This window comes from Hemitrygon akajei, chromosome 11, assembly GCF_048418815.1.
Source record: "Hemitrygon akajei chromosome 11, sHemAka1.3, whole genome shotgun sequence".
Lineage (NCBI taxonomy): Eukaryota > Metazoa > Chordata > Chondrichthyes > Myliobatiformes > Dasyatidae > Hemitrygon > Hemitrygon akajei.
In genome coordinates this window covers 83,991,458-84,118,230 of record NC_133134.1, presented here as the reverse complement: position 1 = coordinate 84,118,230, position 126,773 = coordinate 83,991,458, and the positions used below count along the sequence as shown (strand labels likewise).

At 49.1% G+C, this 126,773-nt stretch overlaps 2 protein-coding genes across 3 annotated transcripts; both read left to right on the top strand.

Annotated features, from left to right (window-relative positions):
- The first annotated feature begins 16,427 nt into the window (after window positions 1-16,427).
- On the top strand, window positions 16,428-38,695 carry pygo2 (pygopus homolog 2 (Drosophila)). 2 transcript variants are annotated; one of them, XM_073061263.1, is made up of 3 exons: window positions 16,428-16,629; window positions 28,609-28,673; window positions 30,992-38,695. In XM_073061263.1, exons 1-3 carry the CDS (start codon window positions 16,575-16,577, stop codon window positions 32,099-32,101), a joined length of 1,230 nt encoding a protein of 409 aa, XP_072917364.1. In that variant the 5' UTR covers window positions 16,428-16,574; the 3' UTR covers window positions 32,102-38,695. The 2 variants fall into 2 exon arrangements, with proteins under 2 accessions (XP_072917364.1, XP_072917363.1); XM_073061262.1 differs by lacking the exons at window positions 16,428-16,629; window positions 28,609-28,673 and adding an exon at window positions 29,067-29,559.
- A 9,337-nt stretch (window positions 38,696-48,032) lies between these two features.
- LOC140735783 (uncharacterized) lies at window positions 48,033-91,844 on the top strand. Its single transcript, XM_073061260.1, has 12 exons — window positions 48,033-48,103; window positions 48,761-48,838; window positions 57,794-57,871; window positions 59,076-59,139; window positions 60,467-60,570; window positions 61,843-62,038; window positions 63,591-63,806; window positions 66,239-66,262; window positions 69,565-69,665; window positions 70,913-71,020; window positions 80,560-81,983; window positions 90,368-91,844. The coding sequence occupies exons 2-12, from the start codon at window positions 48,779-48,781 to the stop codon at window positions 90,516-90,518; spliced, it is 2,526 nt and encodes an 841-aa protein (XP_072917361.1). The 5' UTR covers window positions 48,033-48,103; window positions 48,761-48,778; the 3' UTR covers window positions 90,519-91,844.
- The last annotated feature ends 34,929 nt before the right edge of the window (window positions 91,845-126,773 follow it).

The following is a 126,773-nucleotide window of genomic DNA, read 5'->3' as shown; positions in this document are numbered from 1 at the left end:
TTGTTAAACCAGTGATTAGGGTTGTGCCGGTCGGTTCAGGAACCGAATGGTTGAAAGGAAGTAACTGTTCCTAAACCTGGTGGTGTGGGACTTCAGACTTCTGCACCTCCTGCCCGATGGGAGTTTCCTTCTAGAGCCAGCATCTCCTGTAGATACTTCTGATGGGATCAATACTACCAATGGTGGTGAAAACAACATTTAACACACTGGCCTTCAGTCAGTGGTTGGGAGTGATAGTGCAGTTGAATAAGCCATTGGTAAGGCTGCACTTGGGGTACTGTGTACAATTTTGGTCACCCTGTTGCAGGAAAGACATAGTTAAACTGGAAAGAGTGCAGAAAAGAACTACAAAGATGTCAGGACTAGAGGGCCTGAGTTATAGGGAGAGTTAGCCAGTTGAGGTCTTTATTCATTGGAACACAGCAGAATGATGGGTGATCTTATTGAAGTGTTTAAGATTATGAGCGGTAGACATAAGATGGATGGTAACAGTCTTTTTCCCAGGGTAGGGGAATCCAAAGCAAAGAGCATAGGTTTAGTGTGAGAGGAGAAAGATTTAAAAGGGACCTTGAGGTTAGTAGGTGGTGAGTATATGGAGCAAGCTGCCAGTGGAAGTGATTGAGGCAGGTACAATTGTATATTTTATAAAGCACTTGGATAGGTACATGGAGGGGCAGGGCTTGGAGGGATATGGGCCAAACCCAGGAATTTGTTACCATTTTAGTGGGGACACTAGTTGGGGCAAAGGGGAGACAAAAGTGCTAAAAGTTGTGAGTGTGTCATGGTACTTGAGGAGGGTTTACAACTCCACAGACCAGGGTTCTGTGTGTCTGGAGCTTGCTCATTCTTTCTGCAACCACAAGGGCTTCTTCCCACATCAGAATCTGGAGGGAGGGGTGGGGGGAATAAATTGGGGATTGATGGTGGTTGATGGTCAGTGCATACTTGATGGGCCTGTTTCCTGACTGGAAATATCAGTAACTTTGCTTTGATAATGGAGGAAGAGAAAAGGATACCAAGGAAGCTAACATTCAAGTTCAGGATCAATTGTCATTGAGCCATACACATGTATACGGTTAAGCGAAGCAGCATTCCTCCAGGGCCATGATGGAAAAGACAGTACATACTGTCACACACAGCGCATGTAGTTACGATAGTGCATCAAATGTTGTCCTTGGAGGCACATGATTAAAATAGCCTGAAGTTAGCATGGAGAAAATTAAGGGAATTCTTAAGGGAAATTTTTGTCTGACAGATCTGTTGAAATTCTTTGAAGAAATAATAAGCAGGATAGACAAAGGAGAATTGGTGGATGTTGTGTACCTGAATTTTCAGAGGGTATTTGACAAGGTTCCACACATGAGGCTGCGTATTACAGAAAAGATACTACCATGGATAGAGATTTGGCTGATTGGCAGAAGGCAAAGAGTGGGAATGAAGCAAGTCTTTTCTAGTTGGCTACTGGTGAGTAGTGGGATTCTACAGAGGTCTGTGTTGGGATCACTTTTTTACATTATATGTCAATGATTTGGATGATGGAATTGATGCCTTTGTGGCCAAGTTTCTGGACATCACAACGATAGTTGGAGGAGCAGGTACTTTTGAGGAAGGCAGAAGGACTTATATTAAGAGAATGGGCAGATGGAATACAGTGTAGCGAAGTGTATGATCATGCACTTTGGTAGAAGAAATAAAAGCACAGACTATTTTGTAAATGGAGAGGTGCAAAAGAATTCCTCGTGCAGGATTCCCTAAAGATTAACCTTTAGGTTGAGTCAGTGGTGAGGAAAGCAAATGCAATGTTGGCATTTATTTTGAGAAGACTAGAACATAGAAGCAAGGGTGTAATGCTGAGGCTTTATAAGGCACTGTGAAGCCTCACTTGGAGTATTGTGAGCAGTTTTGGGTCCCTGATCTAAGAAAGAATGTGTTAATGTTGGAGAGGGTTCAAAGGAGATTCAAAGATTGAAAGGCTTATCGTATGAGGAGTGTTTGATGGCTCTGGGCCTATGCTCACTGGAATTCAGAAGAATGAGGGGGGATCTCATTGGAACCTATCGAATATTGAAAAGTCTCTGTAGAGTGGATGTGGTGAGGATTAGTTTCCTATAGTGGGCGAGCCTATGACCAGAAGATGCAGCCTCAGAGTAGAGGGATGTCCATTTAGAATGGAGACAAGGAATTCCTTTAGCCAGAGAGTGGCGAATCTGTGGAACTTGTCACAGGCAGCTGTGGATGATGTTCATTGGGTATACTTTAAGGCAGAGGTTGATAGATTGTTTATTAGTCAGGACATGAAGGGATGTGGGGAGAAGGTAGGAGATTGGGAATGAGAAGGAAATGGATCAGCCAGGATGAATTAGTGGGGCAGGCTCAATGGACCAATTGGCCTAATTCTGCTCCGAGTTATGGTCCTGGAACCACATTTCTGCGAGAACAGGAATGCAGCAGTCCCTCATTCTGTGCTGGGTTAGCCGCAGATGAAGGCAATGCAGGGAGCGATCGCTGGAGAGCAGTGCCAGCACCCAACCCAGCAAGGATTCCAGGATGCCCGCCTTTGCTTTGTTCTCTCCCATGCCACCTCTGGCGTCAGAATCACTCACAAATTAACACAAATAAGCAAAACATAGTGTCAAATCACCAGCACCAGATGCATTCCAACCTGTGCAGAGGTCAGAACACTTCAGAGCCCTCTGATACTGACAAGATCAGAGATGAGTAAATTACATGGCGACTAATTAAACACGTGCCTAGACTCTGCAGTGAAGGGCGAGAAATTTGTTGGTTTGTTCAGATTCAGATTTATTTATCCATTGAAAGGTACAGTAAGATGTGTTTGTGTTAACGACCAACACTCCCAAGAATATGCTGAGGGCAGCCTGCAAGTGTTACTGCGTATTCTGCTGGCAACATAATGTGTCTACCATGCTCAGAAGAACAACACCAAATATGCCAAGTGACAGCAAAACACGTCCCATTCCTCCCTCCCACGCACGTACACTGTCCTCTGACCCAGTACAGGTCATTTGCGGCCTCCAGCAGGCTTGTGGATTTTGGATATTATTTCTGGCTCTTTGGGTGTTCTGACACAGGACATTTTGTTGTTGGTCTGGTCTGCACAGCAGGAGATCATGAAGTAGGTTGGAGACAGTTCCTTATGGACTTCATGCACCAGATCCTTTTGGGACTTCCAGCAGGCTACAATGACACGAAAGTTATAGAAGACTACATCATAGAAACAAGTCCTTAGCCCGTCTATTCTATGCCAAGCCATTATTCTGCCTAGTCCTATTGACCTGCACTCAGACCATAGCCCTTCATATCCACTATTGCACTGGCAGCTCGTTCCACACACTCACCACCCACTGAGTGAAGTTCCTCCTCAAGTTTCCTTTAGATATTTCACCCTTTACCTATGACCTCCAGTTGTCTCGTCTAACCTTACCTAAGACCTCTAGGGAAAAGCCTGCTTGCATTTACCCTATCTATATTATTCATAATTATGTATACCTCTATCAAATCTCCCCTCAGTCTTCTACAATCTAGGAAACAAAATCCTAACCTATTAAAGCCCTTTCCTTTAACTCAAGTCCCTGCAATATCCTTGTAAATTTTCTCTGCACTCTTTCAATCTTTCCTGTAGGTAGGTGACCAGAACTGCACACAATACTCCAAATTAGTCCTCACCAATGTCTTATACAATTTCAACATAACATCCCATCTCCTGTATTCAATTCATTGGTTTATAAAGGCCAGAAGTTTTCTTTACAACCCTATCTACCTGTGACACCACTTTCAAGGAATCATGGATCTGTATTTCCAGATCCCTCTGTTCTACAGTACTCAGTGTCCTACCACTCACCGTGTAAGACCTACCCTGGATGATCCTCCCAAAGTGCAACACCTCATACTTGTTTGCATTAAATTCCATCTGCCATATTTCCAGCTGGTCTAGATCCCACTGCAAGCTTTGGTAGTCTTCCTCGCTATCATGCACACCCCCCCCCCCCCCCCGCCCCCCCAGTCTTGGTGTCATCGGCTAATTTGCTGATCCAATTTATCACATTATCAGTCAGATCTTTGATTTTAGATGACAAACAACAATGGACCCAGCACTGATCTCTGTGGTGCACCACTAGTCACGGGCTTCCAGTCAGAGAGGCAACTCTCAGGCCTTATCGCAGAGTCAATGTCTAACCCAATTTACTATTTCACTGTCAAAGCCAAGTGACTGAACCTTCTTGACCAACCTTCCATGTGGGACATTGTCAAAGTTCGTACTGAAGTCCACGTAGACAACATCCACTTACATTGCCTTCATCAACTTTCCTGGTAACTTACTCAAAAAATTCTATAGATTGGTTAGACACGAATTATCAAGCAAAGAGCCATGTTGACTATCCCAAATCAGTCCCTGTCTATCCAAATACATATATATATCTGATCCCTTAGAATAACTTCCAATAACTTTGCCATTGCAGGTGTTAGGCATTGGCTTATAATTTCCTGGCCTATTCTTAGAGCTTTTCTTAAACAATAACAACATTAGCTATTCTCCAATCCTCCAGCACCTCACCTGTGGCTAAGGATGTTTTAAATATCTCGGCTAGGGTCCCTGCAATGTCTGCACTAGCCTCCCATAGGCCCCTGGGGATTTATCCACCCTAATTTGCTCCAAGACAGCGAACACCTCCTCTGTAATCTGTATAGTGTCCATGAACTCGCTGCTGCTTTGTATCACATCCATAGACTCCGAGTCCATCTCCTGAGTAAATACAGTTGCAAAAGATCCATTTAAGATTTCCCTCAAATATATCTGTAGAAGCCCTTAGGATTTCTTATACTCCCATTTTGTTTCTAACTGCCTGTATCTGCTATGCACCTCCTATTTCTTAACCAGGATCTCAATATCTCTTGAAAACCAAAGTTCCCTAAATCTTTGATCCTTGTCTTTTATTCTGTCAGGAGCACATAAACTCTTATGTTCGTGAAATTTCACTTTTGAAGACCTCCCACTTACCAAGTACACCTTTGCCAGAAAATAATGTTTCCCAATCCACACTTATCAAATCCTTTCTGATACCATCAAAATTGGCCGTTCCCCATTTTAGAATCTCAAGCCAAGGACCAGCCCTATCCTTTTCCATAATTACCTTGAAACTAGTGACATTATGATCACTAGATGCAAAGTGTTCCCCTACACAAACTCTCTGTCACCTGCCCTATCACATAAGAGATCTAGTATTTCAGAGCGGCTGGAGAAGATTCTCAAGAGGAAAGGTGAGCAGCCAGTGGTCATGGTGAACGTTAGCAGCCATGTTGTAGATAGAAAAGGGGGAAGAGATCCTGCGCAATGAGTATAGGGAGTTAGGGAAGAGAGTTGAAGAACAAGATCTCCAAGGCAGTATTTCTGGATTACTCAGTGGCCCATGCTAGTCAGGAATGGGATGATAGTACAGATGAACGAGTGTCTGAGGAACTGGTGCAGGGGGCAGGGTTTCAGGTTTCTAGAACATTGGGATCTCTTCTGGGGAAGATAAGACCTGTACAAAAAGGATGGGTTACACCTGAACCCAAGGGGAGGCAATATTAGAGCTGTTGGGGAGTGTTTATAGTAATTTTGCAGGAGGGTGGGGACTGGAATGATAGGACTGAGGATGGAGCAGTTGATATATAAAAGTTGCATTGTGTAGTGATATGAGGAAGGACAGGCAGACATTAGGGCATAATTGTAGTCAGCGGGATGAGTTGAAGTGTAACATGGGGCAAAATCGAAAAGGGTGATACAGGACCAAGGTGTTATATTTGAATGCACGCTGTATATGAAATAAGGATTTTGTCGTGCAGTTTGAGATTCTCAGGTGGGCATAACCATCTTAGCCGAAAGAAGGTGGGAGCTTAATATTCAAGGATAAAAATTGTATCAGAAAGGACAGGCAAGTAGGCAGAAAGGTTGGGTTGACTCTGTTATTAAAAAGTTAAATCAAGGCCTTAGAAAGAGGTGACATGTAAAGAATAAAAGAGAGGTGAGAGTGGATATTGGGCGACACAAAGAAATGGCAGACAAATTTCAGAATTATTTTGAATCAGTCTTCATTGTGGAATACACTAGTAGTATGCCAGAAATGTGAGAGACCATAAGATATTGCAGCAGAATTGGCATTGTATCGCTGCCATTTGATATAGCTGAGCCATTTCCATCTCAATCCAATTCTCCGGCCTTCTCCCTATAATCTTTCATGCCCTGACATCAAGAATCTATCAACCTCAGCTTAATACGCCCAATGACCTGGCCTCCACAGCCATGGGTGGCAACAAATTCCACAGATTCACCTCTCTCTGGCTAAAGGAATTTCTCTACATCTCTGTTCTAAATGGACATTCTATTCTGAGAAAGTACCCTCCGGTCCTAGATTCCCCCACTAGAGGGAACATCCTCCCCACATCCACTCTATCTAGGCCTTTCAGCATTCAATAGGTTTCCACAAGATCCCTCCTCATTCTTCTAAATTTCAGCAATTACAGGTCCAGAGCCATCAAACACTCCTCATATATTAACCCTCTCATTTCCAGAATAATTTTCGTGAACCCCCTTTAAACCCTCTCCAATATCAGCACATCCTTTCTTAGATAAGGGACACGAAACTAATCACAATACTCCAAGTGAAGCTTTGCCAGTGTCTTACAAAGCATCTGCGTTACATACCTATTATACTTACTTGAATCCTGCCATGGAAACCCTATGGTCCATGAGGTCATGAAAAGTCGGACTCGACTAAACGACAGAACAACAACAAAGTCCTCTTGAAATGAATGCTAACATTGTATTTGCCTTCCTCGCCACTGACTCAACCTACAAATTAACCTTTAGGGAATACAGCAAGAGGACTCCTAAGTTCCTTTACTCCTCTGATTTCTGAATTTTCTCCCCATTTATAAAATAATCTGTGCTTTAATTCCTTCTACCAATATGCATGACCAAACACTTTCCGTATTCCATCTGACATTTCTTTGCCCATTCTCCTAATCCGTCTAAATCCTTCTGTAGTCTCTCTGCTTCCTCAACATACCTGCCCCCTTCACCTATTGTATTGTCTACAAACTTGGCCACAAAGTCATCAATTCTATCATCCAAATCATTGATACACAACATAAAAAGCAATGTTCCCAACACCAACTGCAATGGAGCATTACTTGTCAATCAGAAAAGCTCCTTTTATTCCCATTCTTTGCCTCCGACCAATAAGAAGGTTCTTAGGAAACTGAAAGGTCTGAAGGTAAATAAGTCACCTGGACCAGGTGGACAACACCCCAGGTACTGAAAGAGGTAGCTGAAGAGTTTGTGGAGACATTGGTAATGATCCTTCAAGAATCACTAGATTAATGGCATGGCTCCAGAAAGACTAGAAAATTGCAAATGGCACTCCACTCTTTAAGAAGGGAAGGAGGCAGAAGAAAGGAAATTATGGGCCAGTTAGCCTGACTTCAGTGGTTGGGAAGATTTTGGAGTCCATTATTAAGTATGAGGGTTCAGGGTATTTGGAGGCACATGATAAGGCAGACCAAAGTTGGCATGGCTTCCATGGTTTGTTTGAAGAAATTTCTGCACAATTATCTTCAGCATATTACCTGCCGCACTGGGTCCCAACACACTATTCCACACAAATCATTCAGTCTTCCCTAACCAGAAGCCCAGGATGAACCATGATCTATGTAATTTGCTGAGGGCTAGATTAATGGCATTCAGGTCTGATGACCAAGTAAGGTAGAAGAGGTCCACTGTATGATCTTCAGAAAGATCTCATATGCAAAAGGCAATTCCGGACCAAACTTGAGTCACTGGGGGATGCTCAACAGCAGTAGCAGGGTTTGAATGCTATTACCTCTTATAAAGTGAAACGAAGCAACATAGGTTCCTCCTTGTTTTGACCGTCAAAACATGGAGAATCTTAACAAACTCCCTCAGCTCCCATTGACCCTGTGATTTCAGCCTCTAAGGCCGATGTGAGTGCATCCTTCAGAAAGGTAAAAAAAACAAAGCATTCGGCCCAGACAGGGTACCTAGCTGAGTACGAAAGATCTGTGCTGATCAAATGTTTGGAGTGTGACACCGATATCCTTAACCATTTGCTTTGGTAGTGTTTAGCAGCCCACCTGCTTCCAACAGATTTCAATTATACCTGTGCTTAAGAAGGACATGGTAACCTGTCTCAATGACCATCGTCCAGTAACACTTACACCCACAGTGGTGAACTGCTTTGAGAGGCTGGTGATGAAACATATCAACTCCTGCCTGAGAAGTAACTTGGATCCAGTCCAATTTGCCTACCATCATAACAGGTCCACAGCAGGCTCTTCACACAACCCTGGGACATCTGGACTTCAAAGATGCATACATTAGGATGCTTTTTACCAACTACAGCTCAGCATTCAATATAATCATCCCCTCAAAACTAATCAATAACCTTCAAGACCTTGGCTTCAACACCTCCTTGTGAAACTGGATCCTCAATTTCCTCACTTGTAGACCCCAGTCAGTTTGGATCAGCAACATCATCTCCTCCACAATCTCCATCAGCACAGGTGCACCACCTTAGCCTCCTGTTCTACTCACTACTCTTACGGCTGTGAGGCTAAGCTCAGCTCCAATGCCATATTTAAGTATGTTGGTGACGTCAATATCATTGGCTGTATCAAAAGTGGTGACGAATGGGGAGAAGGTGGGAGAATAGGGTTGTGAGGGAAAATCAATCAGTATGATGGAATGGCAGAACAGACCAGATGGGCCGAATGGTCGTATTCTGCTCCTATGTTTATGGTCTTATGGTCTAAGACGTTGGTGAGGAAGCTCCAGAGGAACTATAAGCAGTCTTGTCACCCCGTTATAGGAAAGCTGTTATCAAACTGGAAGAGTGCAGAGGAGACTTACGAGGATGCTGACAGGACTCCAGTTATGGAGAGAGGGTGGACAGACTGGGATTTTTTTCCTTGGAGCTTAGGTGACTGACGGGTGAACTTATAGAGGTGTATAAAATCCTGAGGGGTGGAGACAGTGACCATAGAAACAGTCTTTTTTTCCCAGGGAAAGGGAACAATGAAATAGAAGGCACAGGTTTAAGGTAAGAGTGGAAATATTTAACAGGGATTTGAAGGGCAACTTCATCACTCAGAGTGAGATCAGTGTATGGGATGAGCTTCACAGAGTGAGATCAGTGTATGGGATGAGCTTCACTCAGAGTGAGATCAGTGTATGGAATGAGCTTCACTCAGAGTGAGATCAGTGTATGGAATGAGCTTCACAGAGTGAGATCAGTGTATGGAATGAGCTTCACTCAGAGTGAGATCAGTGTATGGAATGAGCTTCACTCAGAGTGAGATCGGTGTATGGGATGAGCTTCACTCAGAGTGAGATCAGTGTATGGAATGAGCTTCACTCAGAGTGAGATCAGTGTATGGGATGAAATGCCCGAGGAAATGGGGTTGAAGGTACAATAATGCTATTTAAAAGATACTTGGACAGGTACATGGATAGGAAGGCTTTACAGAGATTTCGAACCTTGTGGAAGGTGAAGGGTGAATGGTTGGATGGAATCTTAGTGCGACACAGCGTTGTAGGCGTGAGCATAACATTCTTTCCGCCACAGTCTGCAAGGGGTTTGTATGTTCTTCTGTGGCTGGTGGGCTTCCTTTGGTTTCCACCCACATTCAGCTGGGTGTAATTGGGCAGAGCAGGCTCGTTGGGCCAGGATGGCCTGTTACCATGATGTATCTCTAAATAAAATAAAATTACTCTGCAGAGAGACATTAGTGATTCCACCAAGGATTGAAGTGAACCCTTACGGATGCAAGGTGAATATTCCCTCTGGGCCCTCAGTCTGATTACTCGCTGGGACCCTGGTTTCTGGCGACCCCTCGAGTGGAGAGGGCCCAGTGGAAGTCATGAGAATGAAAAGCTTATTGTATGAGGAGCATATAGTGACTCTGGGTCTGTACCTGCTAGAGTGCAGAACAATAAGTGTGGTGGGATTTCAGTGAAACTCACCAAATATTGAAAGGCTTTGATAGAGTGGAGGTGGAAGGGTCAGAGGGCACAGCCTCAGCATACAAGGACATCCTTTAGGTTGGATGAGGAGGAATTTCTGTAGCCAGAAGGTGGTGAATCTGTGGAATTCCTTGCCACAGATGACTGCGGAGTCCAAACCATTAGGTATATTCAAAGCAGAGATTCATAGATTCCTGATTAGTAAGGACATCAAAGGTTATGGGGGGAAGGCAGAGGAATGGGGTTGAAAGAGAAAATAAATCAGCCACGATGGAACAGTGGAGCAGACCTGATGGGCCGAATGGCCTTCGATGTCACATGGCCACACACTCACTGTTTAGCACTGATGTGCAGAGAGATTGTGGGGTACAAGTCCATTTGCTCCCGAAAGCTGGTAATCCAGGTTGATAGGGCACCCTTGCCTTGGTGTTCAGGGTGTTGAGTCTAAGAGAGTCCTAGTGAAGGGCCTCAACCATGGCAAGTTCCTTAAAGGAGGGAGGTGGTAGGGGCAGATGCTTTCGAGGCATTTCAGAGACTCCCAGGCAGACACATGGATGGAAGAAAAATAGAGGGCTATATAGGAAGGAAGACTTGGATTGATCTTGGGGTAGGTTAAAAAGCCGGCACAACATTGCGAGCCGATGGGCCTGTACTCCGTTCCATGTTCCTGTTTATACACAGATGCTGCTGAGCTGCTCAGCATGTGTCAACCCAGATTCCCAGCACCTGCCGTCTCCCTAGGAGACGCGGAGTCATGCTGCAGCTGCACGCGGACTATTCCGTGCGGTTCTGGCCGCCCTGGTATGAGGGAGGGTGCAGAAGAGTTTCGTCAGCATGCTGCCTGGATTAGAGGGTATGAGATATAAGGAGAGGTTCGACAAACTTGGGTTGTTTTCTCTGGAGTGTCAAAGGCTAAAGGGAGACCTGAGAAAGTTTATGAAATTGAGTGGCAGAATTATTAGAGTAGACAGTCAGAGTCTTTTCCTCAGGCAGAAATGTCAAGTACTAAAAGGCATATATTTAAGGCGAGAGACGGAAAGTTTGAAGTGGGTCCTTGAGCCTGGTGGTGCATGCTCTCAAGCTTTGGTGTCTTCTGCCCCTTTGGAGGGGGAGGAACAGAGGGAATGTCCAGAGTGGGAGGGGTCTTCAATAAACTGGTGCATATACAAGGACCACTACCAGCACGGGGGGGGGGGGGGGGGGGGATGGACAAAGATAGAAGGGAGAGGGGGACAAATTACATGAAGTTAGAGAAATCGAAGTTCACGCTGTCAGGTTGGATGCTACCCAGACGGAAAATACGGAGTTGCTCCTCCAACTTCGTTTGGCTGCATGTGGCGGTAACGGAGGCTCTGCACAGAATGGGAACTGAAAGTACGGTAGGATTTAAAAATGGGTGCCCATCGGGAGATCGTGCCTTCTGCAGACTCGCGGCTGAGGTGTTGCCTCACCTGGAAGGACAGGTTGGGGGCCTTGAATGGTGATGAGAGGGGAGCTTTAGGGGCAGGTGTAGCACTTGCCGTGTTTGCAGGGTAAGAGCCAGGAGGGAGATCAGTGGGGAGGGATGAGTGGACGAGGGAGTCACATAGAGAATGCAAAATGCAGAGGGGCGGGAAGATGTGTTTGGTGGTAGGATCCCATTGTAGATGGTGGAAGTTAGGGCGAGGGATGTTCTGGATACACATGCCCGTGGGGTAGTAGGTGATGGAATTACCCAACATGTCAGCAAAGAGAGAAAAGCAGAGTCCAAATCATGTTTAGACTTAGAGGCTACTTTATTGGGTATTCCTATTGGTTAATGTAAATTTCTAATCAGCCAATCATGTGGCAGCAACTCAATGCATAAACGGTTCAGTTGTTGTTCAGACCAAATATGAGAATGGGGAAGAAATGTGATCTGAGTGACTTTGACCATGGACTGACAGTTGGTGCCAGATGAGGTGGTTTGAGTATCTCAGAAACTGCCGATCTTCTGGGATTTTTTCTCACTACAGTCTCTAGAGTTTACAGAGAATGGTGCGAGAAGCAAAAACCATCCAGCGGGCAGCAGTTCTGTGGTAAACACACCTTGTTAATGAGAGAGGTCAGAGGAGAATGTCCAGACTGGTTCAAGCTAACAGGAAGGCGAGAGTTACTCAGATAGCCACGGGTTACAACGGTGGGGTGCAGAAAACCACAGATATACACATAGTCATCACTTTATTAAGTACAGGAGGTCCAGTGTGTGTACAAATCTATAAGTTACAAAAATATACAAGTACTGCAATGAAATAGAATGACAAAATAACGTTCATGGGTTCAGAGATCTGATGGTGAAGCTGTTCCTAAGTCATTCAGATTGTGTCTTTAGGTTCCTGTACCTCCTCTGGGATGGTTGTACTGAGAAGAGGGGACATTCCGGATTGCGAGGGTCCTCAGTGATAGATTCTCACCTCATTGATAGTTGGGAGGTTCTGTGTCTGTGATGGAGCTGGCTCTCTCCCTCCTGAGTCCTGGGGTTTGGGGGGGGGGGGTATAATTTAACCCAGGCCCCCCTACGTCATTGGGATGTGGGAGGAAACCTGAGCACCTGGAGGAAACCCATGTGGTCACAGGGAGAATGTGCTGGAGATGGGGATCAAGGCCCAGTTGCCGGAGTAGTGACCGTTCACAGGAAAAGCTGGAGGAACTCAGCGGGTCAGGCAGCATCTGCGAAGGAAAATGGGACGTTGGTGTACCAGGTTGAGATCCTTCCTCTGTAATGCCGTTTACAGAATGATGTGTGCAACTGGGGCCCGTGTGAGTGTCCACAGCTGCACCCGGGGCCTGGAGATCACGGGGGTGGGGGGGGGGGATCGCTCTGCTGCAGAGAGGGAAGACAGCCTTTTGATCACTGGTGGGTCACTCCACTACAGCAAGGGAAAGGCCTGTCGCTGTGCCCGGAAAATGTTATCCAGGTTTCTGCGTTTTGGATATGGGCTTGGGCAATAGACTTTTTCTCAGACTTATTGTTTCTTGTATTGTGTTTCTCGCCTGATTTTCTTGTTTATTTTGTGTGCAGAGGAGGGGCATCGGGGGGACGGTGATGATCGTTCTTTTCTTTCTCGGTCTTGTGGCTATCCGGAGAAGAAGAGTTACAGAGTTGTATGCTTTGATAATAAATGAGCCTTTGAGCAGGTGCAGAAGCCAGACAGAGAAGATGTTGAAGGATCTGCCAAGCGTTGGCGGGTGGTGGCGGGCGTGTTGCTGGTTGGGTCTGTGCTCCAGGTCTAGAAAGCACAGGTTTAAGGTGAGAGGGGAAAGACTTAAAAGAGACTTGAGGGACAGCTTTTTCACACAGAGGCTGGTGAGTGTACAGAGCGACCAAGGGAAGTAGCTGCAGCAGCTACAATAGTATCATTTCAGAAGCAACTGGACGAGTGGGACTTGGAGGGACAGGATTTGGGACGAGCTAGATTAGCTGAAAGGCCTGCATTCATGCTGTATTGCTTTGTCACCTCCCAGCTCTGCCAGGCAGAGGAGGGGAACTGTAAAAGAAAAGCCTTCCTGATGGGGGAGAGACTGGACTGCGGTGGTGAAAATGAGGCGGTCAGGACCAGGGAACAGAGATGTCGAGAGCACTCGGGGGGCCACAGGGTGGAACAGACTGCACCAGGGAGATAAGGGATGAGATGGGAGGAGATAGGTTCGGTCAGCCAAATGAAGGACCTGGACTCGAAACGATGACCATCCACTTCCCTCCACAGATGCTGCCTGACCTGCTGAATTCCTCCAGCTTATCTGTATATTTTGTATCTGCAGTCTCTTGTGGTTCCACTTTCCTGGAACCAGGAGGGAGAATCTCTAAATTAAAAATTATTTTTCATATATGAAATGTGTGTATCATCTTATACACCTCTATCAGGTCACCTCTCATCCTCTGTTGCTCCAAGGAAAAAAGGCCAAGTTCACTCAACCTATTCTCATAAGGCATGCTCCCTAATCCAGGCAACACCCTTGTAAATCTCCTCCGCACCCTTTCTATGGTTTCCACATCCTTCCTGTAGTGAGGCGACCAGAACTGAGCACAGTACTCCAACTGGGGTCTGACCAGGGTCCTATATAGCTGCAACATTACCTCTCGGCTCCTAAATTCAATTCCACGACTGATGAAGGCCAATGCACTATATGCCTTCTTAACCACAGAGTCAACCTGCGCAGCTGCTTTGAGTGTCCTATGGACTCGGACCCCAAGACCCTTCTGATGCTCCACACTGCCAAGAGCCTTGCCATTAATACTATATTCTGCCATCATATTTGACCTACCAAAATGAACCATCTCACACTTATCTGGGTTGAACTCCATCTGCCACTTCTCAGCCCAGTTTTGAATACTATCAATGTCCCGCTGTAACCTCTGACAGCCCTCCACACTATCCAAAACACCTCCAACCTTTGTGTCATCAGGAAACTTACTAACCCTTCCCTCCACTTCCTCATCTAGGTCATTTATAAAAATCACGAAGTGTAGGGGTCCCAGAACAGATCCCTGAGGCACTCCACTGGTCACCGACCTCCATGCAGAACATGACCCGCCTACAACCACTCTTTGCCTTCTCTGGGCAAGTCAGTTCTGGATCCACAATACAACGTCCCCCTGGATCCCATGCCTCCTTACTTTCTCAATAAGCCTTGCATGGGGTACCTTATCAAATGCCTTGTTGAAATTCATATACACTACATCTTTGCTCTTCCTTCATCAGTGTGTTTAATCACATCCTCAAAAAATTCAATCAGACTCATAAGGCACGACCAGCCTGTGACAAAGCCATGCTGACTATTCCTAATCATATTATGCCTCTTCAAATGTTCATAAATCCTGCCTCTCAGGATCTTTTCCATCAACTTACCAACCACTGAGGTAAGACTCACTGGTCTATAATTTCCTGAGCTATCTCTACTCCCTTTCTTGAATAAGGGAACAACATCTGCAACCCTCCGGAACCTCTCCCGTCCCCATTGATGATGCAAAGATCATCACCAGAGGCTCAGCAATCTCCTCCCTCACTTCCCACAGTAGCCTGGGGTACATCCCATCCAGTCCTGGAGACTTATCCAACTTGATGCTTTCCAAAAGCTCCAGTAATCCTCTTCCTTAATATCTACATTCTCAAGCTTTTCAATCCACTGTAAGTCATCCCTGCAATCGCCAAGATCCTTTTTGAATCCTGAAGCAAAGTATTTATTAAGTACCTCTGCTATCTCCTCCTGTTCCATACACACTTTCCCACTGTCACACTTGATAGGTCCTATTCTCTCACATCTTATCCTCTTGCTCTTGGGGTTTTCCCTAATCCTGTCTGCCATGGACTTCTTCTCGTGGCCCCTACTGGCTCTCCCAACTTCTTTCTAAAACTCCTTACTGCTAGCCTTAACAATCTTCTAGATCTCTATCATTACCTAGTTTTTGGACCCTTAAGGTAAACAATCCGAATAAACTTTTAAAATGATAAGTAACGTAACGCTGGAATTTTAAAATACACACTGGGGAAGGGTAGGAAATAAATCTTGGAGGCAGCATATCGGGCTGCGTCTGCGGAGAGACAATTAATTATTTGTGTTGCGTCAGTCCTAATAATGGTTCGCACTTCCCATTTGAGATATTCAACAGCTGCAGTTTATTTGTATTATTTTGTGGGGAAATCCAGAAGAGCAGGTTGGAAATTGCAAATAAATAATTGTTCTAACTTCCGAACCTACCCTACGCAACACAGCACCCAAGTTGCACTACAATTCCCAGCAGGCGCTGCGCTTTTGCCTGCGTGGTTGGGGGCGGCCGGCGGCCAGGCGCAGGCGCGGGATCTACCACTCAGGAGAGGATTTCGGTGGATGGCAACAAAGATAAAGAGAGTCAAAGTGAGCTTGGAGAGGAACAGTGGCCGAGCCGATGGACAGAACGTGTTTTACAACTGGTATGTTGTGGGGTGACGAGTCGGTCTGTGAGGAAGAAAACGGGAAAGATAGGAGAAAGGAAAGAGATATACCCCTACTACCGGAATGCTTGGCGCAGTGGAGGGGGCGGGAGTTGGTGACGTGACTGGCGGCCGTCGGCTTCGAGTGATTGGCGGAGAGGGAGGGGGAGCTTTCTGCCCGGGGTCCGGCGTTTCTGTGAATGGGAACGAGCCCGGCAGGCGGGCGGGGGGCCGCGCTCGTCGGCCGCTGCTGACGTGTGAATCGGCGCGAGCGGGAGAAGGGGGCGACCGTTGGGCAGCGGCCCCTCCCATTGGTTGGTCGGTGCCGGGCGGGAGGGAGCGCGAGGCCCTCGAGCGCGCAGCCGCCGCCACCACCGGCGGCCGGGATGGGTCGGCGGCCGAGGGGGGAGCCGCCGGCGGCCCCGGACCCCGCACCCGTCCCGCAGGCAGAGGCGGCCTGAGGCCGGCCGGGCCGCCGCGGCGTGAAGTTGGCCCGCAAACGAGGAGGCGGCGCAGCAGCAGGAGCCGCCGCCGCCTTGGCCTGGACCCGAGCTCGGCCGCGGGCCCGGGCCTACCCGCTGGGCGGCTGGAGGCTACCCGACATGGCGGGGGAGCAGGAGAAGGAGCCGGCGGGGCCGGTGCACAAACGGAAGACAGGTGAGGGGGTGGGTGAGAGTTGAGGGAGTGGTGAGGCCGGCGTGGGAAACTTGAGGGTTGCCGGGTGAGAGCGCAGTGGGATGGATGGGAGGGGTAGGGAATGAGGAAGGAAGGTGTGGGCAGGCTGACGGACAGTTTGGGATGAGGTTGATGGGGTAGTGAGGAAGGAGAGTTGTACAGGTGACTGGGTCAGTGTGAGGAGGACTGGGTTGGAGTGAGAGTGGAGTGTCTGGTGGTATAGGTGAGAAGGGGACAGTGAGGGATAGTTGAGGGGAAGGGACTTGAATGACATGGATTGATGCAGGGTAGATAGGGTCAGGAAGTGAGGGGAAGGGTTTGTGTTGAGGGAAAGGTGGAAAGGAGGGTGAGGTCAAAGAGGGGTAAAGGTTGTGATGAGGGTCAGTGGGCTGAGTTATGGTGGGGAGGCTGGGGAAGGTCAGTAGGAGGGATTGAGATGGCAGGTTGTGTGGGGAGAAGGAGAGGGTCAGGCAAGGGGTCACAAGGGGGCCATCCATCCAACAACATGGATGGAGCTTCTCAATATCTTTGAAAGGTTGTTGGGTGTCTGGGAGTTGAAGGAGACGTTTCATTCGCCGGCTGGTCTTGGGGACAGTTTTGATTCTACCCAACCACTCAATATGTCTGGGAATCTTTTATCCAAGTCAGAGCACAGGCTGGAGATTAGTGTTGATTGTGTGAATGATGTGCCCTCCCCCAGTCAGTACCCAAGAGAGCAGTGAATTTGATTTGTTGTTTGCTGGCTGTTAGTTTGGTGGTTTCTGCACAGACAGTGTTTCCAGCACCTTGGCACGCTGAGGCCCCTGCTCTAATGTTGAAGAGGTCATTAAAGCAAGATTGTTAAAGCTGAATGTTTATTTTGTCATTTGCAGTACACAAGGGTAAAGGGGGAAAAATAATTGCACTCAAGCTGATGCAGCACAAAAAAAAACAAATTTTAAAAATCACTAATATAAATGCTCAAGATACATCATACATTGATTGCCCATAAAGTAGCGCTAGGCTCAGGAGAGTCTGTACATAAGGTGACTGACAAAAAATGATAAAGGGGTGTGGACAGGTGGGTTAGTGGGTGGAGGTGTTGATTAGCCTTACTGCTTGGGGAAAGTAACTTTTTGAGTCTGGTGTGGGTGCTATGAAGCTTCCTCCCTGATGGGAATGGGACAAACAGTCCATGAGCAGGTGGGTGGGACCCTTCATGATAATGGCCCTTTTCCAGAACCTGTGTATGTACTTTCTCTTGGAAGGGTTCTGATAATGTGTTGGACAGTTTTGACTATCTGTTGTAGAGCCCTTTTGTTGGTCGCAGTGATGCAGCTTGTCAGGATCCTCTTTACTGCAGATTGGTAGAGTTCAGCTCTCTTCAGTGTCCTCAGAGAGGTGGGCAGTTGTACCATGAGTTTTTAAACTTTTTTAAAACTTTAATTCAGCCCAAGATTGTGGCAATCTTCATCGGTGCCACCTTGGCTGAGAGATGATTCATGAATTCCAGAGCTGTACATCTTTATTGTAAAGGGCAGTTGGTTGAGGAGTTTTGTGTTAAAGATGAGATTAGCTTTGTTATGTACATTGAAGCACGCAGTGAAACGTGCCGTTTGAGTCAATGGCCAGCAGAGGCAGAATATGTGCTGGGGACAGCCTGCAAGTGTTACTATGCTTCTGGCTGTAACATAGCGTGCCCACAGTTTGCTAACCTTGACCCGTACTACTTTGTAATGTGAGTGGAAACCCATGCGGTCACGGGGAGAATGTGCACACTCCTTACGAACATTGGTGACAATCGAACTGTGATCAATGGCACTCTAAAGCACTGCACTACCATGTCAAGGACACAAAATAGAAGAGTGGGCCTCTTGCCCATGCTGTTTGATGTGACCATGGCTGATCTGCTACAGGCCTCTTGCCCATGCTGTTTGATGTGACCATGGCTGATCTGCTACAGGCCTCTTGCCCATGCTGTTTGATGTGACCATGGCTGATCTGCTACAGGCCTCTGCTCCTCTTCTGTACCAGTTCCACAGCCATGATCTATCAAAACCCATACTGATCTCCACTGTATGTACTTCTAATACCTTGCCTTCACAACCTGAGTGTCAGCAATAAACCTGTGTATTAAGTAGCTGTAGAGTGAAATGGATCTGTGTGATGCCTTGACCTAGCTGATTGGGGGTCTGACATTAGTTTGCAGAAATTGACAAAATGGCTTGAGTTCATTGATGATGACAGTTTATATAGCTGATTATGATGTGAGATTCAATGGTAACTTTTACGTAAGAATTGGTAAATACATTAAGGGGTAAGATATTTCTTCAGAAATAGAATTTTGTCTGGCAGTAGAGAGGTGCAATCCAGTGTCCGTTTGACCGTGGTGCCAATTTAAGCTAATCCCACCTGCCTGCACGTGGTTCAACTCCCTCCGTTCCGTCTGTTCATGTGCCTTTTAACCATTGCTATTGTATCCGCCTTCCACCACCACTTCTTACAGTGTGTTTCAGACACCTACCACTTTCTGTGTAACTTGCATCAAAAATTTCTTTTAAACTTCTCAATCTTTTCTTAAACCCAAGTCCTCTAGTTTTAGGAAGCAAAAAAAGGTAAAATTAAAATTGGTTTATTATTGTTACGTACTGAGGTCATGTGGAACAACTTTGTTTTGCATATCATTCATATATATATATTTTATCAGAGTCAGATTTAATATCTCTGGCATATGTCGTGAAATTTATTTTACACAGTGCAGTGCAATACATGAAAATATCAGTTACAATAAAGTGGTTCTGGTTAATTGGGACATGTCAGGACCAGTACATTTTGGTCCAGTTAAGCAGCTGTCCCATTTAGCCGAAGTTTTATGGAAATAGTTCAAAAGGTATCGCAATCTACTGTTTAAGTAACAACTTGTGTATTTAAACAGAAGACAGGACAAATTAGAACACTACCTATACTACTGCAGTACTATATAAAACTTGGTTCCTAATGGTTATCAATGGAGGTATTAGAGCTACAGCACAGAGTAGGCCTTTCCAGCCCTTTGAACCATGCCGTCCCAGAACTCCACAACCACAATTCCTTCAGTGTTCACTCCATGTTCTTCTGATTGACTGTAAATATTCAAAATCAGCATAGGCTCCTGGTGGACGCCTTCGTGTAATGCTTTCAACAACTACATCCTCCAAATCTTCATTTTCATTGCAACATTCAAGATGACTGTCGATAGCGTAATTTATCGTAGTTCCTAACTTGTTGAAGTAGTGAAATCATTTCAATTTCCCTCTTGTCCGTCTCTGACCTCTGAGCTTGAACGTTTGAAACTGCAGTGAGCAAAACAGTTCCGAATTGTTTTGCTGCTTATTTCTCATCAATTATCGGTGGCAGAAATCTCTGCTTTGTGAAGGCAAACACGCAGCTGATGCTATTTAAAAACTGTTCACTCTAAGGATGGTGTAGTGTCTAACGGCCACACAAGTACATATGGCTAGCGCCGGTTAGAAACTTTCAGCAACAGCTTCCTGTCCCAATTAGGCAACACAATATCCCGAATAAACAAAGGGAATCCCAACTATTTTTTCATTTAGTTTTTGTTTTTGAATGTTGTTCCAAATAAATGGCTGCCCTAATTAACCCATTGCACAATTAACTGGAATCCACTTGATGTAAAAATTAAATAGTACATGAATAGACCAAAGTGAGAGTCTCGGCCAGAAATGTTGACTGGTCAATGTCATGGATCCTGTCTGACCTTCTGAGTTCCTCCAGCATTTGTATGTATGTTGCTCTGGATTTCCAGCATCTGCAGAATAATGAGGTCCTGTTCACGGACAGTTCAGATACCTGATGGCAGATTTCAGTGCATTGAGGAAAAGCAAGAAGAGTGCAAAACAGAGTTGCAATGCATGTAGACAAAGTGGAAGGCCACAATGAAGTTTGATCTTTCCACCCTGGGAAAAAAACTGTCAACCCTATCTATCCTGTCATCATTTCACAAACTTCTCTCAGATCTTCCCCAAGCCTCCAACTCTGGGTCTCATGGTCAGCTTAACACTGCTACATTTCTTGGGCTGAAAATAGCTTGGTGTCGTTTTGCTATGTGAAGGTGTTAGATATAAGATAGCGAATTTGTGAAGGTTAACAGAAAGTAACTCATACTGGAAGGACTTGACAAGTCTGTGGAATTGAATAAACAGTGGATGTTTCGGGCTGAGAACCCCCTTCAGGATTGGAAAGGAACGGGGAAGATGACAGAAGTGGTGGGGGGGGGGGGGGGGGGGAGAGAATAGTTAGGGATACAGAAATCGAGGTTACCAGAAAGCTGTTGGATCCTAAACTGCGTGGCAAGTTTGTTCAGAGCACAGCCAAACCACGTGTATAAAAAGTGAAGGAAAGCTGACAGTGTTAATTCAGCAAAGGCCTCAAATTGTAATTATTCAGTGCTGACCATCCCATCTTAAAAGCTGAAAATGCTATTAATTTACAAATATACCAAGCATCTCATACAAAATGCTGGAAGAATCTATAAATATGCTACCTTGTTTCAAAAATGTTAAATTGTAAGGTAATGCTGCAAGCTATGATATGTAATCTTGAGTTTTGGGTTGGAGTGACTTCATCTAATGTTGAGCCTTTAAGAGGAGTTGATTGGGTAGATAGGAACTGATTAGTTGTGAAATTTAAGTTTTCAGCAATGCCTGAAAATTAAAACCAGACCAGTCACTAGTGGTAGAAATTCAGAACTGTTTTATAAATTTAATTTGAGCTTGAGTGATTGTATCATCTAAGTCAAGTTTACTGTGGCATGCATACACAGGTGCATTGAAAAGCTTGCAGCAGCAGTATCACAGATGATGTATCAGATAAGCAGTATTCACAAGAAAAACAAAAGGAACATGTACACGGAAGAGCACAATTTGAACATAAAACATAGTGTATTGTGCAAATGGTCATAGTGTTACCATACTGAGTAGTGATTAGGGTTGTGCTGGATGATTCAAGAACTCAGTGCTTGAGTGGAATTAGCTTTTCTTAATCCTGGTGATATGGGATTTTGGGGTTCTGTACCTCCTGACTGATTGGAGCTGAGAGATGATGGTATGGTCCGAATGGGCGGGGGCATCTCAAGGCTGCACCTTGTGTAGATACCACTGGTGAGAGGTGTACCTTGATCTGTTGGCCTCAGTCCACTACTCTCAGGAGCCTCTTGCATTTCTGTGCCTTTGAATTGTGCTGGACCATAATGCAGCCGGTCAGAATACTTTCAACAGTATATCTGTAAAGGTTTGTTCCAGAGCCGAATATTCTTAACCTCCTAACAAAGTAAAATGCTGGTCAGTTTTTTGTATGAAACACTGGTTGACAGCATTAGTCCCAGATCAGCCACCATTTCACTGGCAATGGGATAAAGGCTCAGAAGATCACTTTTTTTTAACTAAAATTTGAACAATAAAAGTTGGTGACTATATTTCCAGCACAGCAGCATTGAAAATTTAGCATTTGTTTGATCTGACCTGTAAAATGTCTTGAATCAGTGCTATAGATTTTTACTATTTTGTATTTATTGCACTGTGTGGTCTATTATATAAGTTATGTCAACATCCGTGGCCTGGGAGCGGAATGAAGTCAGCATCATGCAATTAAATGGTAGAAACTGCGTGGAGGACTGAGATGCAAACACGAGGAAATCTGCAGATGCTGGAAATTCAAGCAACACACACAATGCTGGGGAACGCAGCAGGCCAGGCAGCATCTATAGGGAGAACATCACGGCGGCAGCCATCTTTGGTGGACAGTGTTCATATCGTAAAGTTTACAAAGATCTGTTTCAGATCCTGTAGATAGCTTACTAAGTTTTATTGAAAAAAATATTGAAGTCAGATGGTTATCTAGATGCTTTGCATTGCAGACAATAATAAAAAATTGAGGCACTGATCACATACTTTGAAGAAGATCAGTCAAATGACCCTGTGGCTAAACATCACATACAAAGTAGCTTTACAGGTTTTAAGTGATGTATTTGATGAACTGGCTGCACTGTGCAAGATTCTGCAAAAGAGTGGCCCAACACCGATTGATTCACTTCATTTTGCGCTAGGCAAAATTAACAAGGTAAGAAAGCAGTATCTGGGAGACAATGTTTCGTGTAGTGACAAAGTTAAAGCTTTGCTAAGCCAACAATGTGAAGAAAACGTCACAGCAGATACAAGTTTGCTGTTGACTTTTATAAATAGTCTGTGTTCTTTTAGAAGAAAGGTTTCCTGAAGATGAGGTACAAGAATGACCAGCTTTTGATTTCTCTGCAATTGCAGATGTGATTTCACATCTGGCGATGAACAAGTTAATGCCTTATGTCTAAAATATAATGATTTTCTAGCTGAAAATACTGTAATAGTTAGACAGTTTAATGATTTAAAATTTTCCATGCATGAAAAAATTAAATCCAAACTGATTTCAAACTTTGCTCACATGGTGACATTTGTACTTCAAAGTGAACAGTTTTGCGACCTTGCACAGTTGATGGACATTGGGGGAACCTTTCTTGCATCTAGTGGGGACTGTGAGCGAGGTTTTAGCCTAATAAATCAACTCAAAAACAAGCTGAGAAACCGTTTCGGTGAATTTCATTCGGTTATGTTAATGAGAATCAAAAGCTATCAATTGGATGGAAGTTCGATTAGTCTAGATAGAATTTACAAAGAATGGGTAAATGCTAAAGACGGGAGAGAGAAAAAATAACTGAGTGACTTAAATATCTGTTATTTTGTTGTTCTGTGTAGTTTTACGTCAAATATTTTGTAAACCTACATAAACTCTGCGTTGTGTGCATTCAGTGCGCACATACTTTTGTCACGAAGAAAATTTGCACAACATCAGATTCTTGCGTGCATTCTCTACTAAAAAAAATTTGTGATGTCTTTAATATTGTGACAGGTACAGTTAAGCTTGCATGCTGTCTTTAGTCTGTACTTCTATGACATGTTATCAGATTGTAGTACCCAAGTACCAGCAAGTTGGCACTGTACACCTCGTGTGTAATGCTCCTGGGTTTCTGAGCTCCATTGGGAGAGCACCATTTATTGATTGTCACGAGAGAGTACTGTGCAGTTGAAGGGGTGGTATCAAACTTGTCTGCTGGGGCAAAAGGCTGATGTGCCCTGGACCAGATGGATTTTGAAATAAGCTTCTGCAAACAAGGTGGGTGTATTCTCCGAGTTCTAGAGACCCCAGTGGATTGGAAAACTGCAACTGTACAAGGAAGGAGGGTAATGGGACTCAGGAAACCATTGGCTAGTGAGGCTAACATTATTCATTGGGCAAAATGGTAAAATCCAGTACTGAGGAGGTAATGATTAGTTGAGGTTTATGGAAGGGAAATTTAAAGAAATTATGTTTCTCTGGGGCAGTATGGATCAAGTGGAACCAGTGGATATAATTACTGATGCTGATTTCCTCCAGCAGCTGCTTATTGCTCTACATTCCAGCATTTGCAGTCTTTCGTCTCCAGTAGATATAATTTCTTTGGATTTCCTGCAGGGGGTGGGGTGGGGGGAGAAATAGGAGAGTGGCAAATTAACAGGAAATACGAAAGGAGCGCTGTGTCCCTAAAAATTCGTTGTGGTGAGAGTGAAGTTAATGAGTGTAATGCAGTGTGGCAGACTGGAAGCCTTTAACAATGGGTATTCACAACTGGCACTAGCCTACCTGTCATCAAGAACATGTATAGACCTGTCCTGCTCATGGACTGTTTGTCCCACTTCCATCAAGGAAGAGGCTTGGCTGCATCCATACCAGGACCACCAGACTCAAAAACAGTTACTTACCCCAGGCAGTAAGGCTGATCAACAGTCAGAATCTGTTTTTTGAGTCTGGTGGTCTTGGTGTGGAACGTAAGCCACCCTTCCATACCCCCAGTCATTTCCTGTCAGTCACCTTTTGTATTGAAACTCCTATGCCTAATGTCACTTTATTGACATACAATTAATGTACATAAGCTATTTATGTATTTATATTCATTGATTTCCTTTTTTGGATTTCATCAGATCCGGAGTTAGTTATTTTGTCTCCTTTACACTTGTGTACTGGAAATGACATTAAACAATCTTGAATCTATCGCAGCCAATATTACTGATGGCACAAAAGTCAATGTGTTGGTAAGTTCATGAAGTGGACACAGGCATATGAAGCCACAAAGTGTGAAGGGGACAAGAAGCTGGCAGATTTATTATTTATTTAGAGATACAGTGCAGTTTCATGGACTATAATCTGGGAAATTGTCAGGTTGCCTACTTCAGAAGGAAAACTGAAAAAGCAAATTTGTTAAAATGGAGTGTGACTATTAAATATTGCAGTAGGATGGGATCTGAAGTTGCCAGTGTATGAAATTAAGGCATGGTGTGCAGGTACAGTGACTGGCAAAATGAAAATCAGACCAACTTGGATATAAATTGTTTTCTGTGATGTTGGTTTTGGTATATCTAAGTGATTTAGTTGTTTTTTCCTTGAGTATTGACAGTTGGGGGGTGCCATAGGGCAGAGGAATCTATAATAAGGGGAGGGAGTACTGAGTGGTATGGAACAGGGACTTTTGAATGTACTGTAGAAATACAGATTGTTAAAGGTAGATGGACAAGGTGGTCACAAACTATGCAGGGATGTGTACTGCAGCCAACACTAGAAGTTGGGATTAAACTGCATAACTTTAGCAAGGAAGACAAAGATGTGCTGAATGGTCTGGCATTGTGATACAATGGTCTTCTCAATGTGCTCTGTATCCACATGTTCTGACAAGTGAAGGAACAGAGGAAAACATGCAAATTAAAGGGTGGCTGGGTGGTCTTATGTGAAGTTCCATTGGCTCACTGCCGGGATACTGCTTTATCATTCTTGTATTGTTTGGACTTGAGGGGGTGAATTACAACTTCAGACTTGGTGACTGACTCTCATTTAAGGGATTTAGTTCTGCAACATATCTACTGGAATAGACAGGTTGACGCAAACATTTAGCAATTACAACTACAAGGTAGTGCATTTCAGTGGAAGATTAAGCAGCTACAGAGTTGTATAACATGACAGCAACTTGCCTAACTGAGCTGGTCCTATTCCTTTTCTTGCTTTTGTCCATATTCCACCCCCCCCCCCACCCAAACCTTTTCTATTCGTGTGTGTATTTAAATATCATAGCTGCACTCTCCCCAACTACCTCCACCTGTTCCGTATACCCAGGAGGTACAGGAGCCTTGGATCTCTCACTACCAGGTTCAGGAACGGTTATTATACAGCTGTCACTCTCCTGAACTGGCATGGATTGTTTCACTGCCCTCAATTCTGAGCGGATTCCATTACCTCCGAACTCTGCAACTCATGTTCTCAGCATTTCTTTATTTTTTTATTTGCACAAGTTGTTGTCTTTTGCACTTTGGTTGTTTGTCAATCTTCGTTTATGTATAGTTCTCATAAATTGTATTTCATTATTTTCCTATAGATGACTGCAAGAAAACAAATCTCAGTGAGATAATACGTCCTTTCATAGTAAATTTATTTAGAGTTTGGTACCCACAGCCCACTGTTGCCTCTCGGGCGTGGCAGTGGCTACACTTTCTGAGGAGATTGAGGTGTGTAAAGTCTCCATCTCCATTCTAACAACCTTCTACAGGAGCACTATCGAGAGTATGTCCTGTCTGGCTGCATCGTTGTGTGGTATTGGAGCTGCAAAGCAGTGGACTACAAGACCCTACAGAGGATAGTAAAATCTGCAAGAGGATCATCGGGTTCTCCCTTAACCCCCCCCCCCCCCCCCCCCGCCACCGCCATTTGTGACGTTTCAGAATCAGGTTTAATATCATGCCATATGTTGTTTTGCGGGAGCAGTACATTGCAGTACTTAATAAAAAATCTACAAATTACATTAAAAAATCAATGTATATTATACACAAAAGAATGAGGTAGTGAAGATGGGTTCATTATTCATTCAGAAAGGTGGTGAAGAAGAAGCTGTCCTAAAACATTGAGTGTGTGTTTTCCTCCCTGATGGTAGTAAAGAGAAGTAGGCATGTCCTGGGTGGTGGAGGTCCTTAGTAACAGATGCTACCTGTTTGCGGCATTGCCTTTTGAAGATGTCCTCAATGCTAGGACATTTACTGGGAGTGTTGTATACTAAGGGCCTGAGGTATTAGAAACATAGAAATATAGAAAATAGGTGCAGGAGTAGGCCATTCGGCCCTTTGAGCCTGCACCGCCATTCAGTATGATCATGGCTGATCATCCAACTCAGAACCCTGTACGTGCTTTCTCTCCATACCCCCTGCTCCCTTTAGCCACAAGGGCCATAGCTAACTTCCTCTTAAATATAGCCAATGAACCGGCCTCAACTGTTTCCTTTGCAGAGAATTCCACAGATTCACCACTCTCTGTGTGAAGAAGTTTTTCCTCATCTCGGTCGTTTATCCTTAAACTGTGACCCCTCTTTCTGGACTTCCCCAACATCGGAAACAATCTTCCTCCATCTAGCCTGTCCAATCCCTTTAGAATTTTATACGTTTCAATAAGATCCCCCCTCAATCTTCTAAATTCCAGTGAGTGTAAGCCTAGTCGATCCAGTCTTTCTTCATATGAAAGTCCTGCCATCCCAGGAATCAATCTGGTGAACGTTCGTTGTACTCCCTCTATGGCAAGAATGTCTTTCCTCAGATTAGGGGACCAAAACTGCACACAATATTCTAGGTGCGGTCTCACCAAGGCCTTGTACAACTGCAGTAGAACCTCCCTGCTCCTGTACGCAAATCCTTTTGCTATGAATGCCGTCCCTACCATCCCACAAACTCTAACCCATTGCTGTCAGGAAGGAGGTACAGGAGCATCAGGATTAGGACTGCCATACTGGGTAGCAGCATCTTTCCCCAGGCTTTGAGACTAATGAATGCTCTGCCACCACTGAGATCTCATTACTAGGACAGTGAACTGTTGCCATTTACTTGTGCTGCACCCTGCATGCACTTTGAATTGTATTTTATTAACTTATCTGCGGTAATATTTTGTTTCATTTTCTGTATGACATGTTTTGTGGGTGCACTGTGGTTCAGAGAAATGTTTCATTTGGTTGTAGATATGTACAGTCAGACAACAATGAACTTGATCTTGGAAGTGTATAGGAATCTGTAGATTATAGTCATTTAAAGTTTTGAGCCCTGTAATCAATTTCATCCTCACCCTGCTAAACTAGAAACTGTGGGAGTTTAGTGTTGTGGTCCAGCTGCTTTCCTAGTCAGTAAGGCTAATGGGTAGCTACTTTCTATCGAAGTGATTAAAACACAGAGACAGGGTCATAAAGCCCTGTTTTGGGCACCCCTGGATCTCTCAAAGTAGTTCTGGGAAGGTTAAAGTGTAGATTTACCTGAATGAAAATCATTGTACACTGATTCCTGTGCCAACATGGCATGCCCACAATTTTTTTTTAAATGAACTCTTGATCTCCCAATCTACCTTGTTGTGGGTGTTGCACTTTCTCTGTAATTGTAACACCATATTCTACATTCTCTTTTCAGTTTACTATCTTAATATAGTTGTAGTATGCTCCTGAATGGTATGCAGACAGAAGATTTTCACTGTCTTGGTGCATGTGACAATAAAACCAATACCAATCGGACTTGGAACTTGGGTTCCCATTGGATTCAGTTGGCATTTGACTGGGACAGCATAAACAGCAGCTGTGCTGAAAAGGTGTTTGTGATGGGCAATGCCATGGCACTTATTGATGCACAGGCAAATAGACCCCAAAGGAGATTTTATTTGGGTCATTATGAACAGATGCCTTTGAACATTTTGGCCTGATTCACTGCTCTCAATGCATACCAGGAGCCTCCAGTTGTGCAATCACTTTAATTGGGTTTAAATCGTTATGTGGCAAGCTTTAGGTAAATGCTACACTGTGAGATGGAATTATGTTGAAGATGCTGATCTGTTTGTCTTGTGTAGGTGCCAATGGTGGTGGGACACAACTGAAGAGTCCAGAAAAGAAGAAGCGGAAATCCAGTGCACAGGTACCATGTCACTTTTATCATTGTCTGCACCACACCTTATGATATGTCAGTATTCAGCTCCCTTCCTTCCATCTGTCCTAGATTTGTAGATGAATGAAATATGGAAACGGATCCTTTGTCCTAACTGGTCCATGCTGATCAAGGAGCCCACCTAAGCCAGTCCCATTTACCTGCATTTGGCTCATATGCCTCTTAACCTTTCCTATCCATACACTTATCTTTTAAATGTCTCATGTTCTCATCTCCTGATCCACTTCTCTAAATTGATAATATATATATATTTCACTCACATCTACTGTGAAGTGTTTCAAGAGGTTGATTATGGCTAGAATTAACTCCTGCGTGAACAAGAACCTGGACTCACTGTAATTTGCTTATCATCGCAATAGGTCTACAGCAGATGTGATCTCACTGGCTCTCCACTTGGCCTTTGGACTATCTGGGCAACAGCAATGCATACATCAGACTATTTATTGATTACAGCTCCGTATTCAACACCATCTATTCAGTATCAATCACCAATCTTCAAAGTCTTGCCCTCTACAACTGGATCCTCAACATTCTCATGGGAAGACTACAGTCAGTGCAGATTAGTGATAACAGCTCACTGATATTCAACACAGGATTAAAGTTTAGCCCAGTACTCCACTCTCACAACCCTGTGGCTAAGCACAACTCAAACTCCATCTGTAAATTCACCAATGTTTTTACTGTTAGTAAAATCTCTGGTGACGAGGAGGTACTCGGGAGTAAAATCGATGAGTTGTTGAGTGGTGGCGCAACATTAACCTCATTCAACATCAGGAAGATCAAGGAATTGATTCTGGACTTAAGGATGGGGAAGTCAGGAGAACACACCAGTCCTGAGGCATCAACAATGGAAAGGGTAAGCAGCTTCAAGTTATTAGATGTAGGTATTTTGGAGGATCTATCCTAGGTTCAACACATTAATGCTGTCACGAAGAAGGCATGCCAACAGCTCTACTGCATTTGGAGCTTGAGATTTGGTTTGTCGTCAAAGACTCTAGCAAATCTCTGCAAATGTGCTGTGGAGAGCATTATGACTGGTTGCATCACCACTTGGTATGGAGTCTACAATGCATGCCATGGACTTGATGACTGAATAGCCTCTTCAATCATCTTTGATCAGGGAGCGCTGGATGAAGACAGTTCTCCATTGTATGGGATATCCAATTTTTATGATTTCTACAAATGTACATGGAGAGTATTCTGCATCACAGCCTGGTGTGGAGGCTCCAATGCACAGGATTGCAAGAGGCTGCAAAGGGTTGTAGACTTAGCCAGTTTCTTCATAGGCACAACCCTCCTTACCATGGAGGACATCTTCAAGAGGTGTCACCTCAAGAAACTGGTGTCCATTGTGAAAGACCCTCATCATCGATATGTCCTCTTCTCATTACCATCAGGGAAGAGGTACAGGAGCTTGAGGATCCGCACTCAATGATTTAGAAGCAGATTCTCTACCACCAGATTTCTGAACAGTCCATTAACCTACGTGCCTTGTTATTCCTTTGCACTATTTATTAACTTTATAATGATTTTTGTCTTTGCACTGTCGAGCCATGAAACAAATTTCTTGTCATATTAGGCAGTGATAAATCTGATTCTCACTAGGCTATCCACTTGTGTTCCCTCTTCTCAGGTGTTGTATATTTGAAAGTTGCCCATTAATATTATCAATTATTTTAAAAGATCGTTTGTACTTGCAGCAGGGAGAATTTGCTTAGTCTGCATTTTTTAAGGAGTCATGACTTAAAACTCCAACAGATCAGGTTGCAGCTTGAAGGAATTTTGATGATCTGTGCGGTGACCATGATCTATATTTAAATCTGTGATCACTGTTTCAAATAGATTTCCAAGAGTTGAGTGTTATAAACAGACTATCAAGGGAGGTGATGTGTGCCAGTTCCCCTTTCCCTAATTTTCTGTCCTGCAAATCATGCAGATTTTTCTTGTATTATTTACCCAATGCCCTTTTGAAAATTCCTGAGCATGCTCTCTTTTTTAGTTCCCTTTTCATTGGAGAAAGACTACATTCACTCCGTCTGTAGCCTTCATTCTCCCTAACTCCGAGGTTATGAGCATGGTCACCTAGTTGACTCCACTCCAACTTGCTGCATTTCATTTTAATAACAAAGGTTGTCCCATTGTCTCAATTGTTTTGAGTCTCTCCTCTTTGACCCAGTGTTGTTGTTTATCTTTAACATGTCAACAGTCTGTTTCAGTGGGGGTGGGGGGGGCTTCTGACCCATTCGCACTTTGCCTGCTGTCTAACCTGCTGCCGTTCTTTCCTGCAGGCGGCTCAGTTCTCGCATCTTTCCGAGTTTGCTCCTCCACCCACCCCGATGGTCGACCACCTAGTGGCCTCAAACCCTTTCGATGATGATTTCACTCCCCCGAAAGGGGCAGCCCCGTCCAGCCCATTCTTCAGCAATCCAGGGGCCTTTGGAGGGTTTCGGCCGCAGTCTTCCATCCCGCCACACCTGCACCCGGCTTTCAGCCCCGGACCTCAGCCCATGAGGCGCCAGCCGCCCCATCACTTCGCTCCAAATCAGCTAGGCGGAGGTTTTGGTATGCCCCAGAATCCGAACTTTGCTCAGCCCGGTGGCATGAACTTTGGGAGCCCACCCTTCAACCAGGGTATCAACCAGACTTTCAGCCCCCCTCCTGGCCAGCCTCTTCACCCAGGACCTCCTGGCATCGGTCCAAGTGCCAACTTCAGCTCCATGATGCCCCCGAGCATGGGTCAGCCGCCCAGGGGTGACATGACCCCGGGTGCTGGCCCAGGGATGAATCCAGCCGCTGCACCCCCCATGGGGCAGAAGTTCGTCCAGATGCCCAGCCCCTTTAACCCGAATCCAGCACCCCGGCCCAACCAAAGCTTCTCCAAAGGGACCAGTCAGCAGAGCCTCCTGCCGAACCCCAGCTCCTTTCCCAGTCCAGACCGGAACTTCCCCCTGCCTGAGGATGGTGGCAAGTCTTTCAACCGCCCCGCCAATGCTTTCAACCAGGGGAGCGAGCACTCTGGCTCCCCGGCAGCAATCAACGGCAACCAGGCGGGCTTCAACCAAAACACCGGTGGCCAGAACAGCGGTGCACCGGATGGCAGTAACTTCCCAGTGGCAACCAGCAAGAATCCATCCACTCACCGGCCATCATCTGATCCGGTGTACCCCTGCGGCTTCTGCCTGAATGAAGTGAATGACGACCAGGACGCCATCCTGTGTGAGGCCTCCTGCCAGAAGTGGTTCCACCGTGAGTGCACCGGCATGACAGAGACAGCGTATGGTCTGCTCACCACGGAGACGTCAGCTGTGTGGGCCTGTGACTTTTGCCTAAAGAGCAAGGAGATCCAGTCGGTGTACTTGCGGGAGAACCTGGGCCAGCCAGTTGTAAGTGATGGCTGAGAGGCATTTGTGAGATGGGGTGAGCCTGTCTTCCATTGCTGACTCTTGACTGGAAACCTCAGCCCTGTCTGGGCAAGGAAGGGGATGTCAATAGGGTTACGATACACTTGCCTTTTTGATACGACAGATGGGGGGAAAAAAGTAGGCTCCTCTCCCAGTGAGAGTGGGCCCCACCACTTTCGGGTTGTAAACTTTAAAATGCACATGGGAGTGTCCTTCATTCTGTGTGTCTGGTTAGGGATTTTATGTGTATTTGTGTGGTTGGGTGGGGCTGGGCTGGGAAGAAATATTTTTTTGTCCCGAGGAGAAGTGTGGAAAGAATTCCCCCCACCCCATGCACAAGACGAGTCTTGGAATGCTCGAATGAGAATGGAGGGGTGTAAACACAGTGTTGTGGGGGCGCAATCCCTGGGGTTTGGCAGGGGGAGATGGAAAGTTGCTCTGGAAATATCCATTTGAATAAAGCATGATGCAGTGGATGGGGGAGGGGTGGCGGAGATGGATACATATTTAAAGGTACACTCTTGCAAGTTGATCACTATATATTAATGGACTGTGATATGAAACGTTAGATGCGAATAAGGCAGGCAAGTACCTACGTAAATCGCTCATTGTACTGGGCCTGTTGGGATTGTGGTGTTGCTATCGAAGGACTTGTTGCACTACCTCCCTCCACCCCCACCATCCCAAGACCACTTTTTAAAAATGGCTCAGACATTGTCCAAGTTAAATCATAGGCATCAATTAACTCTGAATCCCCTGTGCAGAGTTCGCCCTCGAGTGATGTCACAGAACCTTTGGGGTATGCAGGAGCCTCCCTTCCCTGCTCTCTCCCTCTCCAGCTCGCTGGCTTCCAGTAGTCCTTGTGGTCAGTCTTGTGGGAGTATAAATGGCTTCACAGGAACGGCCCTGTTTTAAAAAATTTGTATTTTTGAATTCTGTAAGCTGTGGACTGCCTGATGAGCAGATGTTGGGTTTTGCTGGCTGCTCCTCTGAGCAGTAATGACACTTGCTCATTATTTCCCCTCTGGTCCTCTTTTCCCCTTGGGAAGTACTTTCTTTGTTGTAGTGGGGGGGGGGGGGGTCAAATAACATCAACATTTCAAGCACTGGCTCACACCTGCCGTCTGCCACAGTTTGTCACTGGCCAGCAGAGACAATCCTGCAACTCCTGCCTTCCTCTGAAAAGTGCCAGGGACAGCAACCAGCCCTTTCCATTAGGATTGGAACATGAGTTGAAACCATGAGGTCCCTCCTGTTAGCAAAGGGAAAAACGGCTACCTGAATCTGCTGTACCACCTAGCCCAGGGTAAGATTAGAGGTGTAGCCCTCTAAAACAGGGCATATGGCTGCTGGGGAGGATTGCTGCTTCATTTGCCTACAATTGGAAATGGGCAGTGTATTGAAAATTGAGGGGACAGGGAACTATGGATGTGGGAGCTACTGGGCCATTCCAGCACTGATTGGTCCTTTCATTTCCTTGCCACTAATTCCTGCATGCACAGTCACAGCCTGTGACATCTGTGTAAGGCCTGTAGCAGCACAAGGCTGTCAGGGCAGTATTTGAAAGTTCTGAGAGAGCTGGGGCATATGTGGGGTGCACAGGGCTAAGAAATGATGCAGTTATTTTTATAAATAGAAGATGGCTTCAAATTAATCCAGAAACCAAAGGTTCTGCATTTAAACCAGTTTCATGTGTTTGCACTCTCTTCACTATCACCAGTGTTTCCTTGCAGTCTTGAGTGGGTTAGGAGTCCAGTTTTTCGCCGGGAGATGTAATCCCTTTTAACCTGCCCTTAAGGTGCAGTGGCTCGTGTGATGAACTGGCCTGTGAATTCAGTTGTGCCATATTTTTCATTTTTTGACATTGGTGAACTTGGCATCTCTCAAGACTACCTCATTGTAATTGGGAAAAAAAACTTGTGTTTTTAAATGCACAGTCTTTTTTTTATATAAAGGTCTTTTTTGGTACAGAATTCATTTTGGTGCCGCTCAATTCTGATCCTTATTAGGCAAACAACAGTATATATAATAGTGTGTATGTTATCGTATGATTAATGTACTGGATATATATCAAGTTGTGGTATTGTAATCCTTCTTAATTTCTTCCCTCCAGTGGCTCATGGAAAGCTAACTCTGTACCTGGCATGGGTCTCCTGTAACCCTGCACTTGCAGTTAGTTGGGCGAGGTGTTGTTCCTACAGAAACCCCCTAGAAACAGCATGTGGGGCTCTGTCTTCAGATTGGAAAGGTTTCTTGGTCTAAACTCCACTGATTGTACTGAATATTTACAGTTTTAAGTATTTTGCCTGTATCTGTTTGTGTGTGTTGCGCTAGTGGGTGTTATTTTTCTTTGCTATATTTCCACTTCCCTTCCATTCCCAATTGGAATGTGCTTATACTGTTTCCAGGGAGTAACAGTGTCCCCAGTTTGTAGTTAGAATTAAAGGTACTGACCATGCCCCTTCCAACCTTCTGCTCTGTACAATTCAAATGAAAGAAAGGAGTAGCCAAAGACAGTTCCACGTTCAGTCTGGGGCAGCCATTTAAGAGCTCTGTCCCTGAGGTTATGAACAAATACTAACCCTTCCCACACTGCTCGTTAGGAAGCACCAAACTGCTGGTGTCCCTGGATAATGGTGCTGAACATCAGATGGAGCAGTTAAGGGTCTTGCTGGAATGTCTGGCTTTTCCTAATGTGTATCTGTTCCTTGTGAAAGAAGCCAGCGTCTTGTTACTAAATAGGGCTGGAACCTTGGCATGCCTTCATGTGACTGGTTTACCAGCTGTGAGCAGTGTTTCCCAATGGAAGCGGTTCAGATATCCAGGTGACAGCTAATGTGAGTCTTTAATCTACCCTGGAAAATTGAGATTGTTTGGTGATAGAAACTGCTTCTGGAGATGAATGGGTGACGGCATCAGATATGCTGACAATTCTGGGTGGTACTAGTTTGGAACATGTTCCAACACGGCTCCAGTTTTTGGGTCGTTTAATAATGTAGGTTCATTGTGATCTTGGGATTTTGTGGAGGGCCATTGAAATGATTCCCCTCTCCAATTTTACCTAGTGCTGATACCTATGTCAGGCGTTGTGCAGTAAGCTGACCAGGTACTGAATGATACCAAACTCCTTTGATTTTTGTGAGAATGCAAAAAGAATTGCATTTCATTGTGGGAATAACTTTGTTTCCAGTTAGGTGGCAATAACCTTGCTTTTAAGGCAGACATTAATGCAGGGCTGGTAGAAATGATTCACAGCTTCCTGTTTGTGGATGTATGTTCGAGTATTGCTGCACTAATGACACTTTTGTAGACACTGGTATTGAACTTGTATCTCCTTACTGTGTAGCTACTCCAAGGTTATTTGTATGTGCTTGTTCCCACATCAAAGCACTCTGTCTTCCTCCACTCCATCTTTACCATGGGTAACGTTCAGCTGTCCCAAGCACAAGGTTATCTGACTGGATTTGCAGTTTGAGCTGTTATCTTATTCCCTCTCAACCCCCCCTAAAAAAAAAAAACGCTTTAGTAAACTCCATTTTACCAAATGGAGATTCATTTTGGTGTACGCGGTCCTGAACTTTTGGTTGTGGAGAGATCGTGGTGCAGATGTAAAAGCTCGTTCTGTTTCCCCACCTGTGAAGGGACTCTAATAGAGCAGATGTACTGAAGAGGATTTGTATGTTTTGTGTCCATGCAATGGCTTTTGTTATTTTAGAAGCTGGTTGAGCCAGCACATCAGTGCTGTCAGAAAGGACATGTACCCTTAACAGTTCCTTTGTTTGCATTTACAAAATACAATTTGGATCATGGCCTATGTACATTTTTTTTTGAGTTTCCTGTGGACTTTCTTCCACTAGTTTTTATTTTGATTTTGTTGACTTTTTGTCCACTGACACTTTGGGAAATGATTCATCCCAGCTGGGTTAGACTTGTCAAAATATGGATGGTGCCTAGAGCGAGAGTGGACTGGAGCTACAGTGGAAACCAACTCGATACCGGTGGCAGCAACTTCACTTAACTTATTGTGTGATTTGTAAGTGTCAATTTGGAATACTTCTAAAACTGACCTTGCATGCATGTCATTTCTTTCAAACTTGTGTTTTGGCAAAATTTTTTAATAATAAATTACTTTGTGCATATTTGTAATGGAGTTGTCCAGTTGTAATTTTACACTCCCACCTCAATGTGTTGCAGTTATACAGTACTTAATCCCTTTGTTAAAGCTCTCTTGTCACAACAAACAACCTCAATGCACTGTATGGTTTCTTATTGATCGATAGTCTTAGGAGAATGCGTTTGATGTTAGCTGAATATTCCCCACGGGAAGATTACACTTGACCTTTTGCTTTCTTTGTTCAGCGGTACAGGAGACCAAGTACCACGCTCGGATTTATTTAACACCTTTTATCTAGATAAATATCTCCTGGTGCTTTTCAGGGTGGTTACGAGAACAGGAAACAGGTATTGAAAAAGTAATATTGCTGTTATGAGGCATTCAGAGGCTGGTCCTTGGAGGGTTTCAGATGGAAATGAAAAAGGAGTTTCCAAAGTTGGGGCTGTGTCTGGTGCTGCAGATAAAGTCCTGAAATCGGAGGTCAATGTGACCCCACATAGCTGGGCAAGTTGTGGGTACCGGAGTAACTGGGCATTTTTAAATTGCTATGACAAGTGTCTGTGTTGGGGGAAAAAAATACATTAGCTCTCTCAGTGTTGAAGACTCTGGAATGTGGAGATAGAGAACCACACATGTTGCGAATCTCTAGGTTCCCAGTTTGAGCTTGCAGGGTTGAGACGTAATTACTCATTGGAGGAGCTGGTGCTTGTCTGCAGTGTTATGTGTTAACAAGATCAGAAATGAGCCTCTTTTGTCAGTACCTCAAGACGTTGCAGTAACTGAGGATTCCCAATGGTACTTGAGGTGCAAGTTGTGCCATTTTTAAAGAAACCTGTAATTTTAAAGAAATTGTTTATGAACAGTTTTGTAGCTTAGAGATTTCAAAATGTTGATCTGCAAATTGATATGTGGAAGAGCCTTTTTAATTAAAAATGAAATGTTGAGTGTTGTAAATTGGGGAAGTCAGCACATTTCCAGATGCAGATCTGCTATGGTCAATGAAGGCTTAAGCGAAGCTGGCAGTGCACATCAGCAAATGAACAGGCCTTTAAGCCCATCTAGTCCATGCCAAATGATTCTATTAATTCTATAGGGTAGATGCTGAATATTTGTACAGTGATGAATTTGTTCTGGATAACTTGGACAAGGGGAAAGTTGGGTTATCCTTGGCCCTGAGACATCCTGGGTAGAATTGTGGATTGCTGGGGGCTTGTTTTCTATTGCTGTTTATGTCGCATGTGGGTGCTGTGCAACTTGACACCATAGGGAGAGTCTGGGCCACTGGAGGGCAGTCTTGATCTGACTACAGTGGTGCTGGCACCCCGGTCAGGTTTTCACTGAAGGATCACAAGCCAGTTGGGTATTTATACCAACTGTCCAACTCCAAGGTCACCTTCACTGACACCAGTGAAGACTGTCCTGTCACATCTAGTGGAACCACTCCAGAAAAGGAGGGTTGCACCCGTGCTCTTCTGATTGTGAAGCTCAAGATCCCAGACAGTAATACTGTGAGTATGGAACATACTGTCTTTTGCTTTGGCTTTCTTTTAATTCCCCACTTCTTGTAAAGTTGGAATTTGGTTTTCTAACTATAAAATATCCTGAAGGTCAGAAGGCTTGGTTATCTTGCTTCCATCTCCCTCCCTATGACTCAGTCTGAGATTCTAAATCTGCCATAGTTCACCTTTCAGACAGTGCATTCTAAGTGCATTTTTAAAGGAACTAAGATGTGGAATGAGACAAAATGGAGATTTGCTTGTGCCAGCAGTACTTGTTACCTACGTTAACCCCAGTTTTGAACCCTCTTCCCCTCCAGCACTAATGAAAGCAGACTGCTTGCAGGTGCCCTTCATACCACACATCTGATGACAGTGTAAGTTGTGACTGTAGTTTGCTTCCCCAGCACAACACAGCTTTGGAGATTGCAGACTTGCCCCTGTGCACAACAACCCTTGCTTTAGACACTTGCCATGTCAGTAGCTCAGAATCGGAGTGCCTGAGCTGACTGTTGATGTCAGTTTGGTATCACCTTGTATACATATCATAAAAGAAGCTCGTAGTTTTTATCTAACTAATCCAAACGCCAGAGTAAAATGGAGCTCTGAGAAAGGCACAGTACACCTCATTCCCTGACAGTGGTGGTAGAGTTAACACAGTTCTGTGAACATCTTCCAACCCGTAAGCAAAGTGATTACAATCTGAATACTGACACAGACATTGCTTGGGCCAAGGCTGTGGATTCTTTTTGCTTCTCTTCTCTTCCCACCCCCACACAGTAACTTTAAAAGGTCAATGCTTGGCCCATGTCTATTCAGTGTCAATTTTAGGCAGTGAATGGCCCCATGTAGAGTGCAAACACTTTTTAACTTGATATTACAAATGATTGTATTGCATAAGTCTGTACAGAACATTGCATTTTTAGCATTTTGTCAATTTTTGCAGGATTTTAAATAAATAAAAAAACTCCATCAGGTAAATGAGGCTAAGGGTTTGCTCTTTTATTTCTGTATGTGTGTGTCTTTTTCCTAATTGTTGGCTTCAATACTCCAATAACTCATAAACACGAGATTCTACAGATGCTGGAAATATTGAGCAATACACATATTGGAGGAACCAGCAAGTCAGGCTGTATCTATATCTATGGAGGGAAATGAACAGTCAACATTTCAAACAAAGACCCTTCATCAGGACTGGAAAGAAAGGTGATAAGTGAGGCCAGTTGTGTGTGTGTTGAGGATGGGGTGGTGTTAGGGGTGAAATTAAAAGGCGAAGGAGTTTAATGGGAGAGGAAGAAAGAAAAGGGGCAGCAGAGGGAGATAATGGACAGGTGAGAAGAGAAAGGGTGAAGAAATTATCAGAACTGAGAAAAAACATTGTTGATGCCATTGGGTTTGAGGCTATCCAGACAGAATATGAGGCCGCTCTTCCAGCCTGAGTGCGGCCTCATTGTGACAGATATCAGAATGGGGAAGTTGAATTGAAATGGTGGCCACCTTCCCATTTATTTAGAGATACAATGCGGAGCAACTTTTTGAGTCACGCTGACCAATAGCCTACCAGTTTAACCCTAGCCTAATCAAGGGACAATTTACAATGACCAATTAACATACTAAACTGGTACGTCTTTGGACTGAGTAAGGGCACCCACGTGCACATGGGTAGGAACATAAACATGTTTACAGAGGATGGAGGAGTTGAATGTCGAACTCCAGTGCCCTGAGCTGCCCTGACCATTGTGTTAATTGCTATGCTAGGATAGGCATTCCATGTTGGTCTGTCTGCAGCAAAAGGCCAGATTACCTAGCAACTTTCAGGTTCATCGATGCTGCCTGACCTGTAATCCTCCAGCATGTTGTGCGTTGCTGAATACAATAGTGATGTAGCATTGAGAAGTCTTCAGTGGTAGCATAGCATCGAAAAGTTACAAACAAAGGGAAGCAGTCACAAGATTGGGGTGTTGTTAGAAGATCTTATAAAACTGCAGTGCAGAATGTGTTCTGAACACAGTGCCAAATTAAACCAATCACTTCACCCCCTGCATTTTCATATCCCTTCTAAAAGCCTCTATTGTATGCTTCCACAATCACCACGGCACTACGTTCCACAACTCCTACCACTCAGTGATTTTAAAACTTGACCCTTGCTTGATGGAGAACTCCAAACATTTGGGAAAAATAGTGAGACTCCAGATGCTGGAATCCTGAAATCAAAGCAGTAAATACTGGAAACACTCAGCAGGTCAGGCTGCATTCATTGAGTTTTGACCTGAAATATCCACTCCACCCCCCCCCCCCCCCCCCACCTCCATAGATGCTGCCTGACTTGCTGAGTTCCTCCAGCATTTTGAGTGTGTTGTTGAGAACCAAAACATGACGGGGAAGTTATTGAACTGCTTTGTCTGTTCATTGTGTTGCTAAACACATGGGACAGAGTACACAAATTAAAAAAAAAACATTTAGAAAAATAGAAATAGAAACCAAAATAGTTCCAAAGGTTCACTGCCCTCTGGGTGAAGAAATTCATCATCTCAGTCCCAAATCGTCTGATCTCCTGAGTTTGAGGCAAATCAAACTACACAGCCCTACCTAGGTCAATGGTAAATAAAGGCTGCAGTCTTTGACAACCTGAAATAAAGACAAGTTGCTGGAAATATTCAGGAGTTTGAGTAGTGTACTGGAAGGGAAAGAGCTGGCCTTCCTAGATGGGGGTGTGGTCATTGCCCTCTATTGAGATACAGCGCAGAATAGACCCCTCCAGCCTTTTGAGCGGTGCCACTCAGTAACCCCTGGTTTAACCCCAGCCTAATCACAGGAAAATTTACAATGACCAATTAACCTACTAACTAGAACGTTGGACTGTAGGAGGAAACCAGAGCACCTGGAGAAAACTGACACATTCCCCAGGTACAGACTCCTTACTGGTGATGTTGGAATTGAACTCCAATGCCATTGTATTAGCTGCTACGCTACAGTGGGGCCCCCTTGTCACGTGTACTGAGGCACAGCGAAAAATTCTCTTGCACTGGTTCTTCAGGGCTGAGGCACTGCCTCTGTGTCCTCTGTTTCAGATTCCCTCCCTATCCTGTGTCTGTCACTTGGTCCCAACAGAGTTGTTTTTTTTTCAGAATGTGTCACAGCTTGATGTGGCAAGAGCCCTGCTTGTGACCAGAAGAAACTGCAAAGAGTTGTGGATGTGACTCAGCACGTCACGGAGACCTGCCTCCCCTCCATGCAGTCTGTATTTCTCACTGCCTCTGTGAAGTAGCCAACATAATCCAGGACCCCACTCAATCTGGACATTCTCGCCTCTCTCCCCTCCCACCAGGCAGAAGATTCAAAAGCTGAGCTGAAGGAGAGTTTCTACCCTGTTATGGGACCCTACAAGAATTACACGGACCCTTGACACACAATCTATCTTGTTACACTTATTGTCGACATGGGCAATAAGTACGTGCTGAGGCACTGTAACTGTGACACTTTATCCTGCAGTCTGTTGTTCTTTTACCTTGTACCTCAAAGCACTGCTGTCATGAAATGATGTGTACAGGTAATGTGTCATTGTCACTTTACAAAGGTACAGTGTCTCGGTATGTACTTATTGCCCATTACGCCACTGGCACTTAGGGCAGCAATGAGGGTCCTCCATCTCTGGTGGTGTTCAGGGCTTCATCACGCCAGTAGCTTCCTGTCAGTCTTGCAAGTCCCGGTGGAGACTGAGGAAAACCATCACACTCAGATGTGGAAGGATTCTTCAGTGCTGTTTCTATAACAGTTTGGTTTTACCATTTGGGGTTGTCAGCCCTGAACCTGGAGGACTGGTGGATCACTCTTAGTTTGGCCTCTACCCCTTGACCTGTTTACCATGGTTGACCCTACCAAGGGCCAAAGCACAAAGCCCTGATTCAATCAACATAGCTCTCTCGAACACTGAGGCACACAAGCTTCCAAACCCAATAAGAAGGTTGTGGTCCTCAGTACATGTGACAGTCATAAAACAATATACCATTTTCCCTCTATTTACATCATCTCTCTGGAGAGACAAGCTGTCTTCATCCTTTCTCAGTCACAACAGTGTGTTCCTTCCATCTTCTTTTGCTCCCTGAAATTATATATTTTTTATTTACAAATACAGCATGGAACACACCGCCCAGCAACCCACCTCTTTTAAACTAACCTAATCACAGGACAATTTACAGTGACCAATTAACCTACTAACCAGACCAGTATGACTTTAGAATGTGGGAAGAAACCAGAGCACCCAGAGGAAACCCACGGGGAGAACGTACAAACTCCTTACAGACGGCGGCAGCTGTAACAGTACCGTGCTAACTACTATTCTACCAAAGTGCCTTAGCCAGGGTGAATGTTCACAATACCATGTCGGAGCAGAATTAGGCCACTCGGCCATTCTGTCTACTCTGCCATTCAATCATGGCTGATTTTTCCCTCAACCCCATTCTTCCACCTTCTCCCCATAACCCTTAAACCCACCCCCTCACCAATCAAGAATCTATCAATCTCTGCCGTAAATACTGTACAACCAATGACTTGTCCTCCTCCAGCTTCTGTTGCAATGAATTCCATAGATCCACCACCTATTGGCTAAAGAAATTCCTCCGCATCTCAGTTCCAAAGGGACGTCTCTCTATTCTGAGGCTGTGCCCTTGGATACTAAACTCTCCTACCACTGGAAACATCCTTGAGTGGATTACTCTATCCCGTTGTTTCAGTATGCAATATTCATGAGGATATTACTGGGACTGGAGGGCTTAAAGATGGTTATCAGGATTTACAAAGAAAGGGAACTGAATCACTTGGGTAAGAGGGCCGAGGAATAGCAAACGGAGCTTAATAAGTGTTGCATTCTGAGAAGGCAAATGAGTGTAGGACTTCCACAGTGAATGATAGGGTCCTGGGGAGTGTTGTTAATCAGACGTGTGGGTATGTGTGTTGTGTATTTAACATCAATACGTTGATTAAGCCTTCTCTTTGTTTACATAATTCATTACATGTAAAAGTACATAAATGGCATACGTCATCATGCCACCAGGTCATGCATGCTGTGCCTCGGTGCGCTTAAAAGTAAATATGGACGTACACAGCTTCTCCCAGCTCAGTGTTTTGGCTTTCAATTAGTTTCTATGTTCTGGAGTTACAAAACATAACAATATGGTTCTCTGATAATGGAGTCACAGGTAGACAGGCTGGTGAAGGTGGTGTTTGGCACGTTGGCATTCATCAGTCTGGGTATTTAGTACAGAAGTTAGTTTGGAAGTGAGACCACATTTGGAATATTGTATTTAGTTTTGGTCATCCTGATATAGGGAAGGTGCCATTAAGGTAGAGAGTGCAGAGGAGATTTACGAGAATATTGCCAGGACTCGAGGGAATGAGTTATGGCGAGATGTCAAGCAATTTGCTACTTTATATAACAACATAACTATATAACAATTACAGCACGGAAACAGGCCATCTCGGCCCTTCTAGTCTGTGCCAAACACTTACTCTCAGCTAGTCCCACCGACCTGCACTCAGCCCATAACCCTCCATTCCTTTCCTGTCCATATACCTATCCAATTTTACTTTAAATTACAATATTGTACCTGCCTCTACCACTTCTACTGGAAGCTCATTCAACACAGCTACTTCTGAGTAAAGAAATTCCCCCTCATGTTACCCCTAAACTTTTGCCCCCTAACTCTCAACTCATGTTCTCTTGTTTGAATCTCCCCTGTTCTCAATGGAAAAAGCCTATCCACGTCAACTCTATCTATCCCCCTCATAATTTTAAATACCTCTATCAAGTACTCCCTCAACCTTCCAAGCTCCAAAGAATAAAGACCTAACTTGTTCAACCTTTCTCTGTAACTTAGGTGCTGAAACCCAGGTAACATTCTAGTAAATCTTCTCTGTACTCTCTCTATTTTGTTGACATCTTTCCTATAATTCGGTGACCAGAACTGTACACAATACTCCAAATTCGGCCTTACCAATGCCTTGTACAATTTTAACGTTACATCCCAACTCCTATACTCAATGCTCTGATTTATAAAGGCCAGCATACCAAAAGCTTTCTTCACCACCCTATCCACCTGAGATTCCACCTTCAGGGATCTAAGCACCATTTATTGGAGTGTAGGAGAATATCGGGGTGTATAAAATCATGGTAGCCATAGACAGGGTGAATGCTTAGTATTTTTCTCAAGGTTGAGGAACTGAGAGCTAGAGGGCACAGGTTTAAAGTGAGAGGGAAGAGAATAACAGAAATCTGACGGGCAACTTTTTTCCACATATGGAATGAGCTACTCGAGGAAGTGGTCGAGGTAGGGACATTAACAACATTTAAACGGCACGTGGATAGGAAAAGGATGGATATGTGCTAAACATGGACAAATGGGACTGTCCTTAGATAGAATTTAAGAATAGTTTACCTCCCTCTGCTATTAGATTCCTGAATGGTGCATGAACACCACCTCGTTACTTTTTTATTGCAAAATTTGTTTATTTTTGCAATGTATAGATTTTTGTGTTACCTGCTATTGTTTATCATATCATTGCATTGCTGCTATTGCAAACGCCACTCTGCACAAGAAACTTTCGCTTGCTGACATCCGGCCGGCTAGAAATACCCAGCTACGACCTGTTCCTCATTGATTGGCTATGACCGTGTCTGCGTCCCTAAAGATTGGCTCGCGCCTGCATTAACCTCTATGATGATTGGCTCACAGCCTCTAGTTGCGACCCCCGCTGATTGGGTCATGCCCTTCAGCTGCGCCCTGTTATTTACCCACTGTCTACGATTGCACCCTCTCTGATTGGCTTGCCGAACGAGTTGGCGCCCCTGCTTATTGGCTCATCCCCCGAGCAGGCGACGGCCCATTGGTGGTCGGTCACGTGGGAAGGGTTCCCCGCGTTGGTTTCGGAAGAGTCGGTGGGGTGCCGGGTGTCGCCGGCCGCAGGTCAGTTTTGCCGCAGCCCGCCGGTAATCGGTGCGTTTGCGCCCGAGTCTGTCTAAATGCCGAGTCCCAAACTTTTCATCTACTTTAAACAACACGTATTTGCTGACTAATCCCCCCCCCTGATGGCCGGAACCTCACCCAGCTGCCACCTGTTCCATCAGTCTGCTCCTTATCCCCCGCCCCAGTCCAGGGATCGACTCCGGAACGTCCTTTATCCGGCGAAATAAAAGTCTGTGTAGTCCGGAGGGAGGAGGGACGGGGCAAGTAGGAGTTGGCACTGCATATGTTTGCCCAGTTTGCTATTGCTATGTTTCCATTACTGAATGTGTATTGTTTTTATAATTTAGTCTGTCCCCCATCCCTCCGAGACTGTGCGCATTAGGGGGCTACTCACTCCTTCCCCGCCCACGTCCATATCACTCCCGTACTAGCTGCTCTACACTGGTTTACTGTAACTTTTAGAATTGACTTTAAAGTTCTTTCTTTAAAACTGATTCCCTCACTGGTCAGCGACCGACCCAGCGTGCAACATAATCGTCGTTGTTTTATAATCCTGCCCGAGCTCTCAAGTTTTCTTCCGCCGGTCTCTTAACTTTAAACAATCTCCCTCAAAAGGTAGTTGGCAGGTCAAGTTTTTTTAGCTATGCGCCCAAACTGTGGAACTCAGTACCAAAAACTTTAAGGGATGACACTGTTGAACGCCAGAGCAAAGCCCATTTATTTAATCTTGCTTTCAACGAATATCTTTTTGTCTTTTATTTTCATGTTTGTACTTTTATCCCACTTAGAAGTAGCTCATCTGAATGAAAAGCGCTAGATGAGTAATGTTATTTATATGATTATCCCGTGCACCAAATCGAATGCCATTATCTCGGCTGCCTTCCTGACACACCCACTGTCCCTTCATCGACTGGTTGCAGGGCACCTGGCCGGGCTGTCACGCACCAGGAGCTGGGTGAGAGGAGGGAGGTGGCTGGGTGGGTGTTGAGTCAGACGTGCACCTGGACAGCCCGGGAAGCTGTCATCCGCACACATGGCGCGCACGCACACACACACAGATACAACGCCAAGCTTACCTGCAGCGGGATCACAGTCACACAGCATCAGAATAGACCGCAAGCAAAACGTAAATAATACACGAGTTATACAGGAAAGAACACAATCGGATTCAAAAACAAGCCTTTTGTAGTGCAAAGAGGTCACAGTGTTTCTGTACCGAGGTGGTGATCGGGGTTGTGCCGGTCGGTTCAGGAACCGAATGGTTGAAGGGAAGTCGCTGTTCCTGACCCTGGTGGTGTGGGGCTTCAGGCGTCTGTACCTCCTGCCGATGGGAGCTGGGAGAAGATGGCCTGGTACAGTTGGTGGGGGACTGTGATGGATATTGAAATGCTGAGGTCCTTGACATCAGAAAAGTCTGATTAACCCTTTGTGGTCCAGGGTACGAGGGCTCCGGGACTAGTTGTGGTACTGACGAACTAGCTGCTAGAAGATGAGGCTGGAGAAATAATAACGGGGTCAGGGAGATGGCAGATGAACTAAATGAGTGTTTTGTATCAGTCTTCACTGATGGAAGACATTAGCAGGTCACAGGTGTTGAAGGATGTGAGAGAAGAGAGGTGAGCGCAGTTACTATCACAAGGGAGAGGATGCTGAAAAAGCTGACAGACCCTAAGGTCTGGTCTGTCACCCGGATCAGATGAACTGTACCCCAGGGTTCTGAAAGAGGTAGCAGCGGAGATCGTGGAGGCATTAGTAATGATCCTTCAAAAATGATTGGACTGTGGTGTGATACCAGAGGTCTGGAAAATTGCAAATGTCACTCAAGAAGGGAGGAAGGCAGCAGAAAGGAAATGATAGACCAGTTAGCCTGACATCAGTAGTTCGGAAGATATTGGAGTCAATTGTTAAGGATGAAGTGATGGAGTACTAGGTGGCACAGGACAAGATAGGACAAAGTCAGCGTGGTTTCCTTAAAGGAAAAACTTGCCTGCTGAGACATTTGGAATTCTTTGAGGAGATTACGCATTGAATAGATAAAGGGGATGCAGTGGGTGTTGTATATTTGGACTTTCAGAAGGCCTTTGACAAGGTGCCATATATGAGGCTGCTTACCAAATTAAAAGCCCACGGCATTACAGGAAGGTTACTAACATGGTTAGAGCATTGGCTGATTGTAGGAGGCATCGAGTGGGAATAAAAGGATCCTTTTCTGGTTGGCTGCCAGTGACCAGTGTTCTGCAGGGGTTGGTGTTGAGACCACTTCTTATGCTATATATCAGTGATTTAGATGATGGAATAAATGGCTTTGTTGCCAAGTTTGCAGATGATATGAAGATTGGTGAAGGGGCAGGTAGTGTTGAGGAAACAAGTAGACAGCAGAAGGACCTAAACGGATTAGGAGAATGGGCAAGAGAGTGGCAAATGAAGTATGATGTTGGAAAATCATGCTCATTCACTTTGATAGTAGAAATAAATGTGCAGACTATTTTCTAAATGGGGAGAAAATCCAAAAATCTGAGATGCAAAGGGACTTGGGAGTCCTTGTGCAGAACATCCTAAAGGTTAGGAAGTGAGGAAGGCAAATACCATGTTAGCATTCATTTCAGGAGGTCTGGAATACAATGGCAGGGATGTGATGCTGAGGCTTTATAAGGCACTGGTGAGGCCTCACCTGAGTATTGTGAACAGTTTTGGGCTCCTCATTGAAGAAAAGATGTGCTGACATTGGAGAGGGTTCAGGGGAGGTTCACAAGGATAATTCCGGTAATGAAAGGGTTATCATTGGAGGAACGTTTGATGGCTCTGGGTCTGTATTTGCTGGAATTTAGAAGGATGAGGGGAGATCTCATTGAAACCTTTCAAATATTGACACAGTAGAGGTGGAAAGGATGTTTCCCATGGTGGGCAAGTCTAGGACAAGAGGGCACAGGCTGGGGTCACCCGTCTTGTAAAGACACTGCCTGGATGAAGGCAATGACAAACCAGTTCTATAGAAAAATTTGCCAAAAATGATCATGGAAGGACCATGATCACCCACATCATACGACAGGGCCCATTGATAATGAGTTTTTGTTCTTTGGGGTCATCCCATATAAGTGGGTGCTTATTAGCCAATAGCCTAATCGATTACATAAAAATACAAGCAAGCATAGGAGAGGTTAAAAAATAAATAAATTTTAATCTCTAATCCTACCTCACTTTTTCTTCTTTGATTGATTTTTAAATTTTAGTTTTTATATTGTAACTTATTAATGTATTGTATTGTACTGCTGCCACAAAACAAAGAATTTCATGGCATATGTCAGTGACAGCAAGTGATTCTGATCCCATCTGCCCCAGTCCAGTTCCAGCATTGACGTCCACCAGAGAGTGGGGAAAATTTCCCTGCTCTGACCTTTTTCTGAAGAGCCAGTCAAATCCAGTCAGGGTAACTACAGCGGAATGACAGAGGGTGTTGTCGATCATATGCCAGTGAGGGGTTCTCTTGAGTAACTCCATCCCAAGGCCTTATCCGGTGACACTAGGACCGCTCGGCTCCACAGCCCTGAGTCCAAAGACCTGTACACCAGGTGGATGATGCTGTTGTCTTAAATTTCCATTTTGGGTTTTATTTTGCCGTGTTATCCCATAACAGGGTGGAATCTTTCTTTGCATGAACTGGCCCTCTTGGAAGAACATATGTCACACTGTAAAATGTTTCAGGACGTCCTGACATGCTGGTGGTGGACAGATTGGTCTCTCCAAGAAAGTTTGGATCCTGTACCTGACCCTGACCCCAGCTGAACCCCAGAGAGTGGGTGAACAATCCTTTCAGCCCGTCGAATCTGGGGTGACCTCCCAGTCCCATCCACACATCAGTCCTCTGCCTCTGTTCCACAGTGGGACTGTCTATGTTTCCCGGGAATGGGTGGCCAGGCGGAAGGTACATTGAGGACGGATTTGACAGGGAGGTGAAATGGGGCAATGCCTGGGACTGCGAGCCACAGGAGAGATCGGGGAGCTCGGACGTGCAAGCCTGTGGTCTGACGGTTCTGTGGCTAACCCCCTCTCCCACACGTCACGACGACTTTGCTTCTGTTCCCAGGCACGGGTCACCGAGAGGATGTCAGACATTCCCGAGGAAGACGAGACGATCAGCCGGATGCCACGGGCTGTGACGGAGGTAAGTCAAGTCCGGTTCCTGCCGGCGTACGGTGAGGTACAGGAAGCAGTGGAAAACGTGCGACATCACAGGCACACACGGAACATAAATCAGATGTAAAACTGTACTGTGCAAAGAGAAGACACACGACCAGACACACGTCCCCGGTGTGCAATGCTCAATGTAGACGTGTTATCAATGTACACACTGTTTATGTCACCATATACAACCCTGAGGTTCAGTTTCTTCGGGCATCCACAGTAAATACCAGAAACACAATAGAATCCGTGAAAGACCGCCCCCTACAGGACGGACAACAACCAGTGTGCAAATATAAATGATAGTAATAACAATAGTAATAGTAATAATAACCGTAATTACTATCGGGAACATGAGATGAAGAGTCCTTGAAAGTGAGCCCAGAGAATGTGGGAACGTTTCAGTGTTGGAGTGAGTGAAGTTATCCCCTCGGGTTCAGGAGCCTGATGGTTGAAGAGTAATAACTGTTCCTGAACCTGGTGGTGAGGGTTCTGAACCTCCTTCCTGATGGCAGCAGTGAGAAGAGAGCGTGGCCTGGGTGGTGGGGGTCCTTGATGATGGACACTGCTTTCTTACGACAGCACTCTGCGTAGATGTGCTCAGTGGAGGGGAGGGCTTTACCCGTGATGGACTGGGCCGTATCCACTATGTTTTGTAGTATTTTCTGCTCAAAGGAAGTGGTGTTTCATACCAGGCTGTGTTGCAGCCAGTCAATATTCTCTCCTCCACTTCTATAGAAGTTTGTCAAAGTTTTAGGTGACAAGCCGAATCTTGGCTAACGTTGATGAAAGTAGAGGCACTGCCATGATGGTAGGTACATGCTGGACCCAATATCGATCATCAAAAATAATAGCAATGGAGAATTTAAAGTTGCTGACCCTCTCCACTCTGATCCCTGATGAGAACTGGCTCATGGACCTCCAGTTTCCTCCTCCTGAAGCCAATAACATACTCCTCGGTCTTGCTGACATTCAGAGGTGTTTGTGGTGCCACTCAGCCAGGTCTTCAGTCTCCCTCCCATGTGCTGATTCATCACCACCTGTAACTTGACAGCTAACAGTGGCGTCATCAGCAAATTCGCATGTGGCCTGGAATTGTGCTTGGCCTCACAGTCGTAAATGCACAATGAGTGGAGCGGGGGGCTGAGCACACGGCCTTGTGGCGCCCCTGTGCTGTTGGAGATCGTGGAGGAGATGTTGTTCCCAATTCGAACTGACTGGGGTCTGCAAGTGAGGAAATCGAGGACCCAGTTGCTCAAGGAGGTATTGAGACTTATTGATCAGTTGAAGCTTATTGATCAGTTTTGAGGGAATGATAGCATTGAGTGCCGAGCTGTAGTTGATGAAGAGCATCTTTGCTTCTGGACGTTCCAGGGTTGAGTGAAGAGCCAATGCTCTTCACCTGCTGTGGAACTGTTATCCCAGTAGGCAAATTGGAGCAGATCCAAGTTACATCTCAGGCAGGAGTTGAGATGTTTCATCACCAACCTCTTAAAACACTTCATCACTGAGGATGTAATTGCTATTGAATGATATTCATTGAGGCAGGTTATCAAACTCTTCTTAGGTACAGGTATAATTGAACCCTGTTTGAAGCAGGTGGGTACCACAGACTGCTGAAGCTGGTGGTTAAAGGTATCGGTGAACACTCCAACCAGTTAACCAGCACAGGTTTTTAGCACTTGGCCAGATACCCGTCTGGGCCAGGTGCTTTCCTGGGGTTCTCCATCCTGAATGATGCTCTCACGTCGGCCTCAGAGACTAAAATCACAGGGTCAGTGGGGGCTGTAGGAGTCCGTGGAGGTGCGTCCTTACTTTGATGGTCAAAGTGAGGGATAAAAGGCATTGACTCATCTGGGAGTGATGACATTGTCACCTCTGTCGCTTGGTTTAATTTTGTTGGAGGTGATTGTGTTCAAACCCTGTCACTGGTGTCAAGCATCCTTCAGTGATTCAAGTTTGCTCCAGAATTGCTACTTCACATGTGAGATGGCTGTCCATGAATCACAGCTGGAACTCTTATACTTTACCTGGTCACCAGACCTGAATGCCACTGGTCTGGCCCTCAGCCGATTACGGACCTCATGGTTCATGCTTCTGGTAGAGGCAGACTCCGAAATTCATTGTGGGCACATGCACATGGTTTTATAAAGTCTGTGACAACAACCATGGTATATTGGTTCAGATCTCTGAGACATTGAACACGGCCCAGTCCACCGAATGGAAGCAATCCCACAGCCCCTGCTCTGCCACCTGCAACCACCTCTTTATTGTCCTTGACTCTAGAGCCCTGCTCTTTGGCCTCTGCCTATACGCAGCACCCCTGGTGCTGTAGGTGAAATGTTGATGATGATTGGACAGAGATTTTTTTCAAACAGACCTGACTGAAGTTCCCGACAACGATGTGAAACGAGTCGGGGTAGACTGTTTCTTGTTTGCTGATGGTGGCACTCAATACGTCAAGTGGCTGCTAAACATCTGTCTTTGGTGTTATGTAAGCTTTGTCAAGATGACAAAGGAGAACTCTCTTGAGAAGCAGAATGGTTGACACTTAAATCATTAGATGTTTCAGATCAGGGACCAAGATTGCAACAAGACCACTGTGTCCGACCACCGCAAAGAATTGATAATGAAACACAGATCCCCATCTTTCGCTTTCTCTGAAACAGCAGTCCGGTCCATCTTGTGCAAACAGAAGCCTTCTGGTCTTACTGATGTATCCAGCATGTCTAGAGTGAGCCATGTCTCTGTGAAACAGAGACTGCAGCAATTCGTCATTTCCCTCCGATACAGCAATCGTGCCTTTAGGTCCTCAGTTTTGTTCTCCAGTGACTGTACATTTGCTAGCAAGATGCTGGGTAGAGGAATTTCATGGCCCTCTGTTTGAGCCTGGTTTGGAGTCTGCCTGAGAGTTAAGTCTTCCAAGTCCTTCAGAAGATTGTGAAGTTGCTAGTTCATTGAGATGGTTCAGAAGATGGTACTTAAAGGGAGATTACAGGCTGCAGATTGCAGTAGGAGTACATTTAGAAGCTTTGTAAGCTGCCTGCAACTCATCGCTGTGGTTCCCCGGCACCATCTTGCCTCTGTGGAGTTAGTGTGGATAGGGACTGGGGAGAAGGGTGAACACACACTCGGGGCTGAAAGGATTGATGGACAAGTCTCCGGAATTTGGTTGGGGTGGGGCGAACAGGTCCCGATCTTTCCTGGGGATATCGATCTGTCCACCTCTACCTCAAAGCATCCAGAGACATCTTACAGGGTGTCCCATGTTCTTCCAAGGGAGAAATTTAATGAAGCTGAAGAGGTGGTTTGTAGTGTCTGTACCTGAGGTGGTGATTAGGGTTGTGCTGGTTGGTTCAAGAACCAAATGGTTGAAGGGAAGTAGCTATCCCTGGAGTAGTGTCCTGCTGAAGGGTTCGGTCCGGAGAGTCAATTGTACTTTTCCTAGATACTGCCTGGCTTGTTGAGGTCCTCCAGCATTTTGTGTGTGTTGAACGGAAGTAGCTGTTCAGTGAACTTCACTCATTTTCACTTTCAATATCATTGAAATGTCCTCGCAACCAACGCACTCACTTTCAGAGGACTCTGTATCTCAGATTCTTGATATATTTTGCTTATTTCTTATTGTGTTTGCGCAGTTTGTTGTCTTCTGCACGCTGGTTGAAGGCCCAAGTTGGTATGGTCGTTCTTTGACTCTGCTATGGTTATTATTCTGTAGAGTTATAGAGTATGCCCACAAGGAAATGAACCTCATGGTTCTGTATGTACTTTGATAAAATATTTACTTTGAACTTTGGGACCTCAAGCTTCTGTGCCTCTTGGAAGAAGATGGCCTGGCCCAGATGGTGGAGACCTTTAATGAGAACACTGCTTTCTTGACACAGCACCTCCTGTCAGTACGTGAGAGGGATGTGACCGTGTCCGGTGCTCTCTGTACAAGTGCATGCACACAGTGAAACCGTATTCACACGGCATCTCAGGCACAAAGCACTGGAGGCTACTGGGGGGACTTTGAACTAGAATGGTTGGGGGGTGGGAATCAATTTGAAGAGACTAGGGGAGAGGAGGTTAGTTCACAAATAGAGAAAGCTAGTAGATGGTGTGTGAGGGAGTATAGGCAGGTGTTAAAGAAGGGGAGCGCTCAGACCAAAGATGTAGGGGAGAAGGAAGAAAAAGATAATAAAGTTGTTTGCACCGTTAGGGATAAACAGAGAGTAAGAGGTGGAGAGTTTCTTAAATGCATTTATTTTAATGCTAGGAGCATTGTAAGAAAGGTGGATGAGCTTAGAGCATGGATTGATACCTGGAAATATGATGTTGTAGCTATTAGTGAAACATGGTTGCAGGAGGGGTGTGATTGGCAACTAAATATTGCTGGATTTCGTTGCTTCAGGTGTGATAGAATCGGAGGGGCAAGAGGAGGAGGTAAACACAAAGTACACTGCAGATGCTGTGGTCAAATCAACACGTACAAACAAGCTGGATGAACTCAGCAGGTTGGGCAGCATCTGTGGAAATGAGCTATCAACGTTTCGGGCCGAGACCCTTCGTCCTGATGAAGGGTCTCAGCTCAATACATTGACTGTTCGTTTCCATGGACGCTGCCCGACCTGCTGAGTTCCTGCAGCCTGTTTGTATGTGTTGAAGAGGGGGAGGTGTTGCATTGCTTGTCAGAGAAAAATGACAGTGGTGCTTTGGCAGGATAGTTTAGAGGGCTCGTCTAGGGAGGCTATTTGGATGGAATCGAGGAATGTGAAAGGTGTAGTAACACTTATAGGGGTGTACTATAGACCACCTAATGGGGAGCGAGAATGGAAGGAGCAAATTTGTAAGGACATAGCAGACATTTGTAGTAAGCACAAGGTTGTGATTGTGGGAGATTTTAATTTTCCACACATAGACTGGAAAGCCCATACTGTAAAAGGGATGGATGATTTGGAGTTTGTAAGATGTGTGCAGGATTTGTTTTGCAGCAATACATAGAGGTACCAACTAGAGAAGGGGCAGTGTTGGATCTCCTGTTAGGGAATGAGATAGGTCAGATGACGGAGGTATGTGTTGGGGAGCACTTCGGGTCCAGTGATCACAATGCCATTAGTTTCAATATAATTATGGAGAAGGATAGGTCTGGACTCAGGGTTTAGATTTTTGACTGGAGAAAGGCTAACTTTCAGGAGATGCGAAAGGATTTAGAAGGAGTGGATTGGGACAATTTGTTTTATGGGAAGGATGTAATAGAGAAATGGAGGTCATTTGAAGTTGAAATTTTGAGGGTACAGAATCTTTGTGTTCCTGTTAGGTTGAAAGGAAAAGTTAAAAGTTTGAGAGAGCCATGGTTTTCAAGGGATATTGGAAACCTGGTTTGGAAAAGGAGAGAGATCTACAATAAATATAGGCAGCATGGAGTAAATGAGGTGCTCAAGGAATATAAAGAATGTAAGAAGAATCTTAAAGAAATTACAAAAGCTAAAATAAGATACGAGGTTGCTTTGGCAAGTAAGGTGAAAGTAAATCCAAAGGGTTTTTACAGTTATATTAATAGCAAAAGGATAGTGAGGGATAAAATTGCTCCCTTAGGGAACCAGAGTGGGCAGCTATGTGTGGAGCTGAAAGAGATGGGGGAGATTTTGAACAATTTCTTTTCTTCAGTATTCACCAAGGAGAAGGATATTGAATTGTGTAAGGTAAGGGAAACAAGTAGGGTAGTTATGGAAACTATGATGATTTAGGAAGAGGAAGTGCTGGAGCTTTTAAAGAATATAAATTGGATAAGTCTCCAGGTCCTGACAGGATATTCCCTAGGACCTTGAGGGAAGTTAGTGTAGAAATAGCAGGGGCTCTGTCAGAAATATTTCAAATGTCATTAGAAACAGGGATGGTGCCGGAGGATTGGCGTATTGCTCATGTGGTTCCATTGCTTAAAAAGGGTTCTAATAGTAAACCTAGCAATTATCGGCCTGTAAGTTTGACGTCAGTGGTGGGTAAATTAATGGAAAGTATTCTTAGAGATGGTATATATAATTATCTGGATAGACAGGGTCTGATTAGGAACAATCAACATTGATTTGTGCATGGAAGATCATGTTTGACAAATCTTATTGAATTTTTTGAAGAGGTTACGAGTAAAGTTGATGAGGGTAAAGCAGTGGATGATGTCTTTATGGACTTCAGAAAGGCCTTTGACAAGGTTCCGCACGGAAGGTTAGTTAGGAAGGTTCAATCGTTAGGTATTAATATTGAAGTAGTAAAATGGATTCAACAGTGGCTGGATGGGAGATGCCAGAGAGTAGTGGTGGATAACTGTTTGTCAGGTTGGAGGCCAGTGACTAGTGGTGTGCCTCAGGGATCTGTACTGGGTCCAATGGTGTTTGTCATATACATTAATGATATGGATGATGGGGTGGTAAATTGGATTAGTAAGTATGCAGATAATACTAGGATAGGTGGCGTTGTGGATAATGAAGTAGGTTTTCAAAGCTTGCAGAGAGATTTGGGCCAGTTAGAAGAGTGGGCTGAAAGATAGCAGATGGAGTTTAATGCTGATAAGTGTGAGGTGCTACATTTTGGTAGGACTAATCAAAATAGGACATACAAGATAAATGGTAGGGCATTGAGGAATGCAGTAGAACAGAGTGAACTAGGAATAATAAAAACACAAAATGCTGGCAGAATTCAGCAGGCCAAACAGCATCTATGGGAGGAGGTAGTGGTGACGTTTCGGGCCAAAACCCTTCATCAGGAGTGAAGTAACATGGGATGGTCGAGGGGGGATAAGAAGTGGGGGGAGGGATGAAGTAGAGAGCTGGGAAGTGATAGGCTGGAGGGAAATGGGCTAGGGGGAAGGTGGAGAATTCTGGGAAATAAAAAAGAAAGAAAGGTAGGGCTGGGGGGAGATTATAGTGAGGGGGGAAAAAAGAGAGAGAAAGAGAACCAGACTAAAATAATAGATAGGGATGGGGGTAAAGGGGGGCAGGGGTATCAACGGAGGTCTGTGAGTTGGATGTTCATGCCGGCAGGTAGGAGGCTACCTAGGCGGGAGATAAGGTATTGCTCTATCGACCTGCGTGTGGCTTCATCTTGACGTTAGAGGACAGACATGTCGGAGTGGGAGTGGTCTGTGGAATTGAAGTGTGTGGCCACAGGGAGATCCCGCCACTGCTGGAGGACTGAGCCCCTGCCCCCCCCCCCTTACCCCCATCCCTATCTATTATTTTAGTCTGCTTCTCTTTCTCTTTTCCCCCCCCCTCACTATTATCTCCCCCCAGCCCTACCTTTCTTTCTCTTTTATTTCCCATAATTCTCCACCTTCCCCCTAGCCCATTTCCCTCCAGCCTATCACTTCCTAGCTCTCTACTTCATCCCTCCCCCCACTTCTTATCCCCCCTCGACCATCCCATGTTACTTCACTCCTGATGAAGGGTTTCGGCCCGAAACGTCGTCACTACCTCCTCCCATAGATGCTGTCTGGCCTGCTGAGTCCTGCCAGCATTTTGTGTTTTTATTTATTTCCAGCATCTGCAGATTCACTCATATTGCCTTTGAACTAGGAATAATGATGCATAATTCCCTGAAGGTGGAATCTCATATGGATAGGGTGGTGAAGAAAGCTTTTGGTATGCTGGCCTTTATAAATCAGAGCATTGAGTATAGGAGTTGGGATGTAATGTTAAAATTGTACAAGGCATTGGTAAGGCCGATTTTGGAGTATTGTGTACAGTTCTGGTCACCAAATCATAGGAAAGATGTCAACAAAATAGAGAGAGTACAGAGGAGATTTACTAGAATGTTACCTGGGTTCCAGCACCTAAGTTATAGAGAAAGGTTGTACAAGTTAGGTCTTTATTCTTTGGAGCTTGGAAGGTTGAGGGAGTACTTGATAGAGGTATTTAAAATTATGAGGGGGATAGATAGAGTTGACATGGATAGGCTTTTTCCATTGAGAGTAGGGGAGGTTCAAACAAGAGGACATGAGTTGAGAGTTAAGGGGCAAAAGTTTAGGGGTAACACGATGGGAACTTCTTTACTCAGAGAGTGGTAGCTGTGTGGAACGAGCTTCCAGTAGAAGTGGTAGAGGCAGGTTCGATTCTGTCATTTAAAAAAAAAAATTGGATAGGTATATGGACAGGAAAGGAATGGAGGGTTATGGGCTGAGTGTGGGTCAGTGGGACTAGGTGAGAGTAAGCGTTCGGCATGGACTAGAAGGGCCGAGATGGCTTGTTTCCGTGCTGTAATTGTTACATGGTTATAAATGCAGTATTCACAGGAAACCATCAATCATCCACTTTATACAAGAAAAAGTATAATTTGAACAAATACGTAGTGCAAAGTTACTGAGGTGTGATTAGGGTTCGAGACCTGGAGGTGTGGAGCTTCAGGTTTCTGGGCCTCCTGCCTAGCTATGAGAAGATGGTACGTTCTGGATGATGGAGATCTTCGATGTTGGATGTCTCTGTTATCTTAAATTTCCATTGTGGGTTTTAAATTCTCTGTTGTCATGTTGTGAGGGGGATGTTGCTGTATGTGGAGCTGGCCCCTGTGGAAAAAGATACGACACCCCGGAAAATGTCTTGGCAGGTCTTGTGGTGTTGGTCGACCAATCGGACTCTTCAGGAAAGTTCAGATCCTGTTCCTTTTCCCCCACCGTCCCCACTTCAACATTACGCCAGAGACGTGCATCAGTCCCTTTGGCCCACTGAGCCCGTGCTGACCCTCCTCCCCAGTGACCACTATAATCCTGATCACATCACCCCTCCGCATCAGTGATCCACTCTGGGATTGTCCACCTTTGCCGGGAAAGGGTGAACAAGTGGAAAGCGCATCGGGAGCGGATTCGACGGGAAGGAAAAATGAGGTAAGCTCTGCGATTGTGGGGAGCGGGAGGGATCGGGGAGCTTGGGTGCGCAGGTCCATGGGTCTGATGGTCCTCTTCCATTCCCAGGCACGGATCATCGACACGATGGCAGATGTTTTCGAGGAAGACGAGACGATCAGCCAGATGCCACCCGCTGTGGCAGAGGTAAATCAAGTACAGTTTCTGCAGGAGTGTGGTGTGGTACCTGATCGGTCAGAGTCGACGACGGTTGTTATGCCCCAGCAGGGCAGTACGATATGGAGAGCCTAGGTAGCAGGCTGCCCCTCTCCAGGCAGCTGGTGAATCTAAAGTAATGGCAGAGACTGATAGTTTGGGACCAGCATCATCGCAGGAGATGCCAGTCAGCTTTGAACTCAACGTAGGACTGCTTTAAGGCCTCCAGCTCTGCAGTTTGCTCTGGAGTTTAATTCCAAAGCCTGCCCCATGAGTGGGTATAGCCACAGGGCCGCGGAAGTTTCAGATCAAAGTTCTCCTTCCAGATGAGCTGCCAGCCACAGCTGATGAGCCCCATCTGCCTGAAGTGACTGGTTTTAAGGCGTCAGTAACCCGCCTTTTCCCCTTCTCCTGTCAATAGAAACGATTCCCCCAGGCTTAGTAGCCAAGCCACATGTGAAGGTCAGGAGCTGGACTTGGCTGCCAGAGGCTATTTGAGTGGCACAATATTTAATAGGTAGTGGGAGGTTCTCCCCATTAACCCCTGCCGTAACAAGCTCAAGAAACCAGGTGAGATACAGGTAACAATGAAAATCTTGCAGTGTCACAGATATTTGGATACAGGCCACACACACAACATAAATAGGGTATAAAGTATCAACCAGCAAAAACGGACTGTGCAGAAGCAAGATCTTAGTGCAGACACGCAGGAGTCCCTGGTCCATGTTGTTTTGTTGTCGAGGTAGGGCTAGGGGATGCTTGTCAGCTGTTTCAGCTCCTCCTGGTTCTACTTTTGGGAACAGCCCCTCCCAGCAAAGTGGGGGGAGGGGGCACAGGGAGAGGAAGGAACTTGTTGGATGGTTTGTTTATTTATTTAGAAATACATTGCAGATCAGACCCTTCTAGCCCAAAGTGCCATAACCCACCTATTTAACCCGAGCCTAATCACAGGACAATTGACCGATTAACCAACCAACTGGTACGTCTTTGGACTGTGGGAGGAAAGCAGAGCACCCGGAGGAAACACACGGGTTCACATGAAGGACGTGCAAACTGCTGACAAAGATGCCGGAATTGAACTTCGAACTCCGACCCCCCCCCCCCCCCAGTTGTGATGAGGGAATGGGGAAGGGGGCTGGTGAGGAAGTTGGGAAAGCCTCTCTCCCATAACCAAGTTCCTTTATTCTCTCTCCAGGAGATATCGGTGGAGACACTAGGAGCCGGGGCAGACGAGTGGCTGGACGTCTCCCAACCCTCGGGTAGGAAGTCAAACAACTCCCCTCTCCCCCACCTCCTCATCCCGCCCACCTCCATCCCCCTCTCACATCACCCTTCACCCCTCCCACATCGCTCCACTATCTGACTAGGAAAGGCTGCACATTTGGAGAGGCAGGTCCCACACTGATTACCTTCCCACCCACTGTTCCCCATAGTCTGTATGTCTAGGCAGAGAAAGATCCTGTGGAGAACCGGTTCTGCTCCCCCATCCAGGGCAGGGGAGTAAATGTTGCCCCCTGGGGCGAGTCTCCACACCCCTTCTCCTCATTCCTGCCCTCTCTCCGTATTTCACTGGCTCTTTTGCACGGGCATGGCGGTGGTGGTGGGAAGAGGCTGCGGTCTCAGGAAGGCTGGGATTACAGTCGGCCCTCCTGATCCGCGAGGGATTGGTTCCGGGACCCCTCGCGGATCCTCAAGTCCCTTATTCAACCTGTCTCAATGCGGTGGATCTTAGGACCCAGCGGAACCTAGGACCCAGCGGAACCCCAGACCTTGCTTAACCTGTCTCAGTGCGGTGGACATTAGGACCCAGCAGTGGAGCTCTGAATCTGCAGTGTTTCTGTTCACAAAAATAATCACGATAATGATTGCAAATAAAGTGGAAGTAATAAAGTGATTGGAAAGAGGTGAAACGCCATTGGTCACTGGAAAAGCGTTAGGCTACAGTCGGTCAACAATCGGAACAATTTTAATGGGTAAAGTGAGAAAGGCCCTGCCCCGATGAAAGCTACAATTATTACTAAGCAATGCAGTGGTTTAATTATTTTGTTTTGGGGGTTTTGAGTTTTTGATCCTCCGCATTAACCCGCCACGGAAGGAGAGTGCACTCAGGAGCGGTCTGTCACTGGATCGAACTCAGAAACTTCCGTTCCCGAGCCCGGCGCTGAAACGTGTTCTTAAGTGTTTTATAATCATAGAAAGGTAAAATATAATCTATATACTAAGAAAAACGTTTGACTAACTGACGCTAAATAATACCGGATGTACCTGTTCCAACTTACTTAGTAAGAGAACTTCAGATTTTTATCGATCCCGATCCATGATAACCCACGCACATCCTCCCGTATACTTTAAATCATCTCCAGATTAGATTACTTATATTACCTAATACAATGTCAATGCTATGTAAAATAGGTGTTATACTGCATTGTTTAGGGAATAATGACAAGAAAAAAAGTCTGTACATGCTCAAACAACAAGTGCTGGAAGAGCACTTCCGGGTTTTCGCGATTCGCGGTTGGTTGAATTCGCACATGCGGAATTTGCGCATAAGGACGGCTGACTGTAATTTTTTCTCTCTTGGAACAGTGAATGAGAATATTCTTGAGAACGCCGATGCGGAGGGAATCCCCTCGGACTTGGATCGGAACGATCAGATGCCAGCCACACTGACCATGTTCCTCCCACCCCAGGTAGGTGGTTCTGAGAACCACACCCAGACGCTCGGCCGGGAATCTGTCTCCCAGGAATTTCATCTCAACCCAGGGAACTTCCAACACTCTGTCATCCCAACAGGAATGTCCGGAAAACCAAATCCCATTTGTAGTTCCAGAGTGTCACAGGTCCTGCGGTGTAATATTAAGGGTCAGGTGAATTCTACTGCAAACACTCTCATGTCCTGGGACAGGTTAGAGGGAGTTTCACTCTGTGTCTGACCCCGGGAGTGTGTGATGGGATGGTGTGGAGGGAGTTTCACTCTGTGTCTGACCCCGGGAGTGTGTGATGGGACAGTGTGGAGGGAGTTTCACTCTGTGTCTGACCCCGGGAGTGTGTGATGGGATGGTGTGGAGGGAGTTTCACTCTGTGTCTGACCCCGGGAGTGGGTGATGGGAAGGTGTGGAGGGAGTTTCACTCTGTGTCTGACCCCGGGAGTGTGTGATGGGACGGTGTGGAGGGAGTTTCACTCTGTGTCTGACCCCGGGAGTGAGTGATGGGATGGTGTGGAGGGAGTTTCACTCTGTGTCTGACCCCGGGAGTGTGTGATGGGACGGTGTGGAGGGAGTTTCACTCTGTGTCTGACCCCGGGACTGTGTGATGGGACGGTGTGGAGGGTGTGGAGGGAGTTTCACTCTGTGTCTGACCCCGGGAGTTTGTGATGGGACAGTGTGGAGGGAGTTTCACTCTGTGTCTGACCCCGGGAGTGTGTGATGGGACGGTGTGGAGGGAGCTTCATTCTGTGTCTGACCCCGGGAGTGTGTGATGGGACGGTGTAGAGGGAGATTCACTCTGTGTCTGACCCCGGGACTGTGTGATGGGACGGTGTGGAGGGAGTTTCACTCTGTGTCTGACCCCGGGAGTTTGTGATGGGACAGTGTAGAGGGAGATTCACTCTGTGTCTGACCCCGGGAGTGTGTGATGGGACGGTGTGGAGGGAGCTTCACTCTATGTCTGACCCCGGGAGTGTGTGATGGGACAGTGTGGAGGGAGTTTCACTCTGTGTCTGAACCTGGAGTGTTTTTCACACTTATTGTTACTAACTCATTACTCATTAGTAATCTCTGCTCAAAATTACCATGGCAGGTGAAAGAATAATTTAGAAAGTTACCGCAATTTGGGCAGGCACTCTCAAAAAAGTTTGCCGCCACTTTTCTAGGGTTACTGGAATCTCATTCCCCACCCAGTAACCAAGCATCACTTTTCCCCAACGCTTCTCCAGCCATAAACCTGTCTTTCTGCCCTCTCAGACGCCTGGAGACTCCGAGGATGTCACGCAAGACGTCTTAACAAGAGATGGGGCAGCGGTGGAGGGCGAGGCGGCACCCCGTGCAGACGCTGACTCTCGCTCCGTTACAGCAGCCAGTGGCGATCGCAGCGTGCTGGGAGGGACAGAGGGAGCCAGCACTGAGTCTCCAGGCCAGACTGTAACAAGTGTTCCACCAGGTGAGAGCCCGCTCGCCCAAAATCAGACCCCATTGCCCCTCTGTGACTCTCCAGCCTGCGGCACTGCGAACTCTTCTGGTCACCGTGCTGTGGGAAGGAGGTGGCCACACTGAGACCGGGTGCAGCGGTGACGCCACAGAGCGTTGCCTGGGACAGTGTGTTTCAGTTACGGGGAGAGATGGGAGAGTCTGGCTCTGTTCTCCCTCGAGCAGAGGAGGCTGAGAGGAGACCTGATAGAGGTGGGCAGAATTATCAGAGGGTAGATCTTTTGTCCCCTGATGCGGGGGCTGTCAAAAAGAGGGCGTAGTTTTTGGGTGAGAGGCAGGCAGCACGTGTTTTATAAAAGAAAATTGGTTTATTAATGTCACAAGTTCCAAGAGACAGTTTGTCTTGGACTAAACTAATGTTGATACATCACTCTAATGTTCACACTGTTCTTGCCTCTCGGTCCACGTGACAATAACAAACCAATTCCAATGCTGAGACACTGTGAAAAGCTTGTCTTGCACATTGTTCATACAGAGCAGATGGTTACACAGAGCACTGAGGCAGAACAAGGTAAAACATCACAGAATGAAGTGTAACAGCTGCAGAGAAAGTGCAGTGCAGGCAGACAAGGTGCATGATCTTAACGAGATAGATGGTGAGGCCAAAAGTCCATTTCATTGTACAAGAGATCCAATCGGGAGTCTGGTAACGGGGGGGGGAAGAGGGTTGGGGGTGGTGGGAGCTGCCCCTGAACCTGTTGGGAGGGTCTTTGATTGTGCTGGCTTCTTTACTGAGGCAGTGTGAAGTGCAGACTGAATCCATGGAGGGGAGGCTGGTTTACATAATGTACGGAGCTGTAGTTCTGCAGTTCACGGGCAGAGCAGTTGCCAAAGCGAGCTAGGATTCATCCAGACAGTGATGGAGCTCAGTCTGGAGGAACCTTTGGCAGTGATGTGATCTGTATTACTGTGCAGTTAATATGTAAAAGCTGTGGGAAATGGGTTGGGATGGGTGCAGTTCATTTTAGATGCATTAAGGGAGATTTATTTGTGTTAGTTATGATCCGATTAAAAGTTAAGATCTAATTAATTTTGGTGTAGCCTCAGTCCACTGTGTAAAAGTGATCTGTATAAACAATGCAAACAAGCACCCTTTCTCCACCCCCCCCCCAACCACTGTTTCCTTTGATTGTTTTTTTTAAAAAAGCAATGGTTTGAATTTAATTTGTTCTACCCCACCCCACCTTGTTGCCCATCTCAGGACCCTTAAAACAAATGTGTTAATAGGATCACTCTCCCAGTCCATGGTCCTGATTTACAACCCTCCGGGGGCTGGGAACAGGATCCAGGCTGGTTCACCTGGTGTAAGACCGAGGGAGGGGTGGTGACAAGGAAGTGCTGAGCTGTGGGAGGGGCGAGAGGAGGGAGCGCCACGAGAGGAAAGCCAAGCTCACTGAAGATTCTAAACTTCAACCCCGTAATGCCTGTGGGATATTGCTGTGCTCATTGCTTCTGATATCCTCCTAATCGAACAAACCCCCCCCCACCCCCCCGTCTCTGTGCAGTGACGCCATCAGTGAGAGACGTGCAGGACATCCAGGATCTGGGATCCCAGGAGGGGGCAGGGAGCGTCCGTAGGAGACAGTGGACCAGCTCCGGAAAGCCCAGCCCACGTCCGGCACTGGCTGTCCCGGCCGAGGAGGGGGACTGGGGTGGGGTCACCCTGAACAAGTGCCTGCTGGTGGCCCTGCTGCTGGTGGGTGTGGGCTTCGGGATCTTCGGTGAGTAACTGACCACCGGGGTGAAGGATCAGAGGTCGCACTTCCTCACGTTGGGGGGGGGGAGGGTTCATCAGAACAGGGCCAAGGTCAGAAGATTATTGTATCCCCTCACCTCCAGCGCCAGGAAACGGTCCCCGACACCCGCGGCAAAAATTGATTGGGAGCAGCCTGTGTCAGGGTTCAGGGGTCAAAGGTCATTCTTGTGGCTCAGGTGTGGAGGTTTAAAGATTAGCTTTATTTGTCCCGTACGTCAAAACATTGAAACACACAGTGAAATGTTTGTGTCAATGATGAACAGTCCGAGGATGTGCTGCGGGCAGCCCACGAGCGACGCCAGGCTTCTGGTACCAACTTAGCACGCCCACAACTCACTGACCTTCACCCATTCTTTGGAATGTGGGAGGAAACTGCAGCAGCCGGGGGAATCCCAGCGGTCAGAGGGAGAACATACAGACTCCTTACAGACGGCGGTGGGAATCGAACTCTGATCATCTAATCGCTGTGAAGTGTTACACTAACCGATATGCTACTATGCACACTACAGCAGGGAAATGTCCCCTTCAGCCCATCTAGTCCCTGCTGGACTCTGCCTCATACCCGGACCACAGCCCTTCATAACCCTCCCAACCATGTACTCATGCAAACTTCTCTTCACTGTTGCAATCAAACCCACATCCACCACTCCTTTGGCAGCTCGTTCCACACTGACACCTCCCTCTGACTGAAGAAGCTTCCACTGAAATGTTTCACCTTTTAGCCTCAACTTTGACCTCTAGTTCTAGTCTCACCCAGCCTGGGTGGGGAGAAGCCTGCAAGCATTCACCTCATTTATACCCCTCAAGTTTGTACACCTCAATCAAATCTCCCCTTAATCTGCTACTTTCTATGGAATAAAGTCCTAACCTATTCTACCTTTCCCATTAAATCATGTCCTCAAGTCCCAACAGCATCGTTATAATTGATCCCACACTCTGCCAAGCTTATCGATATTGGTCAGATCTTCACATGAAGGTTCAAAGGTAGTTGCTGGGTATGAGGATCAAAGTTCATTACAGATCAGACTTGGGGTCAAGGGTCAGCACATCTGGAAAGTAAAATAAATATTGGAATGGGTGAAGGCCACTTGGCCCCTGGAGCCTGCCTGCTGGTCGATATGGTCGTGACCAATCTGTCCTCGGCCTCATCTTCTCTCCTGTGCCGGTTCCCTGTTACTCTCAACACGGTCCCTAATCTCCCAACAGCATAGCTCTCCCCCCGGGTTCTACCAATCACCGTGAAAGTCCTGTCTTCCATTAAATATTTTGAGTAAAATAGCTATCCTCAGTGACTTTCCACAACTTTTGTTGGAGGAGGAAGGTAATATTCACTGAACTAAACTTAAAATTCAGGGAATAAACTTAACTTGAAACTTAATCAAATCATCTACTTCCAGAGCTCTAACCCTTGACCCTCATTAGGAGTCACCTATTGTCAGTGACCTTTGACTCATGGCTTCCAAATGAGATTTCATCGTTGAACTTTGACATTGGCCATGCCCAATAAGCTTTCACCTTCGACTCACTTTCATTGATCATTGATCCTGGACTCTGGTGAAGAATCATCCATTTTCCATAGGCTTTGACCTGGTTGGATGTCATCCGATTTTGTAGAGTTTTGACCCTTGACCCTGGTCACCCATTTTGAATGAGCCTCGATCTTAGCTGCTCCCAGTTAGTCTTTTGTCCTTGAACCTAGCTTGGCAATGGCTGCTCCCAATGAACTTTGAACCTTGACCCTGGGAAATGCCATTCAGAAGACCTCTCTCTGTTGGGCAGCTTGATTGGCTGATCACATTCGTGACCTAGAGTATATTAAAACCAATCCAAGAGGACGGATCGGGGACCTTACTGAAACCTGAATGATTGCGATAGACCTCGACAGGGTGGGTAATGAGCAGGGGTGTCTAGGACGGAGACGGGCAAAGTTTCAGACAGAGAAGGAGGGTTCAATTGGTTTATTATTGTCACATGTACCAAGATACAGTGAAAAGCTTTTGTTTGTTTGCTGTCAAGATGGATGTGAGTAAAAGGAAAGCAATACAGAATAGAGAGAAAGGACGGTGCAGTCAGAGAATAACGTGCAAGGGCCACAACGAGGTAGATTCGGAGATCAGGGGTTTATTTTTTATTGTATGAGAGGTCCATTCAAGAGTCTGATCACAGCGGAGCAGAAGCTGTCCTTGAGCCTGGTGGTACGAGCTTTCAGACTTTTATATCTTCTGCCCAATGGGAGCGTGGGGAAGGGAGAATGCCCAGGGTGGGAGGGATCTTTGGCTGCTGTCTCAAGGCAGAGTCCGTGGGAGGGAGACAGGGAGGGGTTGGGGGTTGGGGGTATGTTCCTGGGAAGACAGCTTCCTGTTCGATGTGTGACTGGCAATTGTACTTGACTTTCAGGTCCTGCTACCCACCGCAGACCTGGTGAGTAACGGGACCGGCTAGTGGGTGTGTGTGCGTGCCGCTACTTCACCGGATGTGCCACTGACCCCGCCTCCCCGCTTCAGCAAACTCTGGGCCGCCCGCCTTCCTCGCTCTTGTCTAAGCTCGCTATCTCTTGAGTAGAGCTACAGCATTCAGGCTGTGGTCTTCAGGAGGGGGAAGTCGAGGGGGGGGACACCGGTCCGCATCAGGATCAGCAGTGGAAAGCGTGAGCAGTTTCAAGTTCCTGGTGTCAACGTCTCTAAGAATCGACCCTTATCGTTGCAATCACAAAGAAGGCACGACAGCGGCTATATTTCATTGGGAGTTTGAGCAGACTTGGTATGTTACCAAAGTCACCGGCAAATTTCTAGAGATATACTGTGGAGAGAGTTCAGACTGTTTGCATCACTGTCTGGTGTGGAACGGCCACTGCACAGGATCAGAAAAAGCTGCAGAAAGTTGTAAACTCAGCCAGCTCCAGCACGGGCACGAACCTCCCCAGCATCGAGAACACCTTCAAAAGGTGATGCCTCAGAAAGGTGGCATCCGTCATTAAGGACCCCCGTCACCCAGGACATGACCCCTTCTCACTGCGACCATCAAGGAGGTGGTACGGGAGTCTGAAGACACACTCTCAAAGTTTTAGGAACAGCCTCTTCCCTTTTGCCATTGGATTTCTGAATAAACAATGAATCTGTGAACACTACCTCATTATTCTTTTCCCTCTCTCTCCGCACTGCTTAGTGGATTTATTTGTAATGTGCTTATTGTAATCTATAGTGTATTGCAATGCAAACCAACACATTTCACAACGTGTTCCCATGCCAGTGATAATTAAACCTGATTCTGGTTGTGATTCAGGTTCGGGTTTAAAATCTGGGCCGACATTCAGTGCTGTCAGAATTAGCTGCTTTTTTTTTAGCACAGTACATTAGAAACTTAAATTAAGACAGGGTGGTGAATCTGTGGAATTCACTGCCACAGATTCTGTGGAGGCCCAGTCATTGGGTATATTTAAACTGGAGGTTGTTAGGTTCTTGATTAGTCAGGGCATCAAAGCAGGAGAATGGGGTTGAGAGGGATGAAATGGGCCAAATGTCCTGATTCTGCTCCTGTGATAATTGGCAAAACACGAGGGAGAGGGAGATGTTTGCAGATCAGGAACCTGATGGCGGTGAGGAAGAAGCTGTTGAGGTCAGGTTCTTCCTCTTGCTGCACCTGCTGCTTGTGGGCAGCATCAAGAAGAGAGCATGGCTTGGGGGAGTCCCTGAGGAAGGAATGCCACTATCCTGAGATATCGCCTCTTGTAGATGTCCACTGACGGTGGGGAGAGCTCTACCCGTGACGGAACTGGCCGAGCCTCACCGGTCTCTGAGTGTTCCGTATAACAATTACAGCACGGTAACAGGCCGTCTCGGCCCTTCGAGTCCGTGCCGAACGCTTACTCTCACCTAGTCCCACCTACCTGCACTCAGCCCATAACCCTCCATTCCTTTCCTGTCCATATTCCTATCCAATTTTTTTTTAAATGACAAAATCGAACCTGCCTCTACCATTTCTACTGGAAGCTCGTTCCACACAGCTACCACTCTCTGAGTAAAGAAGTTCCCCCTCGTGTTACCCCTAAACTTTTGCCCCTTAACTCTCAACTCATGTCCTCTTGTTTGAATCTCCCCTACTCTCAATGGAAAAAGCCTATCCACGTCAACTCTATCTATCCCCCTCATAATTGTAAATACCTCTATCAAGTCCCCCCTCAACCTTCTACGCTCCAAAGAATAAAGACCTAACTTGTTCAACCTTTCTCTGTAACTTAGGTTCTGAAACCCAAGTAACATTCTAGTAAATCCCCTTTGTACTCTCTCTATTTCTGTACACTGACATAACCAGGCTGTGATGCAGCCAGTGGGGGTACTCTCACTGAGAGGAGAGGTTTGTCCGCGTCTTCGATGCCTAAGCTCCTTAAATTTCCTGCAGAGGAGAGACGGCCTTCCTGAGTATGCCGGCCCCGGACAGATCCTCCGAGATATTGACACCCAAGAGCCTGAAGTTGCTTTTGCCCTTTCTCGCTGCTGACCCCTCGATGTCCGTCCTCCAGACGTCCCCTTCATCGAGTCCACAGTCGTCTCCTTGGTCTTCCTAGTCCTGAAGGCAAGGTTGTCGCAGGACCTCCCACCCAGCTGAGCTATCTGGCTCCTCCCTCGAATCCTCACCACACTACGAGGCCAGCCCTGTTCGATGCGCACTTCCGGGTGCGATAGAGAGATGCCACAGTTGTCACGCCTCTGGTGTGTTGATCCCGAATGGGCCGGGGAAATTCAGACAATCAGCCTTGTGGTGCACTGGGTAGGAGTGCTGTCTTGTAGCCCTAGGGTCTGGGTTCAGCCCCCACGTCTGGCAATGTGTGACTGTGTGTGTGTGTGTTTGCGAGCGCGTGGAGTCTGCACACTGCTCTCTGTGATCACCTCGGTACCCCCCACGCGCTGCTGCTCCCTCCCACTCGGGGTCGGGGGGTTAACTTGCCGATGCAAGTGGGGGGTAGAATCTGAAGGGTGTTGCTGGGGAATAAAATGAGAGTAAATGCGTGGTTGCTGAAGGTCCTCTCCCCCCGCCACCATGATTGGATGCTAGTCTGCTGGACCAAAGCTAGTCAAGAGAAAATTGAGTAGAGCTGTTTACGCAAGAGAATTTAACAGTGATCGGGTGGGTTGGGGTGTTAATTCACGCTGAGGGGAATGGATCGGGGAGAGGTTTCCCCGGAAGAGGGCAGTGTGGACAGTGGGAGTGAATGGGAAGGGGAGGAAAGGGTTCAATTCCTGCCGGGATTTGGGACCTTACCCAGCTTGGGATAGGACTTGACCGGACTTTCCCAAAGGAAGAGGACAGGATGGTGGGGAGAATGAGGTTAGCTGGTAGTCAGTGAGGAGAGCAGTGGACTCCTGGGACGTGAGGTGAGACGGGAGCGGAGCTGTGTTCTGAGGAGGGGGGAGTGGTTTGTGTGTCTGCTGCAAGCCTGCCCCCCCCCCCCCACCCCCCCACACTGCTTGGTGACTGCTTGCATCCCCAGCTGCTTGCGGTGGGGTAAACACCAGGATCTAAAGGGTTAATTCTCCAATCCCCACACGCAACCCCGGGACTCTCGCACCCCCTTGCCACTCATCGTCCTGCCCTCCTCCCCCTCTCCCCGCGGGCATACTGTGCGTGAGAGGGAAGCTTTCTGCAGAACAACCCTCCTCAGTGTAGTGGCCTGCTTGTTGTCGGTGTCCTCCCTAATTCTGAACTCTGACCTTGTGCCCACGCAGACCAAGACCCCGAGCAGCTGGCGGCAGACACTGAGCTGCTGGACAAGCGAGCGGCGGACGAGAATCAGCATGGTGCCACTGACGTCCCCCCCGGGAGTTCGGTGAGTGGGTCTTCTGTTTGGTTTGGTTCAGGGGTGGGGTCCCATTGGGAGTGTGGACGGTGGGAGTGAATGGGAAAGGATGGGGTCCCATTGGGAGTGTGGACAGTGGGATTGAATGGGAAGGGGTGGGGTCCCATTGGGAGTGTGGACGGTGGGAGTGAATGGGAAGGGGTGGGGTCCATTGGGAGTGTGAACGGTGGGAGTGAATGGGAAAGGGTGGGGTCCATTGGGAGTGTGGACGGTGGGAGTGAATGAGAAGGGGTGGGGTCCCATTGGGAGTGTGGACGGTGGGAGTGAATGGGAAGGGGTGGGGTCCCATTGGGAGTGTGGACGGTGGGAGTGAATGGGAAGGGGTGGGGTCCCATTGGGAGTGTGGACGGTGGGAGTGAATGGGAAGGGGTGGGGTCCCATTGGGAGTGTGGACGGTGGGAGTGAATGGGAAGGGGTGGGGTCCCATTGGGAGTGTGGACGGTGGGAGTAAATGGGAAGGGGTGGGGTCCATTGGGAGTGTGGACGGTGGGAGTGAATGGGGGTGGGGTCCATTGGGAGTGTGGATGGTGGGAGAGAATGGGAAGGGGTGGGGTCCCATTGGGAGTGTAGACAGTGGGAGTGAATGGGGGTGGGGTCCATTGGGAGTGTGGACGGTGGGAGTGAATGGGAAGGGGTGGAGTCCCATTGGGAGTGTGGACAGTGGGAGTGAATGGAAAGGGGTGGGGTCCCATTGGGAGTGTGGACAGTGGGAGTGAATGGGAAGGGGTGGGGTCCATTGGGAGTGTGGACAGTGGGAGTGAATGGAAAGGGGTGGGGTCCCATTGGGAGTGTGGACAGTGGGAGTGAATGGAAAGGGGTGGGGTCCCATTGGGAGTGTGGACGGTGGGAGTGAATGGGAAGGGCTGGGGTCCCATTGGGAGTGTGGACGGTGGGAGTGAATGGGAAGGGGTGGGGTCCATTGGGAGTGTGGACAGTGGGAGTGAATGGAAAGGGGTGGGGTCCCATTGGGAGTGTGGACAGTGGGAGTGAATGGGAAGGGGTGGGGTCCATTGGGAATGTGGATGGTGGGAGTGAATGGGATGGGGTGGGGTCCCATTGGGAGTGTGGACGGTGGGAGTGAATGGGAAGGGGTGGGTCCCATTGGGAGTGTGGACGGTGGGAGTGAGTGGGAAAGGGGGTTGTCCAATTGGGAGTGTGGTTGGTCAGAGTGAATGGTCCAAGCTGCGTAACTCCATATTTTCTGTTCCGTTGCCCAGCTATGGATCGATCCCACACTGGAGAAACCGGGAGGAACACCCCACAGCTTCGGCTCTCTGGAAGTGCCGGTGGATAACAAAAGCAATCACATTCAGGCGAAGCTGGAGGTAGCATTCACCTGCAACAGATATAACTCTCATCATTAAGCCTTGTGGAGTAGCAGTCTCGTCACCCCAAACCCAACAGACATAGTAGCTGATCTAGGCCATTCGGCTCATTGAGTCTGTTCCCCCGTTCCATCAGACTCCCATTGAGTCTGCTCCCCGTTCCATCAGACTCCCATTGAGTCTGCTCCCACTTCCATCAGACTCCCATTGAGTCTGCTCCCACTTCCATCAGACTCCCATTGAGTCTGCTCCCCCGTTCCATCAGACTCACATTGAGTCTGCTCCCCGTTCCATCAGACTCCCATTGAGTCTGCTCCCCGGTTCCATCAGACTCCCATTGAGTCTGCTCCCCAGTTCCATCAGACTCCCATTGAGTCTGCTCCCACTTCCATCAGACTCCCATTGAGTCTGCTCCCCCGTTCCATCAGACTCCCATTGAGTCTGCTCCCCGGTTCCATCAGACTCCCATTGAGTCTGCTCCCCGGTTCCATCAGACTCCCATTGAGTCTGCTCCCCGGTTCCATCAGACTCCCATTGAGTCTGCTCCCCACTTCCATCAGACTCCCATTGAGTCTGCTCCCCACTTCCATCAGACTCCCATTGAGTCTGCTCCCCACTTCCATCAGACTCCCATTGAGTCTGCTCCCCACTTCCATCAGACTCCCAGTGAGTCTGCACCCCGTTCCTTCAGACTCCCATTGAGTCTGCTCCCCGGTTCCATCAGACTCCCATTGAGTCTGCTCCCACTTCCATCAGACTCCCATTGAGTCTGCTCCCCCATGCCATCAGACTCCCATTGAGTCTGCTCCCCGTTCCATCAGACTCTCATTGAGTCTGCTCCCCCATTCCATCAGACTCCCATTGAGTCTGCTCCCCCATTCCATCAGACTCCCATTGAGTCTGCTCCCCCTTCCATCAGACTCCCATTGAGTCTGCTCCCACTTCCATCAGACTCCCATTGAGTCTGCTCCCCCGTTCCATCAGACTCCCATTGAGTCTGCTCCCCCGTTCCATCAGACTCCCATTGAGTCTGCTCCCACTTCCATCAGACTCCCATTGAGTCTGCTCCCCGTTCCATCAGACTCCCATTGAGTCTGCTCCCACTTCCATCAGACTCCCATTGAGTCTGCTCCCACTTCCATCAGACTCCCATTGAGTCTGCTCCCCGTTCCATCAGACTCCCATTGAGTCTGCTCCCACTTCCATCAGACTCCCATTGAGTCTGCTCCCACTTCCATCAGACTCCCATTGAGTCTGCTCCCACTTCCATCAGACTCCCATTGAGTCTGCTCCCACTTCCATCAGACTCCCATTGAGTCTGCTCCCACTTCCATCAGACTCCCATTGAGTCTGCTCCCACTTCCATCAGACTCCCATTGAGTCTGCTCCCACTTCCATCAGACTCCCATTGAGTCTGCTTCCCACTTCCATCAGACTCCCATTGAGTCTGCTCCCCGTTCCATCAGACTCCCATTGAGTCTGCTCCCCCATTCCATCAGACTCCCATTGAGTCTGCTCCCCCTTCCATCAGACTCCCATTGAGTCTGCTCCCACTTCCATCAGACTCCCATTGAGTCTGCTCCCACTTCCATCAGACTCCCATTGAGTCTGCTCCCCGGTTCCATCAGACTCCCATTGAGTCTGCTCCCCGGTTCCATCAGACTCCCATTGAGTCTGCTCCCCGTTCCATCAGACTCCCATTGAGTCTGCTCCCCCATTCCATCACTCCCATTGAGTCTGCTCCCCCGTTCCATCAGGCTCCCATTGAGTCTGCTCCCCGGTTCCATCAGACTCCCATTGAGTCTGCTCCCCACTTCCATCAGACTCCCATTGAGTCTGCTCCCCCATTCCATCAGACTCCCATTGAGTCTGCTCCCCCATTCCATCAGACTCCCATTGAGTCTGCTCCCCATTCCATCAGACTCCCATTGAGTCTGCTCCCCGTTCCATCAGACTCCCATTGAGTCTGCTCCCCGTTCCATCAGACTCCCATAGAGTCTGCTTCCCCGTTCCATCAGACTCCCATTGAGTCTGCTCCCCCGTTCCATCAGACTCCCATTGAGTCTGCTCCCCCGTTCCATCAGACTCCCATTGAGTCTGCTCCCCGGTTCCATCAGACTCCCATTGAGTCTGCTCCCCACTTCCATCAGACTCCCATTGAGTCTGCACCCCGTTCCATCAGACTCCCATTGAGTCTGCTCCCCGGTTCCATCAGACTCCCATTGAGTCTGCTCCCACTTCCATCAGACTCCCATTGAGTCTGCTCCCCCATTCCATCAGACTCCCATTGAGTCTGCACCCCGTTCCATCAGACTCCCATTGAGTCTGCTCCCCGGTTCCATCAGACTCCCATTGAGTCTGCTCCCACTTCCATCAGACTCCCATTGAGTCTGCTCCCCCATTCCATCAGACTCCCATTGAGTCTGCTCCCCGTTCCATCAGACTCCCATTGAGTCTGCTCCCACTTCCATCAGACTCCCATTGAGTCTGCTGCCTGTTCCATCAGACTCCCATTGAGTCTGCTCCCCGTTCCATCAGACTCCCATTGAGTCTGCTCCCCGTTCCATCAGACTCCCATTGAGTCTACTCCCCGTTCCATCAGACTCCCATTGAGTCTGCTCCCACTTCCATCAGACTCCCATTGAGTCTGCTCTCCCGTTCCATCAGACTCCCATTGAGTCTGCTCCCCCGTTCCATCAGACTCCCATTGAGTCTGCTCCCACTTCCATCAGACTCCCATTGAGTCTGCTCCCACTTCCATCAGACTCCCATTGAGTCTGCTCCCACTTCCATCAGTCTCCCATTGAGTCTGCTTCCCCGTTCTATCAGACTCCCATTGAGTCTGCTCCCCGGTTCCATCAGACTCCCATTGAGTCTGCTCCCCGGTTCCATCAGACTCCCATTGAGTCTGCTCCCCGGTTCCATCAGACTCCCATTGAGTCTGCTCCCCGGTTCCATCAGACTCCCATTGAGTCTGCTCCCCACTTCCATCAGACTCCCATTGAGTCTGCTCCCCACTTCCATCAGACTCCCATTGAGTCTGCTCCCCACTTCCATCAGACTCCCATTGAGTCTGCTCCCCACTTCCATCAGACTCCCAGTGAGTCTGCACCCCGTTCCTTCAGACTCCCATTGAGTCTGCTCCCCGGTTCCATCAGACTCCCATTGAGTCTGCTCCCACTTCCATCAGACTCCCATTGAGTCTGCTCCCCCATGCCATCAGACTCCCATTGAGTCTGCTCCCCGTTCCATCAGACTCTCATTGAGTCTGCTCCCCCATTCCATCAGACTCCCATTGAGTCTGCTCCCCCATTCCATCAGACTCCCATTGAGTCTGCTCCCCCTTCCATCAGACTCCCATTGAGTCTGCTCCCACTTCCATCAGACTCCCATTGAGTCTGCTCCCACTTCCATCAGACTCCCATTGAGTCTGCTCCCACTTCCATCAGACTCCCATTGAGTCTGCTCCCACTTCCATCAGACTCCCATTGAGTCTGCTTCCCCGTTCCATCAGACTCCCATAGAGTCTGCTCCCCGGTTCCATCAGACTCCCATTGAGTCTGATCCCCGTTCCATCAGACTCCCATTGAGTCTGCTCCCACTTCCATCAGACTCCCATTGAGTCTGCTCCCACTTCCATCAGACTCCCATTGAGTCTGCTCCCCCGTTCCATCAGACTCCCATTGAGTCTGCTCCCCCGTTCCATCAGACTCCCATTGAGTCTGCTCCCACTTCCATCAGACTCCCATTGAGTCTGCTCCCACTTCCATCAGACTCCCATTGAGTCTGCTCCCCGTTCCATCAGACTCCCATTGAGTCTGCTCCCACTTCCATCAGACTCCCATTGAGTCTGCTCCCACTTCCATCAGACTCCCATTGAGTCTGCTCCCCGTTCCATCAGACTCCCATTGAGTCTGCTCCCACTTCCATCAGACTCCCATTGAGTCTGCTCCCACTTCCATCAGACTCCCATTGAGTCTGCTCCCACTTCCATCAGACTCCCATTGAGTCTGCTCCCACTTCCATCAGACTCCCATTGAGTCTGCTCCCACTTCCATCAGACTCCCATTGAGTCTGCTCCCACTTCCATCAGACTCCCATTGAGTCTGCTCCCACTTCCATCAGACTCCCATTGAGTCTGCTCCCACTTCCATCAGACTCCCATTGAGTCTGCTTCCCACTTCCATCAGACTCCCATTGAGTCTGCTCCCCGTTCCATCAGACTCCCATTGAGTCTGCTCCCCCATTCCATCAGACTCCCATTGAGTCTGCTCCCCCTTCCATCAGACTCCCATTGAGTCTGCTCCCACTTCCATCAGACTCCCATTGAGTCTGCTCCCACTTCCATCAGACTCCCATTGAGTCTGCTCCCCGGTTCCATCAGACTCCCATTGAGTCTGCTCCCCGGTTCCATCAGACTCCCATTGAGTCTGCTCCCCGTTCCATCAGACTCCCATTGAGTCTGCTCCCCCATTCCATCACTCCCATTGAGTCTGCTCCCCCGTTCCATCAGGCTCCCATTGAGTCTGCTCCCCGGTTCCATCAGACTCCCATTGAGTCTGCTCCCCACTTCCATCAGACTCCCATTGAGTCTGCTCCCCCATTCCATCAGACTCCCATTGAGTCTGCTCCCCCATTCCATCAGACTCCCATTGAGTCTGCTCCCCATTCCATCAGACTCCCATTGAGTCTGCTCCCCGTTCCATCAGACTCCCATTGAGTCTGCTCCCCGTTCCATCAGACTCCCATAGAGTCTGCTTCCCCGTTCCATCAGACTCCCATTGAGTCTGCTCCCCCGTTCCATCAGACTCCCATTGAGTCTGCTCCCCCGTTCCATCAGACTCCCATTGAGTCTGCTCCCCGGTTCCATCAGACTCCCATTGAGTCTGCTCCCCACTTCCATCAGACTCCCATTGAGTCTGCACCCCGTTCCATCAGACTCCCATTGAGTCTGCTCCCCGGTTCCATCAGACTCCCATTGAGTCTGCTCCCACTTCCATCAGACTCCCATTGAGTCTGCTCCCCCATTCCATCAGACTCCCATTGAGTCTGCACCCCGTTCCATCAGACTCCCATTGAGTCTGCTCCCCGGTTCCATCAGACTCCCATTGAGTCTGCTCCCACTTCCATCAGACTCCCATTGAGTCTGCTCCCCCATTCCATCAGACTCCCATTGAGTCTGCTCCCCGTTCCATCAGACTCCCATTGAGTCTGCTCCCACTTCCATCAGACTCCCATTGAGTCTGCTGCCTGTTCCATCAGACTCCCATTGAGTCTGCTCCCCGTTCCATCAGACTCCCATTGAGTCTGCTCCCCGTTCCATCAGACTCCCATTGAGTCTACTCCCCGTTCCATCAGACTCCCATTGAGTCTGCTCCCACTTCCATCAGACTCCCATTGAGTCTGCTCTCCCGTTCCATCAGACTCCCATTGAGTCTGCTCCCCCGTTCCATCAGACTCCCATTGAGTCTGCTCCCACTTCCATCAGACTCCCATTGAGTCTGCTCCCACTTCCATCAGACTCCCATTGAGTCTGCTCCCACTTCCATCAGTCTCCCATTGAGTCTGCTTCCCCGTTCTATCAGACTCCCATTGAGTCTGCTCCCCGGTTCCATCAGACTCCCATTGAGTCTGCTCCCCGGTTCCATCAGACTCCCATTGAGTCTGCTCCCCGGTTCCATCAGACTCCCATTGAGTCTGCTCCCCGGTTCCATCAGACTCCCATTGAGTCTGCTCCCCACTTCCATCAGACTCCCATTGAGTCTGCTCCCCACTTCCATCAGACTCCCATTGAGTCTGCTCCCCACTTCCATCAGACTCCCATTGAGTCTGCTCCCCACTTCCATCAGACTCCCAGTGAGTCTGCACCCCGTTCCTTCAGACTCCCATTGAGTCTGCTCCCCGGTTCCATCAGACTCCCATTGAGTCTGCTCCCACTTCCATCAGACTCCCATTGAGTCTGCTCCCCCATGCCATCAGACTCCCATTGAGTCTGCTCCCCGTTCCATCAGACTCTCATTGAGTCTGCTCCCCCATTCCATCAGACTCCCATTGAGTCTGCTCCCCCATTCCATCAGACTCCCATTGAGTCTGCTCCCCCTTCCATCAGACTCCCATTGAGTCTGCTCCCACTTCCATCAGACTCCCATTGAGTCTGCTCCCACTTCCATCAGACTCCCATTGAGTCTGCTCCCACTTCCATCAGACTCCCATTGAGTCTGCTCCCACTTCCATCAGACTCCCATTGAGTCTGCTTCCCCGTTCCATCAGACTCCCATAGAGTCTGCTCCCCGGTTCCATCAGACTCCCATTGAGTCTGATCCCCGTTCCATCAGACTCCCATTGAGTCTGCTCCCACTTCCATCAGACTCCCATTGAGTCTGCTCCCACTTCCATCAGACTCCCATTGAGTCTGCTCCCCACTTCCATCAGACTCCCATTGAGTCTGCTCCCCAGTTCCATCAGACTCCCATTGAGTCTGCTCCCCGTTCCATCAGACTCCCATTGAGTCTGCTCCCTGTTCCATCAGACTCCCATTGAGTCTGCTTCCCCGTTCCATCAGACTCCCATTGAGTCTGCTTCCCCGTTCCATCAGACTCCCATTGAGTCTGCTCCCTGGTTCCATCAGACTCCCATTGAGTCTGCTCCCACTTCCATCAGACTCCCATTGAGTCTGCTCCCACTTCCATCAGACTCCCATTGAGTCTGTTCCCACTTCCATCAGACTCCCATTGAGTCTGCTCCCACTTCCATCAGACTCCCATTGAGTCTGCTCCCCGGTTCCATCAGACTCCCATTAAGTCTGCTCCCCGTTCCATCAGACTCCCATTGAGTCTGCTCCCTGTTCCATCAGACTCCCATTGAGTCTGCTTCCCCGTTCCATCAGACTCCCATTGAGTCTGCTCCCTGGTTCCATCAGACTCCCATTGAGTCTGCTCCCACTTCCATCAGACTCCCATTGAGTCTGCTCCCACTTCCATCAGACTCCCATTGAGTCTGCTCCCACTTCCATCAGACTCCCATTGAGTCTGCTCCCACTTCCATCAGACTCCCATTGAGTCTGCTCCCACTTCCATCAGACTCCCATTGAGTCTGCTCCCCGGTTCCATCAGACTCCCATTGAGTCTGCTCCCCGGTTCCATCAGACTCCCATTGAGTCTGCTCCCCGTTCGATCAGACTCCCATTGAGTCTGCTCCCCCATTCCATCAGACTCCCATTGAGTCTGCTCCCCCTTCCATCAGACTCCCATTGAGTCTGCTCCCCCTTTCATCAGACTCCCATTGAGTCTGCTCCCCCTTCCATCAGACTCCCATTGAGTCTGCTCCCCCTTCCATCAGACTCCCATTGAGTCTGCTCCCCCTTCCATCAGACTCCCATTGAGTCTGCTCCCACTTCCATCAGACTCCCATTGAGTCTGCTTCCCCGTTCCATCAGACTCCCATAGAGTCTGCTCCCCGGTTCCATCAGACTCCCATTGAGTCTGCTCCCCGTTCCATCAGACTCCCATTGAGTCTGCTCCCACTTCCATCAGACTCCCATTGAGTCTGCTCCCACTTCCATCAGACTCCCATTGAGTCTGCTCCCCACTTCCATCAGACTCCCATTGAGTCTGCTCCCCAGTTCCATCAGACTCCCATTGAGTCTGCTCCCCGTTCCATCAGACTCCCATTGAGTCTGCTCCCTGTTCCATCAGACTCCCATTGAGTCTGCTTCCCCGTTCCATCAGACTCCCATTGAGTCTGCTCCCTGGTTCCATCAGACTCCCATTGAGTCTGCTCCCACTTCCATCAGACTCCCATTGAGTCTGCTCCCACTTCCATCAGACTCCCATTGAGTCTGCTCCCACTTCCATCAGACTCCCATTGAGTCTGCTCCCACTTCCATCAGACTCCCATTGAGTCTGCTCCCACTTCCATCAGACTACCATTGAGTCTGCTCCCCACTTCCATCAGACTCCCATTGAGTCTGCTCCCCAGTTCCATCAGACTCCCATTGAGTCTGCTCCCCGTTCCATCAGACTCCCATTGAGTCTGCTCCCTGTTCCATCAGACTCCCATTGAGTCTGCTTCCCCGTTCCATCAGACTCCCATTGAGTCTGCTCCCTGGTTCCATCAGACTCACATTGAGTCTGCTCCCACTTCCATCAGAGTCCCATTGAGTCTGCTCCCCGTTCCATCAGACTCCCATTGAGTCTGCTCCCACTTCCATCAGACTCCCATTGAGTCTGCTCCCCGTTCCATCAGACTCCCATTGAGTCTGCTCCCACTTCCATCAGACTCCCATTGAGTCTGCTCCCACTTCCATCAGACTCCCATTGAGTCTGCTCCCACTTCCATCAGACTCCCATTGAGTCTGCTCCCACTTCCATCAGACTCCCATTGAGTCTGCTCCCACTTCCATCAGACTCCCATTGAGTCTGCTCCCACTTCCATCAGACTCCCATTGAGTCTGCTCCCACTTCCATCAGACTCCCATTGAGTCTGCTTCCCACTTCCATCAGACTCCCATTGAGTCTGCTCCCCGTTCCATCAGACTCCCATTGAGTCTGCTCCCCCATTCCATCAGACTCCCATTGAGTCTGCTCCCCCTTCCATCAGACTCCCATTGAGTCTGCTCCCACTTCCATCAGACTCCCATTGAGTCTGCTCCCACTTCCATCAGACTCCCATTGAGTCTGCTCCCCGGTTCCATCAGTGCGGTTCCAGTCGGTGCGGTTTGGCGGAGGGGTCGGTGCGGTTTGGCGGTGCGGTCGGTGCGGTTTGGCGGTGGGGTCGGTGTGGTCGGTGCGGTTTGGCGGTGGGGTCGGTGTGGTCGGTCCGTTTTGGCGGTGGGGTCGGTGCGGTTTGGCGGTGTGGTCGGTCCGGTTTGTCGGTGGGGTCGGTGCGGTTTGGCGGTGGGGTCGGTGTGGTCGGTCCGTTTTGACGGAGGGGTCGGTCCGTTTTGGCGGTGCGGTCGGTGCGGTTTGGCGGTGGGGTCGGTGTGGTCGGTGCGGTTTGGCGTTTGTGTCGGTGTGGTCGGTCCGTTTTGGCGGTGTGGTCGGTGCGGTTTGGCGGTGTGGTCGGTGCGGTTTGTCGGTGGGGTCGGTGCGGTTTGGCGGTGGGGTCGGTGTGGTTGGTTTTGTTTGGCGGTGGGGTCGGTGCGGTTTGACGGAGGGGTCGGTGCGGTTTGGCGGTGGGGTCGGTGCGGTTTGGCGGTGGGGTCGATGTGGTTTGGCAGTAGAGTCGGAGGCCAGTTTCTGGGCTGTGCGGAGTGTGAGATGCGATGAATGTGGAACCTCCGCTGCCCTGATCCCGGCTGTAGGTCTGGGGGCTTCAACCTAGGGGTTGATGATGAAGGGCGACAGGACAATGGGGTGAATTCTGGTCTCGTGGCTGGGGGTTGCCCTCTGGCTCAGTCTGGGTTGGTTTTAAAGGGGAGCAGGAGGGTTTGGTGGGAAGGGACTGGAAAGTCCACCCTTCACAATTTGCTGCTGCCCTTCTCTGTGATACTGCCTCTGATTGGTTCTCTCTCTCTCTGTCCCCACTCCGATTGGCTGCAGGCGCAGACGGCCAAGCTGAACCCGCTGGAGGGCAGGCATCTGGTGAAGGCAGCCAAAGGTCCTGAAGGCAGCGAGGAGGAGGTGGGGAGGCGGGACCGAGGCAAACGGAAGTGGAAAGAGGAGGAGAGGGTCAGACAGCAAGACGGGGAGATGGAGGGTCGCAAATGGTGGGACAGGGATGGGGGTGGGTGGCAAAAAGACACGGGCAAGCAGGGCAGACAGCAGCCAGACGGGAGGGATGGACACAGACAGGTAAAGGAGGAAGGGCATCGGAGAGTCGAGGGGGAGGGAGGCAGACAGTGGCGTGGTGGGGACAAAGGCAGCAGACAGTGGTACAAGGAGGGCGGAGGGGCAGATAAGAGACCAGCCAAGGTGGCAGGCACTGAACAGCGGAGTAAGGCAGAGGGAGGCAGACGGGGAGTCAAGGAGGGAGACAGACGATGGGGAGGGAAGGAAGGCAGACAGGGAGTCGAGGAGGGAGACAGACGGTGGGGAGGGAAGGAAGGCAGACAGGGAGTCGAGGAGGGAGACAGACGGTGGGGAGGGAAGGAAGGCAGACGGGGAGTCGAGGAGGGAGACAGACGGTGGGGAGGGAAGGAAGGCAGACGGGGAGTCGAGGAGGGAGACAGACGGTGGGGAGGGAAGGAAGGCAGACGGGGAGTTGAGGAGGGAGACAGACGGTGGGGAGGGAAGGAAGGCAGACGGGGAGTCGAGGAGGGAGACAGACGGTGGGGAGGGAAGGAAGGCAGACGGGGAGTCGAGGAGGGAGACAGACAGGGTGACAAGGAGAGGGAGAGGTGGTGGGACAAGAAGGATGAATGGCAGGGAGACGAACAGGGCAGGCAGAGAGTCAATGAGGGTAGACGGGGAGAGGAGGGGGGCAAATTTCACAGAGCCAAGGTGAGTAGACAGGGCGATTGGAAGGGGGACAGATGGTGGGGCAAGAAGGATGGACGATGGGGAGATGAAGAGGGGGGGAAACGGCAAGAAGACAAGGGATGGCGCAGGAGGCAGGGAGACGAGGAGGAAGGAAGCAAATGGGGAAAAGAGAGGGGCAGACGGCGGGACGGGGAGCAGCGAGCCTGCGGTGACGTGCCGAGCTGTGCCCAGCGGGAAGGACAGGAGCTGTTTGGTCTGGACCTGCCCCCCGTCACGGAGCCCCAGCTGGCCGCGGCCGTTGCTGACTACATCCGCCAGTCCGGCTTGAGCCCGGTGCTGGCCCAGCAACTGACCGCCCGGGCTGCTTCCTTCTTCCCGGGCGGAGTTTTTGCCCACCACCGAGAGAGCCTCGCCGCGTTCCTGGACCGGCTCGAGGAGGAGGTGGAGGAGGCAGCTGAGAGGGAGTTCGGAGACGATGAAGCAGTCACAGACTTCGAGGACTATGTCTGGGCCCGGCTAGTGGGGGAGGAGGCCGTCCGCGACAGGTGCGTAAGAAAAGTATCCAGTTATGGCTCATGGGACGGTGTGGAGGGAGTTTCACTCTGTGTCTGACCCCGGGAGTGTGTGATGGGACGGTGTAGAGGGAATTTCACTCTGTGTCTGACCCCGGGAGTGTGTGATGGGACGGCGTGGAGGGAGTTTCACTCTGTGTCTGACCCCGGGAGTGTGTGATGGAACAGTGTGGAGGGAATTTCACTCTGTGTCTGACCCCGGGAGTGTGTGATGGGACGGTGTAGAGGGAGCTTCACTCTGTGTCTGACCCCGGGAGTGTGTGATGGGACAGTGTAGAGGGAGCTTCCCTCTGTGTTTGACCCCGGGAGTGTGTGATGGGACGGTGTGGAGGGAGATTCACTCTGTGTCTGACCCCGGGAGTGTGTGATGGGACAGTGTGGAGGGAGCTTCACTCTGTGTCTGACCCCGGGAGTGTGTGATGGGACGGTGTGGAGGGAGCTTCACTCTGTGTCTGACCCTGGGAGTGTGTGATGGGACGGCGTGGAGGGAGTTTCACTCTGTGTCTGACCCCGGGAGTGTGTGATGGGACGGCGCGGAGGGAGCTTCACTCTGTGTCTGACCCCGGGAGTGTGTGATGGGACGGCGCGGAGGGAGCTTCACTCTGTGTCTGACCCCGGGAGTGTGTGATGGGACGGTGCGGAGGGAGCTTCACTCTGTGTCTGACCCCGGGAGTGTGTGATGGGACGGTGTGGAGGGAGCATCACTCTGTGTCTGACCCCGGGAGTGTGTGATGGGACGGTGTGGAGGGAGCATCACTCTGTGTCTGACCCCGGGAGTGTGTGATGGGACGGTGTGGAGGGAGTTTCACTCTGTGTCTGACCCCGGGAGTGTGTGATGGGACGGTGTGGAGGGAGCTTCACTCTGTGTCTGACCCCGGGAGTGTGTGATGGGACGGTGTGGAGGGAGTTTCACTCTGTGTCTGACCCCGGGAGTGTGTGATGGGACGGTGTGGAGGGAGCTTCACTCTGTGTCTGACCCCGGGAGTGTGTGATGGGACGGTGTGGAGGGAGATTCACTCTGTGTCTGACCCCTTTTTTTTTATTACAAAATCCTTTATTACAAATATCGGTGCTATAAAATATATACAAAACAGTGGCAAACACAGTTACTTCACTACAAATAGACAATAGACATCACACCAAAATGTTGCCATCTCTATCCACGATGGCATTTACAACCCACGGAGCCCAACGGTCTCGAAACTCCTCTAAGGTCGCCGTGGACTGCGCGTGTTCGTTTTCAATATTTACCCGGGCACGAACATACCCTCTAAACATTGCCAGGCAGTCTGCCCGGGGAGATCCTCCCGACACCCGTTTCCAAGACCCTCGGATGGCGGACTTCGCCAGCCCCAGGAGCAAGTTGACTAGGACATCCTCATCCCTCCATGCCCCCCTCCTTACTGAATGACCATATATAAATAGGGTGGGGCTAAAATGCAGCCAGAAGGCGAGAAGCAGCCCACACAAATACGCAAAAAGAGGCTGCAGCCTCACACACTCCATGTACATGTGGTACACGGTCTCCTCCAGCCCGCAGAAGTGGCATGCGAGTGGGATATCCCTGTACAAACTAAAAAACTTATTGCAGGGCATCACTCTATGCAGCACCCTCCAGCCGAGATCCCCCAGGTGCATGGGAAGAACCCCCTCGTAAAGGGACTTCCAGTGGGGACCCGCCTCACCTCCGGGTGGAAAGACCGACCGCCATGGCGTGTCGGGACGGTGGACAAGGGCAAGGAAGTGGAGGATGTGGAGCAGCAGCCCATACAAATACCTCCTACTTGCATCCCTGAATGGGACTGTGGGTATCGATGAGAGACGGCTCAAGTTGTGTGGACACGGCTCCCGGAGAAGAATGCGGGGTCTGGGCCCGACAAGCAGCTCGGCCTGAGTCGGTCCACACAACTGAGCCGCACTGACATCCACTGAGGTAGGGCAAGGGTCAGACAGGACCCCGCCCTCCGCCTGAGGAGGGGATTCCCGGCCTGAGGCGACCATGTTCCAGACTCTCAGTAGGTCCTGATAGAAGCCGGGCAGACTCCGCAAAGCAGTACGGCTGACGCCCGCCAGTGGTAGCCGCATGTCTTCGTGAAGACAGCAGCCTCTCCGGAGGAAGAAAGTCGCCAACACGTGCCACCTGGGAGGGTGCTCGGCGTCCAGGAATCTCTGCAGAGTCCTGAGGCGGAGAGCCGCCAGTCGCGTTCGAACGCACACCAGCGACTGTCCGCCCTCTCCCACTGGGAGACTCAAGACCGCTGCAGAGACCCAGTGTTTCCTGTTGCCCCAGAAGAAGTCCGCTAACTTCCTCTGCATTCTCGCAACAAATGGGGCAGGAGGGGCCAAGGTGACCATCCGATACCACAACATGGAGGCTACCAGCTGGTTTATGACCACCACCCTGCCTCGATAGGAAAGCACCCTGAGAAGGCCTGACCAGCGCCCCAGTCGGGCCATGACTTTCGTCTCCAGGTCCTGCCAGTTCGCTAGCCAGGTTTCCCCAGAAGGACTCAGGTAGACTCCCAGATAGAGATGTCTAGTGCTCCACTCAAAAGCTCTCATCTCCTCCGGCAGGGAGTCCACCTGCCACTGACCCACTAAGAGTCCGGAACATTTTGCCCAGTTGATCCTAGCGGAGGATGCTGCCGAGAAAACTTCTTGGCACTCGCGCATCCTCCGCAGGTCATTGGGATCTGTCATCATGAGGAGTACATCATCGGCGTAGGCCGACAGGACGACCTCCATGTCCGGTTCACGCAGAACCAAACCTGTCAGCCTTCGCCGTAGGAGGCTCAGGAATGGCTCGACACAGATCGCGTACAATTGACCGGACATGGGGCATCCCTGACGTACTCCTCTCCTGAAGGAAATGGGCGCTGCCAGTGATCCATTGACCTTAACAAGGCACTCCACGGCAGAGTATAGGAGCCGAACTCGGGCCACAAAATGTGGTCCGAGCCCAAAGGCCTGCAGAGTGCCCACCAGGAAACTGTGGTCTACCCGGTCAAACGCCTTCTCCTGGTCAAGAGAGAGAAACACTGCCCGGGACCCAGTCTCCTGCTGCAGGTGGATCAGGTCCCGTACTAGGTGGCATTGTCCTGGATGGAGCGGCCTGGGACTGTGTAAGATTGGTCAGGGTGAATCACCTGTCTCAGTACTGAACCAAGATGGTTGGCCATTGCCTGGGCGAAGATGTTGTAGTCCGCGCACAAGAGGGAGACCGGGCGCCAGTTCTTTAGCAGGCGGAGGTCTCCCTTCTTGAGCAGCAGGACCACAACAGCTCTCCGCCATGAGAGGGGCATTTCCCCAGTGGCTAGGCTCTCCCCTAGAACAAGGCTGTAATCATCTCCCAGGACATCCCAAAAAGCCTGATAAAACTCTATACTCAGACCATCTAAGCCAGGGGATTTACCCCTCCGGAGTTGCCGAAGGGCAGTAGACAGCTCCTCCCGAGTCAGAGGAGCATCCAGACACGCTGCGTGCTCTGGGCTGACCTTTGCTAAATCTTCCCAGACCTCACTGCACGCCCCTGCATTTGACGGATCTGGTGAGAATAAGGACCGATAGAAAGTGCGGACTTCTTTGATAATCTCGTCAGGATCCGTGATGGAGGAGCCATCAGCAGCCAGTAGCTCCACCAGCTGCTTTTGAACTCCCCGCCACTTCTCCAACGAGTAGAAGGGGGAGCTGCGGTCCAAATCTTGCAGCATTTGGATCCGCGACCTCACATATGCACCTCGGGACTGCTGAAGCTGCAGATGCCTGAGTGCGTCCTTCTTCTCCTGGTATTCCTGCCACATTTGATGGTCTCCAAGACGGGACTCTAGGTCAAGCAACGCTCTCTAAAGCCGCTCAATCTCAGAGCCCTGCCTCTTTGTTGACCCCCTAGTGTACTCCCGACATAAAAACCGGATGTGGGCCTTGGGCCTTGCCCACATCCCACCACAGCCGTAGGGAGCTGAACTCTCTCCGTCTCTCTCTCCAGGTGGCCCAGAACGCTCGGAATGAATCCCGGAATCGTCTGTCCTCCAGCAGCCGGTTGTTAAAGTGCCAATACCCGGATCCCACCCGAGGGTGCAGAGGAGTAAATTCCATCCACACAAGGTGATGATCCGAGCACGACACCGGCCGCATGGAGGACGCCGACACGCGGGAGACATAAGCCCGAGAGATATACAGGCGTTCTATCCGGGAACCCCCTCTCTAGATCTTCTGGAGAAGGCGCTAGAGTCGGGGTGAAGATTCCGCCAGCTGTCCACCAAGTCAAAGGAGCCGACTAGCTCCTTTAACTTTTTCACCGATACTGGGTCGCGTTGGAGGCCCGAGTGGTCCTCCACCTCGAGGGTACAGTAGAAGTCTCCCCCGAGGATGACGCAGTCCCCAGGATCGATGGAACTCAGCAAGGTGGACAGCTGACAGAATAGGCGCGTCTGCAGCACCCCGCTCCTCGGAGCATACACGTTGATAAAATGCAGCGGTACTCCATCGAGGCACACAGCCAGGTGGAGCAGACGGCCGGGCACAACATCTTGGACTCCTACGATTTCTGGCCGAAAGGTTGGGGCCAACAGGATCGCCACCCTGCTAGAGTTGGAGCTGAGGTGACTCATGTAGACCCCGCCCTGCTACTCCAGGAGCTAAGCGGACTCGTCCCCCGGGGTGGTATGGATTTCCTGCAGGAAACTCACCGCGTGTCTCCCATCCCTTAGGACTGAGAGATTGTTATATCTGTGGAGAGAGCCCCTGCTACCATTTACATTAAGACTAGCTATGGTAAGTTTCATGTCGGGAGCACACTAGGCCTCAGCACCGATACCCTTCCCGCTGAGAGCGGTGGCGCCCTCAGCCACACAATCCCGAAGAAAACCTAGAATATACTTTGCCTTCCGGGCCCGACTGCTACCATCACTACCCTGTGACCCACCATCACTACCCTGTGACCCACCATCTCCCGAAGGAGCGAGGCTGCGTTCCACCCTGATGTCCCTCACCAGGTCATCCAGGAAGGATTTCAGCTGCCGTCTGTCATTCCCTGACACAGCATTCTTCTTCCCCTACTCCTTCCGTCTGAGGATGACTCGCAGGGACTTCACCAGCCTCGGCATGCTAGGCCAGCGAAGCGAGGCCAGTTTAGGCCGATGCTTTGCACCCACAGAGGAGTGAATGAACTCTCTGATCTCCTCCACAGGTATCAATGGGGACTTTTCAGGAGGGGTGAGGATGTCCATTGTCTCGCTATCAAAAGAATCTCCCTCCAACCCCTCACTGCAGACAGATCCCCCATCTTCCTCCTCATGTGGTGCATAAGGTGGCTGCCCCTGTAACCCACACTGCACAGCGGGTACCTCCCTCATACCTTCCCGCTCCACCGTCGCATCAGTCTTACCCACAGTTGCGACGATGGAGGGAAAATCCCCAGGGACTCCCTGCAGGCCATTAGTTGATGGGGTCGGCATGCAGGTTATATCACCCTCCCCAGGAGACAGGCATGAAGGGGACCCCAGCAGCTCTGGTCCAAGGGATTCACCGGCAGCCTGATGCTGACAGTGAGAGAGCCTGGTCTCCTCTCCGCTCATACTGCTTAATACATTTCCCTCCAGGGAGGCGCTTACTGCTAAGTCCTGGGTGGAGGGCTCCAGGTCTGTTTTAGTTGTGCAAACAGGCCCAGCACTAGCTTCCTGCACAACCACACCACCCACCACAGGACTGGTGGCTACATCTGGGGATTCAAGGTTAGACTCAACTTCCACCCGGATCCCCACCCCTTTCTGGGATTCCCCCTCATCTACATTCTCTGCCCTCTTGGGGGAACATTCCCTTCTCCTCTTCAAGCCGGAGGAGCACACAGGTGCGGAATTCACCGATGGAGCGGTACTCTCTGCTTCTATTGCCCCGTCCAACCGTACGCTTCCCCGAGCCTCCCTCTCCACCTCAGGGCAAATGGGCGTGAGCTCTGCGGTCTCGGGGGCTGACTTCTTCACGTGTTTTGACTTCTTCCTCGCTTTCTTGCCCCGCACGGGCTCCACCCCGTCCCTCGCCTGAACCTCCCCGCACGTAGTCCCAGGATCACCCGCCTGAACCACAGGGGCAGGAGCAGAGACTGGAACAGACGTAGGAACAGGGACAGGGATAGAGACAGGGTCAGGGGCAGGAGCAGGAGCCGGTACAGGTGTAGGAGCAGGAACGGGATCAGGGGCAGAGGTAGCTGGGGCACTAGTTCCCGAAGTGGACTCCCTGGGTTTTCGGGTGTTCAGACAGTCCCTCCGAAAGTGTCCCACCTCCCCGCACGCATGGCACCGTGGGCGCTCAGAGCTCCAATACACCTGATAATCTACCCCCTCGTGCCGGACAGTAAACCGGCCCTCAACTTCGTCCTCCCTTTCCAGCTGCATGAATACCTGTCGCCGGAAAGAGATTACGGTCTGGAGGGTGCGTCTCCTGAACTTGTGCCTGATGGCAGTTATTTCTGACCGTACTTGCCCCAAGCGTGCTAGTGCGGGAAGCAGGTCCTCGTTGGGGATGAAAGGCTTTACGTGACCGAGGACGATGCGTTGTGTGGGAGCTGTCACCAGCTCCATCTGTAAAAAGATGTTCTCTACCGTGATCCCTCTACTGAGGGCCCGATGCACCAACTCATCATTCCTCAGGTAAAACACCGCCTTCCCGAACTCTTTCTCGGTGGCCAAAACACTATCTCTCCCCAACAAGTCCTCCATAGCCTCCGCGCACTTTTCCAGGGTAGTTCCAGTTCGCAAAATACAGTGCACCCCGCGTTCAACTTTCACCGTCCGAAACAGGGCGTTGTCCGAGGTTGGAGAGGCAGCCGCCTTGGCATAACTCCCCGAAGGCCTGTGACTCCCTGTAGACCGGTCCGGCATGTTACTTCTGTGTCTGAATCGAGAATGATACGGTGGTGCTGCTGCTTCTAAAGTCCTGGAGCGAGTTGAGTAACTGGTCGGAAAAGTTTGTACTCGACAGTACCTTGCTGACTCAGTGCCAGAAATTCCAATGCCAGGAAAGGCTCCGTTAGTCCTGCAGAACTTCCAGGCCGTGAGAGGTCGAGACGTCTCAAATGATGTTTTGGCTCCTACACCGAACGAGAATCCTGACGATAGAGATGGAAGGAGGTTGTCCCGATGTCAGTGGGGGAACAACGGCGTTTGTCTCCGGTTTTTGGAGCGACCTGGCTTCCTGGCGAGTTGCCAGCGGCCACAGCTGGGAGCTACGCAGTTTATAGCCGTCAACGGACCCCGTCCAAACTGGCAGAAAAACTCCAAACGAAGCTTCCACACTAAACCAGCCACTCACTTAGATGTTCAAGAGACGTTTCAAACCAATTTCCAAGTAATTCAAGACCTTCATAAAGCAGTTTTTCCCCGATTTCTCCCAGCGCAATCAGAACAGCTCCACTCTGCATCTGACCCTGGGAGTGTGTGATGGGACGGTGTAGAGGGAGTTTCACTCTGCGTCTGACCCCGGGAGTGTGTGATGGGACAGTGTAGAGGGAGTTTCACTCTGTGTCTGACCCCGGGAGTGTGTGATGGGACAGTGTAGAGGGAGTTTCACTCTGTGTCTGACCCCGGGAGTGTGTGATGGGACGGTGTGGAGGGAGTTTCACTCTGTGTCCGACCCCGGGAGTGTGTGATGGGACGGTGTAGAGGGAGCCTCACTCTGTGTCCGACCCCGGGAGTGTGTGATGGGACGGTGTGGAGGGAGCTTCACTCTGTGTCCGACCCCGGGAGTGTGTGATGGGACGGTGTGGAGGGAGGTTCACTCTGTGTCCGACCCCGGGAGTGTGTGATGGGACGGTGTGGAGGGAGTTTCACTCTGTGTCCGACCCCGGGAGTGTGTGATGGGACGGTGTGGAGGGAGCTTCACTCTGTGTCCGACCCCGGGAGTGTGTGATGGGACGGTGTGGAGGGAGCTTCACTCTGTGTCCGACCCCGGGAGTGTGTGATGGGACGGTGTGGAGGGAGTTTCACTCTGTGTCCGACCCCGGGAGTGTGTGATGGGACGGTGTGGAGGGAGTTTCACTCTGTGTCCGACCCCGGGAGTGTGTGATGGGACGGTGTGGAGGGAGCTTCACTCTGTGTCCGACCCCAGGAGTGTGTGATGGGACGGTGTAGAGGGAGTTTCACTCTGTCTGACCCCGGGAGTGTGTGATGGGACGGTGTGGAGGGAGCTTCACTCTGTGTCTGACCCCGGGAGTGTGTGATGGGACGGTGTGGAGGGAGCTTCACTCTGTGTCTGACCCCGGGAGTGTGTGATGGGACGGTGTAGAGGGAGTTTCACTCTGTGTCTGACCCCGGGAGTGTGTGATGGGACAGTGTTAATTCTGGAAACATTCCTCTCTGCAGGAACGCCAGGAAGCAGAAGGCGGCAGATCATCACCGCAGGGAACACGGAGATCGTCGGGCACCGGGGGACAGCCACAAGAGGGAGCAGGAAGGGAAGTGGTCGCCGAGGGTGAGGGAGGTGTGCGAGGGAGGTGGGCAGGTGACTCCATAGAGTCTGGTCACCATTGTGTGTGTGTGTGTGTGTGTGTGTGTGTTTCCTTGACAATCTACCACAAGCTGCCCGTAAATCTCCTGTGTTTGCCTCATATTTGCGACAGACCCGTGGGTTGACATTGTTCATCTTTCCTTGCTGCCCCTCCCAAATGCAAACTCTGCCTGCTCCTGTGAGCCCCCCTCCCTCTCCCTCCTCCATAACTCACCCCCTAAAGACACTCCAACTTCTGGAACCGCCCTGACTCTGGGGGATTCGGGCCTGTGATCCTGGTGTGAGATCGCTTCCAGACCTCCCCCAGTCTCTGAATGCCCTTTCATGGAGCTGACTCTGTTGGTTGGTGTGCTCGCTCCTACTGGGATCTTCCCATGTAACTCGGGGTGTATCGGAAGGTGGGCTGTTGCCGGGGTGTGCAGGGTGAGCCTCTTGTCCCAGCAAGTCCTTTCCTTGGGAGTTTTCACCAGTCACCGGTTTAACCCACCAAATCCACACGTCGTCGGGATATGGGAGGGAACGGGAACGACGGGGAATCACTGGGGAAGCAGACACTCTCCACGCATTCACCGCCGGAGGTGGGAATCGAACCCACACCCAGCAGCTCTACCCACTGCGGCACAGGTCCATGGTGGGCCCAGGGGTGGGGTTAATTCACCTGAAGCACAGGAAAAGTCATATGGATCATGGAACTGACGGCAATAATTTATCTGAAACTGTGCCTCGATTCATAGATGTTTCAGGGTACCTCACTGCTGTGATCGGTAGTCTGACGAGTTGCACTGGGGGGCAAGGTGTATTTGTTCATCACAGTATCAGAGCTGGTTCTCTTTGTCTTTCTTTGGGGTTTTTTCTCAGTAAACATAGTCCAATTTGTACCCTCCAAGGGAGCTTCACTCTGTGTCTGACCCCGGGAGTGTGTGATGGGACAGTGTAGAAGGAACTTCACTCTGTGTCTGACCCCGGGAGTGTGTGATGGGACGGTGTGGAGGGAGTTTCACTCTGTGTCTGACCCCGGGAGTGTGTGATGGGACAGTGTAGAGGGAGTTTCACTCTGTGTCTGACCCCGGGAGTGTGTGATGGGACGGTGTGGAGGGAGCTTCACTCTGTGTGTCTATTCTGCACTAAAGATTTTATGGTGTTGATACTTTATAAATAATATTCCTGGAACGTGCACTGTTTTGAAATAGTAACTATTTAATTGGGTTAGAGTTAGGCTTTGGTTTAGCCCTTACCCAAAGTATTTAATTGATTGAGTGAATCTTGTGGACTTGATGTTAAAGTCAGTGTCAAGATTGTGTACATATTGAATAAAACTGACTTTCAACTTCATCGTTTTGTCTCAGTTTTGTTATTAAAACTCCCAAGCTTAAATACTTCGGCGAGTTAATCATTCACAGGTACAGGGATTCCAAGTAGTTTATTCCGGCTAATTGATACAATGGGGACCACTGCATCGTAGCCCAATTACTGGCTGCCCCAGTTAGCTGAAGTTTCATAGAAATAGTTTAAAGGGTATAAAAAAGACAAACTACTACTTAACTGAGTAGCAAATTATTACTGAAATGAAATGCAGATCAAGCTAGAACCACAACCAATACCTCCACGGTATTGTACAACTGTGTATTTGTTCCTGACAGTTATCAGCAGCGGCATTCGTCTGCCGTGTTCTTTTGATCGTCTGTAAATGTTTGTTCATTTACAGTGCAGACACCCAAAGCGGGCAGTGGACTGCCTTCATTCAATGATTTTGACATTTGCATCCTCCAAACCGTCATTTTCACTGTAACATTCAAAATGATTGCCGATACAGAAGAATGGCGGGGGAGGGGGGACCTCATTGAAACCAATCAGATGGAGCAGAGATGAGGAATTTCTTTAGCCAGAAGGTGGTCTATCTCGCGACTTCATTGCCACAGACCAAGTCATCGGGTATATTTAAAGCAGAGGTTGATAGTTGCACTTTATTCTGTGCAGTTTCTGTTTTCCCTTGTTCCACCTCGACCCACTGTGTAATGATCTGATCTGTGTGAACGGTGTGTAAGGCAACTTGATATGTGTTCTATGTAAACCAATTCCAACTGTGAGGTGAAGAATCCATCTTGTTATACAAGGGGGCAGTTCAAGAGTCTGATAGCAGCTGGGTAGAAGCTGTCCCTGAGCCTAGTGGTAGCTGTTCTCAGGCTTCTGCCCGATGGGAGAGGGGGTGAAGAGAGGAGGTCTGGCGTGGGAGGATCTTTGATGAGGTTGGCTGCTTTCCTGAGGCAGTGAGAAGGGTAGACAGAGTCCACGGAGGGGAGGCTGGCTCCTGCGATGTGCTGAACTGTGTCCACAACTCCGCAGTTTCTTACGGTCTCGGGCAGAGCAGTTGCCGTACCAAACCCTGAAGCGATTGGATAGGATGCTTTCTGTGGTGTGTCTAAAATCTGGTAAGGACTGCTGCTGAATTTCTTTAGCCTCCTGAGGGAGTAGAGGCATTTTGAGCTTCCTTTTCACTGAACCTCAGCTCTCTAGATGTAAACATCACCACTGTAAGTCTCTTGAAAGGACCTGATGTACGATAAAGATGAACTCTTGATCTCTGTCTGTCGTGTTTCCCTTTGTACTACCTCAGTGTTTGGAATAATCTGTGCAGGTGACATGCAAGGCAAAGTTTTTTTTCACTGTAACTTGGTACACATGACAATAATAAACCAGTTACCAGTGACCGTGGAGGAGGAGGGTGGCCTGAGGGTGTGGGTCTCTTCCCCACAAAGCCTTTGTATTGGTCATACTGAACTTCAGTGAGTTCCTTGGCACGTTCTCCTGCAACCTGGGACGTGCCAGTCAGCCACATTCCCCCATGGGCTCCACACTCTGTTGGGAGGCCAAGCCCTGAGCAGAGCAAAGAGCATCTTTCACCGGGGTCAATGATGTCCCAGCAGCTCTTGATTTCTCAAACTTCTAGTAATGCCCCCACCTTCACCATTCCCCATCCCCTTTTCCCTCTCTCACTTTATCTTCTTGCCCACCCATTGCCTCTCTCTGGTGCTCCTTCCCGTTCTTCTTTCATCCATGGTCTTCTGTCTCTTACACCAATCAACTTCCCAGCTCTTCATCCCTCCCCCTCCAGGTTTCAGAGAAACGCCTGGTGTTTCTCTCTCCCTTCCCCCCACATTTTAAATCTTCAACTCAGCTTTTCTCTCCAGTCCTGCTGAAGGGTTTTGGCCCGAAATGTCATCTGTGCTCTTCCTAGACGCTGCCTGGCTTGCTGTGATTCTCCAACATTTTGTCTGTGTGTAGCTCATGATGTCCGTCTGTTTAGGTGTACGTGTGCACGGAATGGAAAAGGAGAGAGGAGAGAAATTCCCTTCCCCCTCTCCCCCTTCTCCCAATTTCTTGTCTAGAACCCATTCTGGTTTCTGTCTCATCCTTTCTCCTCGCCTGCCCATCATCTCCCGCTGGTGCCCCTCCACCTTCCCTTTCTTTCATGGTCAACTCCTCTCCTATCAGATGGGTTCTCCTTCAGCCCTTTACCTCGTCCTCCTACCACCTTCCAGCTTCTTACTTCATCCCCCTTCCTCCATCCACCTCACCTGGTTTTACCTATCAGATAGATAGATAGATACTTTATTCATCCCCATGGGGAAATTCAACTTTTTTTTCCAATGTCCCATACACTTGTTGTAGCAAAACTAATTACATACAATACTTAACTCAGTAAAAAAAAATATGATATGCATCTAAATCACCGTCTCAAAAAGCATTAATAATAGCTTTTAAAAAGTTCTTAAGTCCTGGCGGTAGAATTGTAAAGCCTAATGGCATTGGGGAGTATTGACCTCTTCATCCTGTCTGAGGAGCATTGCATCGATAGTAACCTGTCACTGAAACTGCTTCTCTGTCTCTGGATGGTGCTATGTAGAGGATGTTCAGAGTTATCCATAATTGACCGTAGCCTACTCAGCGCCCTTCGCTCAGCTACCGATGTTAAACTCTCCAGTACTTTGCCCACGACAGAGCCCGCCTTCCTTACCAGCTTATTAAGACGTGAGGTGTCCCTCTTCTTAATGCTTCCTCCCCAACACGCCACCACAAAGAAGAGGGCGCTCTCCACAACTGACCTATAGAACATCTTCAGCATCTCACTACAGACATTGAATGACGCCAACCTTCTAAGGAAGTACAGTCGACTCTGTGCCTTCCTGCACAAGGCATCTGTGTTGGCAGTCCAGTCAAGCTTCTCATCTAACTGTACTCCCAGATACTTGTAGGTCTTAACCTGCTCCACACATTCTCCATTAATGATCACTGGCTCCATATGGGGCCTAGATCTCCTAAAGTCCACCACCATCTCCTTGGTCTTGGTGATATTGAGACGCAGGTAGTTTGAGTTGCACCATATCACAAAGTCCTGTATCAGTTTCCTATACTCCTCCTCCTGTCCATTCCTGACACACCCCACTATGGCCGTGTCATCAGCAAACTTCTGCACATGGCAGGACTCCGAGTTATATTGGAAGTCTGATGTGTACAGGGTGAACAGGACCGGAGAGAGTACGGTTCCCTGCGGCGCCCCTGTGCTGCTGACCACCGTGTCAGACCTACAGTCTCCCAACCGCACGTACTGAGGTCTATCTGTCACCACTATCACCTTCCAATTCTACTCCTCCCCTGTCCCCCACCTGCTTATTCTGGGTTCTGTCCCCTTCCTTTCCATTTCTGATCAAGGGTCTTGGCCATAACATCAACTCCATATTCCCTCCGTAGATGCTGCCTGACCTGCTGAGTTTCTCCAGCATTTTGTGTGCTGTTCCGGATGGTCCTGCAATGCACCTGGCTAGCAGTAGGTGGCGGTGTGGCCGCATCGTTGTCGGGAGCAGCGTGCAGATTCTGCAAATCCGAACCAAATTTAGAGGTTCTGGGGATCCTGAAGTTCAAGTTTATTGTGATGGCCGTACGCACACACAGGGTATGAGTGATAGGAAAATTAGTTCCTCTGTAGCAGCACGGTGCATTAGAAACATGACAAGTGTAAGCATGCATAAATAAAGAAGCAGATTCTGCCCAGTATCTCACACACACATCCCTCCCCACCACTGGGTCACATCTACAGGACACACTGCCCCAAGAAGGCAACACCCATCATCAGAACTTCCCACTATCTGGGACATGCCATCTTCTCAATGCTACAGTACTATGCCACAGTCTTGGGTATATACGACTGAACAGAAAACCCTACAGAAGGTGGTGGACTTGGCCCAGTCAATCACGGGTAAAGCCCTCCCATCCATTGAGCGCATCTACATGGAGCGTTATCACAGGAGGGCAGCATCCATCATCAGGCACCCCCACCTCCCAGGTCATGCTCTCTTCTCGCTGCTGCCATCAGGTAGACGGTACAGGAGCCTCAGGAGTCAGGCCACCAGGTTCAAGAACAGTTACCACCCCTCAACCATCAGGCTCTTGAACAAAAGAGATTACGCTCACTTGCTCTGTCATTGAAATGTTCCCAGAACCAATGATCTTACTTTCAGGACTCCTCATCTCATGTGCCCATTATTTATTGCTGTTTATTTATATTTACCTTTGCTCAGTTTGTTCTCTTCTGCTCTCTGGTTGATCTTTCATTGATCTGGTTATTGTTGTTATTCTATAGATTTGCTGAGTATTCCCGCAGGAAAATGAATCTCGGGGTTCTCTGTGGTGACATGTATGTACTTTGATAATAAAATTTACTTTGAAGATCATTTGCTTCCAAACATTTGGTTTATTACAGAACGTCTCTCTGGTGCTTCCCACTCCCTCCCCTCTCCCTTCCCCTTTCCCCCCCTCCCTGCTCTCTTCCCCCTCTCACTCCACAACGGAGACCCATATCAGAATCAGGTTTATCTCACACAAGTCATGAATTTTAGTTTTTGCGGCAACAGTACAGTGCAATACATAAAATTATTACAATGTTGTACAGACATCTTAGGCAAGAAGTTGGCCACAAAGCCATCATGCTGTTCTGTGTAATTCTGTCGTCAGAATCATTGACATAGAACATAATAAGGGGCAATCCTGACACAGACTCCTGGGGAACACCACTAGTCACTGGCAGCCAAAAGTTCCCTTTACTTCCACTCTTTGTCTGTGCTGCTTGTTATTTCTTCAAGTAATTCCAATAGATCGGGCAGGGAAGATTTTCCCTTGTGGAGACCATGCTGACTACAGGCTATTTTATCATGTGCATGCAAGTACCCCCAAGCCACATCCTTAACAGTCGACTCCAACATCTTCCCGAACACTGAGGTCAGACTAACTGGCCTATAGTTTCCTTCCTTCTACCTCTCTCCCTTCTTGAAGAGTGGAGTGACATTTACAGTTATCCAGTCTTCCGGAACCATTCCAGAATCTAGTGATTCTTGAAAGATCATTATTAATGCCTCCACAGTCTCTTCAGCCACCCCTTAAAGAACACTGGGGTGTAGTCCATTTGGTCCAGTTGATTTATCCACCTTCAGACCTTTCAGCTTCCCAAACACCATCCTCTCCCTAGTAATAGCAACTTTATTACTTCTTTCCTCGACTCTCTCAAATTCTGGCATGCTACTAATGTCTTCCACAGTGAAGACTGATGCAAATACTTAGTCAGCTTGTCTGCCGTTTCCTTGCCCCCCCACCCCCCGTCACTGCCTCTCCAGCATTGTTGCCTTGTCCCCCGTCACTGCCTCTCCAGCATTGTTGCCTTGTCCCCCGTCACTGCCTCTCCAGCATTGTTGCCTTGTCCCCCGTCACTGCCTCTCCAGCATTGTTGCCAGCAGTCCCCCGTCACTGCCTCTCCAGCATTGTTGCCTTGTCCCCCGTCACTGCCTCTCCAGCATTGTTGCCAGCAGTCCCCCGTCACTGCCTCTCCAGCATTGTTGCCTTGTCCCCCGTCACTGCCTCTCCAGCATTGTTGCCAGCAGTCCCCCGTCACTGCCTCTCCAGCATTGTTGCCTTGTCCCCCGTCACTGCCTCTCCAACATTGTTGCCTTGTCCCCCGTCACTGCCTCTCCAACATTGTTGCCTTGTCCCCCGTCACTGCCTCTCCAGCATTGTTGCCTTGTCCCCCGTCACTGCCTCTCCAGCATTGTTGCCTTGTCCCCCGTCACTGCCTCTCCAGCATTGTTGCCTTGTCCCCCGTCACTGCCTCTCCAGCATTGTTGCCTTGTCCCCCGTCACTGCCTCTCCAGCATTGTTGCCTTGTCCCCCGTCACTGCCTCTCCAGCATTGTTGCCTTGTCCCCCGTCACTGCCTCTCCAGCATTGTTGCCTTGTCCCCCGTCACTGCCTCTCCAACATTGTTGCCTTGTCCCCCGTCACTGCCTCTCCAGCATTGTTGCCTTGTCCCCCGTCACTGCCTCTCCAGCATTGTTGCCTTGTCCCCCGTCACTGCCTCTCCAGCATTGTTGCCTTGTCCCCCGTCACTGCCTCTCCAGCATTGTTGCCTTGTCCCCCGTCACTGCCTCTCCAACATTGTTGCCAGCAGTCCCCCGTCACTGCCTCTCCAGCATTGTTGCCTTGTCCCCCGTCACTGCCTCTCCAACATTGTTGCCAGCAGTCCCCCGTCACTGCCTCTCCAGCATTGTTGCCAGCAGTCCCCCGTCACTGCCTCTCCAGCATTGTTGCCAGCAGTCCCCCGTCACTGCCTCTCCAGCATTGTTGCCTTGTCCCCCGTCACTGCCTCTCCAGCATTGTTGCCTTGTCCCCCGTCACTGCCTCTCCAGCATTGTTGCCAGCAGTCCCCCGTCACTGCCTCTCCAGCATTGTTGCCTTGTCCCCCGTCACTGCCTCTCCAACATTGTTGCCTTGTCCCCCGTCACTGCCTCTCCAGCATTGTTGCCTTGTCCCCCGTCACTGCCTCTCCAGCATTGTTGCCTTGTCCCCCGTCACTGCCTCTCCAGCATTGTTGCCTTGTCCCCCGTCACTGCCTCTCCAACATTGTTGCCTTGTCCCCCGTCACTGCCTCTCCAGCATTGTTGCCAGCAGTCCCCCGTCACTGCCTCTCCAGCATTGTTGCCTTGTCCCCCGTCACTGCCTCTCCAGCATTGTTGCCTTGTCCCCCGTCACTGCCTCTCCAGCATTGTTGCCAGCAGTCCCCCGTCACTGCCTCTCCAGCATTGTTGCCTTGTCCCCCGTCACTGCCTCTCCAGCATTGTTGCCTTGTCCCCCGTCACTGCCTCTCCAGCATTGTTGCCTTGTCCCCCGTCACTGCCTCTCCAGCATTGTTGCCTTGTCCCCCGTCACTGCCTCTCCAGCATTGTTGCCAGCAGTCCCCCGTCACTGCCTCTCCAGCATTGTTGCCAGCAGTCCCCCGTCACTGCCTCTCCAGCATTGTTGCCTTGTCCCCCGTCACTGCCTCTCCAGCATTGTTGCCAGCAGTCCCCCGTCACTGCCTCTCCAGCATTGTTGCCTTGTCCCCCGTCACTGCCTCTCCAGCATTGTTGCCAGCAGTCCCCCGTCACTGCCTCTCCAGCATTGTTGCCTTGTCCCCCGTCACTGCCTCTCCAACATTGTTGCCAGCAGTCCCCCGTCACTGCCTCTCCAGCATTGTTGCCTTGTCCCCCGTCACTGCCTCTCCAGCATTGTTGCCAGCAGTCCCCCGTCACTGCCTCTCCAGCATTGTTGCCTTGTCCCCCGTCACTGCCTCTCCAGCATTGTTGCCTTGTCCCCCGTCACTGCCTCTCCAGCATTGTTGCCAGCAGTCCCCCGTCACTGCCTCTCCAACATTGTTGCCTTGTCCCCCGTCACTGCCTCTCCAACATTGTTGCCTTGTCCCCCGTCACTGCCTCTCCAGCATTGTTGCCTTGTCCCCTGTCACTGCCTCTCCAGCATTGTTGCCTTGTCCCCCGTCACTGCCTCTCCAGCATTGTTGCCTTGTCCCCCGTCACTGCCTCTCCAGCATTGTTGCCAGCAGTCCCCTGTCACTGCCTCTCCAGCATTGTTGCCTTGTCCCCCGTCACTGCCTCTCCAGCATTGTTGCCTTGTCCCCCGTCACTGCCTCTCCAGCATTGTTGCCTTGTCCCCCATCACTGCCTCTCCAGCATTGTTGCCTTGTCCCCCGTCACTGCCTCTCCAGCATTGTTGCCTTGTCCCCCGTCACTGCCTCTCCAGCATTGTTGCCTTGTCCCCCGTCACTGCCTCTCCAACATTGTTGCCTTGTCCCCCGTCACTGCCTCTCCAACATTGTTGCCTTGTCCCCCGTCACTGCCTCTCCAACATTGTTGCCAGCAGTCCCCCGTCACTGCCTCTCCAGCATTGTTGCCAGCAGTCCCCCGTCACTGCCTCTCCAGCATTGTTGCCTTGTCCCCCGTCACTGCCTCTCCAGCATTGTTGCCAGCAGTCCAATATCCACTCCTGGATCTCTTCCACATTTCATTTAGCTTAAGAAGCTTTTGGGATCCTCTTTAATGCTATTGGCCAGCTTAGATTCATATTCCATCTTTCCCTTCTTTAAGACTTTTTTAGCTGCTTTCTGTTGATTTTTAAAAGCCTCCCAATTTTCTAACTCCCAACTAACTTTCACTCTATTATTTGCCCCCTCTCTGAATGCAGTTGAGTTGGCTGTTACACGATCATCATAACGTACTCATGATGAGTTACGTTACGACTCTGCCCGAATGAGCAATATGCAAAATATAGGGATTTGTAATAAATAGTATGTACAGAAAGATATACAACAGGACAGTCAATATAGCTTAGAAATACAGTTGTGTCAGCGTGAATTAATCAGTCTAATGGCCCAGTGGAAGAAGCTGTCCCGGAGCCTGTTGGTCCTGGCTTTTATGCTGCGGTACCGTTTCCCGGATGGTAGCTGCTGGGACAGTTTGTGGTTGGGGTGACTCAGGTCCCCAATGATCCTTCAGGCCCGTTTTACACACCTGTCTTTGTAAATGTCCTGAATAGTGGGAAGTTCACATCTACAGATGCGCTGGGCTGTCCGCACCACTCTCTGCAGAGTCCTGCGATTGAGGGAAGTACAGTTCTCATACCAGGTAGTGATGCAGCCAGTCAGGATGCTCTCAATTGTGGCCCTGTAGAAAGTTCTTACGATTTGGGGGCCCACACCAAACTTCTTCCACTGTCTGAGGTGAAAGAGGCGCTGTTTTGCTTTTTTCACCACAGACCACGTGAGGTCCTCAGTGATGTTTGTGCCGAGGAACTTGAAGCTGTTCACCCTCTCAACCCCAGATCCATTGATGTCAATAGGGATGAGCCTGTCTCCTTTCGTCCTGTAGTCCACAACCAGCTCCTTTGTTTTTGCGATGTTGAGGGAGAGGTTGTTTTCTTGACACCACTGTGTCAGAGAGATGATTTCCTCTCTGTAAGCTGCCTCATTATTATTTGAGATTAGGCCAATCAGTGTAGTACCTTCAGCAACTTTAATTAGCAGATTGGAGCTGTGGGTGGTGATACAGTCATGGGTACACAGAGAGTAAAGGAGGGGGCTTTTATGTTGGCTTTAACTTCTTTTGTCAGCCACGTTGCCTTTTGAATACTATTTCTTTGGGATTATCTATTCTGCACCTTCGGACTTGCTCCCAAAAACTCCTGCCATCATCCCTGCTAATGTTCCCTTCCAATCAATTTTAGCCAGCTCCTCAACTCATGCCTCTGTAATTCCCTTTACTCCACTGTAATACTTCAGCTTCTCCTTCTCAAATTGCTGGGTGTACTCTATCGTATCATGATGACTCCTAAGGGTTCCTTTATCTTAAGCTCTCTAATCGATTCTGGTTCATTGCATAACACCCGATCCACAGTAGCCAATCCCCTAGTGGGCTCAACCGCAAACTGCTCTAAAACGCCGTCTCGTAGACATTCTACAACTTCCCCCACCAACCTGATGCTCGACAAACCTTTCGAGGAAGAGGAAGCCAAAAAGATGCTGAGGACAGGGCTGTGAATGGACAGTATTTGGTCTTTGACAAAGATCCCTCATGGTATGCAGGACTGCAAGATTAGGTCCGATGGAATCTAGGGAGAGCAAGTTAGGCTCAGAGAAAGAAAGCAGAGGATGGTAGTTGAAGGTTGTTTCTTGAAATAGAGGCTGGTGTTGGGACCCGTGTTATTTATTATTTATATATATAAATGATTTGGGTGTCAATGCACAAAACTGAGGTTGGTCTTCTCAAGACAATCACAAAACATGGAGATTGTTGAAGGAAAATATCAGCCCCACCCCCACATGCAAAAAAGACAAATGGCGTTAACAGGAATAAGAACATCAACCCCACCCCGTGTGCAAAAAAATTGTGCAAACCGCAACAGGGCGGAATGAGTAAAAATACAAAAACACAAAATCGAAAGAGTCCATTCAAACTACAGTCCAATCCAAAACCGCAAACCCTGAGCTTCGATACCATCCTCCAACAGCTTCAAGGGAGAGAGAGAGAGAGACCATTCGAACACAGGGATCTTCCCTTGGGAGCAACGAGTGAGAAGGAGAGACAGAGAGACACACACACACACACAGATACTTGCCCCTGGCAGCAGCGAGCGAGAGGCGGGTAGACAGTGCTGAAGTTTGCGGATGATGTGGAATGAGGAGATTTTGCTGATAGTGAAAAAGTTTATTGCAGATCACAGGCAGATCTTGGACAGTTAGGGAAGTGGGCTAAAGAGAGGCAAACGGGTTTCAATTCAGTTGATGTACTTTGGAAGATAAACCCATAAACTATGCCATGACTGGCAGGGCACCAGGGAGTGCAAACAAGCAGAGGGACTTTGGACCACAAGGATATAGTTCATTAAAGTCGTGTCATAGGGCGGAGACAAAGATGCCCAGCACCCTGACCTTCTCCATTAAGTAAGACTCGTGACATAACTGACTGGTGAGGCTGCATGTGGAGTACTGTGTACAGGAGTGTGTCTGTACTCGTGTGTGTGTTTGTGTGTGTGTGTGTGTCTGAGGGTCCATTTGTGTGTCTGCATCTCTGTATGTGTTCCTGTGTGTTTGTCTGCGTCTGTGCAAGTCCGCGTGTGGGTGCCCGTGTCTCCGTGTTTCTGTGTGCTCTTCCCCATGCCCGTGTAGGTTTCCCCAGCATGCTCCGGTTTTCGCCTCTCCATTCCAATGCCGTGCGGGATCAACACAACCATCCCTCAGCACCTGATTGGAAAGCTGAGCCTACGGGGCCTGAACACCTCCCTCTGCAACTGGATCCTAGACTTCCTGACTGGGAGACCTCAGTCAGTCCGGATCGGGAGCAGCATCTCCAACACCATCACATTGAGCACGGGGGCTCCCCAGGGCTGCGTGCTCAGTCCACTGCTGTTCACTCTGCTGACCCACGACTGTGCTGCAACACACAGCTCAAACCACATCATCAAGTTCGCCGATGACACGACCGTGGTGGGTCTCATCAGCAAGAACGACGAGTCAGCTTACAGAGAGGAGGTGCAGCGGCTAACGAACTGGTGAAGAGCCAACAACCTGTCTCTTAATGTGAACAAAACAAAAGAGATGGTTGTTGACTTCAGGAGGGCACGGAGCAACCACTCCCCACTGAAAATCGATGGCTCCTCGGTAGAGATCGTAAAGAGCACCAAATTTCTTGGTGTTCACCTGGCGGAGAATCTCACCTGGTCCCTCAGCACCAGCTCCATGGCAAAGAAAGCCCAGCAGCGTCTCTACTTTCTGCGAAGGTTGAGGAAAGTCCATCTCCCAACACCCCCCCATCCTCATCACATTCTACAGGGGTTGTATTGAGAGCATCCTGAGCAGCTGCATCACTGCCTGGTTCAGAAATTGCACCATCTCGGATCGCAAGACCCTGCAGCGGATAGTGAGGTCAGCTGAGAAGATCATCGGGGTCTCTCTTCCCGCCATTACGGACATTTACACTACACGCTGCATCCGCAAAGGAAACAGCATTAGGAAGGACCCCACACACCCCTCACAGAAACTCTTCTCCCTCCTGCCGTCTGGGAAAAGGATCCGAAGCATTCGGGCTCACACGACCAGACTATGTAACAGTTTCTTCCCCCAAGCTATCAGACTCCTCAATACCCAGAGCCTAGACTGACACCTTGCCCTACTGTCCTGTTTATTATTTATTGTAATGCCTGCACTGTTTTTGTGCACTTTATGCAGTCCAGTGTAGGTCTGTAGTCTAGTGTAGCTTTCTCTGTGTTGTTTTTTTTTACGTAGTTCAGTCTAGTTTTTGTACTGTGTCATGTAACACCATGGTCCTGAAAAACGTTGTCTCATTTTTACTATGTACTGTACCAGCAGTTATGGTCGAAATGACAATAAAAGTGACTTGACTTGATCGGAGAGTTAATCAACCATTGTAAATCAAACCCCACCCCCCGAAATAAGTGTGCAAGGGGGGAGCTATTGGAAATGCTGGGAAGAGAGAGCAAGTTACAGGGAAGTAATTGCCGAAATCCAGCATGAACTCGATGGACCGAAAGGCTTTCGCCAATGAACCCAAGTCCTCTCACACACCGGAAGGAGACGCACTTGAGCCTCCTCTGACATAACTAGATGTATATTATACCATCTCCCACTGTGCATTCCACCATTGAACACAAACTCCCAGGAAATGAATAACATTCCTCTTGTTATGAGGACGTATCTAGGCGAGGCCTATGCAGCATTCTTTATCTGAGAATGAGAGAAGCCAGTGTTTTCTGTGGCACTGCCTAGCAACGGAGAATAAATCGGACAAGTTGAGACGGGGAGGGTGCCTTGTGAATTATTCAACTGAGAATGTTTTGTTGTTTCGGTAAAGGTGTTGCAAGGCCCAATACTCTCCGTCTTGATGAACCCGGCAACACTCCCCGTCTCTGTAGCCTCCTCCGCCCCTACACATCCCTGTAAACTGCTCCCCTATATCCCTCCTGTCTCTGTAAACCCCACCATCCTTGTCTCTGTTAACCCCCTCTGCTATACCCCTCTCCAACTCTGTAATGCCCTCGAGCCCTGACTTCCCTCTGTCTCTGTTACCCCCCGCTGACCCCTACATCTTTCCTCATCTCTGTGACCCCACCTGGCCCCTACCCCTCCCCATCTCTGTAATCCCTCTGCCCCTAAACCCTTCCAAATCTCTGTAACACCCACCCCCAGCACCTATACCTCTCCTCATCTCTGTGACCCCCTCCAACCCCTACAGCCCTCCTTGTCTTTGTAAACCCCTCCGGCCACTACACCCCTCCCCAGAGGCTGGAAGGGGCTCCCAGAGATGGACAGGGGTGTAAGGGACAGAGGGGTTTTCAAATGCGGGTAAGATTGTAGGAATCAGAGGGTGGGGCGTTATCTGATCCTGGTGTGAATGAGATACGAGTCACATTCACAGAAGCTTAAAATGTTTCCCTGAATTGTATCAGCCCCAAGCAGCGAAACAAGATCATCTTTCAAAAGCCCAAAGCAGACACACAAGGAACTGATACAGAATATCTCACTCATTCCTGATACCAGGTGTGGGATCAGGGAAGGGGGATTTCCTCTCACAGCTCGCAGGAAGTTTCTGCACAATTCTCCCTGCCCCCTCACACTCATCCTTTACGTCAGTTTGTTCTGGTTAAAGAGTTGGTGTGGTGCCTGTGTTCTGACCAAATCAGCAGTCCATCAATTAGAAATTGATTCATCTGCTGTACAACAGTTTGGAAATCCAATCACCCACTCTCCATCTCAGAAATCCGATCACCCACTGTCCATCTCAGAAATCGAATCACCCACTGTCCATCTCAGAAATCCGATCACCCACTCTCCGTCTCAGAATTCCGATCACCCACTGCCCGTCTCAGAAATCCGATCACCCACTGTCCATCTCAGAAATCCGATCACCCACTCTCCATCTCAGAAATCCGATCACCCACTGTCCATCTCAGAAATCCGATCACCCACTCTCCGTCTCAGAATTCCGATCACCCACTGTCCGTCTCAGAAATCCGATCACCCACTGTTCATCTCTGAAATCCGATCACCCACTGTCCGTCTCAGAAATCCGATCACCCACTCTCCATCTCAGAAATCCGATCACCCACTCTCCATCTCAGAAATCTAATCACCCACTGTCCGTCTCCGAAATCCGATCACCCACTGTCCATCTCAGAAATCGAATCACCCACTGTCCGTCTCAGAAATCCGATCACCCACTCTCCATCTCAGAAATCCGATCACCCACTGTCCATCTCAGAAATCCGATCACCCACTCTCCGTCTCAGAATTCCGATCACCCACTGTCCGTCTCAGAAATCCGATCACCCACTGTTCATCTCTGAAATCCGATCACCCACTGTACGTCTCAGAAATCCGATCACCCACTCTCCATCTCAGAAATCCGATCACCCACTCTCCATCTCAGAAATCTAATCACCCACTGTCCATCTCAGAAATCCGATCACCCACTGTCCGTCTCAGAAATCCGATCACCCACTGTCCATCTCAGAAATCGAAACACCCACTGTCCATCTCAGAAATCCGATCACCCACTGTCCGTCTCAGAAATCTGATCACCCACTGTCCATCTCAGAAATCCGATCAACCACTGTCCATCTCAGAAATCCGATCATCCACTCTCCATCTCAGAAATCCGATCACCCACTGTCTGTCTCAGAAATCCGATCACCCACTCTCCATCTCAGAAATCCGATCACCCACTCTCCGTCTCAGAATTCCGATCACCCACTGTCCGTCTCAGAAATCCGATCACCTACTGTCCATCTCAGAAATCCGATCACCCACTCTCCGTCTCAGAAATCCGATCACCCACTCTCCGTCTCAGAAATCCGATCATCCACTTTTCCATGAGCTAGAAATCTGACAATATCCCCTATAAAAATGCTTGAAAATCCAGGTCACCTGGTATCTCTATTAAAGATCTTTTGACCACACCATTTAAACTGACCATTACCCTGTCCCCCCGTTCCCTTCAATCCCATCTGGGACCCTGCTTCCCAATCTCTCTAAACCTACTGGCGTCCTGTTTACTGTTCCCTTTAAACCCAGGGGACCACTGTTTCCTTGTTCCTTCTAAATCCACCGGGGTCCCTGCTTCCCACCCCCTTTAAACTCCCCATTATCAGATGATAATAAGCCAGTTTCTGTTTCTGCCAGGCTTTAAATATTTCAGAAAGGACAGGGAGGGAGGCAAAAGAGGTGGGGGAGTGGCACTGTTGGCCAGAGATAGTGTCAGGGCGTCAGAAAAGGAGGAAGTCATGGATGGATTGTCTACGGAGTCTCTGTGGGTGGAGGTTAGGAACAGGAAGTGGTCAATAACTCTACTGGGTGTTTTTATAGACTGCCCAATAGTAACAGGGACATCAAGGAATAGATAGGGAGGCAGCAGATTCTGGAAAGGTGTAATAATAACAGTGTTGTCATGGTGAGAGATTTTAATTTCCCAAATATCGATTGGCATTTCCCTAGAGCGAGGGATTTAGATGGGGTGGAGTTTGTTAAGTGTGTTCAGGAAGGTTTGCTGACACAATATGTAGGTAAGCGTACAAGAGGGGAGACTGTACTTGATCTGGTATTGGGAAATGAACCTGGTCAGGTGTCAGGTCTCTCAGTGGGAGAGCATTTTGGAGACAATGATCACAATTCTATCTCCTTTACCATAGCATTGGAGAGGGATAGGAACAGACAAGTTAGGAAAGGGGTTTAATTTAATGGGAAATATGAGGCTATCAGGTAGGAACTTGGAAGCATAAATTGGGAACAGATATTCTCAGGGAAATGTATGCAAAAAAATGTAGCAAATGTTCAGGGGATATTTGCGTGGAGTTCTGCATAGGCATGTTCCAATGAGACAGGGAAAGGATGGTAGGGTACAGGAATGGTGGTGTACAAAGGCTGTTGTAAATCTAGTCAAGAAGAAAAGAAGAGCTTACAAAAGGTTAAAAGAAATAAGGTCATGATATGAATCTAGAAGTTTATAAGGCTAGCAGGAAGGGGCTTAAGAATGAAATTAGGAGAGCCAGAAGGGGCCATGAAAGGCCTTGGTGGGCAGGAATAAGGAAAACCTCAGGGAATTCTACAAGCACGTGAAGAGCAAGAGGATAAGACGTGAGAGAATAGGACCAATCAAGTGTGACAGTGGGAAAGTGTGTATGGAACCGGAGATAGCAGAGGTACTTAATGAATACTTTGCTTCAGGATTCGCTATGGAAAAGGATCTTGGGGATTGTAGGGATGACTTGCAGCAGACTGAAATGCTTGAGCATGCAGATATTAAGAAAGAGGATGTGCTGGAGCTTTTGGAAAGCATCAAGTTGGATAAGTCACCGGGACTGGATGAGATGTACCCCAGGCTACTGTCGGAGGCGAGGGAGGAGTTTGCTGAGCCTCTGGTGATGATGAACAGAGATGGAGGGGGTGTAACAGAGACATGGAGGGGGGTGTAACAAACAGTGACAGAGAGGGGATGTAACGAACAGTGATGGGGAGGGGGTGTAACGAACAGAGACGGGGGTGTAACAGAGATAGGGAAGGGGTGTAACAAACAGAGACAGAGAGGGGGTGTAACAGAGACGGGGAGGGAGTGTAACAAACAGAGACGGGGGTGTAACAGAGACAGAGAGGGAGTGTAACAAACAGAGACAGGGAGGGGGTGTAACAGAGACAGAGAGGGAGTGTAACAAACAGAGACAGAGAGGGGGTGTAACAAACAGAGACAGGGGGTGTAACAGAGACAGAGAGGGAGTGTAACAAACAGAGACAGGGAGGGGGTGTAACAGAGACAGAGAGGGAGTGTAACAAACAGAGACAGAGAGGGAGTGTAACAGAGACAGAGAGGGAGTGTAACAAACAGAGACAGAGAGGGAGTGTAACAGAGACAGAGAGGGGGTGTAACGAACAGAGACGGGGGTGTAACAGAGACAGGAAAGGGATGTAACGAACAGAGATGGGGAGGGGGTGTAACGAACAGAGACGGGGAGGGGGTGTAACGAACAGAGACGGGGGTGTAACAGAGATAGGGAAGGGGTGTAATGAACAGAGATGGGGAGGGGGTGTAACGAACAGAGACGGGGGTGTAACGGAGACAGGGAAGGGGTGTAACGAACAGTGACAGGGAAGGGGTGTAACGAACAGAGACGGGGGTGTAACGGAAGACAGGGAAGGGGTGTAACGAAAAGAGACGGGAAGGGGTGTAATGAACAGTGACAGGGAGGGGGGTAACGAACAGAGACGGGGAGGGGGTGTAACGAACAGAGACGGGGAGGGGGTGCAACAAACAGAGACTGGGGTGTAACAGAGACAGGGAAGGGGTTTAACGAACAGAGATGGGGAGGGGGTGTAACGAACAGAGATGGGGAGGGGGTGTAACGAACAGTGACAGGGAGGGGGTGTAACGAACAGAGACGGGGAGGGGGTGTAACGAACAGAGACGGGGGTGCAACAGAGACAGGGAAGGGGTTTAACGAACAGAGATGGGGAGGGGGTGTAACGAACAGAGATGGGGAGGGGGTGTAACGAACAGTGACAGGGAGGGGGTGTAACGAACAGAGACGGGGAGGGGGTGTAACAAACAGAGACAGGGGTGTAATGGAAACAGGGAAGGGGTGTAACGAACAGAGATGGGGAGGGGTTGTAACAGAGACAGGGAAGGGGTGTAATGAAAAGAGATGGGAGGGTTGTAATGAACAGTGACAGGGAGGGGGTGTAACGAACAGAGACGGGGAGGGGGTGTAACGAACAGAGACGGGGTGTAACGGAGACAGGGAAGGGGTGTAACGAAAAGAGATGGGGAGGGGGTGTAATGAACAGTGACAGGGAGGGGGTGTAACGAACAGAGACAGGGAAGAGGTGTAACGAACAGAGACGGGGAGGGGGTGTAACAAACAGTGACAGGGAGGGGGTGTAACGAACAGAGATAGGAGGGGTGCAGGACCAGAGATGGATATGAACACTCTCATCAAGTTATCAGTGGGTGGCCATTTAACACGGAGGTGGGGAGCCTCTGGAATTCTTCACTGGAGGCTGTGGGAAATGGATCGCTAGAGGTGGGTCGTTGAAGAGGAGGGAGGTACATTGTTGGAAGAACAGGTGACGGACAAGGCAGATCTGAAGCCTCTCAGATATTAAATGGGCTGGATAGAGTGGATATGAAGAGGGGGTTCCTCATGGTAGTAGAGTACAGGATGCTAGGGCGCAGCCCTCTAGAACTGAGATGAGGGGGAATTTCTTCAGCCCAAAGGGTGGTGAATCTGTGGAATTCATTGGCACAAAGGGTGTTTGTAAGGCAGAGATTAATAGGTTCTTCATTGGTACAGGAATACTGTCACCGAGAGAAAGCAGGGCCGGAACAACATTAGCCATGATTGAACGGCTTCATTCTGTGATTATGCTCGAGTTGAAGGGTGGGGAGGAGACTTGAGGGGCTGAATGGCCTATTTCCTCCAGTCGTGGGACACAACACTGGCTCCAAAGTGGCTGCTGTTGCTAAAGGACGAGCCGGGCTCGATGACAACTGGCCGGGAAGAAGAAACGCCAAACCGGATCGTCCAACTGTCAACGAGGCATCTGCTGAGCGAGGGTGAATTCCGAGCAGGTACAACTCACCCGGCCTGCAGGCAAAAGGGTGTTAGGAACACCCGGCAAGTCAGTCAGCGTCCGTGGTGGGAATGGATGGAAATGCTCAGTTTAAGTTGCAAGGAGGGGTGAGGACAGGAGGGCAGCAGAAGTAAGTCATCGCCATGGGGTCAGTCAGGGGGCGATAATAGAACCGAACGCCATTCCTATTTCCCCATAAGTCAGAACTGGTAGTCCATAGGACATAGGATCAGAATGAGGCCACTCAGCCCATCACATCTGCTCCAGCATTCCATCATGGTTCATTTACTATCCCTCTCATTCCCCCGCCTTCTCTCCGTAACCTTTGATGCCCTGACTAATCAAGAATTTAACAAACTCTGTTTTAAATATACCCAATGTCTTGGCCTCACACCCGTTTGTGGCAATGAATTCTGCAAATTCCCCACTCTCTAGTTAAGAAAATCCCCCTCATCCCTGGTTCTAAAGGGATGACCCTCTATTCTGAGGCTGTGCCCTCTGGTCCGAGACTCCCCCACTATAGGAAACTTCCTCTCCACATCTACTCTAGCTAGGCCTTTCAATATTTGATAAATTCCAATGAGTTCCTCCCTCATTCTTCTAAACTCCAGCAAGTACAAGCCCAGAGCCACCAAATGCCCCTCATACATTAACCCTTTCATTCCCAGGATCACTCTCGTGCACCCTCTCCAATGCCAGCACATCCATTCCTAAATAAGGGGCCCAAAGCGACTCATGATATTCCAAGCCTCTTTACTTTTCTACTCTAGTTCTCTTGAAATGAACGTTAACATTGGATTTGCCACTGACCCAACCTTTACAGAATCCTCCCAAGTCCCTTTTGCACCTTTGATTTCTGAGTTTTTCTCCCCGTTTAGAAAATAGTCTGTGCCTTTATTCCTGTTGGGTGCAGTCTTACGTTGGTTCCATTGAGTTTCTTGGACCTTGGATTTACTGTGAACGCCTGCAAGAAAATGAATCTCAGGGTCCGATATGTAATTAATTCACTTTTAACTTGCTCCTAAAGTGCACTTGCCGAACATGAGATGACCTGAATTGATTAGGTTTAGGTTGCAAGGGACAGGGAACGAATGGTGACAGAAGTGTGGTGATACTTGCAGGCACATCGTGCTTTGTTGTGCGTGTGACGAATAGAAGCTAATCTTTATCCAAGGGGGCCGGGCGAGGACCGGAATTCCTCAGGGGTGAGCTGTCCGGTCGATGGAATCAGCCAGGAGATCACGGTACAAAGCGAAGCCTAATTGTGGTGAAGAGATAGCTTGTGCAAGGCACAGCTTGTTGAGTCTATTCAGGTTGCACATTCCACTGTAATTCCATAGAGACAAGTTTATCTGGTATTGCCGCTAACAAGCCCAGTCAAGTTCATTGCTATGAGAACCAGTAGCTGTACTGTATCATGGAAAATTAGCTTGCAGGCACGTAACTACAGACAACGTGCGTAAAAGGATGTACACAAATTAGATAAGTTATAAAAGACTGAGTGAAACAAAACTGTGCAGAGCAGAACATTCAGTGCAGAAACACAGCGACAAGTCCATGCTGGTGCAAGAGGTGGTCTCTAGTGTTTCTGTACTGACTGGGGCCGTGCCGGTTGGGTCAGGAACCGAATGGTTGAAGGGAAGTCGCTGTTCCTGACCCTGGTGGTGTGGGACTTCAGGCTTCTGTACCTCCTGCCGATGGGAGCTGGGAGAAGATGGCCTGGCCCGGATGGTAGGGATCTTCGATCGTGGATGTGGCCTTGCTGAAGCAGCGTGTCCTGTAGATATGACCGATGGTAGGGCGGGAGCCCATGATGTATTGAGCCGAGTCTACTGCACTCTGCAGCTTCTTAGAACACAGTACAGCACAGGCCGTTCAGCCCACAATGTTGTGCCAGCCTTTGAATCTACTCTAAGATAGATAGATAGATAGATAGATAGATAGATAGATAGATAGATACTTTATTCATCCCCATGGGGAAATACAACTTTTTTTCCAATGTCCCATACACTTGTTGTAGCAAAACTAATTACATACAATACTTAATTCAGTAAAAAATATGATATGCATCTAAATCACTATCTCAAAAAGCATTAATAATAGCTTTTAAAAAGTTCTTAAGTCCTGGCGGTAGAATTGTAAAGCCTAATGGCATTGGGGAGTATTGACCTCATCCTGTCTGAGTCGAATTCCCTTCATCAGTCAAATTCCCTCCTACATAACCCTCCATTTCTCTGTTGTCCATGTTTTTACGTTTGAAATGCCACCCCAGACTGTGATGCATCCAGTCAGGGTATTAGACAATAGACAATAGGTGCAGAAGTAGACCATTCGGCCCTTCGAGCCTGCACCGCCATTTTGAGATCATGGCTGATCATCTACTATCAATACCCGGTTTCTGCCTTGACCCCATATCCCTTGATTCCCCTATCCATAAGATACCTATCTAGCTCCTTCTTGAAAGCATCCAGAGAATTGGCCTCCACTACCTTCCGAGGCAGTGCATTCCAGACCCCCACAACTCTCTGGGAGAAGAAGTTTTTCCTTAACTCTGTCCTAAATGACCTACCCCTTATTCTCAAACCATGTCCTCTGGTACTGGACTCTCCCAGCATCTGGAACATATTTCCTGCCTCTATCTTGTCCAATCCCTTAATAATCTTGTATGTTTCAATCAGATCCCCTCTCAACCTCCTTAATTCCAGCGTGTACAAGCCCAGTCTCTCTAACCTCTCTGCGTAAGACAGTCCAGACATCCCAGGAATTAACCTCGTGAATCTACACTGCACTTCCTCTACAGCCAGGATGTCCTTCCTTAACCCTGGAGACCAAAACTGTACACAATACTCCAGGTGTGGTCTCACCAGGGCTCTGTACAAATGCAAGAGGATTTCCTTGCTCTTGTACTCAATTCCCTTTGTAATAAAGGCCAACATTCCATTAGCCTTCTTCACTGCCTGCTGCACTTGCTCATTCACCTTCAGTGACTGATGAACAAGGACTCCGAAATCTCTTTGTATTTCTCCCTTACCTAACTCTACACCGTTCAGATAATAATCTGCCTTCCTGTTCTTACTCCCAAAGTGGATAACCTCACACTTATTCACATTAAACGCCATCTGCCAAGTATCTGCCCACTCACCCAGCCTATCCAAGTCACCCTGAATTCTCCTAACATCCTCATCACATGTCACACTGCCATCTAGCTTAGTATCATCAGCAAATTTGCCGATGTTATTTTCTATGCGTTCATCCAAATCGTTAACGTAAATGGTAAACAGCTGTGGTCCCAATACCGAGCCCTGTGGCACCCCACTAGTCACCACCTGCCATTCCGAGAAACACCCATTCACCGCTACCCTTTGCTTTCTATCTGCCAGCCAGTCAAGGGACAACTATGTGCTGCTTCCTGCAGGCTTTCGTGATTTCTATAAGTGACCTGGATGAGGAAGTGGAGGGATGGGTTGGTAAATTTGCCGATGACACAAAGGTTGGAGGTGTTGTGGATAGTGTGGAGGGCTGTCAGAGGATACAGTGGGACATTGATAGGATGCAAAACTGGGCTGAGAAGTGGCAGATGGAGTTCAACCCAGATAAGTGTGAAGCGGTTCATTTTGGTAGGTCAAATATAATGGCAGAATATAGTATTAATGGTAAGACTCTTAGCAGTGTGGAGGATCAGAGAGATCTTGGCGTCCGAGTCCATAGGACACTCAAAGCAGCTGCGCAGGTTGACTCTGTGGTTAAGAAGGCATACAGTGTATTGGGCTTCATCAGTCGTGGGATTGAGTTTAGGAGCCGAGAGGTAATGTTGCAGCTATATCAGACCCTGGTCAGACTCCACTTGGAGTACTGTGCTCAGTTCCTGTCGCCTCACAACAGGAAGGATGTGGAAACTATAGAAAGGGTGCGGAGGAGATTTACAAGGATGTTGCCTGGATTGGGGAGCATGCCTTATGAGAATAGGTTGTGTGAACTCGACCTTTTCTCCTTGGAGTGACGGAGGATGAGAGGTGACCTGATAGAGGTGTATAAGATGATGAGAGGCATTGATTGTGTGGATAGTCAGAGGCTTTTTCCCAGGGCTGAAATGGCTAGCATGAGAGGACACAGATTTAAGGTGCTTGGAAGTAGGTACAGAGGAGATGTCAGGGGTGAGTTTTTTACGCAGAGAGTGGTGAGTGCATGGAATGGGCAGCCAGCGAAGGTGGTGGAGACAGGTACAATAGGGTCTTTTAAGAGACTCCTGGATAGGTACATGGAGCTCAGGAAGATAGAGGGCTATGTGTTACCCTAGGTAATTTCTAAGGTAGACATGTTCGGCACATCATTGTGGGCCGAAGGGCCTGTATTGTGATGTAGGTTTTCTATGTTCTATGTTCATACCTGTCATACCTCTCCTGCCACATGCTTCCTTTTAAAAGAATGGAATTCTTGTCAAGGTATTTTTTACTATTTTTAACTATCACAATGATACAATTATGTTAGGAATGAGATACAAAACTTCATCCATGACACACCTCCAGCTTCGCTACACACAACACAGTCCGATACTCGCACACACGTTGGCCTTTCCTCAGAATCTCAGAAGATTGGATTCTCTCAAATTTCTACAGAGGGGCTGCAAAAGTCTCCTGATGGGTTGTATCTCAGTCGGGTAGGCAACTAATCTATACTGGACTGACAGAACCTGTAGAAAGTCTCAAACACTGCCCCAGGGTCATCACCTCCTTCCATCTGGTCTGCCTTCACAGTGTGTTGCTTCAGGAGGCCAACTGTATCGCCACCGATTCCCAACCACAACTCTCTTACCTTCTGGGAGAAGATACTGGAGCTTGAAAGCCTGGACAGTCGGACAAGAACAGCTTCTTCCCTGCTGCTCAAAATCAGAATCAGGTTTAATATCACCAGAAAATATCGTGAAATTTGTTATTTGTGGCAGCTGTACATTGCAATACATAATTAAAAAACACTATTATAAATTACAATTATATTTTATCTCCAGTATGGTGCAAAAGTCTCAGGGTTATTGTGTATATATCGCTAGGGTGCACAGTACTGTAGTAATTTTATGTATTGCACTGTACTGCTGCCACAAAAATAAAAGCAAATTTCATGATTTACGTGAGTGATGATAAACCTGATTCTGATATGGGTCTCTATTGTGGACTGAGAGTGGGAAGGGGACAGGGAAAGGGGAATCATAGTTGGGAAAGGGGGAGGGAGTAGGAAGCAGCGGACAGACTTTCTATGATGATCAATAAAGCAATTATTTGGAATCTTGCCTGGTGTCTCAGGGCTGAGTGTGCCACCCCCTACCCCTGGCACTCCTCTGTCACCTGTCCCACACCCCTCTGTCGGTGCACCACTATCCCTATACCCAAAATCCTTTACACCCCTCAGATTTACCAGTTTGCTCTCTGTTCCAGCACTGTGATGTACGTTAAATTAAAGACCCCCAGTTTGTGACGTTTGTTTGGCCCGCTGGACGTTGACTTTAGAGGCATCACCTTTCGGAGATGTCCGGGATCCTGGGGAGGCGAGTTGCACACGTTGGAGCTGGCTGACTCTGCAATGCTCTGCAGCCTTTCCCGATCCCGTGCCGTGGCCTCTCCATGCCCGACGGCCCCTAATGAAATGTAGCCACCGCCCTGCTTTGCAATTGCATCAAGGTGTTGGACGCAGGGTAGATCCTCAGAGATGCTGACACCCAGGAACCGCTGATCCCTCGGTGAGGACTGGTGTGCGTTCCCTTGAGGCCCCCTTCCCGACGTCCACAACCGAATCCTCTGTCTTACGGGCGCCGAGTGCAAGATCGCGACGCCACTCAGCCAAACTCCTCACCTCGCTCACATCCCCTCCCGACTCTGTTGCCGCGTTCACGAAGAAGGCTCGACATTGGGAGTCACCAAAGACTCCTGGCGATGCATGTAGGGTGCAGAGCGGTTCTGTCACAGACTGCTAGAGAGGCTCCTACGTACAGGAACACGAGAGGGTCCAGCTCCATCAAGGGCACAACCCTCCTCACCGTCGAGCGGCGGCATCCGTCACTAAGAACTCTCGAGACTAGGGACGTGTCCTCTTCTCATTACTACCACCAGGGAGGAGGCACAGGAGTGTGAAAATACACACTCAGCGTTTTAGGAGCAGTCTCGTCTCCTTTGCTGTCAGGTCCGTAAAGAAAACCTCATTATTCCTTTCTTTGCACGTTAGTTTTGGCAATTTGTAGATTTTTATTGGGACCCTTCGGCCTGTAACGTTGATTTAAGTTCCTCCGGTGCTCTGTGGGTTGAAGATTTTCCAGATTGTGATAGGTTGCAGGAGGCAGGGGACTGGGTGACCGGCAGGAGAAGGAAGGGGCATGGGCAGACAGTGCAGAGTGCCCCTTGTGGCCGTCCCCCCCAGTAACAAGTGTAACACTTTAGATACTGTTGAGGAAGTCGATCTACCTGGGGGGAGTCACAGTGACGGGGTCTCTGGCACTGAGTCTGGTGCTGAAGAGAACAGAGGGGAGGTGTTGATGGGAGATTCCATGGTCAGAGGGACAGAGACGAGACTCTGTGGGTGCAATAGGACATGCGGATGGTGTGTTGCCTCCCTGGTGCCAGGGTCAGGGATGTCTCGGATCAGGCCCATGGCAGGAGATTTACAAGGATGTTGCCTGGATTGGGGAGCATGGCTTGTGAGAACTCGGCCTTTTCTCCTTGGAACAGCAGAGGATGAGAGGTGACCTGATAGAGGTGTATAAGATGATGAGAGGCATTGATTGTGTGGATAGTCAGAGGCTTTTTCCCAGGGCTGAAATGGTTGCCACAGGAGGACACAGGTTTAAGGTGCTGGGGAGTAGGTAGAGAGGAGATGCCGGGGGTAATTTTTTTAAGCAGAGAGTGGTGAGTATGTGGAATGGGCTGTTGGCAGCAGTGGTGAAGGCAGAGACGATAGGGTCTTTTAAGAGACTCCTGGACAGGTACGTGGAGCTCAGAAAAATAGAGGGCTATGGGTAACCCTAGGTAATTTCTCAGGTAAGGACACGTTCTTACCCAAGAAAGGACGGCTTTGTGGGCCAAAGGGCCTGTATCGCGCTGTAGGTTTTCTATGTTTCATTCTAAAGGGACAGGGTAACCAGTTAGAAATCTTGGTACATATTGGCACCAATTATATAGGTGGAAAAGTTGGGCAGATCCTGAAAAGAGATTTTAGAGAGCTGGAAAACAGGACCTAGGGGTAGTGATCTCTGGATTACTGTCCATGCCACGTGCCAGTGAGGGTAAGACTAGGATGATTTGGCACATGAATGTGTGTGTGAGAAACTGGTGCAGGGGCAGGGTTTCAGATTTCTGGCTCATTGGAATCTCTCCTGGTGAAGGTACCACCTGTACAAAGGGGACGGGTTACACCTGAACCCGAGGGGGACCAATATCCTTGTGGGCAGGTTTGCCAGAGTGGGAGGGGATTTGGCAGGGGATGGGGACCGGAGGGATAGACTGAGGACGAGATAGTTCACTCAGAAACAGAAGCAATGTGTAGTGAGACTCCAGGCAAGGAGAGGCCAATGATTGGGCAAAATTGCCGTCAACAAGACAAGCTGCAATGTAAAAGACCGCCGAGATCAATAAGGCTGAATACAGCACTGGAGATGTTATGTTTGAATTAGCGTAGTGTATGAAATAATGTAGATGAACTTGTAGAACAGTTACAGATTGGCATGTATATCACTGAATTGTGACTGAAAATAAAAGATTGTAGTTGGGAGCTTAATGTCCAAGGATACACATTGTATTGAAAAGACAAGCAGGTAGGCAGAGGGAGTGACATAGCTCTGTCGGTAAAAACTGAAATCAAATCATTAGAAAGAGGTGACATAAGGTGGGAAGGTGTTGAATCGTTGTGGATAGAACTAAGGAACTGCAAGGGAGAACAGACCCTGATGGGAGTGGTATACAAACCCCCAAACAGGATGTGGTCTACAAATTACAACAGGAGAGAGAAATCAGTTGCCAAAAGGGCATGTTACAACAGTCATGAGGGACTTCGATCTGCAGGTAGATGGGGAATATCAGGTTGGTGCTGGATCCCAAGTGGGGGAAGTTTCTAGAATGCCTACCAGATGGCCTTTTAGAGCAGCTCATTGTTAAGCCCACTGGCTATTCTGGATTGGGTGTTGTGCAATGAACCAGAATTAGTTAGAGAGCTTAAGGTAAAGGAACCCTGAGGAGCCAGTGATCATAATATGAATTCACCCTGCAGTTTGGGAAGGAGAAGCTATAGCCAGATGTACCAGTATTCCAGTGGAGTAAAGGGAATTACAGAGGCATGAGAGAGGAGCTGGACAAAGTTGATTGGAAGGGAACACTGGCAGGGATGACGGCAGAGCAGCAACGGCTGGAATTTCTGGAAGCAATTTGGGAGGCACAGGATATGTACATCCCAAAGAGGAAGAAGTATTCTAAAAGAAATATGACACAACCGTGGCTGGCAAGGTAAGTCAAAACCAACATAAAAGCCAAAGAGAGGGCAGATAATAGAGCAAAACTAATGAATTGGGAAGACTTTCAAAAGCAACAGAGGCTAAAAAGAAAAGCAATTAAGAAGGAAGAGATGGAATACGAAGGTAGGTTAGCCAGTAACATTGAAGAGGATACTAAAAGTTTCTTCAGATACATAGAGTGTGAAAGAAAGGTGAGAGTGCATATCGGACTGTTCAAAAATGATGCTGCAGTGGTAGTAATGGGGACAAGGAAATTGCGGACGAACTGAAGAAGTATTTTGTATCAGTCTTCACCGTGGAAGACGCTAGCAGTATGCTGGAAGTTCAGGAGTGTCGGGGGGCAGAAGTTGCCATCACTAGGGAGAAGGTTCTTGGAAAGGTCTGGACGTAGATAAATCACCTGGACCAGATAGTTTACATATCAGGGTTCAGAAAAAGATGGCTGAAGAGATTGTGGAGGCATTAGTAATGATCTTTCACGAATCACTAGATTCTGGCATGGTTCCAGAGGACTGGAAAATTGGAAATGTCACTCCGCTCTTCAAGAAGGCAGAGAGGCAGAAGAAAGGAAATTATAGGTCAGTTAGTCTGACCTCAGTGGTTGGAAAAATGCTGGAATCGATTGTTGAGGATGTGGTTTCAGGATACTTGGAGTCACATGATAAAATAGGCCGTAGTCAGCACAATTTCCTCAAGGGAAAATCTTGCCTGACAAATCTGTTGGAATTCTTTGAAGAAACAATGAGTAGGATAGACACAGGAAAGTTGGTGGATGTTGTGTATTTGGATTTTCGGAAGGTTTTTGATACGGTGCCACGCACGAAGCTGCTTAACAAGCTATGAGCCCACGGTATAACAGGAAAGATTCTAGCAAGGATAAAGTAGTGGCTGATTGGCAGGAGGCAAAGAGTGGGAATAAAAGGAGCCTTTTCTAGTTGGCTGACGGTGACTAGTGGTGTTTCACAAGGGTTTGTGTTGGGACCACTTCTTTTTACATTATATGTCAATGACTTGGATGATGACTTGGCTTTGTGGCCAAGTTTGCAGACCACATGAGGACTAATGGAGGGACAGGTAGATTTGAGGAAGTAGAGAGTCTATAGAAGAACTTAGACAGATTAGGTGAATGGGCAAAGAGCGCAGATGGAAAACAGTGTGGTGTGGTGTAGTGTACGGTCATGTACTTTGGTAGAAGAAATAAAAGCATAGACTATTTTCTAAATGGAGAGAAAATTAAAAAATCTGAGGTGCAAAGGGATTTGGGAGAACTGTGCAGGTTCTAAACGTTAATCTGCAGGTTGAGTCTGTGATGAGGAAGGCAAATGCAATGTTAGCATTCATTTCGAGAGGGCTAGAATACAAGAGCAAGGATGTGATATTGAGACTTTGTAAAGTACTGGTGAGGCCTCACTCGGAGTACTGGAGCAGTTTTGGGTCCCCTATCTTAGGAAGGATGTGCTGAAACTGGAGGGGGTTCAAAGGAGGTTCTCGAAATGGTTCCGGGATTAAAGAACACTTTATGGCTCTGTGCCTATACTCAATGGAATTCAGAAGAATAAGGGGTGGCCTCAGTGAATGGTGAAGGGCCTTGATAGAGTGGATGTAGAGAGGATGTTTCCTATGGTGGGGGGGTCCAGGACCAGGGACAGGACAGCTTCAGAATTGAGGGACATCCATTTAGAACGGAACTGATGAGGAATTTATTTAGCCAGACAGCGGTAGATCTGTGGAATTCGTTGCTACAGATGGCTGTGGAGGGCAAGTCATCGGGTATAAATTAGAGGTTGATAGATTCTTGATCAGTCAGGGCATGAAGGGATATGGTGGCTGGGAGGGTTGTTGGGTCAACTACGATGAAATGGTGGAACAGGCTTGATGGGCTGAATGGCCCAAATCTGCTCCAATAGGTTATGGTCTTATGTTCTTTATGTCAATGGTATATGGTGAAAGTTTGTTGCTTTACAATACATAATGCAATACATAAAAAAATACAAATTAGTATAAATGAAAATGAGTGTAAAAAAGAGAAAGAGTTTCCAGGGGTCTCTTGTGTCTGTGCTTTGTGACTTTGGTCAGTATGGACGAGATGGGCCGGTTACCATAGAGTTGTGAATGAACTCTATCAAGGAACGGCAGCATCTGAGCCTCTGCGGCCAGTGTTCTGTCCTTTAAAGGGAATTTGTAATTTAAAATCTCTGGAGTGGTGGGAGGGGATAATTACAGATCCAGTATTTACAAATACTCCAAAATAAAAAGCATTTTGAGTATCATTACAGTGACATCTGAAAAAACCCAAATTCCATTCAGTGATGGAACGTCCAGAAAGAATTTTTTAAACTTAGTAAATAGTAATTAGCAGGCGACTTGCATAATTATCATGTATGCTAATGAATGGATCTTTGTTATTTAGGAATTAAAACAGAGTGTGTGTTACACTGAAGTTAGCGGGAGGGAGAAGGGCTGAGAGGTTTAGGAAGGAAACTCTGGAGCTTGGTGAATTCTCCCTCAACTTTGCGCAGTGCAGAGCTCCCTCCTCACTGCCTGATGCACCATCAATAACTCACTCTGAGATGTAAAAGCGAGGTATCGGCTTTTATTGACTGGAAGAAGGAACGAGCAGTGAGTGACCACCATACTACATCCTGGAGACTGAGAGGCCGGGCTCAGACCTCCATCACCTTTATACAGGGGTCTGTGGGAGGAGCCACAGGAGCAGTCATCGGGGTCGTGTCCAGACAGGTATATGTAGTTCACCACACTGCCCCCACAGTGAGACGCTCCCTCCTCACTGCCCCTCCCACAGTACAGTGATCCTTCCTCACCGCCCCCCCACAGTACAGTGATCCCTCCTCACCTCCCCTCCCACAGTACAGTAATCCCTCCTCACCTCCATCCCACAGTACAGTAATCCCTCCTCACCTCCCTCCCACAGTACAGTGATCCCTCCTCACCGACCCCATAGTGAGATGCTCCCTCCTCACCTCCCTCCCACAGTACAGTGATCCCTCCTCGCCGACCCTCCCACAATACAGCGCTCCCTCCTCACTGCCCCTCCCACAGTACAGTGATCCCTCCTCACCACCCCTCCCACAATACAGCGATCCCTCCTCACCTCCCTCCCACAGTACAGTGATCCCTCCTCACCTCCCCCCCACAGTACAGTGATCCCTCCTCACCTCCCCTCCCACAGTACAGTGATCCCTCCTCACCTCCCCTCCCACAATACAGCGCTCCCTCCTCACCTCCCCTCCCACAGTACAGTGATCCCTCCTCACCTCCCCTCCCACAATACAGCGCTCCCTCCTCACTGCCCCTCCCACAGTACAGTGATCCCTCCTCACCACCCCTCCCTCAATACAGCGATCCCTCCTCACCTCCCTCCCACAGTACAGTGATCCCTCCTCACCTCCCCTCCCACAATACAGCGCTCCCTCCTCATCTCCCCTCCCACAGTACAGTGATCCCTCCTCACCTCCCCCCCACAGTACAGTGATCCCTCCTCACCTCCCCTCCCACAGTACAGTGATCCCTCCTCACCAACCCCCCCACAGTACAGTGATCCCTCCTCACCAACCCTCCCACAGTACAGTGATCCATCCTCACCTCCCTCCCACAGTACAGTGACCCTCCTCACCTCCCCACCCACAGTACAGTGATCCCTCCTCACCTCCCCCCCACCCACAGTACAGTGACCCTCCTCACCTCCCCCCCACAGTACAGTGATCCCTCCTCACCTCCCCTCCCACAGTACAGTGATCCCTCCTCACCTCCCCCCCACAGTACAGTGATCCCTCCTCACCTCGCCCCACCCACAGTACAGTGATCCCTCCTCACCTCCCCTCCCACAGTAGTGATCCCTCCTCACCTCCCTCCCACAGTACAGGGATCCCTCCTCACCTCCCTCCCCACAGTACAGTGATCCCTCCTCACCTCCCTCCCACAGTACAGTGATCCCTCCTCACCAACCCTCCCACAGTACAGATCCCTCCTCACCTCCCTCCCACAGTACAGTGATCCCTCCTCACCTCCCTCCCACAGTACAGTAATCCCTCCTCACTGCCCCTCCCACAGCGAGACGCTCCCTCCTCACCACTCCTCCCACAGTACAGTGATTCCTCCTCACTGCCCCTCCCACAGCGAGACGCTCCCTCCTCACCACTCCTCCCACAGTACAGTGATCCCTCCTCACTGCCCCTCCCACAGCGAGACGCTCCCTCCTCACCACTCCTCCCACAGTACAGTGATCCCTCCTCACTGCCCCTCCCACAGCGAGACGCTCCCTCCTCACCACTCCTCCCACAGTACAGTGATCCCTCCTCACTGCCCCTCCCACAGCGAGACGCTCCCTCCTCACCAACCCTCCCACAGTACAGTGATCCCTCCTCGCCGACCCTCCCACAATACAGCGCTCCCTCCTCACTGCCCCTCCCACAGTACAGTGATCCCTCCTCACCACCCCTCCCACAATACAGCGATCCCTCCTCACCTCCCTCCCACAGTACAGTGATCCCTCCTCACCTCCCCCCCACAGTACAGTGATCCCTCCTCACCTCCCCTCCCACAGTACAGTGATCCCTCCTCACCTCCCCTCCCACAATACAGCGCTCCCTCCTCACCTCCCCTCCCACAGTACAGTGATCCCTCCTCACCTCCCCTCCCACAATACAGCGCTCCCTCCTCACTGCCCCTCCCACAGTACAGTGATCCCTCCTCACCACCCCTCCCTCAATACAGCGATCCCTCCTCACCTCCCTCCCACAGTACAGTGATCCCTCCTCAACTCCCCTCCCACAATACAGCGCTCCCTCCTCACCTCCCCTCCCACAGTACAGTGATCCCTCCTCACCTCCCCTCCCACAGTACAGTGATCCCTCCTCACCTCCCCCCCACAGTACAGTGATCCCTCCTCACCTCCCCTCCCACAGTACAGTGATCCCTCCTCACCAACCCCCCCACAGTACAGTGATCCCTCCTCACCAACCCTCCCACAGTACAGTGACCCTCCTCACCAACCCCCCCACAGTACAGTGATCCATCCTCACCTCCCTCCCACAGTACAGTGACCCTCCTCACCTCCCCCCCACAGTACAGTGATCCCTCCTCACCTCCCCACCACAGTACAGTGATCCCTCCTCCCCTCCCCTCCCACAGTACAGTGATCCCTCCTCACCTCCCCTCCCACAGTACAGTGATCCCTCCTCACCTCCCCCCCACAGTACAGTGATCCCTCCTCACCTCCCCCCACCCACAGTACAGTGATCCCTCCTCACCTCCCATCCCACAGTAGTGATCCCTCCTCACCTCCCTCCCACAGTACAGTGATCCCTCCTCACCTCCCTCCCCACAGTACAGTGATCCCTCCTCACCTCCCTCCCACAGTACAGTGATCCCTCCTCACCTCCCTCCCACAGTACAGTAATCCCTCCTCACTGCCCCTCCCACAGCGAGACGCTCCCTCCTCACCACTCCTCCCACAGTACAGTGATCCCTCCTCACTGCCCCTCCCACAGCGAGACGCTCCCTCCTCACCACTCCTCCCACAGTACAGTGATCCCTCCTCACTGCCCCTCCCACAGCGAGACGCTCCCTCCTCACCACTCCTCCCACAGTACAGTGATCCCTCCTCACTGCCCCTCCCACAGCGAGACGCTCCCTCCTCACCACTCCTCCCACAGTACAGTGATCCCTCCTCACTGCCCCTCCCACAGCGAGACGCTCCCTCCTCACCACTCCTCCCACAGTACAGTGATCCATCCTCACTGCCCCTCCCACAGCGAGACGCTCCCTCCTCACCAACCCTCCCACAGTACACTGATCCCTCCTCACTGCCCCTCCTACAGCGAGACGCTCCTTCCTCACCAACCCTCCCACAGTACAGTGATCCCTCCTCACCAACCCTCCCACAGTACAGTGATCCCTCCTCACTGCCCCTCCTACAGCGAGACGCTCCTTCCTCACCACTCCTCCCACAGTACAGTGATCCCTCCTCACCTCCTTCCCACAGTACAGTGATCCCTCCTCACCTCCCTCCCACAGTACAATGATCCCTCATCACCTCCCCTCCCACAGCGAGACGCTCCCTCCTCACCTCCCTCCCACAGTACACTGATCCCTCCTCACTTCCCCTCCCACAGTACACTGATCCCTCCTCACCACTCCTCCCACAGTACAGTGATCCCTCCTCACCTCCCTCCCACAGTACAGTGATCCCTCCTCACCTCCCTCCCACAGTACAGTGATCCCTCCTCACCTCCCTCCGACAGTACAGTGATCCCTCCTCACCTCCCTCCCACAGTACACTGATCCCTCCTCACCACTCCTCCCACAGTACAGTGATCCCTCCTCACCACTCCTCCCACAGTACAGTGATCCCTCCTCACCTCCCTCCCACAGTACAGTGATCCCTCCTCACCTCCCTCCCACAGTACAGTGATCCCTCCTCACCTCCCTCCCACAGTACAGTGATCCCTCCTCACCTCCCTCCCACAGTACAGTGATCCCTCCTCACCTCCCTCCGACAGTACAGTGATCCCTCCTCACCTCCCTCCCACAGTACACTGATCCCTCCTCACCTCCCTCCCACAGTACACTGATCCCTCCTCGCCAACCCTCCCACAGTACAGTGATCCCTCCTCACCTCCCTCCCACAGTACAATGATCCCTCATCACCTCCCCTCCCACAGTACAGTGATCCCTCCTCCCCTCCCCTCCCACAGTACAGATCCCTCCTCACTGCCCCTCCCACAGTACAGATCCCTCCTCACCAACCCTCCCATAGCGAGACGCTCCCTCCTCACCACTCCTCCCACAGTACAGTGATCCCTCCTCACTGCCCCTCCCACAGTACACTGATCCCTCCTCACCACCCCTCCCACAATACAGTGATCCCTCCTCACTGCCCCTCCCACAGTACAGTGATCCCTCCTCACCACCCCTCCCACAGTACAGTGATCCCTCCTCACCTCCCCTCCCACAATACAGCGCTCCCTCCTCACCTCCCCTCCCACAGTACAGTGATCCCTCCTCACCTCCCTCCCACAGTACAGTGATCCATCCTCACCTCCCTCCCACAGTACAGTGATCCCTCCTCAGCAACCCTCCCACAGCGAGACGCTCCCTCCTCACCTCCCTCCCACAGTACACTGATCCCTCCTCACTTCCCCTCCCACAGTACGCTGATCCCTCCTCACTGCCCCTCCCACAGCGAGACGCTCCCTCCTCACCACTCCTCCCACAGTACAGTGATCCCTCCTCACTGCCCCTCCCACAGCGAGACGCTCCCTCCTCACCACTCCTCCCACAGTACAGTGATCCCTCCTCACTGCCCCTCCCACAGCGAGACGCTCCCTGCTCACCACTCCTCCCACAGTACAGTGATCCCTCCTCACTGCCCCTCCCACAGCGAGACGCTCCCTCCTCACCACTCCTCCCACAGTACACTGATCCCTCCTCACTGCCCCTCCCACAGCGAGACGCTCCCACCTCACCACTCCTCCCACAGTACACTGATCCCTCCTCACTGCCCCTCCCACAGCGAGACGCTCCCTCCTCACCACTCCTCCCACAGTACAGTTATCCCTCCTCACCTCCCTCCCACAGTACAGTGATCCCTCCTCACCGACCCCATAGTGAGATGCTCCCTCCTCACCAACCCTCCCACAGTACAGTGATCCATCCTCACCTCCCTCCCACAGTACAGTGACCCTCCTCACCTCCCCTCCCACAGTACAGTGACCCTCCTCACCTCCCCCCCACAGTACAGTGATCCCTCCTCACCAACCCTCCCACAGTACAGTGATCCATCCTCACCTCCCTCCCACAGTACAGTGACCCTCCTCACCTCCCCTCCCACAGTACAGTGATCCCTCCTCACCTCCCCCCACAGTACAGTGATCCCTCCTCACCTCCCCTCCCACAGTACAGTGATCCCTCCTCACCTCCCCCCCACAGTACAGTGATCCCTCCTCACCTCGCCCCACCCACAGTACAGTGATCCCTCCTCACCTCCCCTCCCACAGTAGTGATCCCTCCTCACCTCCCTCCCACAGTACAGTGATCCCTCCTCACCTCCCTCCCCACAGTACAGTGATCCCTCCTCACCTCCCTCCCACAGTACAGTGATCCCTCCTCACCAACCCTCCCACAGTACAGATCCCTCCTCACCTCCCTCCCACAGTACAGTGATCCCTCCTCACCTCCCTCCCACAGTACAGTAATCCCTCCTCACTGCCCCTCCCACAGCGAGACGCTCCCTCCTCACCACTCCTCCC

Excerpts from the sequence above, each read along its gene's own strand:
- pygo2 (XM_073061262.1), top strand. The coding sequence starts at position 29,239 with ATGGGAAGACTACAGTCAGTGCAGATTAGTGATAACAGCTCACTGATA. Across the intron at positions 29,560-30,991 it reads AGGCATCAACAATGGAAAGG|GCGGCTCAGTTCTCGCATCT; the intron begins GTAAGCAGCTTC and ends TCTTTCCTGCAG.
- LOC140735783 (XM_073061260.1), top strand. The coding sequence starts at position 48,779 with ATGTCAGACATTCCCGAGGAAGACGAGACGATCAGCCGGATGCCACGG. Across the intron at positions 62,039-63,590 it reads TGTAACAAGTGTTCCACCAG|TGACGCCATCAGTGAGAGAC; the intron begins GTGAGAGCCCGC and ends GTCTCTGTGCAG. Across the intron at positions 69,666-70,912 it reads ACGTCCCCCCCGGGAGTTCG|CTATGGATCGATCCCACACT; the intron begins GTGAGTGGGTCT and ends TCCGTTGCCCAG.